A 144179-nucleotide genomic window follows, 5' to 3' on the forward strand; every position below is an offset into this window, starting at 1 on the left:
TTGAACCAGTCTCCACCCTCAGTAGGTTTTCCCCCTCTACAGGCATTAATATAAGCCAAGCATTTTCCCAGACTTGGGTCTAATAGAACAATCCTCTAAGCACTATCCTGATTGTATCACTAGCCCTGTTCACAGGACTCACTTTTTCTCATTGGGTAAGTCTAATTGAGTAGGTGGGCACTAAGTCCTCCATTATCTGACATACACAAACCATGTTCTTAAGTTATTCTAGTCCATACTCAACATGCTCATGACAATTTTTCCAGACATAATCTTTTCCTTTTGCCCTATGCCATATCTCCAACACACACACATCCCACCTCTACTTAATAAAATTCTGAACATTCTTGGTGTAGTTCAAATGCATCTTTCTTTATGATGTCATCTGTGCTAACTGCCCTTAAACTAAACTCCCATTCTTTGGACTACAATTACAATTTCTCTCTTATCAAATATGTTCTGTTAAGTGTTTCTTTTCTTACTAGACTTTGAGTTTTTATAGGTGGCATAATTATTTATCTCCTTTGTTTCTTCCCATTTCAACAATCACCAACCCCCCAAACTTCTTTCACAATTCTTGGCCTAGTGCCCTATATGGTGTATGTGTGTGTGTGTGTGTGTGTGTGTGTGTGTGTGTGTGTGTGTGTGTGTGTATCTGTGTGTGTGTTCAAAATTGTGAAAGGATTCCTGCCATCTAGTTAATTAACACATTCATTACCTCACATATATATCTTTCCTTTTTTGGTGAGAACATTTCTGTTCTACTCTCTTAGCAAATTTCAATTATATGACACTGTATTATCAACTATACTAGTAGTCATCATGTTATACATTAGATCCTCAAACCTTATTCCTCTTTAGCTGAATATTTAATCAAAGTTTTCCTATTGTCCTCCACCCTCTAGCCCCTGGAAACTCACTTTTCTATTCTCTGTTTCTAGGAGTTGGACTTCTTTTTTGTAGATTCCACACATCAATGACATATGCAGTATTCAGCATTTGTCTTTCTCTCTCTGGCCTATTTCATTCACTTAGAATACTATCCTCAAGGTGCATTCATGTTGTCTCAAAAGGCAGTATTTCTTTTTTTTCTTATGGGTGAATATTACTCCATGAAGATTATATATTATCCATTTATTCATTGACAGACACTTAGGTTGTTTCCACGTCTTGGCTATTGTGAATAATACTGCAATGAACATGGAAATGCATTGGATGCATGGAAATATATATATATATATATATATATATATATATATATATATATATATATACACACACATTCTGTTTTCATTTCCCTTGGATATATACAAAAAAAGTGGAATTTCTGGGTCATATGGTAGTTCTATTTTGAATTTTTTGATGAACATCCATCCTGTTTTCCACAGTGACTGTACCAATTACATCCTCACCAAAGTGGCTGCCTTTGCTCCACATTATCACCAATACTTACTTATCTCTTCTGTCTTTTTGATGATAGCCATTCTAACAGGTGTGAGGGGATATCTCATTGTGTTGTGTGTTTTTTTTTTAATTTAAAGATAGTTTTTATTGATTTCAGAGAGAGAAAAGGAGAGGGAGAGAGAGGTAGAAACATCAATGATGAGAGACAATCATCAATCGGCTGCTTCCTGCATGCCCCCCATTGTGGGGGTCAAGCCAGTAACCAGAGTATGTGCCCTGACCAGGAATCAAACCATGACCTCCCTGGTTCATAGGTCAATGCTCAACCACTAAGCCACACAGGCTGGGCTCATCGTGGTTTTAATTTGCATTTTTCTGATCATTAGTGATGTTGAACACATTTTCATGTACCTATAGGACATTTATATGTCTGCTTTGGAAACTTATCTATTCACTTCCTCTGTTTTAAAAAAATAGATTTTCCTTGTGCTACTGAGTTGTGTATGTTCTTCATACATTTTGGATATTAACCCCTTAACAGATACATTATATACAAATAATTTCTCCCAGTCTGTAGGTTGCCTTTTCATTGCGTAAAAAAAGGAAAAAAAGAAAAAGAATTTACTTCGCTGTGCAGAAGATTTTAGTTTGAGGTAGTCTTGTTTATCATTGCTTTTGTTGCCTTTGCTTTGGTGTCAAATTTAAAAAAAAATCCTTGGGAGACTAATGTCAAGGAGCTTATCTCCTACATTGTCATGCAGGATTTTCACTTGCACTGTGTGGTTTTCACTAAAGTACTGAAGAACTCTAATCCTAAAATGAAAGCTAATAGCATCTTTTAAAACAGCTGTTTCAATGGCAGAAAACATGCAAGAGTTGCACTGCATTGCACCAGGGAGATCATTAGGAAGGTCCTGAAAATTCAGCTGAATGACAGTTCAAACAAATTAACCACCTACATGGGGCTATAATGGATTTCATTTTCTGCTGCTGGCCACATGGAAAGAAAATGACTCACAAGTACAGTAGGAAGCTTGCTGAAATGTTGGGAAAATGTCATAAGGACCTGGGCTAAGGCCTTATGGCAGATATATTCTCTGTAGTTCTGATGATATCATCTGTCCTTGTTCACAAAAGCAAAAACAGGTTTAATATTTCTATTCCTTGTGTATACATTACTCTTTATAAGTTAGAGAATATTATATCCATTATTTCATTTATTTATATCAACAAGTCAGTGAATGAGGAGTGTCTGGATTTGCATGTCCCAATTATGGGTGGAGAAGCAGAGCCTTAGAGTTAAGTAAATTGCTAAATGTCATGAACTTACTGAGTTGCAAAACTAAGTTGGAATGTGGAACTTTGACTTCTAAGAGTGTTATTCATTGTTAAAATAAGAAATATACCTCTAAATTTAGGGGAATAAGCCACCGTGGATGAATTCTAGATTAGAAACTTCTTATATTCTAATTCAGAGCAAAAAAAAAAAATACTTTGCTTGCCTTGGAATATATGGTGGATTTGTATTGCACTAATTTAGGAAGGTGAAAGTAGGTTTCCCAGAATGCCTTTCTATGCATATTTCCTAATCAGTGTAGTTCACCTGGATCACTCTTTGGCTTCTTCAACTTCTAGGCCAGGTGCATATTTAGCTCCAGGTGAAGGGCAGCAGCACATTCTGCAGAATACTCCAGCACCAAAGTTGCAGGCTTGGGGATGGTGAATATGGCAAAAATGGGGGGGGGGGGGGGGCAAAAACAGAGGTAGAATTTTTCCTATTTATATGTTTATTTCATCTCTAGTAAAAGTTTAAAACTTACTGTTTTTTTTTATCTTTATGATGCATGCAAACATAAGAAGATATAAATGTCTGTATTTCATTCTTGTTCGCTTTTGTTACCAACAATTACTTGTACTTACGGCTTAGTAACTATGTTTTCTCCATTCTGTTTTAAAATGTAAGTCTGTTTTCACTGCTCCCTACTGTGTTAACTGATGCTGCAGTTTTTTCTAGAAGTAAAAGAAACGTAATTTATATTTAATAACTACATTTGGACAGGTCACTTTATTTGAAAATTTAAGCACTAACAGCTCAAAATAAACAGATACATCTACATTAAAAAGAAGGGCCTCTCTAATGAGGATGGGGTCCCATTCATCCTCATGGGTTCCAGTTTGTATTTGCGGACTTCATTGTGTCCATGTTCTCAACAATGTATATCCATCTTCCCCTTCATACTGCCTGCTCTGTATACAACAGCCTTACATTGACTAGTTAATCAGCTCCTGCAAATTCCTATGCTAAATCTTTATTGTATACATATATATGTATATGTGAATGCATATGTCATATATAATGTATATGGATGTGTATATAGTATATTCAATACAAAACTTTAAATATTACTATTACACAATGGGTAAAAGAAGGAATATATTTGTAATAATCCAGGGAGATGCCCTAAGATGCCTCTTCATACTTGCATATGCTGTGATTAAATGTTAATGGCTTGATACAGGTAGGTCTGTTAATGGTCCAGACCCTTCTAGAATGAAGGTGTGGAACATCTTATCCAGCAAGTAACTATGACCAACTAAATTCCTTGCTGGGAATAAAAGAAGAAGGTAGCAATAAGTACCAGTTATGACTATGTGACCAGTTGCAAAAATGTGAACTATATTAGATATACACATTTCTTCTTTATTTTGATATGAATAGATACTGTATACATCAACTATTTTTTCCTCTTCACCACTCCCATTTTTATACTATCTACAATAAAATATACTAACAGTAGTGAATTCTATATCTCAGATCTCAGTATTTACATTTCAGAATATCAAAGGTGGAAAGTGACTCAGCTAGAAGAGGAACAAACATCACCCCAAAACAGATTCAGGACATGTGTAGTCTTTTTGGATGAGAAGGTCAGCATGTTTTTGGTTTTGTGAGGAAATGTTGCATTATGTTAAGTGGAAGCATGGTTTTGCAATTGCCTTGATTTGGACATTAACTTCAGTACGCTAAAAAAGGTGTAAATAGATGCTGACTTTTTACGTTTAGCTAAACTGGGACTATATTTCCAAGAATTCCCTTCTCTGAGGAGTTCCCAGTTAGTGGAGCCACAAAAGATATTTTGCATAAGATTTGGAAGGCTTAGTCAATCAACAGGCAATTGAAAATGGAAGATGAATATAAACTGGTAAGAGTGAGAATAAACCCCCGAACATCAACTGGACCCACAATGGGGCTGAGCCCCATCTTGGTCTCTTATCGCCTTCAAGCTTCCAACTTGAATGACGTGTTTGCCCTGCAGGAAATGCTGGAGTCCTTTGTTGGTAGACAGCACCTGAGAGAGAAATCAGAGAAACTGAAGGAGACTCTGGTGGGAACCGCAGCAAGAGTTGCTCACCTACTGCCTCGCACTAACACAGTTAGCCAGCTACAAGCAGCAGTGTGAGTGAGCTGCCACAGTGCGTGGTGCCTCTGCACCCACCTGCTGGTGTAACTTCCCTTTCCCACCTCAGGCTCCCGTACCAGACACAAAGACAGCAGCCTCACAAAACTTACAGTCAATTGATTGATGTGTGTGTGTGTGTGTGTGTGTGTGTGTGTGTGTGTTTCCTGGTGGCACACTTTCTTCCTTTGACACTGCAGTAATTCATAATTCAAAAAGTATTGGATTTCATACAAGCAGAATTTGGTGTCCTAATAGGCAAGGGATTTTGTTGAGTCTGTACTAATGATGATGTTCATAACAAAAGGTAAAAGTTGCTTTGACTTTACCATGTGACAAGACTGTTCAAAGTGCTTTATATTAACTATTTTTTTTTACCATATCACAATAACATTGGAGGTAAGTGCTATAGCTGTCATTATTATACATACTAGTATAAGGCAACTGAGGTATATGGAATTTAAGTCAGATCTCCAATGTCACATAATTGATGTGGGGACACACATCAGCTCCTCACCCACTGTTATGGGAAACCAGAGTCAAGCACCATGCACCTGCTCCAACCAGTGTGTTATGAGCCTTCCAGTCTAACTCTCAAAGCTCATTCTGAACCATCTAATCTGATGTACTTCTGTGTCAGATAGTGGGCTAGAAGAGTGAGATTCGAGATAATGGGATTATCTCTGGAGTTAACTTTGGCTTAGGGATTAGGATAAATTGGTGATAAAAGGAAAGTGATGAAAGTAAAAGAAGAGGAAATGGGAACTTTTGTACCTTGAATGTGCAGATGCCAGTGAATAAATAAGCCACTTTGATAGTCATCTAACCTTGTCTCAATGGAAAACAAACATTTGTCTCCAGTGTGCATAATATTTTATCAAATAGTACTCTAGTGTGCCACACATCTGGCAAAAGGCCTTATATTCTAACTTTTCCTGTCCTTGATCTATTCAGGATATTAGAATCATCAATTTTCATTTTACATTTCATATGCTAAAAATAACCATATCCTATATTTGAATTTATAATGAGTTTTTCTTTGTTTTTATGGTAGAATTTAACTTAAGGAAATAATAGTTTCAGGGACCAAATTAGCAAATATGTTCAAATTTCATCATCTAATATCTTTGAATTTTGTTATTGAGCAAAATTTTATATAACATAAAATTAACCATTTTAAAGTGAAGCATTCGTTGGCATTTAGTACCTTCACAATGTTGTGCTACAATTATCTTTGTATAGTTCCAGAACATTTTTATTACTCCAAAAGGAAGCCTCATATTCACTAAGCAGAAAACTGTTTATTATATTTGATTTTTAAAAAAGTTGTGTGGAAAATCTTAGTTGTTTTTAAAGTCTACCAGAAATATCTCTCCTTCATTGTTGCTGTTTTTTTTTTCTCTTTTACTTCCTGATACCAGTATTTTTTTCCTAATATCTGGCATTTTTTTTCAATTTGTTATGTGTACACATAATATTAATATATATTATTAAAAGATACCCATGACATAGATGAATGTTCAGAAACAAACAAAAATATTTGACAAATGATAAAGTCACTGCCCTAGAGTCAGAGAGAAGTGACCATCTCTACCTTAACCCACTCTGCTAATCCTTGATGAAAAAAAGGAAAAGTCAGTTATTTGGGAAGAAGGAAATTGATCTCAGGAGGAAAGAGTGAAAAGCAATAGAAATTATAAAGGAAATGGTAAACATATAGATAAATCTAAACAAATATGTGTCTGAGCGTGTGTGAAGATTAATTTTGGAAATATACAAGCAAATTGATATTGATACAATACAACAAAAATATATAAGGTGGTAGAGATAAACAGATAAAGTTTTCTAAGGTCTTTGATTTTAAAATAAAAGACGATTGTGATATCCATTGGAAAAAAACAACACTTTAAATATTTGTGCTAAATCTGAGATAGGTTTAAGCAACATTTTTAAAAAAATTCAACTAGTGCTCTGAATCCATTTATTCAGTAAGATATCTGTATCTATATGTGTCACTTCCAAATGGGACTGTCCTTTTCTAATTAAGAGGACATTTATTCTGCCTAAACCACTTCACCCTTAGAAGGATACTTGATTTGACATTTACATAATTAATTGGCTGCATCTGCTTCTTCACAAAGCTTTGCAGCTTCTCAACTCCATCTAAATATATTACTTTCAAAGAAGAATCTAAATATTTCCCCATTATAAACTATTCCTCATCATATGAGCTTTGAATAACATTTCAACACAAAATATGCAGTTTAAACAGGGATATCTAAAGTGATGTCTATACAGATTCTATTTCAAATGTTTTTGTAAAGTGAAATATATTTGTTTTATGGGAATTACTCTTTGTAAATATAAACCATAATTATATCTATTTTGCAACTTTGTTTTTTTATATTGCGAATGTTAACTTTTTTATTCTCAAATTACATTTTTAAATTTGTTTTTAATTGACTCTATTTTTAAAACCACTTACCTGAAGTATGATTGACATGGAAAAAGTTGTACTTATTTAAAGTATACAACTCAGTGCGTTTGGGGGTTAGTAGACACACATGAACCATTACCATCGTCAAGGCAGTAACCATGTCATACCTTCCCAAGTTTCCTCCCTACTTCTTTATTATTTACTAGAGGCCCAGTGCACAAAATTTGTGCTCTGGTGGGGGAGGGGGGATGTCTCTCAGCCTGGCCTGTGCCCTCTTGCAATCTGGGACATCCCTCTCACAATCCGGGATGCTGCATGCACCAGTGACCATACTTTTCATACAGGTGAAAGGTATCTTGCTGTTGTATGGGCAGCTACATTTTTTTGCCCTGATTATAAAAAGTAGTACATAACATGTTCCTTCTGAGGCAATAGTACCATTTTCCCCATCTTATGGGTGGAAAAACTGAAGCAGAGAGAAGTTAACGAATTGGCTTTGTCACACAGTTATAAGTGTCAAAATCAGGGCTGACCACAAGATGTGCAAGCCAGAGTCCATGCATGTCATCGCTGTATCATCCTATTTTTTTCCAGAAAGAGAAACTATGGGTGTGGCTAGTAATCCCTTTTGCTTATAATCACTGGGATGGGGGATGGTTCTAGGTTCAAAGTTCCCCAGAGGTTGTCTTCAGATCTTAGCAGAAAGTTAGCCCTCTCATCGGAATAAAGTGGGTACCCAGGAACAAATTCAAGTGTGATGGGTAAAGATAAATGTCTACTCAGGTAAAAGGAATAGCAATTAAAAAGGATAACTCAGGTTGTCACATAATGATCAGATGCAATACCTAATGGCTACATAAATAGAAAATTTTACTTAAGTGTATTTTTTGGTGATAAAGGGTGATATAACTTTAATACTGTACAGCCTGTGAAAAAATACTTTATCCATTTCCTTGGAAACTGACAATACCTTATACTTGTATTAGAATAAGGAATTCATTGCCTTGTTTTGGCTAGATCCTTCCCAATTCTGTTGTCAGATGGGTTAGTTATTGAAAAGTATTTTAGCCATCAAATTTTTTCAAGTGATTGAAGGAAGTGGGAATATAACAAATAAATACTATTATTACCACTCCACGTATTCACAGGGTACCCCTTCTCAGAACAGCTACTCAGCCTTGTGAGAGGGTTTTTGTTCATCCAGCTTTGGTGAAGATATATTGGGGGAGGCAGGACACAAAATACTCTTCCACAACTCCATGGGAGTTGTGTTGTAGTTATCAGCACAGTTGCCTTCTACTGCATTGCCAGATCTCAACTATAAACACTGGTCCTCCAGCACTAACTCAGAGGATTCCACCCCAACCTTGTCCACAGTGTAGAACCATCAGCAAAGGCATCCTTCTGCTTTGCTTTGGCTGCCTAAGTCTATAAGCACTGGATGCTTGATTTTTTCCAGCCACTTCCCTGAGGATCTGCCTTGGAGTTGAAGCCCTGGTGCCTGCCTATGAGGCCTGAGGCCCAGACATGTACAACTTTACTTTTTAGAGGAGTTTAAGGTTCACAGCAAAATTAAAAGTAAGGTACAGAGATTTTCCTTATTATACCTGTCCCCTACATGCATAATCTCCTCCATTATTAAAATCCTCCACCAAAGTGGCACATTTGTTTCAATTGATTAACCTATATTGACCCATCATATTTACCCAAAGTTTATAGTTGACATCATGGTTCACTCTTGGTCTCATACATTCTGTGAGTTCTAACAAATATAATGACATGTCCAATGACATGTATTTATCATTATGGTACTATACAGAGTATTTTCACTGCCCTACAAATCCCCATCTATCCATCTCTCCCTCCCCCAAACCCTGAAAATATTTTTTCAGTGTATTTATTATCCTTGAAGAAATATTTGATTGAGATGTAGAGTTTTGGGAAAATTATATAACATCTGTCAAAAAAAGTGTTCCGTAAGTACTTAAAATCAATCACCTAATGATATAAATCGGTATATCAAGAGTCATAAGATTAAAGAACAATTTTTTGTTGTCTGTTAACATTCTAGCTAGCCTAACATTTTATGAAAACCAAGAACATATATACCTTACCTAATATACTCAGAACACACTTTATGCTTAATTTTTAAATGATATAAATATTGTTTCAGACTATCAAGTGTATTAGGCTTAAATACAACATCGAATTTAGTTGCATGAGAAACAATCTTTAAATATGTAATTATGCAGCACTGGAGCAGGGATTTGTCTTAGAGTGACAGACAGGCAGATTTTCATAGCATGCTTCAAACCTCCAGGGAGAGCAGATGAGTAAGAACCTAGACAGGGAGGTTCAATGCTAACATTGATCTAAATAATTTAGGGTATTTCTGGTTTTAACAAAACAGGAATCAATCACAGATGTGATTGTGACAGCTCTCACAGTTTCACTTGGAGTGGATCTTCTTTGTGACCCTGTGTCTCACTCTATTTCTTTTTTTACTGAGTGCTACAAACCTTTCTCTTTCCCATAGTTGCTACATAATTTCTTAAATAGCTTTAGAAACTTTCAAGAGGAAAGGAGCCAAGTGAATAGATTAATGAGGGGTTGTTTGTGAAATTCTTTGAGCTCCTTCAATGGCAGATGTGATAAATTACACCCATTATCATTGTGATGATCACGCAGCAAACCGTTATTAGAACTTAATGTAGACCATCTCATTACACTAGCACTATTGGAGTTTGAACATACTTTAGGAGAAAATATAAATTGTTCACATAATTCCAACCAAATAGACATTTCTCTAGATCGAGAATAGGCTTTTATTTAAAAATATCAGCCATGTTCACCATCAAATGGCTCAGTTATATTTTACTCATGCACAGAGAAACCCATAACTTAAGTCTCATATACATGGGAAATAAATGAACTCTTAAACAGTTCTCTGTTTATAATGACCTAATTTTGTAGACATTCACATGTATGACACATTCCTTAAATAAAACCTCTGCTAAAGTAACAGCAATTCAGTGAGTTTAAAAGCAGGTATATGACATAAAACTGTGAGTAATTATTATAAGGAATAAATCACATAAATGAGCAATTGCATTTGATATAAGGGTTATATTGTCAATGTTCTCTTATGGGCAAAATGACTTTGTTAATAATGTCTAAGGGAAATTTTGGTACTAAAAATCATTGTGTATTGAGTAGAGAAAATCCAGTTTTTAACTATATTTAATTTTTAATTTAAATTCTTTATTGTTTAAAGTATTACATAAGTCTCCTTTTTCCCCCATTGACCTCTCCCCAACCACCCTCAACCCCCAAGCACATGCCCTCCCGCCTCCCTAATCTGTGTCCATTGTTATGCTCATATGCATGCATACAAGACCTTTGGTTGATCTATTAGCACTTCACCCCCTGCCTTACCTCATAGGTTGGATAGTCTGTTCCATGCTTCTATGTATCTGGTTCTATTTTTGTTCATCAGTTTATGTTGTTCATTATAGTCCACAAATGAGTGAGATCATGTGATATTTATCTTTCTCTGACTGGCTTATTTCACTTAGCATAATGCTCTCCAGTTCCATCCATGCTGTTGCAAATGCTAAGAATTCCTTTTTCTTTACAGCAGCATAGTATTCCATTGTGTAGATGTACCACAGTTTTCTGATCCACTCATCTGTTGATGGGCACTTAGGCTGTTTCCAAATCTTAGCTTTTGTAAATTGTGCTGCTATGAACATACGGGTACATATATTCTTTCTGACTGGTGTTTCTGTTTTCTTGGAATATATTCCTAGAAGTGGGATTACTGGATCAAGTGGGAGTTCCATTTTTAATTTTTGAGGAAATGTCATAGTGTTTTCCACAGTGGCTACACCAGTCTGCATTCCTACCAGCAGTGCAAGAAGGTTCCTTTTTCTCTGCATCCTCTCCAGCATTTGTCATTTATTGAATTGTTGATGATAGCCATTCTAACAGGCGTGAGATGGTACCTCATTGTTGTTTTGATTTGCATCTCTCAGATGATTAGTGACTTTGAGCATGTTTTCATAGGTCTCTTGGCCTTCTGTATGTCTTCTTTCAAAAAGTGTCTATTTAAGTCCTGTGCCCATTTTCTGATTGGATTGTTTATCTACCTTTTGTTAAGTTGTGTGAGTTCCCTATAAATTTTGGAGATTAAACTTTATCGGAAATAACATTGGCAAATATGTTCTCCCATGCAGTGGGCTTTCTTGTTGTTTTGTTGGTGGTTTCTTTTGCTGTGCAAAAGCTTTTTATTTTGATGTAGTCCCATTTGTTTATTTTCTCCTTAGTTTCCATTGCCCTAGGAGCTGTATCGGTAAAGATATAGCTATGGCACATATCTGCTATTTTGCTGCCTATGGCTTCTTCTAGGATTTTTATGGTTTCCCATCTGACATTTAAGTCCTTTATCCATTTTGAGTTTATTTTTGTGTATGGTGTAAGTTGGTGATCTAGTTTCGTGTTTTTTGGTGTTTTTTTTTTTTTTTTTTTTTTTTTGCAGGTATCTGACTAATTTTCCCAGCACCATTTATTGAAGAGACAATCTTGATTCCATGGCATGCTCTTGCCTCCTTTGTCAAATATTAATTGATCATAATGGCTTGGGTCAATCTCTGGGTTCTCTGTTTGGTTCCATTGGTCTATATGTTTGTTCTTATGCCAGTATCAAGCAGTTTTGAGAAGAGTGGCTTTGTGGTATAGCTTGATATCTGGTATTGTGATTCCTCCAACTTTGTTCTTCTTTCTCAAGATTGCTACACTATCTGGGGTCTTTTTTTATTCCAGATGAATTTTTGGAGAGTTTGTTCTAGGTCTTTGAAGTATGCCATTGGTATTTTAATGGGGATTGCATTGAATCAATAGATTGCTTTGGGTAGTATGGACATTTTAGTGATGTTGATTCTACCAATCCATGAATACAGTATGTTCTCCCATTTGTTTACGTCTTCCTCTATCTCTTTTTTCAGGGTCCTATAATTTTCTGATTATAGGTCCTTTACCTCCTTGGTTAAACTTATTCATAGGTATCTTAATTTTTTGTTGTAATGGTAAATAGGATTGTTTTTTTAGTTTCTCTTTATGTGAGTTAATTATTGGTGTATAAAATAGCCATAGATTTCTGGGTGTTGGGTGTTGATTTTGTATCCTGCTACATTGCCAAATTCATTTATTAGTTCTAATTTTTTGATGGAGTCTTTAGGGTTTTCTATGTATAATATCATGTCATCTGTGAATAATGACAGTTTTACTTCTTCTTTTCTAATTTGGATGCCTTTTATTTCATCTTCTTGTCTGATGCCTATAGCTAGCACTTCCAGTACTATGTCGAACAGGAGTGGTGAAAGTGGGCATCCCTGTCTTGTTCCTGTTCTTAGGAAAAATGGTTTTATTTTTTGCCCATTGAGTATGATGTTGGCTGTAGGTTTGTCATATAAGGATTTTATTATGTTGGAGGTATGATCCCTCTATTCCTACTTTTCTGAGAGTTTTTATCAAGAAAGGGTGTTGGATTTTGTCAAATGTCTTTTCTGCATCAATTGATATGATTGTGAGATTTCTGTCTCTCAATTTGTTTATGTGATGTATCACGTTTATTGATTTGCGGATATTGTACCAGCCTGGCATCCTGGAATAAATCCCACTTGGTCATAATGTATGATCTTTGTAATGTAATGCTGGATCCGATTTGCTAGAATTTTGTTAAGGATTTTAACATCTATGTTCATCAGGGATATTGGCCTGTAATTCTCTTTCTTCATAGTGTCTTTATCTGGTTTGGGGATTAGGGTAAACTGACGTCATAGAAAGAGCTTGGAAGTGGGCCTTCCTCTTGAATTTTTTTGAATAGTTGGAGAAGGATAGGATTTTCTTCTTTGAATGTTTGGTAAAACTCTCCTTTGAAGCTGTCAGGCCCCAGGTTTTTGTTTGCTGGAAGCTTTTTGATGACTGCTTGTTGAGATTTTTTTTTATTCTGATTGAGTTTTGGAAGGTTGTATTTTTCTAGGAATATGTCCATTTCATCGAGGTTGTCCAGTTTGTTGGAGTTGAATTGTTTGTAGTATTTTTTTTTTTACAATCCTTTGTATTTCTGTGGGATCATTGTTACTTCACCTCTTTCATTTCTGATTTTGTTTATTTGTCCTCTCTCTTTGTTTCTTGGTGAGCCTGGCTAGAGGTTCATTAATCTTGTTTATCCTTTCAAAGAGCCAGCTCTTGGTTTCATTTATCTTTTGTGTTGTGGTTTTGTTTTTTTGGTCTCTATGTCATTTATTTCTGCTCTGATCTTTATTATCTCCTTCCTTCCGCTTACTCTGGGCTTTTCTTGTTGCTCTCTTTCTCAATCTTTAAGTTGTAGAGTTAGATAATTTAATACCAGGGTTTTTTTGTGTTTTTTTTGTTTTTGTTTTTGTTTTTTTGAGGTAAACCTGTAGTGCTATGAACTTCCCTCTCAGTACTGCTTTCACTGTGTCCCATAGGTTTTGGATTGTTGTGTTTTCATTGTCAATCAGCCCAGGATGTTTTTAATTTCTTCTTTGATCTTTTTGTTAACACAATCATTATTTAATAGCATGCTATTCAGTGTTTGGGCTTTTTTGATTGTTTTTATTGTAGTTGATTCCTAATATCATGCCCTTGTGATCCGAGAAGATGCTTGATATGATTTCAACCTTTTTGAATTTGGAGTGACTTTGCCTGTGACCCAATATGTGGTCTATCTTTGAAAATGTCCCATGTGCACTTGAGAAGAAAGTATATTCTGTAGCTTTGGGGTGAAATGTTCTGAAGATGTCAATTAAGTCCATCTGATCTAGTGAGTCATTTAAGATTGCTGTTTCTTTGCTGACTTTTTATCTAGAGCAGTGGTCGGCAAACGGCAGCTCGAGAGCCACATGTGGCTCGCAAGCCGCGGTTTGCCGCTCTGTTGACTAATGAGTTTGCTGACCACTGGGATAGGGGCTTAATCACAAGGAACAACAACAGCCTGTAATTATTGGAATTGAGAGTCTAGGTCAGTGGTCAGCAAACTCATTAGTCAACAGAGCCGCAGTTTGCCGACCACTGGTCTAGAGGATTTATCCAGTGATGTTAGTGGGGTATTAAAGTCCCCTACTATGATCGCCAATCTCTCCCTTGATATCTTCCAGAAGTTGTTTTAAGTATTTGGGTGCTCCTGAATTGGGTGGATATATATGTTTACATAGTTAAATCTTCTTATTGTATTGATCCCTTTAATATTATGAAGTGGCCTTCCTTATCACTCGTTATGACCTTCACTCTGAGGTCTATTTTGTTAGATATAAGTATTGCTACCCCAGATTTTTTTTTTTCATTTCCATTTGCCTGAAAGTTATTTTTCCATCCTTTCACTTTCAGTCACTATGAGTCTCTTGTTCTGAGGTGGGTCACTTGTAGACAGCATATATATGGGTCATGTTTTCTTATCCATTCAGCCACTCGATGTCTTTTGATTGGAGCATTTAGGTCATTGACATTTAAAATTATTATTGTTAAGTTCTTATTTGTAACCATTTTTACTTTTTGTGCCTGTGTTCCTTCTTCCCCCTTTTTTTCCTTCTTTTTACAAAAGTCCCTTTAGCATTTCTTGCATTAACCCTTTGCACTCGCTTGCTTTTTTCTCAATTCCTTTATTCTACTCAGGATTTAATCTTTTAAGTATCCCAGATTTTACAAAGCGCGGCAGTAGAATAAAAAACTGGAGTTTCTTTTCATACAAACTTATTTATTTGGATTTTTTTTATATTTCAAAGTATTGATACATTCAAAGAGTAATTTTAATCTCTACATCTGAGTGCAAAAGGTTAATGGCTTGGTAGTGATAAACTCCCTTAGCCTTCTTTTGTCTGTGAAGCTTCTGATTTCCCCTTCAATTTTGAATGATAGCCTTGCTGGATAGAGTATTCATGGATTCAGTCCCTTGGTTTGCTTCACTTTAAATACTTCCTTCCATTCCTTTCTACCTGATATGTTTCTGTTGAGACATCATTTGATAATCTAATGGGAGATCCCTTGTAGGTAACTTTATGTCTCTCTCTTGCAGCCTTTAATGTTCTCTCTTTGTTGTTAACGTTTGCCATTGTAATTATGACGTGTCTTGGTTTGGGTCTTTGGTTCATCTTGTTTGGAACTCTGTACTTGTGTGACTTTTTTCTTCCCCAAGTCAGGGAAGTTTTCTGACATTATTTCTTCAAATAGGTTTTCTAACCCTTGCTTCTCTTCTTGTCGTTCTGGCACCCCTATTGTACGTATGTTGCTTCATTTCATGTTGTCCCAAAGCTCCCTCAGGCTCTCCTCCTGTCTTTTGATATTTTTCTCCAATTGCAGTTCAGATTGGGGGTGTTTTGCTTACCTGTCTTCTAATTTGCTAATTTGGTCCTCTGCTTCTCCTAGTCTACTGTTGAAAGCTTCCATTTTGTTTTCATTATAGCTATATCACTCTTTATTTCCTCCTGATTTTTACATAGGTTGTTGATTTTCTCATCCATCTGGTTTATGAACTGCATGACACTTATTCTGAATTCTTTTTCTGACATATTGCATGCCTCCATTTCATTTAGTTTCTTTTCTGGTGATTTCTCTTTTTCTTTCCTTTGGGGGGTTGTTCTTCTGTCTCCCCATTTTTGATCTTACCAAAGGATGTAGGTGTCTAGTCAGGCAGGGTCTGTGCCTGCAATGGTTGGCTTGGTGGTGGGTTGTGCAGTCGTGGTCGGCCACTGGCAGTGTCTGCTCCTGGGGAGGTCGCGGGCTGCTCCTTAGGCGGTTGCAAGGCAGCCACTCCTCTCGCAGTCACGGGACAGCGGCTGCTTGCGAGACAGCTGCTCCTTGGGTGGTTGCAGGTGGCTGCTGCTCCTCGCACTGTCGCGGGGCAACAGCTCCTCACACAGTCACAGGTAGTGGTTGCTCACGGAGTTGCTGCTCCTCGTGTGGTCACAGGTGGTGGCTACTCTTGGGGGCGTTGTGGGGCGGCTGCTCCTCATGTGATCACGGGCAGTAGCTGCTCCTCTAGTGATTAAGGTGGTGGCTGCTCACGCGGCTGCTACAGCAGTTGCAATGCCTGGGACTGCTGCATAAGGCTCGGCTGTTCACACATGTGGTTGCAGAGCCCAGGGCTGCTGCCTAAGGCTCGGCTGTTTGCATGTGTGATCACGATGTCCAGGGCTAAAGCGTCTGGCTGGAGGGAGGGAACCACACTCTGGAACTCACAGGAGCCCTTAGCTGGGAAGGCTGGAGTCCATGGGTCAGCAGCTGAGGCAGCAGGTCCCTGGCCAGAGTGGATGTAGGATCCCAGGTGGTGTCTGAGAGCACCCTGGGTGGAAGTGAGGCTGGGGTCCCAGTCACAGCAGCTCTCTGCTTCAAGATGGCGCAGCCTTTATAGCAGAGCGGGTGCTCCTGGAGAGATTACAGCAGTAGCAGGAGCTACCCGGCTATGCAAGCCTGGTCCGCCAGCCCCCGAAGATCCTGTGAAATCTAGCTGTCCCTCACTCAGACACATACACACACACTCTCCTTTTGCTCTCTCACTCACTCACACTCTCCCTCACTGCCATCTTCCTGGCCACCATTTTGGAATCTCTCCATACCTAACTATTCTATCTAATAAAAGAGTAATATGCAAATTGACCATCACTCAAACACACAAGATGGCCGCCCCCATGTGGTCAAAGATGGCTGCCCCCATGTGGTCAAAGATGGCTGTCCCCATGTGGACACAAGATGGCTGCCACAAGATGGCCGGCAGGGGAGGGCAGTTTTGGGTGATCAGGCCAGCAGGGGAGGGCAGTTGGGAGGGACCAGGCCTGCAAGGGAGGGCAGTTGGGGGGGACCAGGTTGGCTGGGGAGGGCAGTTGGGGGGGACCAGGTCTGCAGGGGAGGGAAGTTGGTGATGACCAGGCTGGCAGGGTAAGGGAGTTAGGGGAGACCAGGCCTGCAAGGGAGAGAAGTTGGAGGGGGGACCAGGCCTGCAGGGGAAGAAGTTGTAGGGGACCAGGCCTGTAGGGGAGGGCAGTTGGTGATGACCAGGCCATCAGGGGAGGGCAGTTAGGGGCAACCAGGCTGGCAAGGGAGGGCAGTTAGGGGCGACCAGGCCTTCAGGGGAGGGCAGTTGGGGGCGACCAGGCTGGCAAGAAAGGGCAGTTAGGGGTGACTGGACCAGCAGGGGAGGGCAGTTGGGGTGACCAGGCCTGCAGGGGTCCCAGATTGGAGAGGGTGCAGGCTGGGCTGAGGGACACCCTCACTCTCGTGCACAAATTTCGTGCACTGGGCCTCTAGTATTTTAAATATTTAACTAAGTTCATCATTACCGTATTTTCCCGCGTATAAGATGACTGGGTGTATAGAAGATTTTCCTGGGTTAAAAAGTCATCTTATACACCGGAAAATACGGTATTCAAAATATCATAGATTGTGTTCTAATTCTTTAAAATAAAGGAGATTCTGCATAGCACAGACCAATTGGATATGAATTTAGAGAAATAAACTTCATGCTAATTTATTAGCAGATATACTTACTCCTCCACTGTATGGTTCAAATATGAACACTTGCCATCATCTTCATCACTCCAGTCCAAAACTTTAATCATTTCTTATCTGGATTATCATTAAAATCATTTAACTGCTCTCCTTGCTTCTACCCCTGCCTTCCTATGTTCATTATTCAGTCATCAGAATAAATTTCCAAAAGTATAAACTGGATCTGTTACTCTCTCTTTTTTTTTTTAATATATTTTATTGATTTTTCACAGATAGGAAGGGAGAGGGATAGAGAGCTAGAAACATCGATGAGAGAGAGACATCGACCAGCTGCCTCCTGCACACCCCCTACCGGGGGATATGCCCACAACCAATGTACATGCCCTTGACCGGAATCGAACCTGGGACCTTCCAGTCCGCAGACCGACGCTCTATCCACTGAGCCAAACCGGTTTCGGCTGGATCTGTTACTCTCTTGAATAAAACAGTCCAATAAATTTCTATTAAGTAGAAAAAATATTTCATCCATTGCCCCCAAGGCAAACATGAGCTTGTTCCTGGTGACTTTTCTACCTTCCCCTCTTACTACTTATAGCACCTGAGTCATACTGGATTTTACTATCTATTGAAAATTCTAGGCTTATTCTGATCTCAGAATCTTTACTCTTAGTATTAACTTTGTCTGGAATGGTCTTTCTTCTGGTTTTAGTATTGCCGTCTTTACTCATTTCTTAAGTCAAATATATGGTCTTCTTAGCTAGATATTCATGCTGATATTCACTGTTTTGCTAGGTTACAATTTATTTAGAGCTGCTAGGGTCTTTGTAGACCTAAAATAAAAAATGTCAGCAACTTTTACTATATTCTGAGATATTAGAATTCATATCTATTTATAGCTATCTATCTATCATCTATTTATCTATTTATCTACCCATCTCTTTAAACATTAGAACAAGGACATAAAATACCCCCAATATCCACATATCTGTAAAGCTGTGTCAAAATAATGGATGCACCAACTACAAAAAGAAATAAGAAAACACCAGTAATCAAAATACATGCGTAGGCTTAACCAGTAATATAGAGTATTATGCTAAAAAGTATGACTTTAAAATTATATATTTTAGCCTACAAAAAAAAAAACACAACAAGTTCAACTAAATAAATTAACAAAATAAGTTTTTCTCTTCACCATGTTATTATTAGCTGGCCTTTATATATTTTTTAGTTTCCCTTTTACAAGAAAACAGATGTTTCTGAACAGGTGTAAGTGGGTGGATTTGGAAACCTACAAACATTGAAAGCTTTCTTGTCCCTTTTTTAAAGAAGAGTAGAGAAATAAATAAATTATAAAGCCCATTTTTATTAAAAATCTTTTTAGCACCTGCTTTTACATTCTGCTCATTTCATTTTTCTTCCCTTAAGCTAGTTGACCAAATAAATAAATAATAATGAAATGCAATTTACTTTTCTTCTTCAAAATAGAACTAACCCCAGAGGGAAACTACCCAGTTGTCCAGTGGTCTGTGTAATCACCTCACACTACCTATCCCATCTGTCCTTTAATTTTCGTTCCCCTGTTCTAGTTCAGGCTCTCATTCTTTTTTTTTTTTTAACAGGAGATTTATAAATAAACTCATAATTAGATTATTTTCCTCACTATAGTCTCTCATAAAACATGTTTCCAAAATAATATTTTAAACTGGAGATTTAATCAAAGTAGGTGAAATGGAACAAAACCTGAATCCAAAATTTGGAGACTTGCCTTAAAACTACTCCTTTCATTTACAAGCAGTTTTACCCATTTCAAGTTATTTATCTTTTCTGAGAATCTGTTTTCTTAACTCAGCAATCTATTCTCAGATTTATTGAAGAGATTAAATAAGATAATATAAGTCAAATTTTTTAGAATGATGCCTAATATTAAATAAACACTACAAAATTGCTGTTTAATGTTTCTCCCCTAGGCAAAATCATCAATGGCTTCTCATTACCAAGAAAATAAACTCCAAATGTCTACAGCAACCTTCGAATATTGCCAATAGTTGGCATGTAAATATTCACTCAGTGAACTTGCCTTTACATATTCAGTCTTATAAGAAGTTGGGCATGGTTTCTACACATGCTTTGCATTCTCATCCTTTACATCATTTCTTGCATTGTTGCCTCTATCTGGAATGTCTTTCTCCTTCCTTTCTACTGATTGAAATGTTGCTCATTTACTTCTTCCAGAACCTCTGTGGAAACCTTTCCAGATATTCTTTCAAGATGTCAGAAGGTGGTATGTTGTTACCTGTAAAATAGTTTATATTTCTAGTCATCAGACACCATACATTTAAACAGTGAATGATGCTCACACCTAGATCAGAGAACATTTTCTCCTCCTTTATTATAACCAGGCATGTTTTCTGAAGGCCAAGATCCTATCTTGAGCTCATTTCTCTTCCATAATGTAGAGTACCCAAATGAACAGAACCTACTGGATACCTTATACTATTGATTGAATTTGATAAAGACACAAATTATTGTATATGTGTGCCAGTGTGCATGTGTGTTAATGTGGCTGCTGTGTGTGTATATGTATAGGGGGTGGGAAGATACTGTTATGCACTGTTATAAACAGTGACTTTTCTGAGTTGCTTAGAAAACTCATTTATCTATTAATTGAACATCCTACCTAATAAAAGAGCAATATGCAAATTAACCATCACTCTGCTATACCACAAGCCACACCCACCAGCCACGCCCACCAGCCAATCAGAGCAAGTATGCAAATAAACCCAACCAAGATGGCTAAAGCCACAGAGAGCAGTGGGGAGGCTTGGGTTTCCCAGGCAATGGAGGAAGCCAAGCTTTCTGCCTGCCCTTGCAGGCCTAGGCCTCCACTCAAGGCTACAAAGTTTCAATTATAGAAGGTAAACAAATCCAAACAGAAATGGCGGCAGCCACGGAGCTGAAAAGAGGGGGAGGCTAGGGTTGCCCCTGGCAATGGAGGAAGCAAAGCTTTCTGCACACCCTGGCTGGCCCAGGCCTCCACTCCAGGCTACAAAGTTTCAATTATAGAAGATCAATAAATTCCAACAGAAATGGCTGCCAGCCATGGAGCGAGCAGGAGGCTTGGCTCCGCTCTAGGCTACAAAGTTTCAATTGTAGAAGGAAAATAAATTCCAAATACCAGGGCCTCAGCTTGGGTCACCAGGGATGTGGCTGGCCTGCAAACCACCACAGGCCCCTCGCTCAGGCCACCCCACTCCCCAAGGGAACCCCCACCCTGACACCATTCAGGGCAAACCAGTTGGCCCCCACCCATTTACCAGGCCTCTATCCTATCTAATAAAATAATAATATGCAGATTGACCATCACTCCAACACACAATATGGCTGCCCCCATGTGGTCAAAGATCTTGCCCCTATGTGGACACAAGTTGGCCACCACAGATGGCTAGCAGGGGAGGGCAGTTGGGAGGGACCAGTCCTGCAAGGGAGGGCAGTTGTGGGCGATCAGGCAAGCACGGGAGGGCAGTTTGGAGGCACTAGGCCTGCAAGGGAGGTCAGTTGAGAGGGACCAGGCCTGCAAGGGAGGGCAGTTGGAGGCAATCAACCCTGCATGGGAGGACAGTCAGGGGTGACCAGGTCGGCAGAGGAGGGAAGTTGGGGGCAAACAGGCTGGCAGGGGAGTGATTAGGGGATGATCAGGCTGGCAGGCAGAAGTGGTTAGGGGCAATCAGGAAGGCAGGCAGGTGAGCAGTTGGGAGCCAGCAGTTCTGGATTGTGAGAGGGCAGTCGGACATCGCTCGAGGGGTCCCAGATTGTAGAGGGTGCAGGCTGGGCTGAGGGACAACCCCCCCCCCCGTGCATGAATTTCGTGCACCAGGCCTCTAGTATAGATATAAGACAAGTCCCTGCCATCAGGACACCTAACATTCTAGAGGGGAGATGGAAAATAAAGAGGTAGACAAATACAAACTGTTTTTAGGATGTGATAACCATTATAAAGAAAATAAAGTGGAGCAAATAGAAAGTGACAGAAGATGTTATTTTAGAGTGGATCAGGGAAGGCTCACTTAAGGAAATAACATGAATGAGATGATGAATTGAACCAAAGTATCTAAGAAAGAATATTTCTAGGCAGAGGAAACAGCCACTGCAAAGGTTTTAGGAGAAAACCAAAGGAATGTGACTCAGGCTCACCTCTCGTATGGAACTAATGTAGCCTGTCCCTTTTTACAAGCAAAGTCACTCTTAGTGTTTCTATAGCAAAGACAATGTTTTAATTATTTCTGTAATACAATATTTATTATTTCCTTCAAGCCTCTTTTTTCATCTTTTTAAAAAATATTTTTATTGATTTTAGAGAGGAAGGGAGAGGGGGAGAGAGATAGAAACATCAATTATGAGAGAGAATTATTGATTGGCTGCCTCCTGCATGCCCTGTACGGGGGATTGAGCCCGCAACCCGGGCATGTGCCCTTGAGTGGAATCGAACCTGGGACCTGGGAGTCCACAGGCTGATGCCACTGAGCCAAACTGGCTAGGGCCTCTTCTTTCATCTTTAAAGTGGGGTCCAGGTTGCTATACTTCTGTGACTTGAATTCTCTATTCTCTTAGATTCACTTTCTACATTTGGAATGTGAGTGTAATATTTTTATTGCATAAATTTTCTTTGAATTTATATATATTGTTAGGGCACTAGAAAGTAAAAACTGTTATTGCTGTTTGTTATTAGTAGTAGTATTACCTCTTGATTTCTGAAGCAGTGATACCTGGGCTGTTTCTGTTTCAGTTCTAACTAATTTTAAGGTAGTATTATACAACTCTAAAATAACAGTGGCCAGGAACATGCTGCAGAGTTAGATTCTTTCTCTTCCTTCACAACTCCAATGCATCAAGAAAAGAGGATCTTTCTGGAAACATTAGGAGAGGCTTATAAGTTGGACTCAGCCATTTGCTTTTTGTACAATCATAGTGTGGAATGCACAGGCCATCCATGTCACCATGTTGGAGGAGGTCATCAAGAGGACATGACTGCTGGTTGACCTGAGCAATTAGAGGCTCCTCACACCTCCCCTTTCTGCCCACTGTCCCTTTAGTAGGAGCCACTTCTAAGACCCAACTTTGAGAGCAATGTGTTGTTGGGACCATCTGGACTCTGTGTAACGGAACTCTGTTAAGGCTTCTAAATAAATGTTAAGATTCTTGCCCAAGACAAGCCTCATATGTAAGTTTCTTTGCGTATTAAACCTGCCACCTACCAATTTGAAGTGGCCTGCCCCTTTCTGGTCTCTGTTGGTGTACTAGTATAGGGGCTAGTTTCACCCAGAAAACTCCTGAGGTTGTGAACCAACACACTAGCTGTGGTTTTGGAGGCTGAAAGGAGAATAAAGCAGTTGTTCAACCTAGAGCAATTAGCTGAATTCACTTAAGCATTTGGCTGCAAGAATGGTTTAGAAAGATGGTGGCCCAGCTGGGATGTTGCACATGGATGGTCCCCAAACCAAATTCTCAGCAGGAATGTCACACATACAGGCACAAATGAGCACTTGTGAAAATCCCTGTGAAATAGCTGCTAATATCGTCTAAACTGGCTTTCAGTGTGGTAATCAGGCTTCTGCACAACTGTCAAATTAACTGGGTAATTACTTCAGAATGAACCCTGTGACTGGTGTTAGGTTTTTGGGAAGAAGATTTATTTTCCTTGAAACTGGATGGCTTCTTGTGTGTGTTACATGCCATTGTCATCTCTGATGCCTGGTGACCCTATGAATAAGTGATATCCAAAATGTCCTGTTCTCAACAGCCCTGCTCAGCTCCTGTAGACTCGTGCCTATGACCTCTTTTATGGAGTCCATCCATCTCATATTAGGTCTTCCTCTTTTCCTGCCACATTCTATTTTCTCCAGAATTATTGTCTTTTTCAAAGAATTCTGCTTCTCATAATGTGCCTGAAGTGGGACAGCTCAGTTTTGTCATTATTGCCTCTAGCCATGTTTCAGGCTTAATTTGCTCTAGGACAAACTTGTTCTTCTTTTTGGCACTTCAAGGTATCCATAGAGCTCTCCTCCAAAACCGTATTTCAGAGGAATCTATTTTTTCCCCATTAGCCTTCTTCACTGTCCAACTTTTATATCTGTACATAATAATTGGGAATATGAGGTGTCAATTACCTTAGCCTTGGTCTCTAATGACACATATTTGCTCTTAGTGATCTTTCCCAATTCTTCCATTGCTGCCCTTCTGAGTAATAGCTGCCTCTTGATTTCTTGGCTGCAGCTTCCATTTGAACTGATGACTGAAGGTAAGCAAAGCCCTTAACAATTTCAATGTCTCCATTGTCTTTGTTAAAGCTGAGTATGTCTTTTATAGTCATGATTTTTCTTCTTCATGTTGTTTAAATGCAGTCCTGCTTTGGCACTTTCTTCTTTCACTTCATCAGAAGCTGTTTTAAATCATTGCTTTCTCCCTGTAAAAGGACTGAGTCTAGTCCAGTTTTTATATGATAGGTTCTGCAAATAGATTAAACAACTGGGAAATAAAACACACCCTCGTATGATACCTTTTGTCTATAGGAAACCATTCTGTCTCTCCATACCCATGTCCTGACCATGGTTTCCTATCCACAATACAAGTTATGCATCAGGACAATCAACTTTCAACACACACCCATTTCTTTCAGAGCAACCTGTAATTTTTATGATCACATGTCAAAGGCTTTCCTATCTATATTTATAAAAGCCCAGTGACTGGAACGACCAGAATGACCGGTGGCTATGATGTGCACTGGGGCAGCCAACCAGCCTGATCCAGGCCCTGATTGGCCCCTATCCCTGGCCAACCTGAACTCTAATTGGCCCCCAATACCCCAATCGGGAGTGGGGCCAGCCAGCCAACCACCCTCGGCCCCTCCCCCCGTAGCACCCCCACCCCCCCCCCCCCCCCGCCAGCCCTGCTCGATGGGCCCCGATTGAGGCACGGGGCCTCTAGTAGTCTATAAAACACAGATTAACCTTATGAAATTCTTTGGAACACTCAGTGAATATTCATGATTAGATCTTGACTATCCTTTTGTAAATCCAGCTTGACTATCCCATATTTCTGGGTCCATGTAAGGCAACTGTTTGCTACTGAAACATGAAAATTGAACTGGAATGCGTGATGTTTCCCTGGGCAGGGTGCAATGATGGCTTCCTGGACTTTTGTCCAGGTGGATTTGAAGAATGAAGCCATGGACAAAAGGTGGTATAAGGAAAGGTGGATATTTATTGGGAAACAAGCACAGACTCCCACGTGAGGAGGGGGAGAGAGTCCCACTAAGTCTCTTTTTTCTAAGGTTTATAAAGGATGCAGCTATTTGTGTCTTCATATCCCCTATGATTGGACACTACAGCAGATTTGGAGCTCAGACCTCACCTTAGGTTCCCCTCTTCTTCTCCCTTTGTTTTTCGATTCCCTCTGGCCTTCTTTTTCCCTCTCTGAATGAGTGGCTTCCTTTCCTTTACTCTGTAAATGTATACCTTCTGGCAGCTCCCTGATTCTGTGCATGTATACTTTCTGCAGCTCTATTATTCTGTGAATGTATACCTTTGGGCAGCTCCCAATTGTAGCCATGTGATTCTCCCCCATGGACCCCTTAATTCCTAAAACTTCCTAAACCTGCCTATTTTACCCCTAAAAACTCCTTTCACTACCTCACCTTGTGCATCACTTTATCTATGTGGGAAATTAGAGAAATGGTCTTATAGTTAATGCATCCCACTTCTTAAGATTGGGACATATATTGAATGTTTTCAATCTCTAGACTATTGTTTATTTTCATATTTTTAACATGTTTTTGTTAAGATTTTGACAGATTCACTCCCCATAGCTTGAAATAATTCCATCATTATCCATCTACTCCTGGTGATTTATTTCTTCCCAGTACTTTAAGGGCATTTTTCATTTGCTTTCTAGAATCACAGGCTCTTAAGCATAGGAATCTTCTTCAAACGTATCTACCATCCTTTTGTCTCTTCTGTATAGATTTTCAGTATACTGTTTACATCTTCCTTTTATTTTTTCCTGGTCAGATCATGTGATTTCTTGTTGGTCACTCAGTATTCCCGATTTAGGTTTGAATTTCCCTTTTATTTCTTGAATCTTCTGGTAGATATCTTATTTTTCCTTTTTAATTTTTATTATTTTGTTTTCTTCTCCTTACATTGACTACTATAATAGTTCTCTTTATCTTCATTTGATAGTTGTTGAAAAACTGCCTTCAGGATTCTAATCCTGATTTTGTCACCTTTTGCTTTTGCCTCTTGCTAGTCTCTAGCAATTTTTAGTATTTCTTCTGTTATTCGTCTCTGTTTCTCTTTCTTTTTTCACTCTGGCATTATTTTTCACATTCTTCCCTAATACTATTTCTAGTTTCACTCCCCAGTTGTTTTGGTCCTTGTCAATTAAGTTTTAACAGTGCAAATCATTTTTATGTGGACTTTAAATGTATCTGAAATGTTATTTAATTTATATTTTGGCATTACAATACTTTTAGTCTCTTCTTCAGCTTTACTCTAGTGTTTGATATTAACAGTTCATAGTCAGTCTTACAATCTGCTCTTGGTCTTGTTTTGACAGAGAGAATACAACTTCTCCATTGCCTGCTTCCAATTACATGGACTATTTGATTTCTATATTGGCCATCTGGTGATGTCCATGTGTATGGTTGTCTGTTTGGTTGTTCGAAGAATGTGTTTGCGATGGAGAGTTGTTGGCTTTGCAGAAATTCATGATCCAGTCTCCTGCTTTATTTCTGACTCCTAGTCTAAAATTTTCAACAAAATTTGATTCTGCTTGATTTCCTACTTATGCATTCTAGTCACCTATAATTACCAGTGTGTCTTATTTCAGTGTGTGATCAATTTCTTCTTGGATACTTGCATAAAAGCTTTCAATTTCATCTTTGGCCTCTGTAGTAGGAGCATACACATGAATGATATTATGTTAATAGGTTTTCCCTAGAAATATGATTAATCTTATTTGATATTATCCAGTCTAACCTTACATAATAGCCCCTGATTGCCTGTGCAACACCTTGCCTCAGTATTAGAGTTGATCATTTCCAGAACAGAACACTTTGTAGTTGCTGCTTGGAAATATACCATTGCAATCCATTTTACTTCATTAACACCAAGCACAGCAATGTTTGGACTTTCCATTTCTCACTTAACAATTTCCAGTTTACCTTGATTCATGCCTCTTACATTTCATGTTCTCATCGAATGTGTTGTGCAGCATTGTGCTCTCTTCTCCCTTTTGTGCATTTGTGCACATCAGCCAATAGACGTCCTTCCAGCTTTGTCAACAATGCTCTTCCTACTTGTTCTCTGCTCTTCCCCAGTAACTGAGTGCTTTTCAACCTGGGAGTCTCATCTTTCAGCACCATCTCATATTTCATATTTTACCATTTTATCATGGGATTTTTCAGGTAAAATGAAAAATGAAGAAAAAGTATAAGAAAAGAAATGCAGCATTGTTTTATCATTGACTTCTATTGTGCAAGGTATGGGTCCAAGTCACCTGTGCTCAGGTCTGAGGTGTCACAATCAGCAAATTCTTGTGAACTATAAGTGCCCCTGCAGGAGCTGGCTTCATAATCTTATAGAAATGCTGTTTTTCTCAGATTCTGAGAAATATTAAAATACATAAAATAAAAGACTAAACATAATGGGCTGTTCTTCCCTCCCTTCTTCTCTTTTTGCCTACCCAAGTAGTACCTACTGTGTGCCAGACATTGTGCTGGCTGATGTTGAATAAAAAATTGAAAGAAAGACAAAAAGATAAATTAACATACAGCTTCTTAATAGTCAACTAGTAATCTAATGGATAATACAGACATACATACGCTAAATGTAAAATTGTAATTATGCTGTAATAGAAATAACAATGAAGTATCATGTAAACACACATATTCTAAGTCCCCAGAAAGCCAGAAACATGTGGCTTGGCTACTGCTTTTAGCTTTATCGCTTAGCAAGGTGATAATACACAGTATGTATTTCAAAAGGAGAATGAGAGAATACTTTGTCTAGCTTTGCAGAAGAGATAGCTGGCAAATTAAGTTTAGTAGAAGAGGTCATATTTGAACTGGGACGTAGGATATTTCTTTTTGAACCTGTTTTCTCTGTGAAAAGACCCTGAAGTCTTCTAACTTTTTCTCCTTCTACTGTAATTCTGGCTGTAATTCTCACCAGCAGTGTGTGGAAGATCTAGTTGCTCTACACACTCACCACAAGTTATTATTTTTTCTATCTTTATTTAATCAAAGTCATTTTAAAAGGTGTGTAGTGTCATTTCATTGTGGTTTTAATTCACTTTTCACTAATGAATGGTGATGTTGAAAATCTTTTTCAAGTGTTTATCTGCCATTTATATATTTTCTTTGCTGATGTGTTTTTCAAATATTTTGCCCATTTATATTGTTTTTCTTTTGCATTTTTATTTTTTAGTTATGAGAGTTCTTTATATTTTCTGGATACATAGCCTTTGTTTGACATATGTTATGGATATTGTCTCTCAGTACTATTGGTTTTGTTAACAATGATTTCAAAGAACAAATGTTGTAAGTTTTGACTAAGTTTAATGTCAATATTTTTATAATGGTTCATGCTTTTTGTGTTCTAGGAAACCTTTGCTTAAACCCTCTAGAAATTTTATAATTTTAGATGTTATATGTAGGTGTGCGCATGATTTCTAGCTTATGGTATTAGATAAGGATCACTTATTTTAAGAGTTTTATCATACATGGGTGTTGAATTTTGTCAATTGCATATATTAAGAGAGTCACTTTTGTAAAAATTCCGTTAATGGATTTATGTATGATTGTTAAATCAATCTAGCATTTCTGGGATAATATTGAATTTACTATATTTATTATAATTTATGATGATTGGGTTTAATTTTATAATATTTTGCTAAATATTTCTGTGTCTACGTTCAGGAATATTGGGTCATAATCATTCATTGTTTGCAATATCTTTGTCATGTTTTACCCTCAGGTTTATATTAACTTTGTAAAATGATTGGGCAATGCCTTCTTCCTCTTTATTCTGAAAAAGTCTGAATAATATTAGTGTTACTTCTTTATTGAATCTTTAATCAAATTTACAATTGAAACCATTTGGGCACAGTGTTTTATTTATGTGAAGATTCTTGATATTGTAATTTTAAAATACAATACTATATGACTATTCAGATTTTCTCATTATTATTGTGTCATATTTTGTGAGTTTTGTTGTTTTGTTTTTTAAGAACATTTTTCCATTTTGTCTAAATTTTCACATTTGTTGGCATATTATTTTATCATTTTTTAATATCTGTAGAATCAGTAGCACAAATCACTTCTTTGTGATATTGGTGATTTTCTCCTTTTTTTTTTTTTCTTGATTAGTCTACTTACAGAATTTTTAATTTTGTTTCTCTGTCCAAATAATTAGATTTTGATAATGTTTTATTATTTTTAGTTTTCTAGTTTTATTTATTTCTACTTTTTCTTTGCTATTTTGATTCTGTGATTGACTTTGATTTTATTTTGGTACTAGAGGCCTGGTGCATGAAAATTCATGTACTGCAGGGTGGGGTCCCTAAGCTCAGCCTGCCCCCTTTCACAGTCCGGGAGCCCTCAGGGGCAGGAGGCGACCCGTAGATCAGGGGAAGGCAACGCCCCCATCACATCTCTGCTGCTGCCACTGCTGGCAGCGAAAGCCTTGGCCAGCCCTGGTTACCTGAGCCGCGGGCAGCCCTGGGCGGCTGGACAGCTGCCATCCAAGGCTTGCCTGTGCCTAGGGCCAGCCCCGGGCGTCTGGGGAGCTGAGTGGACTGGGGACTCCTGAGGCAGGCGTGCAGAGTGGTTGCCATCTTTGAAAGTTTGGCAGTCAATTAGAATATTCCCTCCTTATTGGCTGTGGGCGCCGCCATTTTTTAGGGTGGGGCAGTCAATTAGCATATTCCCTCTTTATTAGATAGGATTCTTTTTCCAGCTTCCAAAAGTTGATCCTTGAATCATTGATTCCCCCCCCCCCCCCCGCCTTTTCATTATGCCATTCTTCTTTTCCAATATAAGCATTTCATCTTTAGCTGCATCTTATCTTTTTGTAAATTAATTTGAATAGTTTTGGGTACAATTGTGTATTCACATGCAATTTTCAGAAATAATATAAAGGCGTGAATGATCTTGAAGGACATAATGTTAGGTACAATAACCTAGACAGAGAAAGACAAATACTGTATGATCTCACTTTCATGTGGAATCTAAAAAAATAAGAATCAAACTTACAAGAAACAGAGTAGAATGGTGATTGTTAGGACTTTGGGGACAGAGGAAATGAGGAGATGCTTGTCAAAGAGGACAAGCTTACAGTTTAAGATGATTAAGTTCTGAGGATCTGATGTACAGAAACTATTCCTTATCCTTTAAGGAGAAAGGAATTTGATGAAAGGAGGTGGCAGTTCACAAAATCCCTGGAAAGGCTCAAGGACTATGTTTCAGGCTAAACCCTCAGGAATGCCATTCACAACAAGGCAAAGCTCCTTCCACCTAGGAGTGGCATTTCTAAGCCCACAGCTGATCACTGACTGCAGTGGCACTTGCCATATTTCTTATATACACTCAGAAAAAAATGCACAGGTTTCCTTAACCGAGACACAGTGGTACAATTTCTGGAGTAAGAAACTTGCACTGATATGAGAGCCAATGATCTCACTACTGTAACCATTTCGTAAAACGCTGGAATGCTGCAACAGGATATTTTTACTTTCTCTTGACAATATTTTATAGCAAAAGAGCCCAAAAGTTCAGAAAGATGGTCTCTAACTGATTATGTGTCTTTTAAACTTTATGGGAGTAAACTTAATTGGCAGATTCTATCTTAAATTCATATTACTAGCTGCAACAAAGTTCAGAAAATGTAATTTTATACTTCAGCATATTTTGCTAGAAAAATGTGAGAATAGGTTGTATCATTTATAATATTCTGAACAGTATGTATCTTGTTCCTCATTTTAATGAAATGTCACTTACAAAATCATTATCATGTTTGTTGCATGCTTTTTCTGCATATTCTTTATTATGTTAATTATTTCCTAAATTAATAATGGAGAGATTTTATAATTACAAAACCTAATGGGATATTTTTTTAAACTCCAAGTCAGATTACTCAGGTAGTTTAAATTAACTTTCAGTTTTCTCTGGAATATTTCTATACCCTTAGACTTTCAAACATGGCCGTCTTTGGGTTCCTACCTGGAAAATTATCTCCTTTCTCCATTCCATTCCCTCTACACATTCTAGTCTGTTACTCCGCTATTCTATTTCTTCTCTTACTTTCGTGTTTCTGTCTTCCAGAGATTGTTAAATTAACTCACCCACTACAGGTAATAGCCCCATTATTTTCACTGTCATGAGTCCATTTATTTTATTCCATTAGTATAATTTTAGTTGTATCTCTGAAAGGAGGCAGGAAAAAAAGACATAGAAAAACTATGAACATTTTCAAGTCTTGTATCCTTTATCAATATCTGAGAGAGATACATTAAAATCTCTTTTTGTGATGGTGATTTTAAATTTTTTTCCTGTGATTCTGTCATTTTTTAAATTTACATATTATGAAATTTTGGTGTTAGATAAATTTATACTTTTTTATGATTAATTGAAACTCTTCATAATATCTGATTACTTTATTAGAATGTTTAACAAATGTATTTTATCTAATATTACTATAGATCTGCCCAATATACTTATTTTGCTTGAATTTGCCTGACACACTTTTTCTTTTCTTAGACTTCCTATACTTTGTTGTTCATAAATTTTTAAACATAACCTGAACATTTATATTTTATCTGTACATTGATTATGATTTGTTTGTACTTTCTATTAGTCCATTTAAAATATTTTTTCTGTTGTATTTTATTCATAACCTTTCCACCTACTGGTTTAGAATTCATATAAAATCTATGTCTAATACTTAGTTGCTTTTCTCTAATTTGTAAAATTTACATAAACATTGTAATAAATCTTACAGTGGATTGTTCATCAAACATTTCATGGATAGAACTGATTATACCCAATACCCTATTAATATGATCCCTCTAATTATTATTTTATCACTTGTTTCCAGGACTTATTTCTATCTTAATTGATTAATTTTATATTTTAAATACTATCATTGTTGTTTAATATATTTAATTTTATTTTAATTTTACTGACACATGTTATTTTCTTTGCTCACAGTTGCTTCTTGCACTTCAGACTTTATTTAGAATTAATTTTCCTTTTTTGTAAAAAATATGCTCTAGGCATTTCTTTAGTTGGAGTCTATTAGTAGAATATGTTTTAGGTTTGAGTCTAAAACTAATTTTATTTTACCCTCAATTCTCAAAGTTAATTTCATCAGCTATTGATATCCAGAGTATAGTTTATTTTATGCCATCACTATGAAGATATAATCACACTGTCTTTTGAATTTTAGTGTTTTGCCAATATTTAATTATAGACCTAGTCTTAGACTTAGTCCATATTTTCTCACTGACTGTATTTAATTTTGTCTTTGGTATTTTACTATGATATTTTTAGTTTAGGTTTCGAAAATATTTATTTTTTTTTTTAGATTAATCATGTTACTAAATGTGAGCAGTAATGTTTTTCATCAGTTATCTACAACTCTCAGACATGTTTCTTCAACTATTGCTTTTCTCCATTCTTTATCTTATCTCCTTCGGAAACTCAAAATAAGTTATGTGAGATCCTCTTACCCTACTTTAGGTATTTTATAATCTTCATTTTTATTTTCCATGTTATTATCCTATTTTCTGATGTCTGTTTAATTTCATCATTTCTATTTTACTTTATGCTAATGCAAGGCAAATCTTCAGGTCGTCCTCTTATAGTATATTTTTTGTCCATTAAGTTTCTAAATTCAATAATGACATTCATGCCTGGAATTTAAATTTTATTTTTTCAAATCCATTTGGCCATACTTTGCAAAGCATCCTTATTTTCAAAGAGATTAAATATATCATTATTATATTCTTGTCTTATAATTCCAATATCTGCAGCCTTTATGGGTTTGACACCTAGCCCCAGGTTATTGCCTTCTCCACTGTTCACAGAAGCCTATCCTATGTGGTAGATAGGAATTTTGTTTCTAAATTTTATTGAACTTTAGTTGTGCTGTTGTGGGAGGTATTTCAATTAATGCTTACTCTGTCATGTTGCTAAAAGTGGATGTCCCTATATTTTTCTGATTATTTTAGTTTTTTAATTGTTGGACTTAATCTAGTACTTTTCAAGAATCATCAATAGAAAGAGTAATAGTTAGTAGGTAAAAGCACTTATATGATGGCATGTAATATCTGAGGCTGAAGAGGTCATTTGTTTTAACCAAAGGAAATACAACAATTGCTCATGTGAGTGTGTTTTAAGATGGGGAAAACCATTATTGAGTTTCTTTGCAATGACAATGGCCATTATGTACTCTACTTAATTTATTTTCAAAGTGAAGAAAAACAGTTTGGAAATGTTTCTGGCCTGGTATCTTATACTAATAATTAGCACAACCAGTGCTATAAATGCTGGTATAGAAAGCCACCATATATACTTTTATTTGTTCTTTAATTGTTGTATGAGACAAATAATATCTGCATATTAGAATTAAGAAAGCTACTTAATTCTTCTCAAAATTTCTTAGGATGTATCTAGATCTGGTTTAATTATTTTCCTGGAACATGATGATTTCTGAAGTAGAAATAATAATGCATGTTTGGTGAAAACTTTTGTAAGCTAAGATTGGAGATGTTCACCACAATGCAGTCCCATCAATCAAAGAAGATGCAGATCTGTTTCATTTCATAGATGATAATCATATACATTACACTCATCTGAAACATGCACAATTAGCCACATTTCTATCACCTCTTTCAGAGAACATTTAGGTTCTACTTGCTCATATTACTTTCTTTATTACATTCTCTTTTTAAATAATTACTTATAGTACTGTATAGCATGAAGTTTCTCTCATGTTATTCCTCTAGTATATCCCTTGCAAGAACAGAAGAAAAACTGTAATATCCATTCACTCCACAAGAAAAAAAAAATAAAAAATTGATGAGGATGAGAAAGGTAAAGTAATTTACCTAAGGTCACACAGGGAATCACTCATTGAGCATGTAATCCTACAATTACATCACACAATTTCTAGTTCTAACATTTTAAACTGCCAAGTGCTGGTAGAGATTTATGAAAGACATCTTTCTCCCAAGAGCAAGAGCTGGGAAACGTATACAATGTCAAGGTCCTGCATCTACCTAAAAGATTAGGTCAAAGTTAAGAAAAAATTGTGGCATAAGCAGAAGAGTGGTAGGTGGACTTTTCCCCAAGATTTTACCTGAAGTATTCAGATCATTTAAAGCCCTTTTGAGGCAATACATCTCCAATGTCAGTGTGATGTGATCAAAGTGTAAGCTGCCTGTACTGGCTTTGAATCTCCTTGCTTTCTTTATAAGAGGATGAATAACAACCTCCAGCAGCATGGAAGACAGGCGATTTGATTGCCAGAAGAAAAATAGTACCTCTTGTTAAAGGTTGGAAAACTATTAGCAACTTAAAAATAAATACCAGAATGTACTTGAAATAATTAAGCTACAGAGAGGTTGGCAGTTAAATTCAAATGTGTCTTCATGGCATTTCGGATAAAAACTGAAGATAACATCCAAAATGTTTTCTTAGCTATGAATAAAAATATCAAAATAGATGGCAATTATGATCAAAAGAATTCAGACAAATTGAAATGAGGTGAGATGTGGCATTACATCAACTCAGCAGGATGAATGTCAGATTTATTGAACACAGCAAGGACATTGTGTGAGACATCACCAACTAGGCTGAGAGAGCCAAGCATATAGTTTCCTGTCTTTAAAATGAAACAATTGGGAGTGTATCATAAACATTTTGATTTTTGAAAGTTTTCTTTTATTTTGGAGACAATGTGTATGTTTTTTCTCTCAATGAGGAATATTTGAAGGAAAAATTAATTGTAACCTCCCAGCATTACTTTCTTTAAAAATAAAATTAGGCTTTTCTAATTTCTTCCCTTTGTTTTTTCTTCCTTTTAGTACTTCCAAAGCAAAACACAATTAACACAGATAATTCAAAACAGTATATATTTGTAAATCACAAGGGAGAATTTGTAAGTGGATCTGATCAACAAGGGAGCTTAGGGGGACTGAGGAAACATTTAATATACTGCATTTACCTGAAAAATATGTTACACATCTTCTGAGGTTTCTGAAGAGAACCTCACTAATACTGAACCCAGAAAAGCAAGACCCCTCATAGTTGACCTTAACTGTAGATATTTGTTTTTGCTGGGGGTTAGATAGATAGATAATGGGGCAAAGAAGTGGGTATAGGGAAAATAAGGAAGAGCACTGTTACCAATGAAAGCTTAAGAAATTATTCACATCTATGAGCACTATTTCAGAATGTTGTTATTCTAAGGTCCAGTGAGTAGTTTGTGCTAAGAGAAAACCAGCCTGGGTTAATAATAAGAGGGTGTTTTTGATTGTTGTTTGTTTGTTTTTTATCTAAAATCTGCCAAAGATCTTGTGCAATGATACTGAAATACACTGGATTTATTATGTTGAGGAGTCTGAGTACTGCCAACACACTGTTTTAGTTGAAAGAGGGATAGATACCATCTGATGTCATGTAAAGAACATTCATCTGTGATTCAGAAGATGAGGTTTTTCAATTGCAATTACTGAACACGTGAATTGTAGAATTCATCTTCTTTATGTGGGCCAATCTTTGAAAGATTAAGGAGTAATTCTTTTTTAAAAAATATATTTTATTGATTTTGTACAGAGAGGAAGAGAGAGGGATAGAGAGTTAGAAACATCGATGAGAAACACCAATCAGCTGCCTCTTGCACACCCCCTACTGGGGATGTGCCTGCAACCAAGGTACATGCCCTTGACCGGAATCGAACCTGGGACCCTTGAGTCCGCAGGCCAACGCTCTATCCACTGAAGCCAAACCGATTTCGGCAAGGAGTAATTCTTGATTTTTTTTTTTTTCTGGCAGAAACTTCTAAGGAGACAGTCTATACTATAGAAATAAATGATGAAGATTTTTTCATCCAATTCAGAAGCTTTATGGACCACTTTGTAGTCCATAAAGCCAAGATAATCTTTTAGTTTACTTAACGCTGAAATTCTAAAAGTTAATTGTCCTAAGATCAAAACAATGTTTAGGCTAAAGGATGAGTCCCATGTGCAAATTTTATAGTTGTGCCAATAGAATGTTGAGAATTTTTTTTGGTCTCTTCTTTCTGTTCAGACAGTCTCTGGTTGGACTATTATTCTGTCCTCTTCTTATTTGGTGTATTACATTTCAGCAAACCACTGCTCATCTTTTCGTTTGTTCTCATATTTTGAGCCACCAATGTCAACTGCCTAACTCACTGGAAAGAATCTCTACTTGGCAGGTTTTGAAATCTGCTATAATGGTGCTCACAGCAAAAATAGTCTGATGCAGAAAAGAAAGAGAAATGAGAAATCAAGTCAGTGGAATAAAGGAGAGATCTAGAGTAACATTTAATAATCAATTAGCTAGCATCCAAAGGAAATTATATGTACTCTTAGGACCTGCTGAAGTGTTCATTGTTCTTGCTTTACTGTCTTTCCACCATAGAATTCTCATTAAATTGAATTCTGATGTTATTTCCACCATTGAGCTTAGACATTCTATTCAAAAGTAATTAATTGTTAAGTGATGAATAAGGTGATTCACATACAAATTGCAGTTTGTAAGGCAATTTATGAACTGAATAAATGAAATATACATGTATATGCTATATAGCCATTTTGTCCTCTATTTTAATAGCATTTTACAGGTCTATTTTACATCTAATGAGATGAAAATTAGGTAGTTATATACAAGTTTCACAACATGTACAGCTTTTAAAAAGATATAGATTTATTTTAATAAAATTCACTCAATTATTACTTTGAGAACACTTACCTGCTGTGCTTTCATGTAGATATCCTTATATCTTAAAAAATAATTAAAAACATGTATTTTTCTCAATCATCCTTAATCTAGTCAAAGTAAAGTAAAATAAAAGGGTCTTATAACCTCTTCTTCCACACCTACAGATACTTAGATGTTTTTGCATGAAATATTAAAAAGCTGCATTTACACATTTTTACACTGTGTTTTTAGGCATAATTAAGGCTAAACTTCAAAAATGATGAGTGAATTGTAGGAGACTATAATATTTTATATAGATCACTGCATTCTTCCTTTTTCTGACCTCTTTAGAAAGCATATCTGAATGCAAATGAATGAGTGTGACATTATTTAACAAAATGACCTTTAATCATCTCTAATTTCAAATTTAAAAATAATTCACATATTTTGATACTTAAATTTTGTATTTTAATAAACTATATATAATACAATTCATATTTTACTGCGTTGTCATTGCCTGGGTTTTCTCAAGTATTTCAATGTTTCAGATAATGAGAATGTATCTCTGTTTCTGAAATAGACTGTGAAAGTCAGATTACTAAGGATTCAGCAAACTAAGGAATGAAGATGAAGAAAAAATACAAAAGCATTGGCCTGGGAATCATGAGGACAGGGCTCAAGTGCTGGTTATCCAATTATTTTTGTGGTCTTGGATGTTATCTACCACTCTGGATCTCTTCTTCGTATGTAAATTAAGTTTTAAACTAGTGAGCTTTAAACTCTCTTGCTTTTAATTATATAATTGCTTTCATAAGCAGTACTCAGATAATCACAGTTATTCCCTAGAAAATTCTGAGATTGAAGTCTTTTCTAAATGAATATTAAAATATCAATCTCACAGGATTGGGTAAAAATGAGACATAATTCCAAGTTCTAAAAATTAAAATTAGTTTTCTTTAATAACATGTTTAATATCTTGAATATTAAGGAGAATTATTTGAGCTGAGATTCTGGAAAAGGTGACCATGTGTTCTTTTATGATAATTTTTGGAAAAGTCCATAAAAACCTCTTGAAATAACTCTTTCCTTTTGTTTTGGCAAGAGTTAAACCTCACCACATAAAGCAGTGTAAGATTGTGATTGTTAGAAAACCTTATTTTATGCTTTTTTCTCCCCCCCCCCCCCCCCCCCCCCCCAGTGTAAGGGAGCACAGGAGACTTGGTTGGAAAGTTTGTAAGGAGGAAATTCTGACTAGGGGAGTTGGCTGAAGACGACCACCCCTAATTGTTCCTTGACCTTTCCAAACAAGTCTGTGTACCTGCGGATCCTCGGGTGTTTATCACAATCTTTATGCTTATGTTTAGGTGTCCTTGCTTAAAGGACACTGCAGACACATGTGTCCTCCCAAGATTACTTACCCTAGTGATTATATCTAAAAGATAAACTTTATCTCAAACTGCTGTTACACTAAAAGCTTGAAGAGGCAGGCGAACAAGAATGTCTGGTTCCTCTAGCCAGGCAGTCCCTTAGCCCTCTCTTTCACAGAAACATGTGTCAGAGTAATCATTCATCCATCGCTCATGGTTTGCTGGTCAGCCCCAGCAAGTGGTGGCCCAGCTTCATTGAGTTATAGTTAAACAAAACTTGCACATATTTAATGTATACATTTTGATGAATTTTCATATCTGCATATACCCATAGTATCTTCACCACAATCAAGATAATGGACATAGCCATCACCTCCTAATGATTTTTTCATGCCTTTAATTTTTGTGGTAAGAACAGTTAACATGAGATCCATTCTCTTCATAAATTTTAAGTACATAAAACCATGTTGTTAATTATTGGAAATATGTTACTAGTGTACAGCAGATCTCTAGAAGTTGCATTCTATTTCTTGACATTGGCATGTGTCTATTTGATGAAAACCTACTCAAATTTGAGGTTCATTTGGATTAGTTTATGAATCCCTTATCTCTACTCCCACATATGTTCTTCTTCCACCTCTGAATTCCCAGGGCCCTCTGTCCTAGGGCACCTTAGTATACTCTTCCTTTTACAGCATATTATATTGTATGTTATATGATAAAGGCCCTAAATCCTTGCACTACTTTTTCACTCATCCTGGAATATGTTCTCCAGTTCATTCTGCTTAATTCTCTCTTGTCAGTCAAGTATTAGATTAATTCCACCACCGCAAAGAGATCTCTGATCATTCAAGGTAATCACCCAGTCACTGGCAATTTTATCATCATGGTTTATTTTCCAGTACTGGTTTTTGAAGTTACCTATTTTATGTCTCCTTCATTGTATGTCTTCTCCCTCTCTGCTAACATCTTGTCTATATCACTATTATATTCATAGCACTTCAGAATGGTGACAGGAAACAACAGACAATAAATATATAGTGACTGATTTAATTTTTGGTCTTTATTAATTTTTCCATTTTGCTGAATGGTTGGTGAATAAAGTGCCTGCTATTCTATCTTTTTAATTTCAGTAATATCTGTCACATGGTCTTGTATTCCAGAAATAGTAGATTTTTTAAAAAAATGAATAGAATTGTATTAGTGTGGCTGAAAAACCAGTAGATAATTGGAGCTGTATTTCTCACTCTGCAACATGTATTTTCTGTTCTAACCATTTTATTTCCTGGGAACTTGGTTAGATAAAAAATAAAGAACTCTACATTTTAGTATGCTTATTTTAAAAAATTCATATCAAGGCTGTTGAAGGGGAAAATTTCTTCTTCTACCCTTCTAGTTTCTTTGGCTGGCCTAGTAATTAAGTTAAATTGCTTTAAGACAAATTAACAGGAGAAAAATATGCAACCCAAGGGCAAGTTGGGCAGTTTGGGCTTATCCGCCATCCTAAGTTAAGAAATTGGATAGGGGCCTGGCTCTTCAAAACCAAATTCACAGGACAGTAGAAAGAGCAGATATTTGGTAATTAGATATTTGCCCTGCCATACAGATAGGTTGACAAAAGTTATCTCTGGTAATAGCTCTGTCTCTAATCCACCCCCTATCCCAATTCTTCCAGGTAGTTAAGGGAGAGATAAAAGCTTTTCTTGAGTCTACTGCAACTTGATTGCCTTCAGCTCAAAATAATCCACATGCCAAAATGGCACATCTTGCTGTGGCGTATTCTGTTCCCCTTCTAGGAAAAGCCATTATACTTCTAGAGGAAACTTTATTTAATTCCTTTCTAAAATACTAGAGGCCTGGTGCATGGATTCATGCACCAGTGGGGTCCCTCAGCCTGGCCTGCAGGGATTGGGCCAAAACTGGCTCTCTGACATCCCCTGAGGGGTCCTGAATTGTAAGAGGGTGCAGGCCAGACCAAGGGACCCCACCGATGCATGATCAGGGCCAGGGGAGGACTGGGGAGGGACTGGGGGAGGGCTCCAGGGCGTGCCTGGCCCATCTCGCCCAGTCCCGATCAGCCGGACCCAGCAGCAAGCTAACGTACTGGTCGGAGTGTCTGCCCCCTGGTGGTCCAGTGTGCACCATAGCGACTGATTGAATAGTTGAACAGTAGGACACTTAGCATATTAGGCTTTTATTATATAGGATTGTCTATATCTATTCAACTGAAACCTAGCAAGTGGTGGGATAATTTAAATAAAATATATTTAAAGCCAGAGTTGTTGTAAGAAACCTAAAAGTACAATTACTTGTTTTAAATATAACTAGGAAATTTTCTGCATAATATGGTCTGATTACAGAATGGTCAATCCACCAGCAATATTATTTCTCTAGTAATGTTTTTAAATTTTTGAATTATATATTTTGGTTTAATTGCCTTAGATTATTCAGAAAGACCACATTGTGACTTAAATGTAGTAGATAAAAGCAGATTTCTAAAATCTCTAGTTTATTTTCATGTGAGATGGGTAATAAATTAAAGCAATACATTATTCTTGTGATACAAATTGGATTGGATTAGCAATAGACTTAATACTTTGAAATTAAATTTACTATGAAATTACTATTAATTACAATATGGGAACCAAGAGTCACTCTAGAAGTCACTCAAATGTGTACCGTCAAACCTCAGTTCTCAAATGTCTCTCATCTTTTGTTTTATTTTATTTTGTTTTATTTTTTTATTCTCTGTCTCCCATCTTGAATAATTCAGTTCTCGACCAAGTTGTTCATGGAAAAACGTTTTAGTTGTCAAACAAAACTTTGATTCTCAACCTGACAACCCTTTTGAAATGTGAGGTGCAGGGAGCAGATCTCCCTCTTGCAGATTCTTGCCTTGCAATGTTTGAGGAATAAAATTTGCAGACTAAAAGGACTTTTTAGTCTTTTTGGAAATACAAACTCTCACATAAGAAGGGATTTCCAAGGGGGTAACCCACTAAGCTCCTTTTTTCTAAGGTTTATAAATACTGTGGTTCTTTGTCTCTTCATGCTCCCTTATAATTGGATCCCTTCCCCATTTTATGACCCTATGTTTTTCTAATTGCTCACTCTTTTGCAGGATATCAGCTTCAATATCTCCCCCTTATCTTGCAACATTCCTCTATCTCCTGTGAACATATGTTTCCCTCTTTCCAGCATCTGTCAATATTTCTCTATTCTCTGTGAAAGTATGTTTCCTTTCTTCCCATACTCTGTGAAAGTATGTCTTCCTCTCCCCTTAGCCTGTGGCACCTTTGTATTCTTTGTGAACATATGCCTACTGGTGGTTCCAAGCACTCACTTATGCATTCCTCCCCCATGGACCCTCTTTATTCCTGAGACTCCCTAAACCTGCCTATTTTATCCCTAAAATCCCTTCCACTTTCATGCTGATGCCTGTATAATCAGTCACACACAGGTCTCTCAGGCAACAAGCAAAGGAGAGAATGTGTATGAGTCAGTTTATCACTAAACCTCATGTTGTTAACATCTCAGGAGATTGTGCTGTGAATGTTTTGTTTTTGCTTTTGTTGCTGCTTGTTATTATTAAATATGTTCATTAAGTCTCATGGGTCCTAAGAAGGTTAGTGATAGCAGCGAAGTGAAAAGAAAACTTGTGAGAACAATGATAGAGCTTAGACATGCACTATATATAAAAAAGGTTAAAACAGGGAATCATTTGGGGGTCTGGAATGGGTTAATTTAATTTCCATTATATCTATTGGGGGGAATGATTTGGTTTGTCAAATAAATCACTTCTCGAATAACCTTGAGGAACAAATTAGGTTTGAGAAGTGAGGTTCCACTGTACTTTAAAGATGAGATAACTAACGTAAACTGCTTTTACTCAATGTGTTGTAGCTAGATACTTTGTATTAGTGAATCCTTAAAACTTGGTGTAGGTTTTGGTGTAGTGGTCGAGATGCAAGCCTCTGCTTCTTAGTTAAATTTTTACTCCCAAATAGAGCCTGCTGCCCTTATTTTTCTCTGGAAAGGCACCCAATAGGAATTTCCTGAAACTGGTATCCAACTGTATTAAAGACTAATAGGTTTTGGCTTATCAAATTTTAAATTATTGTTTTTTTCAAAAAGAATTGTCAACTTTTAACACTACTTTGAAATTAAATATTATTAAAGTTATACCTTGATCTGAAAAAAACAATTTTTGTGATTACTTCGGAGGCACATGTAGTTCTAATACTGTTTTCTTTATGAATTTTACTGAGATTTGACTTATATTCAGGTTATCAGAATGCAAAGTAGCAGAGAAGGATGTAAGTGTACTGCTTTAGTGTGTGTAATAATATTATTTCAGTTGCAGATGGCAGGAACTCACCTCAAATTAGTTCATACAGAAAAAAAGCTCTCTGGCTAGAAAGCATAAGGTAGTGTATAAGTGAAAAGAAAGAGCTATAGAAAAACAAATAATCTCAGGGAAGGATTTATGCACTCAGCACTGCTAAAATATTCCATATTCTCTCTCTCTCTCTCTCTCTCTCTCTCTCTCTCTCTCTCTCTCTCTCTGTCTCTCTCTCTCTCCATAACTTAATTATGCAAAAAGCCTCATTCTTCATATTTAAAATAAGATATGGTTCCTGGCAGCTCCAGCATTCTTTCCTCTCATTTAAGCAATCCCCAGAGGAAGTGAGAACTACTTTATTCCAGGTTCTATTAGCATTAAAGAAGATCTAGATTTGGCACAGCTTGGCGCACTTGGCCACAATGGGGAATAGGGCACTCCTTCAATAGGATGATATGATTAACAATTTCACAAAAACCACATATGTAACTAAGGGAGTACAATTTTCCCCAAAAAGGATACTAAATTCTAAAAGAATGCAATATTATGAAGAATATATACCCCTTAGAGCAGCAATTTTCAACCTTTTTCATTTCATGGCATACATAAACTAATTACGAAAATTTTGTGGCACACCAAAAAATAGTTTTTTGCTGACTTGACAAAAAGTAGTTAATTTAGACTTATTCACATCAGACGGTTATTATCATTATTTTTTTGACAATCTAAAGGAAAAGAGGTCAATGTCTCTGACTATATAGTCAAGTATTGCATGTTTTAAAAATTCTTGTGGCAGCCTGGCCCGACTAGCACAGTGGTTGAGCATTGACCTATGAACCAGACAGAGGTCACAGTTTGATTGGGTTGCAGGCTCAACCCTGAGGGGCTGTGGAGGAGGTGGCTTATCAATGATTCTCTCTCTTCATTGATGTTTCTATCTCTCTCTCTCTCTTCCCTTCCTCTCTGAAATCAATAAAAATTTGTTTTTTTAAAAGAAATAAAAGTGATGACATATATCTGAATCTGAAAAATATCTATATATATAATACCCTAATATGCAAATAGACCAATCAGCAGAACAACAGAACAACTGAACAACCAGTCACTATGATGTATTCTGACCACCAGGGTGTGTGCATGGAACATGGCGGGCGTCAGCTGTGGCTGGATGGTGGAGCAGGTGAGCAGGGGCGCCAGACCAAGGCGGGGCACCAGTCCCTGTCATTGGGGCGAGCCTCTGGTGGTTACTGAAAATTCTTTGCTCCTGCATGCCACAGTCCTCCCTAGTGCTCCCACCTGCTGCCGGTGCGGTGCCCAGTGCCGGCCCCAATCACTCCACGCTGTCAGTGGGTTAGAGCAGCAGCTGCCAGTCCCAATAGTCCCTCAGGGCTTCTTCACCTCCCCCGCTCCTGAGGGGCAATCAGGGCCAGCAGCCTCCTCTCGCAACCTTCGCCAGCGCTGGCGCTGGCACTGGTCCCAATTGCTCCAAGCTGTCAGCAGGTGTGAGCAGGGCTGGCCCCTTCAGTGCATGGGAGCAGTGGCAGGGGGAGTGGGGCTGCCAGAAGATAGAGGGCCAGGGGCCACAGTGGGGGGGGGGCTGAGAGGGGGCATGGAGGATGGGCTGAGACCTGCCCCTGTGCCCACCACAGCCTCACGGCCCACAGTTCCTTTCAAGGTGCATGAATTCGTGCACTGGGCCCCTAGTATTAAATAAAAAAGCAAGAAAAAACACTGTCTATAGTCCCAACATAACAAAAAACACTCTCATTTATCTAATAAATTTCATGAATGTGCCTGCATATGTATAGGATCATTTTTTAAAATAATATTTTTTGTTAATCCTCACCTGATAATTTTTTAAAAATTCATTTTTAGAGAGAGTGGAAAGAATGGAGGGATAGAGAGAGATAGAGAGAAATATCGATGTGAGAGGGACACATTGACTGGTTGCCTCGAACCTGCAACCCAGGTATGTGCCCTTGACTTGGAATTGAACCCACAAGCCTTTGGTGCATGGGCTGATGCTCTAACCGCTGAACCACACAAACCAAGGCAATTACCTAGAGCCATGAACATAATTCTGATAAATAAAATGTGACTGGGAGTGACATTTGAGCTGTCAAAAATGAAAAGCCTTTTAAAAAAATGTCTAGTCTCTGTCTGTATTCATGCAGAATGTTTGTGGAAAAGGTGGAGCCACAGGATAAAAGCAGTCTGGATGGCTGACTCACATAGACAGCTGCCTGAGGGTCACCAGGACTGGCAAGAAGTTTTCAGTAGCAAGAAATAAACTTCTGTGTTATACCATTGTGGATATAGGAGTTTGTTTATCACAGAAAAATCTTGGTCTGTTCTAGTTACTATCAGCATTTAATTTGGAAAGCCAAATGTATTTTAGAAAGATGTGTCATTGTAATACATAAACTCCAAATTGAATAAGGGCTCAAACGTAACAGAAGTCTATTTTTTTTTTGCTCACATCAATACACAGAGATTCTGCAGTAATTAATGATGGAGCTGGGTCTCTCTCATTCACACAGTCATTCAGGAAGTCAAGGTGATCAAGTTTATAGTATATTTTTCCTACGTCTTCCAAAGTTAACCTGGAAATTGGGATTTTGTTTGGAGAAGGGCAATGATCATGGAGAAATGAAAGTGGGAGGTTTTTATGAGAAGGACTGGAGGTAACACATTATATATTTACACCTTGGCTAAAAAACTGTCACATGGCCACACCTCACTGCCCATGAAGATGAAATATAGTTACTCAGCTGTGCCCAGAAATAGAGGAAATGGATTTTGCTGTACACAATGTTTTTGCCACAGATGGAGGGACTTACTTATGATTATACTAGAGGCCCAGTGCATGATTTAATCATGCACTTGTAGGCTGTCTGTCCATTGGTCGGGACCCGGTGTGGCCGGCAGCTCCTAAGTCCCTGGGCCCCTAGGGCGAGGCGGGGCGGGGACGTGGTCCTCCTGCGGCCGGAGCCCAGGCAGGGGTCTTGCCTTCGCCTCCCGCCCAGGAAGGCTGGGGCCCCCGCCGCCTCCTCTGCCTTCGTGGAAACCCACGTCCTGTGCGGACACTGGGACACCGCCACGTGCTCCTGCGGCCCAACTGCCGCCAGACTCCTCCCCGGGGAGCCACGCCACCCGCCCACCTGCGCCGCCTCCAAGCCTCCAAACCTCCAAACGCCCGGCTTGCTGCCTCAGAGGCTTGTCTGTGCTGCAGCACAGCCATGGCGCAGACGCTGAGCTCGCGCCGCTGGCAACGCAAGCTCAGCGTCCTGCCGGCCCAATCACCACCCCAGCCACCCTGAGTCCCGCCCCCTGTGTCTCCCGCTGGCCCAATCGTGGGCGTAGCGGAATGATGGTAATTTACATACTACCTTTTTATTATGTAGGACTAGAAGTCCGGTGAACAAAATTCGTGCACTGAGGGGTGTCCCTCAGCCCAGCCTGCACCCTCTCCAGTCTGGGACCCCTCGGACATCCCTCTCACAATCCAGGACTGCTGTTTCCTAACCGCTCACCTGCCTGCCTGCCTGATTGCCCCTAACCGCTTTCCTACCTACCTGATTGATGCCTAACTGCACCCCTGCAGACCTGGTGGCCCCCAACTGCCCTCCCCTGCCAGCCTGGTCACCCCTAACTGCCCTCCCCTGCTGGCCTGGTCACCTCTAACTGCCCTCCCCTGTAGGCCTGCCTCCCCCAACTGCGCTCCACTGCAGGCCCGGTCTCCCCCAACTGCCCTCCCCTGCTGGCCTGATTGCCCACAACTGCCCTCCCCTGCTGGCCATCTTGCGGCGGCCATCTTGTGATGGCCATCTTGTGACAACATGGGTGTGGACATCTTGTGATGATGTGAGGGCAAGACACCACCTAGGCTTTTTTAAAAAATATATTTTATTGATTTTTTACAGAGAGGAAGGGAGAAGGATAGAGAGATAGAAACATAGATGAGAGGAAACATCGATCAGCCGCCTCTTGCACACTGCCTACTGGGGATGTGCCCACAACCAAGGTACATGCCCATGACTGGAATTGAACCTGGGACCTTTCAGTCCACAGGCTGACACTATCCACTGAGCCAAACTGGTTAGGGCACCACCTAGGCCAGTGATGGCGAACCTATGACACGCGTGTCAGCACTGACACGCGTAGCCATTTCTGATGACACGCAGCTGCTGAGGTTTATTAAATACAATTATATATAACAATTATACATTTATGTCATTTAAACTATAAATATCGCGAAATAATGTTTTTTCCTCAAAGTGACACACTACCCAAGTTATGCTCAGTTTTTTGGTGAAGTTTGACACACCAAGCTCAAAAGGTTGCCCATCACTGACCTAGGCTTTTATTAGTATAGATCAGTGATTACTGTTTGAATGTAAAACAATGGGTCTATATTATTTTTCCATAAATATAATCCCAAAAATAACATGAGACAATGTTCATCATGTATCTTTTGGTTTAACTATTTTTGTTATTATTAAAGTAAGCACATGTTCTTTATAGAAAATGTAGAAAATAAGATAAAAAGAAGTAAACAGAAAAAGTCATCCAGTCACCCCAATTGTCCCACCATAACAATCTTATCAGGGTAAGCAAAGTTACTATCCTCATTTTACAATTGAAGATGCTAATCTCCAAGGACTCTAAGAAACTTATCAAATTCAGGAAGTGGTAGAGGTTAGAGGAAAGAAGAGCCAGAGAAGCTTTCACAGAGAAAATTATTAGGAGAGAAAATGAATTATTAATAAAGAAACAGTTTACAAGTTATTTTAGTATCTTGAATTTCTAATTATACTGAGAGAGGGAATAAAACAGGAGAAACACATCAAGGCAAGGGAGGTAAAATGATCAGCTTTAAATATTTTATTCAGGTATGAATTGAATATCCAGATGTAACTAACCGTAAGAACCTGGGTGCTGGGAAGAAGACTGGTCAGTAAGTTGATGTTTATGTGTCACAATGGCAGTGCAGCCAGAATCCTTAACTACAACACAGTTTAAAAATTAGATGTTTTATGAATTGTTGAAGGCTAGAATTGGTTTTTACTTCTTTCTTATTGCCCTGGTCTGTTTCCCTGAAGGGCTCCCACTGGAACAGTCAGAGCTGGATACAGCAAGAGAGGCTGGTCAAGATGATGAATGTGGCAACTATTTGGCCACCTGCTATGCGATGTATCCAGGGGTTCAATTCTCCTCGACCCCAAGGATGTTTTTCTTAACCATTGTCAACATCCATTGCTATAAGCATCAGAAGACAGGGGGCTCAGAGAACTTACTTTTCTCCTATGTCTGTTACTAAGTGTCTCTCTGAATTGGGAGACTTTATTTTTCCACCCAGGGCTCTGATTTCTTCATATAAAAAATGAGGAGACTAGACTAAATAATTATTTACCTTTCAGCTCTAGAACTTAGAATCTACTCTGAGTCATTCTTCCAAACTCTCCAAACTTGATACTTTCTTATGCCTTTATAGAAATTATTACTTTTGTATTTACCCTATGATCATCTACATAAATGTTTCATCACCTCACTAGACTATAACCACCACAAGGCAGAAAAGCATCACTATTTTCTGTGTCTTCCTTGGTTTCTCATACAGAACTTTGCACATAGTAGGAGTCAATGAAAAATTAAACCAGGAGCAAAGATATATATTTGCAAATTGAAAACTTTGTGTGGTATGCTTATTTCTCTGATAATAATTTCCTAAATTTTAAACCCATGCTTATTAAAGGATGGTGTAAAACATTTGACTTAAAGCAGGATGATCCTTAGACAATTGCAGAATAAGTTTTGAGTAGCCCCACAATATTTCTCATGTCTAGAATACTAATGTATTTTTTTAATCTCTAGAATATAATCCTTAATGATCTGTGACCTGAAGAAGTCTCCTGATTGCGTGTTATGTTTAGGCTGGCAATATTCGTTTATATTCACTCCTTGGAACCCTGGCTCTCCACTGCTTTGACAGCTTGTCAGGAGTAAATCTTGTCAAGGAGGGTTTTCCCTTTGGAAAACTTCACACAGCTTGTGTCTCTAGTGAGGAAGAAAGAAAAACATAGCAAGCTTGCTTCATCCAATTAACAAATATGTGTAGGCTGTCTTGTCATGCAGCTCAACAACTGGCAACAGAGAAAGTTAATTTTATGGTCTATGAAAACCTCTCATTTGTGGTGACAAACTCAGGAACTCGAAGAGTTCTGTTAACTCTCTCTAAACCATTTTGAATTTCTTTGCTTTTATAACTGTAGTAATGAAAAACGTGTATTTCCTCTTGTAAGCAGAATGGTTCAGTATTTTCATCAACACATTAGAAATTACTGAATAATTTATCAATACGAATCTTAATTAGATAGAATATTTAGACATATCTTTCTCTTCTTTGGCATTTATATCTTCTGCAGTATGGCATTATGCAAAAATTACTAAATTTGTATTATATATAAATGTTAAATATAAAATTGAATACTTGTAGGCTCTGAATGCAAGTTATTTCACTGTTCAGGGTCACATTTTTCTCATATATGTGATTATAATGGTACTATATCTTTTCATTGTCATAGGATTGGTTTGATGACCTCTGAATAACCATTTGTAAAATTGTAAAACCCAAAACATTATGTATATAGTTTTGCCATTTCACTGCTATCAGACAAATATTGCTTTCAGTTATTTTCAATCACTCATGAAATAGAATCTTACACCTTTACTGTGTTGTGCAATTAGTGAACCATTGTCATGCAGGTGTGTCCTCCGAATTTTGCCATTCCCTATGATCATGCTTTATTTTTCCCCATTCATTTGACTGAAGAGAAAAGTGAGATGCAAAAATCTTCAGTGATTTTTCTCAACAATACTAATCAAACCTTAAGATTTTGTGGTAATTTAGTTCAAATCTACTATTTTCTCCTTCTACTATGCTATTTTAAGTTGGGTCATATCTGTTGAGATGAAAGTTGAATAGATCCCAGAATAAAATGAGGCAGCAAGCCATGTTAAGTTGTGAGTATTGGGTGCTCCAAGATGAGGAAACAGTAGGTGCAAAGTCTTTGAGTCTGGGAAGAATTGCTGTCTTCATGGAACCAATAAATCCAGTGATACTGAAGTCAAATGAATGAGAGAGAAAAAGTGAAAGTAGCTAAAAGTCAAAGACATTGACATTTTCTGACCACGTAGTCCTTCAGACCATGATAAAGATTGTATTCTAAGAATAGAAAAGAATAGAAATGTCATTGCAGTCTCTGGAAGCAATATGATCTGATTAATGTTTTAAGTGGATCTTTCTAGCTTCTTTGCAGAGCATGCAGTCTAGCAGCATAAAAGTGAAAGCAGCAACAACATTACAGGGGTCAGGATAGATATAGTAGTGGCTTGGACTAGGTGACAGCCATTGGGATAACAAGGGATAATCTGATTTGGATGTATTTTAGAGTTATGCCAACAATTATATTGAATTGTTGAATATAAAGATTGAGAGAAAAATAGTAATAAAATTGTCTGGGTTTTTGGCATGAACAAAAATGCTAATGATAGAGAGACTTAGGCAGAAGTGAGTACGGATGTAAAACATAATTTAGTCTTGTATATATTAAGTGTGATGTTTTAAATATTCAGATGAAGATGTTGTGTTGTTATATGGATACTAGAGGCCCAGTGCATGAATTCAGGGCCAGTTATCAGGAGGAGGAGATGGCAGGAGGTTGGCTGGCTGGCCCACCCCAATCGGGCCTGATGAGGGCCAGACTGGCTACGGGTCGGGCCACAGGCAATTGGCCAGCAGGCCTGCCCCCGGTTGGGGTGGGGTGGTGGTCGGGGGTGGGGCCGGCTGGGGGGAGGGGCTGCAGGAGATCGGGAGTAGGAGAGGCTGATCAGAGGTGGGGCTGGCTGGGGGGTGGGGCCGCACGTGGGTTGCCCGGCACCCTGCCCTCGATGGGGTGTGAGAGGCTGATCAGGGGTGGGCCAACCAGGAGGAGGGGCTTTGGGCCGATTGGGGTGGTGGGGGCCCATCGGGGGTGGGGCCAGCTGGGGGAAGGGCTGCAGGAGGTTGGCCGGCCGGCCCCACTCCTTATTGGGGTGGGGGGGCAATCAAGGGTTGGGCTGGCTGGAGGTAGGGGCTGAGGGCCGATTGGGGTGGTGGGGGCTTATTGGGGTTGGCTGGCCAGGGGGAGGGGCCAAGGGAGGTTGGCCAGCCAGCCCCACCCCCCAATTGGGCTGGTTTGCTGGATGCAGTGGGCCTCATAGCAACCGGTCATTCTGGTCATTATGGCATTATGGTTGTTGGTTTTTTATATATATAGATAAGCATTTTGAGCTCAGGTAACAAAAACAACAACAAGGAAAAATTCAGGTAACTTGCTACATGCCAGACCTATAGGTCTAAATACTCTGTGTGTATCAACAAACTTAATGGGTTAGTAATGCTTGGTTGAGGGTATGTTTAGTATGCATTCTGACTTCAGATGTCAAAATCCCTGAAAAACTGGAGTTTAAGCAGAGAAGCTAATAATCACATCTAACAATATATTTTCTAATAGATTCTTCAAGTTTGGATTATCTTGGATGATATCAAGTATCTAGAACTTACTAATTTTTAAGAAGCAAGGGTTTACACATTTGCATTCAAGGCAGGATGAATGGGCCAAGACAGTTAAGCAGAGGGCTTTTCATTTTTAGAGAGGAAAATCTTCCATAAGGAGGCTAAGATGAGGCTTCCTATGTCTTATTGGACTGATTTTCCTCCCAAAGGAGTTAATGAAAGAAATTACTCTCCTTCCATTGTTATTAATCAGGGATTTGCAGTTTATGTCTTGTGGGAGGCAACTAAAAGGGAAATTATGTATTGGGCTAAAACATAAAGAGTTAAAACACTGAAAAAAAAATGACAATCAAAATTTCTTACCACACTCTACAGAATGTATTCATGGTTGATGGATATGTGTGTATGGTTATGTGTGCTTGTGTGTGTAGGTGACTATCAGGTATTTTTAATAAAATGTCTCTAATTTATGGAAACACAAAATTAGAATAAACCATAATCTATGGCTCAAGATCCATATCACACACTTGGTCTTTGCCAAAGGGTTTAACTTTAATGTTCAAGGAGAATATTAAGCAGAAATATATATATAGGACAAGTAAATTTGAAGGGACCTGAAATTAGTTTTGTAAGAGGTGTATGGTACTGGGAAATTTTTTTCCCTAGAGATAATCATTATTAGTTGTAATTTGTTTTAGTCACATGCTTCTCTTACCTTCCAAATTAGGCATTTAAAAAATTAAAAACTGATTCTGTAAAACTCATCACCAGACCATAAATGTGGCCCTTTGCCTCAGCTGCTTTTATATCCAGGGAAGGAGACAGCAACATTAATGAGAAAGTTTAAGAAGGAGAGAAACTTTCAGAGAAATGTAATGAGAAGCAGCTTTTTGGACATGATCCTAATGTTCAATACTGGAAACCTTCATCAATGTTATAAGATTCACAGGAATTATCATGATGTGTCTGGGTAACCCGTCAATGATAGCAGGCTTAGTGTGGAACCTCTCACGTAGTAGGCAGAATGTGTTACTGATTGTTATTGCAGTCAATGTGGTACATACCAAATAGATTGATAGGAATTTTAATGTTTCTTCTGTCATTTTAGGCATGCCATTCATGCAGTAATGTTCTAGTCTGATGGCCTTGTCAGAATCTGAAGCTCAGAGAGGTGAAGTAACCAGTCAAGGTTGTGCATTAGCAGAACAAGAACAAAATGTCATTTTCTGACCCCAAGGTCAGCATCAAGGTTGGTAAAAGACAGCTACTGACTTTTCCCCTGCTCAATATTAGGTCATTTTGAAGAATGAAAGGCTCTAAAGGAGGGGTGCTAAATTTCTTTTTAAATAAAGGAGGGGTGCTCATTCACTTGGTATTTAATTTTTTTCTTGACAGCTACTACTTACTGAAAATGACAGTCTGTAGGACTTCCTCTCCTTCTGAAAGAATGGAGATTAACCATGGGATACGAACTTAGCAAGAAGAGACAATAATGATGTTTCCTGAGAAAAGGCTAGCAGATCTCAGGACCTCCCTGAACCTCTCTGTTGTCTTTCCCTTCTGCTTTGTGCTGAAAGCAAAGGAAGCTCTCTTAGAAACCATATGGAGGACTGGTTGTTAGAAAATACCCTCCCTACTACTTCAATGGGCAAGGTACAACTCACCTTCAAAGCTTAGATCAATATCAACTATTTTATGTGTTTTTCCCCTCCAAGTAGAATTATTGCTTCTTTCCCAATACCCGTTTTAGCCCTCAATGCACATGGGAATTGTCCTGGAAGACAGGAAAATCAGGATATTTACAAGGGACTAACTTGGGGGTTCTTAAGATCCATTGTTTTCAATGAATCTCATTTGATGATCAGAAACTTTGCTTGGATTCACAGCATCTCAGGTGCAGCTTGCAAGTCATGTGTTTATTTGTAAATATATGTACCATAATTTAATTATTGCCCCATTGATAGATATGGAAGTTGTAATGATTTTTTATTATTGTAACAATATAGCAATAAGTATTTCTGTAGATATATTTATACTAGAGGCCCAGTGCACAAAATCTGTGCACAGGGGCGGGGGGTATCCCTCAGCCCAGCCTGCACCCTCTCCAATCTGGGACTCTGCAGAGATTGGGCCAAAACTAGCAGTTGGACATCCCTCTCACAATCTGGGACTGCTGGCTTCTAACCACTCATCTGCCTGCCTGCCTGATTGTCCCTAACCACTCTGCCTGGAAGCCTGATAGACCCCTAACCACTCCCCTGCTGGCCCAATCACCCTCAGCTGCCCTTCCCTGCTGGCCCAATCACCCCCAACTGCCCTCCCCTGCCGGCCCAATTGCCTCCAAATGCCCTCCCCTACTGGCCCAATCGCCCCCAACTGCCTTCCCCTGTGGGGTTGAGGGGACTGGGGGACTCCAGCTGGATATGGCGGGGCTAAGGGGACTGGTAGACTGAGCCTGGATGAGGCTGGATGCTGTGGGAACTGGATGAGGCGGGGCTGAGGGGAATGGATGACTGAGGCTGGATGAGGTGGGGCTGAGAGGACTGGGGGACTGAGGCTGGATGAGGTGGGGCTGAGAGGACTGGGCGCCACCATCTTGTGGCTGTGGCTGCTGCCATCTTGTGAGGGCATGGCTATCAATGAGCATATTTCCTCTTTATTAGATAGGATGTTCTCATGCTATGCTAAAAGCACTGATGACCAATTGTTTTTTCTTATGTTTTCAATCTGATAAGAAAACTACCATATTTCCACATGACACTTTTTATTTCTTCAAAAATGTTTTTAAATTTTATTTTCCAATTACAATTTACATTTTTTATTATTTTGTATTAACTTCAGGTGTTCAACATAGTGGTTAAACAATCATATACTTTACATAGTGTTCCACCTCCCCTGATATTTTCAGTATGCACGTGGCACCATGCATAGTTATTACAATACTAGAAGCCCGGTGCACGAAATTCGTGCAGGGCGGGGGGTTGTCCCTCAGCCCAGCCTGTACCCTCTCCAATCTGGGACTCCTGGAGGGATGTCCGACTGCCCGTTTAGGCCCGATCCCACCAGGATCGGGCCTAAACGGGCAGTCGGACATCCCTCTCACAATCCAGGACTGCTGGCTCCCAACTGCTTGTCTGCCTGCCTTCCTTATTGCCCCTAACCGCTTCTGCCTGCCAGCCTGATCACGCCCTAACCACTCCGCTGCCAGCCTGGTGCTTAACTGCTCCCCTTGATGCTTAACTGCTCCCCTGCCAGCCTGTTTGCCCCCAACTTCCCTCCTCTGCCAGCCTGGTCACCCCTAACTGCCCTCTCCTGCAGGGTTGATCACCTCCAACTGCCCTCCCTTGCAAGCCTGGTCCCTCTCAACTGCCCTCCCTTGCAGGCCTGGTCCCTCACAACTGCCCTCCCTTGCAGGCCGGGTGCCTCCCAACTGCCCTCTCCTGCTGGCCATCTTGTGGTGGCCATCTTGTGTCCACATGGGGGCAGGATCTTTGACCACATGGGGGCAGCTATATTGTGTGTTGCAGTGATGATCAATCTGTATATTACTCTTTTATTAGATAGGATAGAGGCCTGGTGCACGGGTGGGGGCCAGCTGGTTTGCCCTGAAGGGTGTCACAGATAAGGGTGGGGGTTCCCTTGGGGTGTGGGGCGGCCTGGGCAAGGGGCCTGTGGTGGTTTGCAGGCCGGCCACGCCCCCTGGCAACCCAAGGGGAGGCCCTGGTATCTGGAATTTATTTTCCTTCTACAATTGAAACTTTGTAGCCTGGAGCAGAGCCAAGCCTGGGGCTCCGGCAGCCATTTCTGTGGCAGTTAATTCACCTTCTACAATTGAAACTTTGTAGCCTTAAGCGGGTGAGCCCGCCCAGGGTGTGCGGAAAGCTTTGCTTCCCCTGTTGCCACCGGCAACCCTGGCCTGCTCTCTCAAGCTCCATTCTGCCGCCATTTGTTTGAATTTGTTTACCTTCAATAATTGAAAATTTGTAGCTTGAGTGGAGGCTTAGGCCTGCAATAGCTATGGAAAGCTTGGCTTGCTCTGTTACCTGGGAAACCTTGCTCTCTGTGGCTGTAGCCATCTTGGATTGGGGTTAATCTGCATACTCGCCCTAATTGGCTGGTGGGTGTGCCTTGGCTGGTGGGTGTGGCTTGTGTAGCAGAGTGATGGTTAATTTGCATATTACCATTTTATTAGAGAGGATTATTGGCTATACCCTTCCTTGTGCTGTACTTTACATCCTCATGATTATTTTGTAACTATCCGTTTATACCCTTTACATTTTTTCATCCAGTCCCCCAATCCAACTACCCTGTGGCAACCATCAGCCTGATCTCTGTAGTTATGAGTCTCTTTCTATTTTGTGTGTTTATATTATCTTTAGATGCTACTTATAAGTGAAATCATATGGTATTTGTATTTCTCTGAGTGGCTTATTTCACTTAACAAAACACCCTCTAGGTCCATCCATGTTAAAGCAATTAGTAAGATTTCATTTTTTACGGCTGAGTAATATTTCATTATACATATGCACCACTGCTTTTTTGTCCCCTCGTCTATTGATGGGCACTTGGGTTGCTTCCATATCTTGAGTATTGTAAATGATGACACAATGAACATAGGGGTTCATATATTTTTTCCAACTAGAGTTTGGGATTTCTTCAGATATATACACAGAAGTGGAATCACTGGGTTATAAGCCAATTCTATTTCTAATTTTTTGAGGTAACTCCATACTGTTTTCCACAGTGGATGCTCCAATCTGCATTCCCACTAATAGTGCACATCCTCGCCAGCACTTGATGTTTGTTGATTTATTGATGACCAGAGGGCCGGTGCATGAAAATTCATGCACTGGATGGTGGGTCCCTCAACCTATTCTGCCCCCTCTCACAGTCTGGGAGCCCTCAGGGCTGGGAGGTGACCCAGCAATCAAGGGAAGGAGACGCCCCCATCAAACCTCTGCTGCTGCCACTGCTGGCAGCACAAGCCTTGGCTGGCCCTGGTTACCTGAGCCTCGATGGCACTGGGCGGCTGGGCAGCCACCATCTGAGGCTTGCTGTGCCTTGGGCCGGCCCTGGGCAGCTGGGGGCTGAGGGGACTGGGGAACTCTGCAGGCAGGCATGCAGAGAAGTGGGACCCACCTGGGGGTGGGCCCGGCTGTGCCATGTGCCTGCTGCCCTGGCGGGACTGAGGGAACTGGGCGCCACCATCTTGTGGCTGTGGGCACCGCCATCTTTAAGGGCGTGAAGGTCAATTAGTATATTTCCTCCTTATTGGCTGTGGGTGATGCCATCTTTGTGAGGGTATGACAGTCAATTAGCATATTCCCTCTTTATTAGATAGGATAGCCATGCTGACAGGTGTGAGGTGATAACTCATTGTAGTTTTGATTTGTATGTCTATAACAATTAGTGATGATATTGAGCACTTATTCATATGTCTATTTGCTATCTGTATGTCCTCTTTGGAGAAGTGCCTACTCAGGTCCTCTGCCCATTTGTTAATTGATCCATTTAGGTTAATTTTGTGTGATTTAGGATTTGGATTATTTTTACTATATATTTTAACTGATAGCTAGTGGTCCTCGTGCTACTTTTTGAAAATATATTGTTTTCCCCTTTGAATAGGCTTGGCATCTTTGTTGAAAATCAATTTACCATATATGCTTGGGTCTATTTCTGGATACTCTGTTCTGTGCCATTAACCTATATATTTGTCCTTAGGCCAATACTACATTGTTTTGATTATTTGATTTGTTATTGTAATTTTCAGTCTGATATTGTAGGTCTACCAGATTTTCTATTTTTTAAACACTAGAGGTCCGGTGCACGAAATTCGTGCATGGGGGGGGGGTGTCCCTCAGCCCAGCCTGCACCCTCTCCAATCTGGGAACCCTTGAGAGATGTCCGACTGCCCGTTTAGGCCCGATCCCACTGGGATCGGGCCTAAACGGGCAGTCGAACATCCCTCTCACAATCCAGGACTGCTGGCTCCCAACTGCTCGCCTGCCTGCCTTCCTGATTGCCCCTAACCGCTTCTGCCTGCCAGCCTGATCACCCCCTAACCACTCCCCTGCCAGCCTGATTAATGCTTAACTGCTCCCCTGCCAGCCTGTTTGCCCCTAACTGCCCTCCCCTGCAGGTCTGGTCACCCCTAACTGTCCTCACCTGTAGGCCTGGTCACCCCTAACTGCCCTCACCTGCAGGCCTGGTCAGCCCTAACTTCCCTACCCTACAGGCCTGGTCCCTCCCAACTGCCCTTCCCTGCAGACCTGGTCGCTCCCAACTTCCCTCCTCTGCCAGCTTGGTCACCCCTAACTGCCCTCCCCTGCAGGCTTGATTGCCCTCAACTGCCCTCACTTGCAGGACTGGCCCCTCCCAACTGCCCTCCCCTGCTGGCCATCTTGTGGTGGCCATCTTGTGTCCACATGGGGGCAGGATCTTTGACCACATGGGAGCAGCCATCTTGTGTGTTGGAATGATGGTCAATCTGCATATTACTCTTTTATTAGGTAGGATAGAGGCCTTGTGCATGGGTGGGGGCCTGCTGGTTTGCCCTGAAGGGTGTCCCGGATCACGGTGGGGGTTCCCTTGGGGTGTGGGGCGGCCTAGGCGAGGGGCCTGTGGTGGTTTGCAGGCCGGCCATGCCTCCTGGTGACCCAAGTGAAGGTCCTGGTATCTGGGGTTTATTTATCTTCTACAATTGAAACTTTGTAGTCTGGAGCGGAGCCAAGCCTTCTGCTTGCTCCGTGGAGGCAGCCATTTCTCTTGGGACTTATGTATCTTCTGTAATTGAAACTTTGTAGCCTTAAGCAGAGGCCTGGGCCGCCCAGGGTGTGTGGAAAGCTTGGCTTCCTCCATTGCCAGGGGCAACCCTAGCCTCCTCCTATTTCCAGCTCCTTGGCTGCCGCCATTTGTGTTTGGATTTATGTATCTTCTATCATTGAAACTTTGTAGCCTTGAGTGGAGGCCTAGGCCAGCAAGGGCAGGTGGAAAGCTTGGCTTCCTCCATTGCCGGGGAAACCCAAGCCTCCCTCCTGCTCTCTGTGGCCGTAGCCATCTTGGTTGGGTTTATTTGCATATTCGCTCCTGATTGGCTAGTGGGCATGGCTTGTGGGTGTAGCAGAGTGATGGTTAATTTGCATATTACTCTTTTATTAGATAGGATTGATTTCACTAATCCGGGCCATTTGCACTTCTGGATACATTTTTGAATCAACTTGTCAATTTGTAGGTGAGCTCCCTAGACTTTTTACTGAACTCTCCAGACTTTTTATAGAGATTTCATGATTTATAGATCATTTTTGAGAGATTTTCCATCTAAATAGCATTGATTCTCCGAATCCATGAATGTGTAATGTCCCTTCATTTACTTAGGTTTTTGTTACTTTCTTTCATTCTCTGTAGTTTTACATTATAAAGGTCTTACACATATTTTGTTAAGTTTTCATTTCAGCAATTTATGATTTGGGGGGTGAATGAAAATTGAATTTTTAAAAATTTCATTTTTCATGTGTTTGCTCTATAAATGTAAAACCAGGTCAATATTTTATATAATAACCTTATATATTCTATTAGATATTGTTTTTTATATTTAACCATTTATTTATAATTTTTATCTTCATTCACTTAAACTTTATTCATTCCCAAAGATTTGTGTTCCTCTCTAATACCAATTCTCTTGAAGCATGAAGAATGTTATTTAGTGTTGCTTTATCTGAAAACACTTTTAAAAAAAACACCTCTATTGTATTTTTTCCTTTATACAGAATTCTGGATTAAGTATTATTATTTTTTTCTTTTTTATTGTATATAGGTTTTTCAACTGTTGTCTCCTTCATAGTTTCTGATGTCATCTCCACCATCATTTGAGTGATCTTTCCACAGTATGTAAAGTGTTCTTATTTTCTGGGTGATTTTAAGATTTGGAGCACTATGAATGTTATGTTGGTAGGTTCTAAATTTTGTTATAGTGTTTTAAATAGTGCTGATGCTTCTGTTTAGCAGAAAATTAACTTAGACTCAAATTAAAAACTACACATCTGTAGTGGCAGTGGTTCAGACTGCAATTTAGTCCTTTAACCTTAACACCTAATTGCTTTCAGGTTCCCCGGGCATGCACACATTAAATGTCAATGACTCGGGTTTTAGGGATTCTTGTTCTTTGGCTTTTTTTTCCTTTCTAAAGCCCTGGTTTCTCCCCTCTAACTTCTCTGCCAAAAGAAAGGTGTCTTTTTTTCTATCAGAGTTAGTATGCTCCCATGCCCAATACAACTGCTATGATTGTTTTCTGTGTAGAGCAGCTAAAAAAGAATGTACTTACTCCCTGCTGGTTACATGTTCCAAGTTCATATTCCCTTCAAAGGATGTTTCCTCAGCCTCCATCTCCAGTGCCCTCAGGTAGTTATTTTTTGAGTCAATAGCTCTGGTTTGTAGAAAGATTTATTTATTAGGAACCTACTCTTCTATGCTGGATGCAGAATCCTTGTATACACATGATAAAACCAACAAAAAATTTAATTTTTACATATTTCTTTCTTTTTCTAATCAAACGTATTTTAAAATCCACTATTCCAATAATAATAGAAGTAATGAAGATGGACAAATTATATTTCTCTGCGATATTGTATATGCATGCAAATTATACTATTTCCTGCCCTCCCTCTTTTTCTCCCCTGAAACTACCTGTGGGGATTATTGTATCAATTCAATCAACATCCGTCTGAGCCACTGATACATGGGCAGAAGTTATTTGGATGACTCTCCAGTAAAAATAAATAAATAAATAAATAAATAGAGCTATTGCATGGCCTTATCATTTTTCTTACTGCCATGGAACAGTTATATCCCAGATAAGATCTTTTCGTTCTCAGTAATGGAAGAAAGAGGACAAAGAGCACAGCCCTGACAACCCTGAAATGCATATAATCATGAGTGAGGAATAAATCTTTATCACTTTAAGCCTAAGATTCTGGGGTCATTTGTTCCTATAACATAACAGCCTATAAAAAGTGATATAGATACTCTGCATAATTTAGCCTAAGCTAACAGATAGTATATATGGATATGAGACTGAAAAAAAGGAGATGAAGATACAATACCTCATTATACATATTAACAACAGCATAAACAGGAATAATAACAACACTGGTTTTACTACATTGCTTCTTAGGAAGGAATAAGCATACACAGTAGTAGGTAAAACTACACCAAAAGTGAGATGAGTCAAATTCTGCACCTTGCTTAAACACTAACTCATGGTATAAATCTTTGAAAGAGTCTTACATCTATACCTTTTGTATCCCCATTTTTATAATAATAAAGTTACTACGTAATCTCTGAGGGTCTGCTCGATCTAACAAATCCAATATTTGATGAATAATGATAAAATAAAGCTTACAGTCATTACTGCAGAACTTCTTGTGGTGAGATACCACAAGAGCTTCTGTTATAACAGAAGAATATTGTCTTAAAAAGAAATCCAATACTCTAACCTGCACGGTAAGATATTCACTTATGCTTTAAGTGCTATGATACTGAAACATGGTGTTCGGGGAGTGGATCTCCCACTTGTGTGTTCTTGTCTCATGAAGTTTGAAGAATAAAATTTGCGGACTTGTTAGTAAAAGGGTGGAAATTTATTGGAAGCAAATACAAACTCCCACGTAGGGAGGAATTCCCAAGAGGGTGACCAACTAAGCCCCTTTTCCTAAGGTTTATAAAGGCTCTAGTTCTTTGTCTCTTCATACTCCCATCTAATTGGACCCCTTACCCATTTTATGACCATGTGCTTTTTGAATTGGTCACTCTTTTGCAGAATATCAGCTTCAAAGTCCAAAACCAACATGGTGCCCCTCTTTTTCTCTACCCTTTATCTTGCAACATTCCTCTATCTCCTGTGAACATGTTTCCCTCCTTCCAGCATCTGTTGACATTTCTCTATCCTCTGTGAAAGTATCTTTCCTTTTTCCCCATGCTCTGTGATTTTTCTTTATCCTCTCTGAATATATGCTTTTCTCTTCCCTTATCCTGTGGCACTTTTCTATTCTCTGTGAATGTATGCATTCTGGTGGCTCCAAGCCCTGACCTATGCATTCCTCCCCCATCGCCCTTCTTTATTCCTAAGACTCCCTAAATCTGCCTGTTTTGTCCCTAGAATTCCTTTCAATACTTCTTGCTCTTTACTCTGCCATTAAAATGAGTATATTGTGACTATTTTGATGTGAGACAATCATTGGTTTTCAAAATATCCATAGGCACAAAGTAGTCTGAGAAAACTGCTCATTTTCCAAGGAGGTCATGTTCTTCTAGACCAGTGATGGGCAACCTTTTGAGCTTAGTGTGTCAAACTTTGCCAAAAAACTGAGCATAACTCGGGTAGTGTGTCACTTTGAGGAAAAACATTATTTCGCGATATTTATAGTTTAAATAACATAAATGTATAATTGTTATATATAATTGTATTTAATAAACCAAAAACTAAATATTTAACTTACCTGCTTAGTGACTTCTTTGTTCATCCGTCAGTCGGTTTCTTTTGTTGGTCTTGATATTATTTAGCTTGTGTGGGGTGCCGTGAACTAAGATAAGTGAGGGGGAGGGGGAATTCTTTAACTAACCTGCCTATTAATGACTTTTTTGTTGCTGAATTTCATTGGCTAAATCTTCAATTGAAGGTTGGTATTTTGTACACTTCAGGCCCAAGCAAGCGCTACTAACTTCACCTGTCAATCTGTTTCTTTTGTTGGTTTTGATATTATTTAACACTGAGAATAAGGCCTCACAAAAGTATGTAGAGGGAAAAATTGTGAGTAAAGCCATTGCTATATTTTTCAGGGTGCTAAAAGTGTCTGGTAGTCGGTTCCAGGCACTCCAAATTTCCTGTTTGTAGTGGCACTCCTCTTGATTCTCCAAGCGGCACCTTTCCAGATTCTCAAGCTTTGACCTCAAGTCGACAAACACCTGAGCCCAGATACTGTCTTGAAATTCTGCAAGTTGCATCTCCAAATCATCAATTTGCATCCATTGGAAACCATTTAATTCCAAACTACTGTAGACTACTACATCAGGATACTTAATTATTTTCATGGTCTGTTCTAGACTTCTAAATTGACTAAATCTATCACTAAACTGGTCAAGTAACGAGTCTAAAACATGCTGGTGCTTCATATGCAAGAGTTCCATTTCATTTTGTACAGCTGCACTGACCTTCTCAAAATACTTTGTTACTCGAGGAAAATACTTGTAAGTTTTAGTTTCTACATCTCGCTTGAAAATTTTAACTTTATTTTCAAAAGCTTTTATGTACCCAAACATAACGTCAATACTTATGCCAAAACTTTGTAACTTTAAGTTCAGTTCATTAATATGAACAGAGAGATTTGTAAAAAAATCAGGGTGTTGACTCACTTATCATCATTAAGCTGAGAGAAAAGTTTCCCAGATCCTTATTGTCAAGAAATACCTTAATTTCTTCAAAGCACTCCACAAAGCGCTCAAGAACTTTGCCTCGGCTCAGCCATCTTACATTATTGTACATCAGCAGTCCACTGTAGGTGGAATCAACCTCCAGTAAAAGTGCCGAAAATTCTCACTTGTGAAGGGGGAGAGCAGCTATTAAATTAACTATTTTTGTAACAACTGATATTAAGTCATTTAAGTCGGTGAATCCTGCTTTGGCACATAAAGCCTCCTGATGGATAATACAATGAAAAGGCACAATCAGATGTCCAATAGCTTCTGTAAACAATTTGACAAATCCGACTTTTTTCCCCACCATATTTGGTGCCCCATCTGTCGTCACTGACACAACTTTAGAGATATCAAGGCTTAGGTCACAAAATGTTTGTATAACAACCTTACATATTTCGCTTCCTGATTTACTTGTTGACACTGATACTAACTTTATCAACTCTTCTCTCATTGTGAGACCATCAGAATATCGACCAATAGTGGCCAACTGAGCATGTGATGTGACATCAGTAGTTTCATCAAGAGAGATTGAAAAATATTTATACTTTCTTATGTCTCTCTTTAATTGATGTTGTACGTTTGTGTTCAGTATCATTATTCGGTCTTTTATGATATTTCTACTGAGCGGTAACTCAGATATTCTCTTAATAATTGCATCTTTATTCTGCATATTGTGAAATAGAACTGGTGCATATCTTAGGAGAGTTTCTTTAATAAATACTCCCTCACTGAGCACTTTTCCATGATGAGCTATAGAGTGAGCAATGCTCAAACTAGCAGATGTTAAATTTGTAGAGCCTTTCATAAATTTAAGGATGGAATTAGATTGGCTCTTATAAAGGTGTAGCTGCCTGGAAATGTATTCCTTCCTTTCATCCTCACTTTTTTCCAAGAGCTGGGAATGATTAGTTTCAAAATGTCTATTTATATTCCACGTTCTGCTTACTACCGTTTCAGTACATAGAACGCAAAATGATCTGCTATTTTTTTCTATAAAGCCATACATCTCGGTCCATGTCTCTTGAAAGGGTCGGCCACTGCTACTACCACTTCTTTTACTTAACCTTAGTTTTTTATTTTTTGAGTTCTCCATCAGCGGGGCAGTGACAGAAGATAGAATTATAGATAGCTTGTTAGGCCTGCAGGCAATTAGGGGTTAACTAGCCTAACTAACCCCAAAATGGTGCATATAACTGTCTTTTAGGAAAGGGCAGGGTTAATAAGCAGAAATAGGGGTTAATAAGGATGCACAACAGTAATAGTGGTGAAATGGAGTCAGCACTATGGAGCAAGATGGTGTTCCTTATGTGAACATCATCATTGATGTTTCTATATCTCTCTCCTCACTTCCTCTCTGAAATCAATAAATATATATATATTTTAAAAGTATCATGTTGTCCTTGATTGGATGCCATTAATAATAAATGTAGGACATTAGGACTCAGTTGATTTATTTTTTCCTTAAGCTAGAAATTATTTTCTAGATTCCAGAATTGATATTATCAATTCAGAAAGGAACACTTGGAATAGTAATAGTCAGGCAAGGATATCATGGGACCAATGAAATGAACTAAATATCTGGCTTGAGGAAAGACCAGTTAAGTGGAAATAGCAAATACTATTTTAGTATCTCTTGGAAAATTCTGGGTTAGCAGGGGGAGGAGAAGGAAGTGGGGGTTGGATTCTCTTTTACCTTTTCGGTATGGAAAGAATCACTTTGGGGGAAATGTTACACTTTACAAGCTGTGAAGTTATCTACACCTTAAGGAAATAAAAGAGTAAGTTTCCTCGGAGGGAAAGAGCAAGCAGGAACAGAGGGCAGGTAGCCTGGGAGGAGCTCACTCAGAGGCAGGGAGAAGCTAAAAATATGAGTCAGAGAATTCCCAGTTCCTGTGTTTCATTCATTATTGGAACAAGCCATTTTTTTTTCAAATAAACTTTGTAGCTGGTCTGTTTTCACATCTTTTTACTCTAGTACTGATTTATTTTTTATTACCAAGGAGCAAACTGTAATCCTAGCAACCCAAGTGTCATATCTCACATGCAAACACTGACACTCTTCAAGGAGATCACACATTTCTTGTAGATAATAATGTGATCAGAAAAGATGGATTTTTTCCAAGTTTCTTTTTAAGGGAAGTATACACTTGAGGAGGGAAAAATAAAACAACCAAGGTTGCAGGTAAGGGAAATTTTATAAGTTAATTGGAGGTTATTATATGTTTACTTGTCAAGTTTTTATTACATATCTTGTTAATATAAATATATGCCTACATATGCATTTACCAATACTTATAAAAGCAATGGAATATGATACACATTTTCTACACCTTTATTTCTTTATTCACTCTCAATATATCCTAAAAATCACATCATAGAAATGCAAAGATAGTCTTCATTTTTTTTAAATAACCAGAATGCATGATTTGTAAAGGCTCTTCATTCCCTGACATTTTATTTAGAGTCATGGAAAGAAACTAGATCAATCTATTGTTTCTGTTGTATCTATCTTTTTCTTGTAAGCTGTTTTTATAGCATATTGCTTTATTCAGCAATTTCTTACAAAGAACTCATTTTAAAAAAAGGAAGTGAAAGCCTGCCTCTGAAATCTCTACATTCTTCTTCCTTTTGTCATAAGAAGATTGCCTTCCACCCCAATAAAAAATTACAGTGTGCCTACTATGTTTGGTTACTTGGTTAGGTCATTAAGTATTCAATAGCAGCAATCATGTTTGCTGCAATGAAGGTACTTAAAGTCTAATATAGAGTAACAAACAGAGAATACAAACATGTTAAGTTTCTATTAAAGAAACCTGCTGGCATTTGAGGATGATAATCCTATATAATAAAAGGCTAATATGCAAATCGATCTAACAGCAGGAACAACTGGTCACTATGACATGCACTGACCACCAGGGGTAGATGGTCAATGCAGGAACTGCCCCCTGGTGGTCAGTGTGCTCCCACAGGGGTAACGCCTCTCAGCCAGAAGTCAGGCTCATGGCTAGCGAGCACAGCGGCAGTGGGGAGAGCCTCTCCCGCCTCCACAGAAATGCTAAGGATATCCGACTGATGGCTTAGGTCTGCAGGGAGACATCCCCCGAGGGCTGCCAGACTGCAAGAGGGTGCAGGCCGGGCTGAAGGACCTCCCAAGTGTACGAATTTCATACACCGGGCCTCTAGTAACATATAATCTGAAATAAATGAAAGGGGATTGTTATGGCTGAATGTTTGTATACCTCTCCCTCAATGTATATGTTGAAATCCCAGTGACCAAGGTGATGATATTTGGAGGTGGGGCATTTGGAAGATCATGGGGGTAAAGCCATCATGAACAGGACTAGTGTCTTTAATAGAAGAGACTAGCTCTTTTGTCCTTTCCTCCATGTGAGTATAGAGCTAGATGACAGCATTTATGACCAGGAAGCAGGATTTCACCAGACATAGCTGACACTAGCCTCCAGGACATTAAAAAATAAATTTCTGTTGTAGATAAGCTACCCACTCAATGTTAGACTAGCCTAAACTGACTAAGGTAGGAACCAACCCATCTTTTCATAACTGGTAAAAAGTAATAGAGAATAAAGTGTGGATCAGATTTGAAAATGTATTTCTTAGCTACCAATCTACTAAATGAATTGATCAATTCAAACAAATTAGCCTAAGAACTGTTCTAAAAAAAAGCTAAGTACTACTTCTTCCCATACATGTCAAGAAAGACCTATCTCTGTAAGTGTTCCCCACCAGAGAAGGGTTATGTGCAATAAAAGTAATATGAGATACATTTAGCATGATGGCTGTGGATCTTTATCAAACTCATTAATCAGAGAAGGCATAGGTCTCCCTTGGAGAGAAGAAAATGAGAAGACTACATGCTTCATGTTACACAGAATTGAAGAAATGAATTGAACAAAGCATGAAGGTAGGTCCAGGTGATCTGCGGAAAGTTAAATGACTACCTCTGTGTTTTCCTCATCTGTAAAATAGGATAACATGGCTATGTCATAAGGCCTGTGTAGATTGAGTAAATATATATGTGAGTAGAAGAATGTATAGCTCAGAAAAGCATATAATAAAGTGATAATTTCAAAGATATCTCTTTTACATAGTATGTCATCAAAATGTGCTTTTGTTAATCCAGTGTTATAATCATCCTATGTAATAAAAGGCTAATATGCAAATTGACCAAACAGCAGAATGACTGGTTGCTATGACGTGCACTGACCACCAGGGGATATATGCTCAAAGCAGGAGCTGCCCCCTGGTGGTCAGTGCTCTCCCACAGTGGGAGCGCTGCTCAGCCAGAAGCTGGGCTCATGGCTGGTGAGCGCAGCGGTGGTGGTGGGAGCCTATCCTAAGCCTGTGGGGAGCAGGCCTAAGCCATCAGTTGGACATCCCTCAAGAGCTCCCAGTCTGTGAGAGGTCACAGGCCAGGCTGAGGGACCCCTTCCCCAAGTGCACAAATTTTGTGCACTGGGCCTCTAGTGGTATAATAAAGATTCCAGCCTAGAGGACTCAAGTGATTTTGTATAATCAGTGTCAAGTGGAGAGGAAGAGCTACCCAGCTGAGTCCAGTAAACATACAGAATCATAAGACAACGATAAAAAGTTTGTTTTCTAAGCTACTAAAATTCAGGGTAGTTTATTTCACATCAATAGATACATGATCACTTGGGGACTCTACTGGGCTGGAAAGAAGCTCACTCGCATGGTTGTCAGGCAGGGATTTATCTGGGATGCAGTCAGAGTCTGCACTGGATTTTTCCATGCTGTTTTGCTGTTCACACCAGCAACTGGGCTCTGCACAGAGCATTGCAATCGTGTGTTCTGGGTAGAGGAAGTGAAAGCTGACAGTTCCCTTAAAGGCTAAACTTGGAACTTGCACATTGTAGCTTCTGCTGCATTCTATTGCTTACGCAGCCTCAGAGCTAGCCAAAATTCAATGGGAGGGCAAATGAATACCACCTTTCAATTAAGAGTAATACAGAATTTAAATAATCCACTACAAATTTGTTTACATGATTTTCATATATTTTGCTTAATTTATATAAAAATGCCAGGGCATAATCTCATGTGTTACTTTTTAATTGTCTGCTTCTATCATCTTCCTTGACTTCCATGAAATGTTTAAATTCTTACCTAGTTGTAGAAGTTAAATACTCTCTACCTTTTACTTTAGAGATTACCTCATTACCTTTGCATGTAACTACTAATCCTAACAAAATCTAACACCAGTTCCCCTAAATATATGCCCAAGGACACTTCAAGATATATCAGCCTCTTCCAACTTACATGCTTTTGTGATTCAGAATTTTTATTCTAACCTCCTTTTCTTTAAAATTAAATAATATAACTATTGCTATGTTAAATAACAGAAACATGTACATATCTTTAATACGATTCAGCATTTTTGTTACTTAGTTGAGATAATTCTTTATATCTCTTTCAAATTGCATATCAAGAATGAATGGAATCAATTTAATGAATCATGATGAATATTTTGAAAAATTGAGTCAAAGAGTATAAAATGAAGTAAAATAAAATAGAAAATATTGGGGTACATTATGCATAATCATGGTAGTATTGTTTTGTGAAAAAAAAAATGTTTCTCCTCTTCCTCTCTTTGTCTCTCCCCTCTACCTCTGCCTCCCTCTTTCTCTCCCTCTGTCTTTCCATTGTTCAGATTTAAATACATATTTTATTGTGTGTTGAAACCAATAACTTTAAAAGCACATTTAAGATATTGAATCTGCCTTTAATAGTATATTACAGGATCCCTTTCTGATCTTTTCTATTTGCATGGTCTTAGAATATGTTTCTTAAGGACAATCCATCTTGCTTGAGCAAATTGGAATTCTCTGAGTTTCTATAAACCCATATGATTTTTATGGAGTTATAAATACTGTCATTTGTACCCAAATACATTCTTTTAGAAAACAAGTTCCTTCAGGAAAAATAACAATAATCACAAAAGTAATATCTACAGCGATGTTTGAGAGATTGTCATGAACATTGGCCTTATCGCTGAATCTGTTTTGAGAGCTGCTTTAGACTTACAAACAGAGCAAAAAGTGAGAATCAGAGGCAAAAGCCCAGTGTGAAATAGTAATTTCATCATCTACCCAGCTCACTGCAAAAGAAATTCCTGGGCAGATTCCATCAGACTTTGCTGCTATTTCTGAGCAGAAATTACCAAAGTCTCTGTTAAGGGGGCGCAGGGTTTCCCCTTTGGAAAGTGCTGTAGTCTCGATGACTCTGTGCAATTACAGCGTGCCATGTGACCCGAGTGGTTGGATCCTTTTCCCAGGAGTGCATGCTATTCTGGGTAGCCACCCAAATCCTCATGAATACTTCAAATCTGACTCTGCTGGCTGACCTGGGTCCTACCCTGGGAAACAATGCAAAATGGATCACTGCCTCTCTCTGCTTCCCTTCCACAAACAAACACAGGATGCTGCTCTGACTTATTTATTTCTATAATGCATGCCAGCCAAGGAGAGCACTTCAGACTGCATGGCTCAGCAATTCTCTAGTATTTGACAATCACATTGTATTAGTTTTTCTTCACCAAATCCCATGACATTGACCTAGTTGACTGTCTCAATAGAAAAAGCAGATTTCTAGATATTATAGGTCAATGTTGTAGATGAAGATTTAAAATATTTGGTTAGAACTTTTGATATCTGCCTTTGCCAGTAACTAGCTGGGGGGTTTTTGTTCCCCAGAATATTTATTCCTTTTCTCAGCTGTCAAAAGGGAATAAACCTTCTTTGATTCCCTCATATGGGGAGGATTATGGGAAAATATTCTATACTAGTGGCCCAGTGCACGAAATTTGTGCACAGGAAGGGGGGTTCCCTTAGCCCAGCCTGCACCCTCTCCAATAAGGGACCCCTTGGGGCATGTCTGACCGCCGATTTAGGCCCGAACCAGTGGTCAGACATCCCTCTCGCAATCTGGGACCGCTTGCTCCTAACCGCTCACCTGCCTACCTGCCTGATTGCCCCTAACCCCTCTTCCTGCCTGCCTGATCACCCCTAACCTCTCTGTCTGCCTGCCTGATCACCCTTAACTGCCCTCCCTTGCTTGCCTGATCTCACACCCAACTGCCTCTGCCTGCCTGATCACCCCTAACAGCCCTCCCTTGCTGGCCTGATCTCACCCCCAACTGTCCTCCCCTGCCGGCCTGGTTGCCCCCAACTGCCCTACCCTGCAGGCCTGATCTTGCTCCCAACTGCCCTCCCCTGCTGGCCTGATCACCCCTAATGGCCTCTGCCTTAGCCCCCCACCACCACGGCTTTGTCCAGAAGGAAGTCAAACGTCTGGAAGAGGTCCGTTCAACCCGGTCTAAATAGCATATTACTCTTTCAGCAGTATAGATATATTTTATAGAATAGGATTGCATAAATGGCGGGGGGAAGCCTTTTTCATCAGGAGGAGATGCTCTTGGCAGACAAAAATACATAATCCTTATATCTGGACTGATAGTCAGCAATCTGCACTATACTGCCAAACTGGTCATTAAAAAATTGAACCGCTTTCTTACACCTTACATCAAACAGCTGTTGCCCTTAAAACCCCTACTCAACCCTCACCTTAGGTTCTGCCTTCGCAGTTCATCCAGATTAGGTTCTGATTGGTCGGTTTCTATGCCAGTCAGCATCTCTGGGCCTATCAACAGGCCTGATCAGAGAGGCAGGGCTGATCAGCAGCCCCAGTGGAGGCCCGAGAGAAAGAGAAGCATGGCTGCTGGCCAGGCCTGGATTGAAAGAGAGAGGCAAGTGCTGATCCACAGCTGACACGGAGGCTACGGATCAGAACCTGCTTCTCTCTCCAGATCTCTCTTTGGGCCTGATCCACAGGCCCCTCTGCAGTCAGCGCTGGGTCGGGGTGCCTGAAGCAGCAGCAGTCAGTGCTCAGTCGCCACAGCAACACAGCACTGACTTCCGGTTGGTCGAGCCTTCAGTTGTTTTGGATGTTATGAATCCTGGGTTTTTATATATCCTATATAATAAAGAGGTAATATGCAAATTGACCATCACATCCTTGCACAATTCGGCTGCCCCCATGTGGTCATAAGATGGCCACCACAAGATGGCTGGCAGGGGAGGGCAGTTGTGGGCAATCAGGCTAGCAGGGGAGGGCAGTTAGGGGCAACCAGGCCAGCAGGGAAGGGTAGTTGGGGGCAAACAGCCTGGCAGGAAAGGGCAGTTGGGGGCAACCGGGCCAGCAGGGGAGCAGTTAGGTGTCGATCAGGCTGGCAGGGGAGTGGTTAGGGGGTGATCAGGCTGGCAGGCAGAAGTGGTTTGAGGCAATCAGGTAGGCAGGCAGGCAAGCAGTTAGGAGCCAGCAGTCCTGGATTATGAGAGGGATGTCTGACTATAGGGCCTAAACTGGTAGTCAGACATCCCCCAAGGGGTCCCAGATTGGAGAGGGTGCAGGCTGGGCTGAGGGACAACCCCCTAGTGCACAAATTCCGTGCATTGGGCCTCTAGTTAGGATAATAAAAGGGTAATATGCAAATAGACCAAACTGCGGAAATAACCGGTTGCTATGATGCACACTTACCACCAGAGGGCAGATGCTCAATAGAGGAGCTGCCCCCTGGTGGTAGTGTACTCCCATTGGGGAAGCACCGATTAGTCAGATGCAGGGCTCACAGCTCAAGGCTGGCGAGCACAGCAACAGTGGAGAGAGCCTCTCCCACCTCCGTGGCAACGCTAAGGATGTCCAACTGAGGACTTAGTGGGGAGAGGGCCTAAGCTGTCAGTCAGATATCCTCTCAGGGCTCCCGGACTGTGAGAGGGCACAGGCCTGGCTGAGAGGACCCCCCCCCCCCCCCCCGCATCCTGAGTACACTAGTCTCATGCACTGGGACTCTATAGTCTCTCTATATAAAAGTGCACAGACTAGAACAGCAGAACGACTGGTGGCTATGACGCACACTACAGCAGCCAACCAGCCTGATCAACTCGATGGGCCCCCAACACCCCAATTTGAGGCGGGGCCTACTGGCCAACTGCCTGAAGCCCCACCACCCTGCTGGCCAGTCCTGATGGGCCCCCATCCAGGCAGGCTGGCTGGACCCCACCCATGCAAAAATTCATGCACCGGGCCTCTAGTTATCATATATTTATATACTAGAGGCCCGATGCATGAAATATGTGCAAGAATAGGCTTTCCTTCCTCCAGCTGCCAGCACTGGCTTCCCTCTGTCACCCAGGATCCAGGTTTCTTTCACAGCCCCGGCTTTGTCTGGTCCAATTAGCATATTACACTTTTATTATTATAGACTAGAGGCCCGGTGCACGAAATTTGTGCATGGGGGTGGGGGGTTTGGCCCTCAGCCCAGCCTGCACCCACTCCAATCTGGGAACCCTTGAAGGATGTCCGACCGCCCATTTAGGCCTGATCCCAGGGTCTCGGGCCTAATTGGCGGTCTGACAACCCTCTCACAATCCAGGACTGCTGACTTCCAACTACCCTCTCCTGCAGGCTTGGTCACCCCCAACTGCCCTCCCCTTCAAGCCTGTGTCCCCACCAACTGCCCTCTCCTGCAGGCCTGGGTCTCCTCCCAACTGAACTCCCTTGCTGGCCTGGTCACCCCCAACTGTCCTCCTCTGCTAGCCAGGTCACCCCTAACTTCCCACAACTGCCCTCCCATGTAGTCCATCTTGTGGCGGCCATCTTGTGGTGGCCATATTGTGTCCACATAGGGGCAGCCATCTTTGACCACATGGGGCAGCCATCTTGTGTCTTGGTGTGATGGTCAATTTGCATATTACTCTTTTAGATAAGACTATAGGCCCAGTGCACAAAATTCATGCATGGGGGTGTGTGTCCCTCAGCCCAGCCTGCACCCTCTCCACTCTGGGACCCCTTGAGGGATGTCCGACTGCCCGATTACCGTCTACCAGGATTGGGCCTAAATGGGCAATCAGACAACCCTCTCACAATTCCGGACTGCTGGCTCCCAACTGCTTGCCTGCCTGCCTTCCTGATTGCCCCTAACCGCTTCTGCCTGCCAGACTGAACACCCCCTAACCACTCCCCTGCCAGCCTGATTGCCCCTAACTGCCCTTCCCTGCAGGCCTGTTCACCCCTAAGTGCCCTCCCCTACGGGCCTGGTCACCCCTAACAGCCCTTCCCTGCAGGCCCGGTCGCCCCCAACTTTCCTCTTCTGTTGGCCTGGTCACCCCTAACTTCCCTCCCCTGCAGGTTTTGATTGCCCCCCACTGCCCTCCCTTGCAGGCCTGGTCCCTCCCAACTGCCCGCCCCTGCTGGCTGGCCATCTTGTGGTGGCTAGCTTTTGTCCACATGGGGGCATCCATCTTGTGTGTTGGAGTGATGGTCAATTTGCATATTACTCTTTTATTAGATAGGATAGAGGCCTGGTGCACAGGTGGGGGCTGGCTGGTTTGCCCTGCAGGGTGTCCCAGGTCAGGGTGGGGGTTTCCTTGGGGCATGGAGTGTCCTTGGCAAGGGGCCTGTGGTGGTTTGCAGGCCGGACACGCTCCTCAGCAACCCAAGCAGAGGCCCTGGTATCTGGGATTTATTCATCTTCTATAATTGAAACTTTGTAGCTTTGAGCAGGGGCCAGGGCAGGCCAGGGCAGGCAGAAAGCTTGGCTTCCTCCATCGCCAGGGAAAACCAAGTCTCCTGCTCACTCCTTGGCCAGCTTTGTTGGGATTTATTTATCTTCTATAATTGAAACTTTGTAGCCTTGAGTGGAGTCCAAAGCCAGCCAGGGTGTGCAGGAAGCTTGGCTTCCTCCATTTCCAGGGAAACCCAAGCCTCCTGCTCTTTCTGTGGCCGCAGCCATCTTGGTTGGGTTAATTTGCATACTCGCTCCTGATTGGCTGGTGGGCATGGCTTGTGGTTGTAGTGGATGTACAGTCAATTTGCATATTACTCATTTATTAGATAGGATATGCAAGTTAGAAAATCTGGCAAAGTAGTTAAGAGTAAGATGCAGTCCTTGGAGAACTGTATAAACTTGGATAGGTAATTCACCTTTTTTAAGCTTTTGAGTCCTCATCCACAATGTGGAGAAAATATAGAGTGTAGCAAAAGTAGGTTCATAGTTGTACATATGGGAAACAATACAATAATTAAAAAATAATTATCCTCATATATAAAAACCCTGGGTCCATCACATCTGCAACAACCGGGAGGCTCAACTGTTCCCCAGGCTGTGCGCACAGCAGGTGAGTGGGTTGAACTGTTGACCTCTCGGAGAGAGAGGCAGGGCTAATCAGCAGTGGCAGTGGCTGCTGGCATGCCAGGAGAGAGAAGCAGGGTGATGAGACCCTGCTTCTCTCTCCCTCGCCAGCAGCCAAGTCTCTCTCTCTCCCAGAGGTCAGCAGTTCTGCCACACACCAGCAGCCTGGGTGGCTGCTGATCAGCCCCGCCTCTACGATCAGGCCTGGAGATAGGCCCGGAGATGCTGACTGGCATAGAAACCGTCCAATCAGAACCAAATCTGGGTGAATTGAAAGGATCCAATGGCTGCCTAAGAGGTGGAACTTTTGACGCTGTCTGGCATAGAAACCAACCAATCAGAACCAAATTGGCTGGCAGAGAAGGGCAGTGGGGCGGGGGGGGGCGAGATCAGGCCTGCAGGGAAGGGCAGTTGGGGGCAACCGGGCCGGCAGGGGATCAGTTAGGTGTTAATCAGGTTGTCAGGGGAGCGGTTAGGGGTGATCATGCTGGCAGGCAGAAGTGGTTAGGGGCCAGCAGTCCCAAATTGTGAGAGGGATGTCTGACTGCCAGTTTAGGCCCAATCCCTGTGATATTGGGCCTAAACCGGCATTTGGACATCCCTTGAGGGGACCCAGATTGAAAAGGGTGCAGGCTGGGCTGAGGGACACCCCCCCAAGTGTACAAATTTGGTGCACCTGGACTCTAGTATAAGAATAAATTCTGTTTTGCATACTCACAACTATAACCTACTTTTGCCCAACCTTGTACTATTCCTACATATAAGGGTTATTTTTAGGATAAAATGTGTTAGTATGTATATATTTAAAAGAATGGCCTATACACTAGACTCTCAGTAACTGTGAGTTCTTATTGAAGAAGCCCACAAACATTCAGTATTATAATTGTTTCGGGACCTCTGATGGCTTATAAAAATGTAAGCTTATCAATGACAGAAACATTTCCATACAAAGCACACAACATTTCAACAGTAAGAACATGAATGCTCTAAAGCTTAAAATAGAATCTTATGCCTAAAGGATAATATGTGACCCCCTTTTGTTTTTGTGCTCCTCAGCAAACTGTTATTTTTGTTCTCTCAGGAAAGCCCTCTGATTAGTGTTGGATGATCTGTCTGTGGATTTGCCTGCAGCCTTGTGACTTGCATTCTTTTAAAGATTTCTTTAACAAGGGAGCTTACACACTCCTGTATGTCTTGGTAATTCCTTCCATGAAACTGTTCCCTGAGATGCTCTTAGGTGGCACAGTCCCCTTTCCCAAAATTTCTGAGTAAGGTCACTTAACTGGATGATGGAAAAGACACGAACACTGACTTTTAAGTATGCAGTTTGCTTATGGACACTGATGATTCAGGGATGTGAAGCTTGGGATGTGAATCTATCTACCTAAACCATAATATTATCATTTTATTCTAAACCATAGTACTATCATTTTATTTTTCTGTCCTCTATGGTACATAAAGTTTTAGAATATATTAGCTCCTGAATTTAGGCTTTGTTCATTTTCTCCAGGATTCTATGCTTTGTGATGTGACTAGGAAAAAGGTAGGCTATAGTGTTAGCTCAATTCTACCTCTGCTTTTCTTCTTCCAACTGCTTTTTAATTTCATTTTCTATCTCATGAAAGATGCCAGCCATCAGTAAACACGTCTGTTGTTCCAAGTCATTGCAATGAGAGGCTCCATAGAGTAGGATCAACTCTTTTTTAACAAAACATAAAACAGAATCTTAAATCCTGTCACTAGTGCTGTCATCTTGGCATTGTCTTTAATTTTGTTTTCTTTTCTCAACCCCTGCCCTTGGTCAGAAATGCTTCTCACTCCCACTTTATCTTCTCATGATCTTGCTTCCTCTTACTCTCCCCACTCTTTACTTTGAAACATCAATTACAATTATTATCCTATCTAATAAAATAGTAATATGCAAATTAACCATATTTCGCTACAACCACAAGCCATGCCCGTCAGCCAATCAGGAGTGAGTATGCAAATTAACCCAACTAAGATGGCTGCGGCCACAAAGAAAGCAGGAGGCTTGGGTTTCCCCGGCAATGGAGGAAGCTAAGCTTTCCGCCTGCCCTGGATTGCCTTGGCCTCTGCTTAAGGCTACAAAGTTTCAATTATAGAAGATAAATAAATCCCAGCAAAAATGGCGGCTTCCATGGAGCTGGAGAGAGCAGGAGGCTTGAGTTGCCCCGGGTGATGGAGGAAGCCAAGCTCCCACAGCCCTGGCCTGCCTTGGCCTCCACTTAAGGCTACAAAGTTTCAATTATAGAAGATAAATAAATCCCAGATACCAGGGCCTCCACTTGGGTCGCCGGGGGTGTGGCCCACCTGCAAACCACCACAGGCCCCTCTACAAGGCCACCCCATGCCCCAAGGGAACCCCCACCCTGATCTGGGACACCCTTCATGGCAAACCAGCCAGCCCCCACCTGTGCACCAGGCCTCTATCCTATCTAATACCTATCTAATAAAAGAGTAATATGCAAATTGACCGTTACTCCAACACACAAGATGGCTGCCCCCATGTGGTCAAAGATCACTGCCCCCATGTGGACACAAGATGGCCACCACAAGATGGCCAGCAGGGGAGGGCAGTTGTGAGGGACCAGGCCTGCAAGGGAGGGCAGTTGTGGGTGATCAGGCCGACAGAGGAGAGAAGTTGGGGGCAACCGGGCCTGTAGGGAAGGGCAGTTAGTGGTGACCAGGCCTGCAGGGAAGGGTGGTTAGGGGCAAACAGCCTGGCAGGGGAGTGGTTAGGGTGTGATAAGGTTGGCAGGCAGAAGCGGTTAGGGGCAATCAGGAAGGCAGGCAGGCGAGTGGTTGGGAGCCAGCAGTCCTGGATTGTGAGAGGGATGTCCAACTGCCCGTTTAGGCCCAATCCTACCTGAATTGGTCCTAAATGGGCAATCGGACATCCCTCGAGGGGTCCCAGATTGGAGAGGGTGCAGGCTGGGCTGAGGGACACCCCCCACCCCCCGTGTAGGAATTCTGTGCACCAGGCCTCTAGTGAAAATAATAATAAAATGACAATAGAAAGAAAACAAATAATAGCAAGTATTTTTACAATTATAGAATTTCAGAGCTAAATGCCACTTTAAAGAGTTCACACAGTGCATGGGTGTAGAAAAGCTATTTCTGTTTACATGGTATGTTCCTTTTTATGTAAATATCAAAAATTTATAAATTTCAGAGCCAAAAGAAATCTTAGAAGTTATTCAGTTCCTTTGGTGAATCAAAGATGTATGTTTATTTTTAGACTTTACATAAAAGTGAAATCATACGGTATTTGTCTTTCTCTGTCTGACTTATTTCACTTAACGTAATACCCACTAGGTCCATCCATAATCTTAGAAATAGTAAGATTTCATTCTTTTTTTATGTCCAAGCAATATTTACTTGTACATATGTATAGCCTCTTTATCCAATCATCTCTCAATGGACACTTAGGTTGCTTCCATATCTTGACTATTGTAAATACTGCTACAAACATAGGGATGCACATATCTTTTTAAATTAGCAGTTGGATTTAAAAGAACAAACAAAACAGAAGCAAAATCATAGATACAGAGAACAAACTGATAGTTGCCAGATGGGAATTTGGGGTAACGGGCTAGGTGAAAAAGGAGAAGAAGGGTTTAAGAAGTACAAAATGACAGTTACAAAATTAGTCATGGGGGTGTAAAGTACAGCATAGGGAATATAGTAAATAATATTGTAGTAACTATATGTGATGTAAGTTGGGTACTAGACATATAGGGGAGATCACTTTGTAAGTATATAAATGTCTAACCACTTTGCTGTACACCTGAAACTAATACAATATTGAATGTCAACTAAAATTGAAAAATTAGAAAAATAATTTTAAATAAAAAGTTTAAAATATATATGCTGATTTTCTACTTTATGTTGGGCAGTGTCCTTTGGCATTGTGATATAGTATTGACAAAGACAGAGAGAGCTATGCCCTCATAGAGCTTATATTTTTTAAATTTCTTTAAAAATTTTATTGAGGTATAATCCACATATATAAAAGCCAACCTACCAGAATGACAGAATGACCGGAATGACTAGAACCAACGGTCGCTATGACGTGCACTGTGGTGGCCAACAGGCCTGATAAGGGCCCTTGATCGGCCCCCCACAACCTCCTGTGGCCCCTCCCCCAGGCTGGCCTAGCTTCCGATCGGCCCCCCACCTCGATTGGGGGTGTGGATAGCTGGCCAACCACCCGTGACCCCTTCTCCCCGGGCGGCCCACCCCTGATCAGCCCCCGACCCCTATCAGGGGCGGTGCAGCCAGCTAACCTACCACCCCCCACCCCCACCTGACACCGGCTGATTGGCCCTCCTCTCCCAATGGGGGCAGGGCTGGCCAACCTCCCGCATCCCCTCTCCCCCACTGGCCTGGCCTGATGGCCCCCATCAGTGCGGGCTGGACAGACCCCACCCATGCATGAATTCATGCACTGGCCTCTAGTTGACATATAACATTCTATTAGTTTTAGGTGTACAATGTAATGCTTCAATATGTGTATTTGTCACAAAACATCAGCACAAGTCTAGTTAACATCAGTTTACATACATAGTTACAAAAATATATTCTGGTGATGAGGACTTTTAAGATCAATTCTCCTAGCAACTTTAAAATATGAAAAACAATATTAACTATAGCCACTATTACATACCCATGACTTATTTATTTTTAACTGGAAATTTGTACTTTTGACTCTCTTCACCCACTTCTGGGTGAAGCTTATACTTTTTGAGTGCAAAGAGACATCATGTAGATTTTAAAAATAAAATTGCACGTAACTTGAAATAGTTAAAATAGAGCAATAAAAAGCACCTCTCTAACAGGAAACATTTGAAGTAAAACAAAAATAATGAGAAGATGTCAGCCATGTTTTCAACTAGGGAAACATGTTTTAAACAAAAGGAAGAATAAATACAAAGCTGTGAGATGAGTGAGCTTGGACTGTACAAGAAACAGAAATGAGGGCACTGTGGATGGAGTGCCCTGACCATGTGAAGTGTGCAGAGGGTGAGACAACAAGGGGATGAGAGAGGGGCTAAATTACTTGGGGGCTTGTAGAATATGATAATTGGGTAATTGGTGGTGTTATTTCCTGAGATGGGAAATGCTTGCCAAACCCTGGAGTCTGGTGGTGAGTCTCTGTGGTGAGATATGAGGAATCAATATTTCTCTCATCAGCCCTGGCCAGTGTGGCTCAGTTGGATGAGCATGGTCTCATACACAAAAAGGTTGCCAGTTCGATTCCAGGTCAGGGCATGTGCCCAGGTTGTGGGTTCATCCCAGAAGGTAGCCGATAATGTTTCTCACATCCATATCTCTCTTTCCCCCCTCTTCCTTACTCTCTGAAATCAACAACAAAATATTTTAAAAATAAAATACATATTTCTCTTAACAGAGGAGGAAAGGAAGTTTTAAAAAAGAGGGTGATTTCCCATGTTGTTCTTTATATAAATGAAATTGGATTGAAAATGAGGCCACTTTATTTTTTTTCAGTCCTATTCTTTTCCAAGAACAGTCCTAGTTATGAGTAACTGAAATATGGCCATAGTTTTCTCAGATTTACCCATGTGCTTCCTGGCCCTTATTTGCTCCTGGGACTTGGTGATAAGGAGGACACTTATGTTTAGAATTACAGAAAATAAATGATCTGATTACCAATCTGTTCTGCACATCTTGGATTTTCAGTTTATTTCACTATGGTATCACTACCTTTCTTTCTATGTTATAGGATATTCACTAGAAATAAGGCAGCAGTATTTTGGCTTACATTCCTAGGAAAACTGTATCCAAGTTCTGGCATAAAACTGTCCCCTTGTTTGAAGGACACAAGTATTTCAACTACAACCTGAATGTTATCCACAATTGAACCAAAATTATATGGTGAAAATAATTACACATTTGCCTGACTAAAACCATTCAGTATTTGAAAAATAATCTACTTTCCCACATGTTGCCAAGGTCCGTTTTAATTCAGCAGACTCATACTAAAACTAGAGGCCCAGTGTATGAAATCTGTGCATGGGTAGGGTCCCTAGGCCTGGCAGGCGATCAGGGCCGATCTGTGGGGCCACCGGCGGGGTGATCATGGTGCCCCCACTGGCACCCACCTTAGCTGGCCTGGGGCCTGCGGGCTGGGGGCAGCTCCTGCATTGAGCATCTGCCCCCTGAAGGTCAGTGTGTGCCATAGCGATTGGTCGTTCTGCTGTTCAGTTGATTTGCATATTAGGCTTTTATTATACAGGATATGTGTGCAGCATGTCCCATTAAAAACAATTAAGAGGTCATTAGCTCTTGCAGAGAAAAGTAATGCAACTATTTATCTTCATGCTTAAGTACTAACAGGTGAAAAAATAAATGACTGAAACCAAAGGATAGATGTCTAAAAAGGAAGGGGAAAAAAACCTTTCTTCTGCACGTTTATGCACAATTTGTGCAGAATAATTTTAACTGTTTTGCATAATTTCCCCAGATATTTATAATCGTAAAAAATGAGAAGTAAAACTTAGAACTTTATATCACTGTAGTACTCACTTAACTTAGCATCATTAATTTCAAGCTGTGTATTTTACAAATAAGTTTAAAAGTCTACCAAAGAAGCAGCACAATTAACCATAGCTAAGATTTGGAAACAGCCTAAGTGTCCATCACCAGATGAGTGGATTAAAAAACTATGGTACATCTACACAATGGAATACTATGCTGCAGTAAAAAAGAAGGAGTTCTTACCATTTGCAACAGCATGGATGGAACTGGAGAGCATTATGCTAAGTGAAATAAGCCAGTCAGAGAAAGATAAATATCACATGATCTCACTCATTTATGGAATATAATGAACAACATAAACTGATGAACAAAAACAGATCCAGAGACAGAGAAGCATCAATCAAACTGTCAAACCTTAGAGGGAAGGTAGGGGAGGGTGGGGGTAAGGGGGAGAGATCAACCAAATGACTTGTATGCATGCATATAAGCCTAACCAGTGGTCGGCAAACTCATTAGTCAACAGAGCGGCAAATGCGGCTTGCGAGCCGCATGGCTCCACTGGCCTAACCAATGGACACAGACAACATGGGGGTGAGGGCATGAGTGGGGGGGACAGGGTAGTAATGGGGGGGATAAGGGCACATATATAATACCTTAATCAATAAAGAAATTAAAAAACATTGTCTACCAAAGAAACAAATGTTACTTAAAATACAGATTTTAGTTATTTCATGGACGATACATTTTATCTCATGAGATATCAAGATCTTTTCTTGAAAAATAGCAAGAAAACACATAATACCTGTGTCTCTCCTTGAAATGCATCCAGATGAAGAGAATTGTAGCCATCCTCCTGCCCCCAAGCCCTTGTTTGTGTTACTACTGCTAATTATCTGGGTCTACCTATGGCTGATGCTTTATAATAGTTGTACAAAGTCATTAAATAGCTCCTTGAGCCTAAACTTGAAAAGGAAGTTTTCTTTTAAAAAATAGATTTGGTGGGAACGATAGGGAAGAGGTCAATGGAAGAAAAAGGAGACCTATGTAATACTTTAAACAATAAATAAATAAATAAATAAATAAATAAATAAATAAATAAATAAATAAAACAAAATAGTATTTTGAAAGAGCCTGGCCAGCATGGCTCAATGGTTGAGTGATGACCTATGAACCAGGAGGTCACAGTTCATTCCCGTAGGGCACTTGCCTGGGGGCTTGATCCCCAGTGTGAGGCATGCAGGGGTCAGCCCATGGATGATTCTCTCTCATCATTGATATTTCTATTTCTCTCTCCATCTCCCTTCCTTCCTGAAATCAGTAAAAATATATTTTAAAAAAATATTTTCAAAGAAATAAGCTTTGAGTCAAAAATTAACTGACACAGTAACCATATTAACAGTCACCATAGAGCAGCAGGATGAAAAGCCCATGGATTCAGATAAACAGAGCATTAGCATTTTAAAATTGCCTTTGGGCATCATGAATTAGGAAAGAAGATGATAAATCTAGCTGTGTTTACAATAGGTGCTTTTCTTTTTCTTCTATTTTTTTTTAATGGAAAATGATTTACAACCTGACAAAGAAACACATCTGCTAATAAAACAGCCACTAGTACTTTGTAGGATTTTCTACAACAGTTCATCATATTTAGATAGTGTTTCCTAAGTGTTCAAGATTCCTTCATGTAATTATTTTATTTGATCCTTTCAACAGTCCTGCAAGGCAGATAAAGCAGGGAATTTTATTTCCATTATAGAATCAAGGCAATTAATACAGAGAATGGTAAAATGATTTGCCTTAAATAAATGGAGGAGCTGAGGCTTTTGGCTGGACTTTCTTCTGCTGATTTCAACATATCATATCACCCCTCTCTGAGAGGAGTCCCTCAGGATTTAAGTTTTAAACTAAGCCCCTCAGAATCTCTGTGTTAGCTTTCTGTTCTCAGCTCAGGGGACTTTCCTGGACAAAGCAGCAAGGTTTAAATGAAATAGTATTAAATGAGAAGATCTTGGTTCCAGTTCAAGTTTAACTGGAGAAAATTACCAAACTCTAGGGGTCATTGATCATCTAATTGAGAGACATTCATCAGGAGATTTCCAGTAACTCTGTTACTAGGAGATCTGGGTCACTTCTCACAGATTTTAATTGTTGGTAGAAGACTAACAGATTCTTAACAAGGTAGAGCACAATTTCTGTCAGGCTGGTGGATGCTACTCCCTTTTCTGAAGGGAATATTCTAAGTCTCATGAGAGAGAGTAAAAATGATTTCTACCAGGAGGAATGGAACCTGCTGGGTTGAGAGGGCCTTTTCTATCTGAAGTGTTTATAGGAAGGGGAATAATACATTTCTTTGTTCCATCCAAGGTTCTTCATTTATGTCCCTCATCTATTGATGACCCATAAAGAGATTTTTCCCTGCCTTTCTTACACAATGTAAATAAGATAACAATAAATGGCCCAGTTCTATCTTGCTTCCTCTGGTTATATTTTCATGACTTAAAAAGCTCATTTGATAATGTCTTTTGTCAAAATGTCCTCTGCCAGAGAAGGTAATAAACTGGAATACTGGGTCACACAGGACTGAACATGAGCAGATCTAGATGTTAAGGGCAATATAAGGACTTCATGTGTACCCAGAGACACACTGAGCATGCATTCTCAACTGCCAGTGATGACTCCTGCACATTTGTTATGAAGAAGGGCAGTATGTATCACTAATGTGTTTGTGTAATTGCTAAATTTCAATGTGCAATTCATTATTCTGTTTTGCTGTGAAACACAGGCATTCTGTCCTAACTACTAGTATATGCATCTATTTGCTTCTATGTGCTCTGTTAAGGCAATACGCAATATTTATTCTATTGTTTCAAGGCTAAATGTTTTGGGTTTTGAAAACTGTGCTAAGAAAGCCCACTCAAGACAGTAGTACCAAGTGAATGAGCAAATCATTAAATTGAGAAGAAAGCAGTATTAATATCCTATTCTCTTTAGTGGCAGTAAGTGCTGATCAAACTGTTGGCCATACTGGTCATTCCTTAAATTTTAGGAAATTGAACACTAATCCAGTATTAGATGGAATCTAATATGAAAGTTGGTTAGGATTTTTTGTTTGTTTGCTTGTTTTTTGTTTTTTGTTTTTGTTTTTCTCACATCTTATAGTTGATGTGCCAAAACAGAAAATCTTCTGTCTCACTGTGCAAGTAATTACAAATTTAGACTTTATATTTTCTTACCCCCACCCTACCCAACTTCAAGGGTGAAGCAGAACATGATTTAGAGGGAAACAAGTACCATTCCCATTGGGTTTCCTGGGCAGCCATTCAAGCAAGCCCTTCTCACTGCAGCTTTGAAGTATGACAAAGAAATAGCTGCCCAGGTAGTGTATCAGCAAGATGCCTTCACACTGCAGGAGAATGTCATCAAGGAAAATCAGTTCGGTGAGAAATATCACTGAAGTGATTTGGAGTGATGGTGTTTCAGAAGGGAATTGCTAAATAGAATTCAAAAGGAAACCTAGGTTGACAACTGTGATGAAGAAATACTCTTTCCTCTGATAAAATCCCCTCATCCTTCTCTTAGCCTTCTACTGCCTCCTTTGTGACCTGGAATATGAGTGTAGTTCATTGATGATAGTATGTGCTAGTTAAATAAAATAGGAACTACATTATATTATGTTTTCCCTTTTATCTACAAGCTTTATTAAAAAAGATATCACATTCTATTTTTTCTAGTCTTAATATTTTGTTCATCACAATGAAAATAATAGTTTTTAAATTAGATTTTTATTAATGAGAAGATTTGTGTAAATATTTCTATAAATTTTTTGTAACTTTTTAAAGGAAAGAACACACCACATATAAATAAATATTTTTTATGTATAAGATTCTTATAATCAATGCAAATAAATCAATTATTTTTATATCAACACTAGTAGCCCTGCACAGGAATCCGTGCACCAGTAGCTCGCCAGTAGCTTGCTGCCACCCTCCAGTAGCACTCTGCCCACTGTCCCGCCCTCCTGTATCTCCCCCATCCCCCTCACCCTCACCCCCCCCATAGCTTGCTGCCCTGCCCCCTTCTGTAGCTCTCCACCACCTGCTTGTAGCCAGTAGCTCGCTGCCGCCCTCTTGTAGCTACTTCCGACCCCTCCCATCATAGCTTGCTGCCCTACCCGCTCCTGTAGCTCTCTGCCTCCTGCTTGTAGCTCACTGCCCCACCCTCCTGCTGATCTGTGATCCGGTCATTATGCAGCTGGTCATTACACTTCATACACTTCACGGCGTAACAACCATTTGCATATTACATCTTTATTATATAGGATAATTTTCATGTTCTTATAGACCTAAAAAAAGAAATTTAATGAACTTTGATTCAAATTATTTTGTAAGTAGTAAGATATATATATATATGTATGTATATACATGTGTATATATATATATATATATATATATATATATATATACACATATATATATATATATACACAGTATATATGCATATATATAATTAATGACAATAATTCTATGGCAGTTTTATTCCATTATAGAGTAGAATGCCATTGACTTAAGAGATACACAGAATGAAATATGACAGTTAAAACAATCTAAAATGAAAATTTATTTTATTTTCAAAATATTTATTGTTCAGAGTATTACAGATGGCCTCCCGTTTCCCCCCCCCCCCACTGCCCCTCTCCACCCCTTTCCTGCCCCACCCCAGGCCTTCACCACCCTATTGTCTGTGTCCATATGTAATGCTTATCTATATATATAAAACCCTAATATGCAAATAGACCAAACAGCAGAACAACCAAACAACCGAACAACCAGTCACTATGACATGCGCTGACCACAAGGGGGTGCACGTGGAACATACTGGGCATCGGCAGCAGGCAGGAGAGCATGAAACATGGCAGGCATCAGCCGCGGCAGGATGGTGGAGCAGGTGAGCAGGGGTGCCAGGCCAAGACGGAGCGCTGGTTGCTGTAATCAGGGCAAGCCTCTGGTGGTTACTGAAAATTCTTTCTCCCACGTGCCACAGTCCTGCTGGGCACTCACACCTACTGCCAGCGCTGGAGCTGCCGCCTGCACCTGCTGCTGGCGTGCAGCGCTGGTCCCGATCTCTCGGCACTGTCAGCGGGTGCAAACAGTGGTTGCTGGCCCCGATCACCCCTGAGGGCTTCTCCACTTCCCCCTACTCCTGAGGGGTGATCAGGATAGCAGCAGCCACTTGCACCCTCTGATGGCACTGGTCCCACTCACACGGACTCCTGACACCAGCCCCAATCGCTCTGCGCCATCAGCGTATGTGAGCAGTGGCAGTGGGAGCGGGGCTGCAGGCCAACAGAGGACTGTGGGCTGGGTGGGGGCATGGAGGATGGGCTGAGACCTGCCCTTGTGCCCACTGCAGCCTCGCAACCCACAGTTCCTTTCAAAGTACACGAATTCATGTGCTGGGCCCCTAGTCCTATATAATAAAAGGGTAATATGCAAATTGACCCTAATGGTGGAACAACCAGGAACAACTGTTCACTATTACACTCCCTGACCACCAGGGGGCTGATGGTCAATGCAAGAGCTGCCCCCTGGTGGTCACTGCACTTCCACAGGGGAGCACTGCTCAGCCAGAAGCCAGGTCATGGCTGGCCAGCGCAGCAGCAGTGGCGGGAGCCTCTCCCGCTTTGGTGGCAGCACTAAGGATGTCCAGTTAACGGCTTAGGCCCACTCTCCGAGGGCTGCAAGAGGGATGTCCGCTGCCAGCTTAGGCCCGATCCCTAGGGGCTCCTGGACTGCGAGAGGGATGTCTGACTGCCAGCAGGCCTAAGCCAGCAGGTGGACATTCCCTGAGGGTCCCAGACTGTGAGAGGGTACAGGCCAGGTAGAGGGACCCTCCTCCCCCGAGTGCACAAATTTTTGTGCACCGGGCCTCTAGTATACATATAAAATGTTTGATTAATCTCTTCCAGTGCCCCTGTCCCCTTCCCTCTGAGATTCATCAGTCTGTTCCATGTTTCCATTCTTCTGGTTCTATTTTATTCACTAGTTTATTTTACTCATTAGACTTTTTGTTTATTTATTTTGATTTTTAGATTCAGTTGTTGATAGATATGTATTTATTGCCATTTTATTGTTCATATTTTCTTCTTCTTCTTCTTCTTCTTCTTCTTCTTCTTCTTCTTCTTCTTCCTCTTATTAAAGAATACCCTTTGACATTTCATGTTATACTGCTTTGGTAGTGATGGACTCCTTTAGAATTTACAGTTACCCATAAAGTGTATACTTCTGAACTCCTGGGAACGTGATTGAATAAGCCGAGGATTCTATCATAATGAGAAAATGTCCAGCCTCATTTCAGTCAAGCACTCCTAATATTATTCTTTAGGCACTAAAAACATGGCTTATTATATCCCCTATAAATTAATATTATATATCTAAAGGTAGAATCCCCAGACTTTCATGTATTAAAATAAATGATAAATTTTAATATGATTGTTTGGAAACTTGCATATCTTACCTACTCCAATGGCCACTGTATATGGATGGAAATTTTCTATTCATCTTCCCTCTAGGTATTAGTGCATGGAAGACTGCTGCATGGCCTGAGACCTGCTTCTCCCAAAATTCATTAAAGAAACACTTTTAGAAATCCATATCACTCCACCATTCCTAAAATTCTATGGTGAGGGACTCTATTAATTTGAGTTCAGCATCTCTTTACTAATTGAAGTTACTGAGAGGTAGTGTTCTATTTATTAACAGATTGACTTAAAGTATGTATATAGATTCTAACCTAGTCTTCCTTTTAAAAGATTTTTTTTAGATGGGTTCTTGGATGTATTATCTATTAATTCTGTAAAGTGGCACCTTGAGTTTCATGGTAATTTTAAAGGGAGAGATATCTGGGAGTTAAAGGGTTGTGACTGCATCGGGAGCTGCAACTTCCATCTGATGTCTAAGTTGGCTGTGGTTCCAGGTATTGTAACTAAAAGGATGACATACAGAAAGGCTGCCTTGCCCTCCTAGGTGCAATTCCTCTGTGAGGTCATCATGGCCTAGAGTTTTATTTTTAATTTTTCCAGTGCTGACAATTATGCTCTTTCAAAATTACAAATTTTGGAGATTGATTTACATTAATCAAAATTATTTGAAATGGAGAGAAAGCAAATGCATGTAGTAATGTTAACTTTCCAGTGACTGGAAGACTTTTTGATATTAAAGATTTGGTATTCAAAGTACATAGGAAATAAGAATACTTATAATATTAGCTTAGAGAGCACTGATTAGAGTGTTTGGATAGAGATGACTTACAGATGGTCTTTCTAGGTTCATTAGATTGAAAAGACTCAAACTTGTTCTACTATAGATATTATCTTTATATGCATACATTTTATTATGTGCATTTATACTTATTACTTCTTACTGTTGTTAAAAATGATTTGACATGGCTTACTGCATGTGATGTCAAATGAGGTGAATTCTTTTTTAAAATTTCTTTACTGATTAAGGTATTACATATGTGTCCTTATCCCCCCATTCCCCCCTACTCATGCCATAACCCCCTTGTTGTCTGTGTCCATTGGTTAGGCTTATATGCATGCATACAAGTCCTTTGGTTGCTCTCTCCCCCTTAATTCTTAAGTACCTCATTCTAGTGCCTAGAGTTATTATAACAACTTGACAAATATAAATATATACAATATTTTTACAATATGCATATGTATGCAAATATATATACAAATACACACACACAAATATATATATGTAATTGTTAAAGCCACTGTGAAATACTTTAATCCAATTCACTGGGGAAATATCCTGTTTACCTTGCTTTCTTGTTTTACGCTAGCTCATGGTATGGGATTAGGGGCTAGACTGAAATTCAGCTTCCAAGAGAATATGATACTCTGGTCCTAAATTATTAAACTTCAGTTGAATTACTTGTTGTTTTTTTTTTCTAAATACTTAGGAATTGAGCTGGTGCACCTGGTATGGGATCCATGAAAAAAATTCTGCAATCTCAAAGAAAAGAGATGCATATAATACTAAAGAGAAATAGAATAAGAACATTTATTTGTAGATTTGTATTAGGAAACACAAATCAATTTAACACAGTCTCTGATTCTTGCTCTCAGTACAACATAGGATCTATGAAATACATTAAAAGATGAGATAAAACAATCATCTGAGACCCTAGACTGAGTTGACTGGCAGCTGGCCGAGAGGCGGAATGTGAAGCAACTAAAATTGCTATTACAGCGGGGCTTAGTATCCCTGGTTGTAAATGTGTCTGGCTAGAAAAACCTAATATATTTTACTAACTTTTTTATGAAAAAAATTCTTCAAGAAATGCCTTTCACAATGTTGAAAATAACTATTTATAGAAAATTAATCAGGGAGAAAATAATTAAGAGATGCTTTTAGTGGATTAAAAAATTGCGTTATAGCTTTCTGCTCCAAACCTGCCTCAGGACCTTTGCATTTGTTTTTTCTTCTGCTTGGAATATTTTTCACCTCACCCATTCACTTTTAAAGATTCAGTTTGTTGCCCTAGATGGTTTGGCTAAGTGGCTAGAGTGTCAGACTCCAGACTGAAGGGTCCCAGGTTTGGTTCTGGTCAAGGGCACATGCCCGGGTAGGGAACTTGTAGGACACAGTCGATCAAAGATACTCTCTCATCGTTGATGTTTCCATCTCTCTCTCTCCATTCCTCTCTGAAATCAATAAAAATATATTAAAGAAAAGTTTCAGTAAGTTGATTCATACTGATCCTCCATATCTCTCTGCAAATGTCATATCCTCAGAGAAGCCTTTGCTGAAGGCTAGATTAGGTCAGACCCACTTTTATGTCTTCTCTTGACAATGAGTTAGCAATTAGAAGAAAATATACTTAATGGTAGCAGGAAATTTGTCTTTATGTACTGATCTATCAAGAGAATCTGGAATAGTGGTTGGCTCAAAGAAGGCACTCTATGAATATTTGTTGACTAATGATTAAATGACATTCATCAGAGCCTGTTATTAATCGTTTTGCATTTGTGGCTATTTGATTGTCTGTTTCTCTATTTGATCAATAAGTCCCATTGGGATAGAGACATGCTAAGCTCTGTTTCTATTTTGATCACTGCTATATGTCAGTACCAAGCAGAACACCTGTCACATCAAATATTTGTAATAATTAAATATATATACAATTAAATATTTGTAGAATATTTACTGGGTATTGAATAAGAACTGTAGGCAGAGGCAGACACATAAAAAGCTCTGGTTACACTGACCACTGAGATTTATAACCGTTCAAGACTACTATTGTGAGGAAAAGAAGATAGGATTACCAAAGAGCAGACTTACCCTGAGTGGAAAGTTAATGAAAACTTGGAGGTATACATTTTTTAAAAATCCTCACTTGAGGATATGTTTGTTGATTTCAGAGAGGAAGGGAGTGTGACAAAGAGAGAGAGAGAAACATAGATTGGTTGCCTCCCACACGGGCCCTGACCAGGGATGGAACCTGTAACTTAGGGATGTGCCCTGACCTGGAATTGAACCCGCAGCTTTTTGGTGTACTGGATGATGCTCTAACAAACTGTGCTACCTGGCCAGGGCTGGAAATATACATTTTAATTTGTTCTTCACTTGAAGTCTGTAAATGGGCATTTAGCAGCCACATCAATAGACAGTGAGATGAAAGCAATTCACTACCCTGTCTGTTGACAAATACCAAGTTTATCCCAATTCCACATTGTCTAGGGACGTATAGAGATTGTTTTGGAAGGGCCAATGGAAAATTTCTACAGAACAGAGAAAGGATTACTTAGAGGTACATAAATCCTCTTAAAATAGTTTCATTTGTAAGACAGAGAAATTTTTAGAAAATTATTTGACCTCAGAATAATACATGAGGATATGGAACTCCATGGATTAGGAGCAAAGTCATAAAGAAAGAATGGCTTGAAATAAAAGGGCAACTAAATGTTATACAGAAGAGAAATGGATGAGATAGGGAAGGATTTAAAAAATACTAAAATGTCATAGTAGAAATAAATCGGCATTAGACCTTGTAAAAATCAGAACTTATTATGAGTGCCTGTGGATTAGTAACATGAAGTACAAATTTGAGAAATTTTTCTAAAATGCTGTAGAAAGAAAAAAGAATGTTAAAATTATGAGAAAGGAGATAATAACCATGGAAACTTTAGATTGGAATGGTAACACTCTGGTTTTGGGCATTTTTGAATGAAGTCCTGAACAAGCACTGAATCAGAAGCAATAGTTGAAGAAAATTTCTTTGACATAAGACCTGACAATGCAAATAAAAAGCAAATAATATCTTCAAGGTTAAACAATGGGAAAGATATTAACACCAAGACATTTTCAGTAAAAAAAAAAAAGTTAGTTACACTGATAATTTAGAAAGTATGAAACATGAAGTTTAAGTGCATACTCTGATTTTCATCACTATTAAATACTAGAAGAAAACACATACATTTTGAGGGAAATTACAGTTTTTGTCATTGAAGACTTTTATATGCAGCCAAGTAGTTCTTTCTGTATGAAGAAAACAGAGACTGAAACTTGTATTTGCTCAGAAAAATATGCCACCTAAATATCCTTCTTATTATTAAAAACCCCACAAACTTGAAAATTTACTCCAAATAACTGATCAAGTAAATTTAAAAGCCCAGGATGATAAGGACGCTATGGAATAAACTCTGATTACAATAAGCATACATACAAAGTTCATAAGATCTTCAGGAACGTAATTTGTAATAAAATTTAAAAATTCATTGTTTTAACAGATATTTAAAACTGAATGAGGGAAAAGAAGCAATGAACATTGCCATCAACTAATTTTTGAAATAAAGAAGAGCTAAAAACCAAACCTTTTTATACTTTATTCTAGTTAGATTTACTGTTACCTAGCAAAAGTGTATTTAATGTTAATTATTAATCATTGTTCCATGTGTTTCTCATTTTATAAGAAAGATTGTTCATATAACATTTTTAGAGAAATTTAATCAAACTTTTAGTAGATATAATACAAATATATACTTTCCGAAGCAGTAGAGGAGAAAAAGACAAACAAGTAAAAAAAGCCAAAGAAAATATCAAGAATATGTAAAAAAAAAAAAAAAAATAGGAGGAAGAAATCATGATGGCATAATTTAAAGCTAAATATCTATTTCAAAAGATAAATGAAAATGAAATTCAACATAACATAAAAAGAAAACTTTCTAGTTGATTAAAATCATTTGAAGTTTACATTAACCATGTCAAATGAAAGCTTTATAAATATGAAATGTAAAAATTGGGCATTATTTAAAAGCAAGCAATACATACAAGAGATGATACTAATAACAGAAAAAAAGGAGTCCAAATAAAGCTCTCAAGGCAAAGATAGTCACCTTATATTCATAAAAAATATAACTAGCAATGAAGATTTATTCAAGAACCTAACATCTCACCATTCAACATAGGCAACTTCTCTTTCAACCTGTGATCACACACCTGGCATCATATTTATCTTGTGGTTTCACCATGTCTATTCTAGGATTTACAGCTACAAGTTATCCAGACCCTAACTGACTTCCTGCAAGTCCTCAACTTTATTCACTGATCAGAAATGTGGCAACTGTCTAGTCCAGAGATTTTTAACCAATGTACCACAAAGATTTGTAAAACATGTAATACCTGACTATTTAGTTGGGGGGCACTGACCTCTTCTTCCTTAAATTGTCAAATTTTAAAAAATGACAACAGACAACACAACAATAGCCATCTGATATGAATGAATCAAAACTCTACCTATTTTTTGTGAGATTGGAAAATAATATATTTTGGTGTGCCACAGAATTTTAGTAATTAGTTGATGTATGCCATGAGATGAGAAAGGTTAAAGATTGCTGGTCTAGTTAACTAAGCCTACCAAGCTATAACTATATTTTTCTTCTGTGCTAAATTCTCATCATCATAATATTCAAGCTTCTTTTCCTTTGACTCAAACTCTCACTACTCTCTTAAGCTACCAAACATTACCACTGTATCTTCTAGGTCTATGATTTTGGTAAACAACTCTGCTACTTCTTACCCTTAACTGAAAATATGCTCTCTTCTAAGAACACTATTTCCACTGCATCTGTCTTAAGCAGATGGTGCTCATTTCCCTAGTACCCCATACTAACCAGGGTAAGGAAGTGGTATCAGCAATTTTCTACAAGCACAGTGGTATTTCTAGGACATTGCTGTTTTTCTCATTTAAAAACTTTGTTCCTTTGAGACATGTGACTTTCACATCTTCTGTCCTCATTGCCACCACCTAGACACTGCCATATTTAACCAAGTCCTTGGATGTCATTCAGCCAAGATTCCAATGCTGATCCTTTTATTCATTTGTTTGCCAAAATCCTCAACTTTGTGTTTGTTCATCCATTGCTTTTATCTGTAACGCATTACTCCAGATCCACCCATTTGTTATCCTCTTACCTGCTATATTCTAAAATGGATTAATACTTTTTCTGGCACTAAAGTTTACATATGCATGCTTCCCCTCATACTCTGCCACAAGCAGTCCAAAAGAAATCCAATTTTAAATAATCCTATCTAATAATATGCAAATTGACCATCACTCCAACACACAAGATGGCTGCCCCCATGTGATTAAAGATGACTGCCCCCATGTGGACACAAGATGGCCACCACAAGATGGCCAGCAGGGGAGGGCAGTTGGGAGGGATCAGGCCTGCAGGGGAGGGCAGTTGTGGGCAATCAGGCCAGTAGGGGAGGGTAGTTGGGAGGGACCAGGCCTGCAGGGGAGGGCAGTTAGGGGCAAACAGGCTGGCAGGGGAGCAGTTAGGCATCAATCAGGCTGGCAGGGGAGTGGTTAGGGGGTGATCAGGCTGGCAGGCAGAAGCCGTTAGGAGCAATCAGGAAGGCAGGCAGGCAAGCAGTTGGGAGCCAGCAGTCCTGGATTGTGAGAGGGATGTCCCAGATTGGAGAGGGTGAAGGATGGGCTGAGGGACACCCCCCCCACCGTGCACAAATTTCGTGCACCAGGCCTCTAGTATATAAATGTAAAGCATCCAGAAAAACTCTGATTTTTCTCATAATTATTTTCATGATTTTTCTCAAAATATATGTTAAGTCTCCACCTTAGGTACTCCAGTACTGATGAGAGAAAGCCTTCTAGATACTGTTGTATAGATTACACCATCTTCAAATTGGTGCCCCTGATAGTTATTTTTGCTGTATAAAAATTATGACAGTTCAGTATCCTAATACCACTATACTTATAAATTCTGTGGGTCAAGCATTCAATGGGAGATTTTAAGAGAAAAAAAATCATAAGAATATGGACAATCTGAACAATACAATTGAAATTGTTAGCATATGAAATCAAATCAATATCTCCAGTTCAAAATAATTTCTGCCTGCTAAACACCAAATCAGCTTTTCTAATGCTTCCATGTAGGTACAAGAAAATAAGAAACTAACCTAATTTCCACAAATCAGACACATGATGCCAGCTTCTGGGTAGAAATTACACAAAATATGAAGCAATCCAAGCTTGAAAATTTTATACTATAACTTCAATATAAGGTCTGAATCAATACTTTCTTCAAATTGAAACCCCCAAAGTGGTACAAAGGTATTATATCTTCCCTAATAAGGTTAGAATATTGCCATTAATAATACCACACAAAACTAGGAGTCTAGTTCTTTTAATCACTAATGAGCTACTTTGTTAGGGTTAGGGCCTGCTCTTGTATTCTACAGTGAGAAAAAAAAGTTGATAAATACCTCAAAAATAATAAATAAATAAATAAATGATGGAAGGAAGAAAGAAAGATGGAAGGAAATTTGTAAGGTTCCTCTTTTTCTCCACCCTCTTCCCTGTGTATATAGTTTATAAGAGTTTACTTGAAAAAAATGTTTTCCCAAGAGGAATATACCTTTAAAGGCTGAAATTCAGGGTCTAGGGTATCTAAAAAGCGTATTTTTCTTTCAACAGCTTCTCACCACCACAGAGATGTGCTATTCCCATGACTTTTAAGTATGCCTGTTGCAGAAACAGGAAGGTTACTCCCAACAAAAGAATATATTGTTAACATTGGTTATTCTTGTTACATAATTGATTAATGACTAACTTTAGAAAGATACATACATATATATTTTTAAATGTGACATAGATTTTTCCCCATTATTACTAAGTTACTTTTATTTCAATTTCACTGAATACTTACATTTATTGGCTGAGTTAATATTTGTGTTCTTCTCTCCAAAATTCTTTTGTTTGCCTATTGGTCTGCAAATACTGAGTTTCCTTAGGTAGTGATCACATCTGAATCATCTCTCTCCATCCAGATACACCTCTCTCTAATAATTGATATTTCAGTGAATGGCATCACCATTCACCTGGCTTTTCAAGCTGTTAATATGAGAATCATCTCATCAAATCCAGTCACTAAATCTAAAAATCTGTCTCTTTCAATTTCTCGCCCCCTCTCTCTCTCTCCATTTATTTAGCACAGTGCCTGACATTAGCAGATATTGAGGAGCTGCTTGAAGAATAAATTAATTATCTATATACATAAAAACCTAAGCAACTGTTACAACCAAACAACTGGAATGACCAGAACGACCGGTTGACCAGTCGCTATGACGTGCACTGACCACCACGGGGCAGACACTCAATGCAGGAACTATCTCCTGGTGGTCAGTGCGCTCCCACAGGGGGAGTGCCACTCAGCCAGAAGCCAGGCTAATGGCTGGCAAGTGCAGCTGTGGTGGCGGGAGCCTCTCCCGACTCTGCAGGAGTGCTACTGGGTGGCGGCGGCAGGCACAGTGGGCCGGGATGAGTGCAAGTGGCATGGCACCAGCTTGGGCTCCTCCCTGGCTGCCGGCCGCTTGGCGCACTGCTACATCCCTTGGAGAATGTCCGACTGCCAGTTTAGGCCCCGTCCCCGTAGGCCTGGCCTTGCAAGAGGGCGCAGGCCAGGTTGAGGGACCCTCCCTCCCCCAATGCACGAATCCGTGCACTGGGCCTCTAGTTCATTATAATGATTAACTGTAACAATCCATTGTTTTGTCATTATAGATGGTATCTTACTAAATTATTTCACAATCAACAGACATTGAGAATATAAGCAATGATTTATCTATAGTTACATATTGCCACATAACTCTTTGAAAGGTTCTGCTTATGGCATTAGTGCTACATAAGTGTTTTGGTCACTCTGTGGATGGTTGATATTAATAGTAAGTCTCAAACAATTTTTTATTGATAGTCTTTGCCTTTTACTTGTAAGCCTTTCAATAATGCTTATGGATGTCAAGAAGATAAAACCTATAAATACCAAAATATTTTTCGATACCAAAGTTAACATTAACATTTTAGGAAATTATATTTATAGTAGTCTATTGTCATATTCAAGACTTTTCAAGGAAACCATCATTTAATTTTTTGTGAAATACAAGAGAATCTTTGCATATAGCAACAGATGTTTAAGTGCTAATGGAAAAATGTTTGAAATATTTTTAGATGTTATTAACACAGCACATGTTAACTAATTTGTACCTTTAAAAATTGCTTGCAGCAGCTTTCTTCTTTATTAATAATTTGATCTTGAATAACACAATTTGTGGGGAGAGGCATAAAATTTTGGAATTTAGTGAAGTTTAGTCTTGGGTTTTTCTACACCTTTTAATGCTTGTTTTTTGTTTTTTGTTTTTTTGTGTTTTTTTTTTGGTTATACAAAAGAGCTACTTTAAGAAATCAAGACAATACATCACAAGAGCAATTTAAAGTCAAGGAAAAGCTTTGTATCTTTTAGTTAATAACCATATGGTTAATTGTAAGTCAAATAATTATTATCTTTATCTTAAGTAAGAATTAAAATTGCCACTGATGCTCCAGTATATTAAAAACAACTCAAAATTTGTATATAGATGTGTTATTTTTGTTATTCTAATTTATCACAGTACTTTAATGTAATGGATGCTTTGTGTTATAATAGGAGGCTATTCTAGGAATTAGTAGTCAGTACTTTTATTGTGTTGTCACAGATATCTAAATATCATTTTAATGTGTTTATTTTAAAGGAATTCATAAAGTAAGATGTAAAGCAAATTGATTTTCCAAGCAGTTGACTGGTGCTTTAAATATTCATTCATTCCTTCATTCAACAAACATTTACTGATATCCTGTCATGTGCCAAACACTATTCTAGGCACTATGGATATAGGGAAGTAAGACAAAATTTCTAACTTTGAGTTTTCATCAATATAAAAAGGATGAGACAAGCAAAAATAAAAAGATGATCATACATGCACAGAATATTAAGGAAGTACAGAAATCAAATTGCTAATCCAAACTTGGTGATGATAGGAAGATAAGTTTGGAGAAGGTAATTCTTCAAAAGTCTTAAACAATAAATTGTTTAGATTATGGATTAGAGCAGAAAGATGTTCCAGGAAGAAGAATAGTATGAGCTGTGGTGGACAGGCAAGAAACAATAGAATTTGTACAAGGAATTATAGCCTGACCAATATGACTCAGTGGTTGAGCATATTCAGGTTGTGGGCTCAATCACCAGTAGGGTACGTGTAGGAGGGAGCCAATCGATGTTTCTTTCTTATTGATGTTTCTATTTCTCTATTCCTCTCTCTTCCACTCTCTAAAATCAATAAAATATATTTTTTAAAAGTATTATATATAACATATATGTGGAGGGTATTACTCAAAGCAGAGATAAGTTAGTAATAAAGGTAATAAGCAGGACCAGATCAAGAAAAGCACTATTTTGGCTTTTTAATAATCATTCTGCATTCTTAGTTTCCAATAAGAACATATATCCCTAGTGCAGACTGGGAAGTCTTCTCTGCATGCACAAAAACAAAACTATAGCGACAGTAAAATATGAGCGGTTTTTAGGGATTCAAGGTGATGGGCTGAATAGGTGGAGCTCAGGGGATTTTTAAGGCAGTGAAACACTTCTATATAATACTGTAATGATGGACACATGACATTCCAGGGGTCCTCAAACTACGGCCCGCGGGCCACATGCGGCCCGCCGAGGACAATTATCCGGCCCGCCGGGTGTTTTTGCTGCCGCTGCCTATCCTGCTTAGAAGCCGACTTAGCAGTGTGCATAGGAATTTGTTCATAGTTATTTTTTTTAAACTATAGTCCGGCCCTCCAACGGTCTGAGGGACAGTGAACTGGCCCCCTGTTTAAAAAGTTTGAGGACCCCTGCATTACACATTTGTCAAACCCTAGAAGTATGTCACACAAAAAGTGAACCTTAATGTAAACTATGAATCTTAGTTAAAAATAACGCATTCATATTGGTTCATCAGTTGTAACAAATGTATCTATCAAACAAATGCAAGATGTTAATAATGGGGTAAACTGAAAGGGGTGAGGGTGGGGGAGAATAGTTACATAGGAACTCTCTTTACTATCTCTCTAATATTTTATAAACATAAAATTGCATGAAAAAATTATCTATTAATTTAAAAGAATTATGTCTACTTGGAGAATTTTCCATTAAAACTGCTTTTCAGATATACTCTGGTGGGATTATAGTGCTAGATATACTGCCAGACCTAGATTTCTTCTTCTGAAATCATTGGTCATAGGGAATTCCTTTTGAGAACTAGACACAGGTTAAGAGGGAGGGGCTTGGAGCATAAGCATGGACCTTTGGCATTGTTACCATTTATTCGTGAAATATTTTTAGAACTTTCTCAAGACCATCTCACATATACCACTTCCATTTGATGACGGAATGCAACTGTGCAGACCAACTGACTTGGTAGGTCAGAAAATACCCGATTCATAATGATCATCCCAGGTCATACGATAACATGTTGACCTATGGTCAAGAGTTCTGTTTCTACTAAACCATGTAGTAAGCCTAAAGCTGCTTTTTCCAAAAGCATCATTATCTGTAGATGACTATACAGATTTTCTCCAAAGGCCTGAGGTCTGTATTATGATTAACCCATGAATGCCTATAAAATAATCCATATCTCATCCATATCTGCCACAGACAGTACAGGAACCAGCAGATTTAATGGCCCAAGTGGCAGAGTAGCTTTCATGGCAGCCTGGACCTATTGCATATTTATCTCCTGTTCTGAAAGCTAATCAAAACTGGCCACTTTTTTTATTAGTCATTTTATCATAGCATGCCCAAAGGAGGTATATATATATGACCCCAAATTCCAAAGAAAGTCATTACATATTGTACCTTTTTCTAAGTGTCCTGATTCAGAAACTTGTCTTTCATTTTAGAGGAAATATTTCCACATGCCTCAGATCAATGGGTCCCTACACATTTCACCAACATGGAGATTTATTTTATTTATTTTTTATTTTGGGGGGGATTTATTTCTAAGTGGCCAATTAATCTCCTGAAGGAATTGTGTCATATTAGAGGCTCAAAATCAGTCTCATTACTTACAGTTGATTATTCAGAGGCAGATGTAGCTAGACGTGACTTTCAAATAGGGGTCTATGATGTTGGATCCATGTGTAGCTTCTATCTCTGCCAGAATGGCCACTCCATTCATTTGACCGCCAATAATGCCAGTTCTGGGGTGGCTAATGACAAGCATTGGGTGATATGACCCAGGCAGGCCATTTTATTGACCTAATTGTTCAGTGGTTCTTTTATGGTGGTTGCTAAGAGATGGTGTGAAAATTTTACTTTTTATGCTCATGCTCTTTAATCTATTCACATGCTTATATCACTAATTTCCTTGTCACCAATCACCCAGTCCTTTTCTTTTGAACTCTCCAGCAGATGACCAGGCCATTGGAAATAGCTAGGTGCATTACTTACAGCTCTGCCCCTTCAGAGCCACCATCCATTTTTTGTTTGCACTCATGTCCTGAGATAAACCATCTGGACACCGAGTTTGAGTGCTTTCCTCCTCTTGAGGTGTTCTCACCACAGAGCTACTGATTGTGTGCAAGTCCTGCTGATACTTATGGTTTGGCTATACTTAAGTTTATTCTAGGATTTTGTGGGATATTCTGACTCCTAGATTGTAAAATATGGTGTTCATGGATTTTTTTTTTTTACTTTTACTATATTATCTTTACTTTGTGGTTCTTAGGAGATGTTTAGTAAATGTAAATACTACACTGATGATATAATCATATTTTATTTTATTTTGCCAGAGTCTATTTTTTTAATTTAATTGATTTCAGAGAGGAAGGGAGAGGTAGAGAGATAGAAACATTAATGATGAGAGAGAATCATTGATTGGCCGCCTCTTGCATGCCTCACACTGGGGATTGAGCTTATAACCCGGGCATGTGCCCCTACCAGAAATTGAACCATGGCCTCCTGGTTCATAGGTCAATGCCCAACCACTGAGCCTTGCTGGCTGGATCCAGAATCTATTTTTTTAAATAAGGTGGGAATAATTGGTGCTCAATGGACTTATATTGATCGCAACTGTAGTATAAATGATAGCTTTATAAGGTGAGAATCATTTAGTAATGTTTATATTTTCTATGAATTATTATGAAGCTTTGTGTCTAGATTTCTCTATTGAATATGTATAACATGTAGACAATACCTACTATTTCTTCCTAACTACTTAAATGTTCAAATATAAATGACTATTGGATGAAAATATTTCATTTAGTACTCTAGATTAAGAGGGCAATTCATTGCTGAAATTTTCAGCTTACCAAATTTATAACATTGGCACTTTTAGAGAGTTTACATATTTCTAATATCATTTTACAAAGCAATTTCATGTTAAATGAAATAGAGAAAGCAAATGAAAAGAACACTTTCCAAATGTCAATATCTCACTTAACTCTGTCATTGACTTATTTTAAATAAAAAAGATAAGCAGTTCCATTTGAAATTTCATAGGAAATCTATATTGTGTACTTATAAGATGAATGTTACAGAATTTTACCAGGAGTCATTAATTTTTAAATAAAATCACTTTAGATCAAGTCTCATGAAACTCCTTGTCTCTATAGAAGCATTTGTTTTTGATATGTCCAGATTACCTTGCCTGTGTTTCATTTTTAAAATCTGCACAGTGAAGATTCTTATCAAAACTTCATCTCAAATTAAAAACATATTCACCATCAAAAGACTAACATGTCCTTCTGTGTTTGAATGGCTTTCTGTCAAGTTTTGAAGGATTGTCCATATTGATGTTTATGAAATAAAAGAAATGAGCCATAAAAGTAAATAAATCACAGTGCCATATAAAAGCCTTACACAGAGTAGTAAGAAATGCTAATGTAAACACTTTATTACAGGAAACCACTGTTGCTTTGGATAACATTAATGACAAATGAACAAGAACACCAAACACAGAACTTCTAAAGCTACTAAAATGTTAGCACATATAGAATTATGTCCTCAGCTATGATGTAGAGTAAATGGAAACTTCTGAATTACCGCCATGTTAAAGGTTTACTATTTACAAGCCAACCTTCGTGCCTGAATTCCTTCCATTAAAAATATTTAATGCTGAGTAGTATTCCATTGTCTATATGCATCATATCTCCTTTATCTAATCACCTGTCAAAGAACACTTTGGTTGTTTTCATAAATCAGTTACATCTTAATTATGTTTACTTTAATGCTAAACTTAAATCTCTTCAGAGAGCATTGTGAATAATGGTACAAAGAACATAGGGGTGCATATAGCTTTGTGAATAAATGTTTTCAAAATTTTCAGGTAGATACCCAGAAGAAGGATTGCTGGGTTATATGGTAATGCTATTCTTTTTTTTAAAAAAAAATTCCTTATTGATTAAGGTATCACATATTTGTCCTCATCCCCCCATTCCCATCCCACACCCCTCCCCACACATGCCCCCACCACCCTGTTGTCCTTAACCGCTGGTTAAGCTCATATGCTTGCACACAAGTCCTTTGGTTGATCTCTCCCCTTTACCCCCACTATCCCCTACCCTCCCTCTGAGGCCTGACAGTCTGATCCATGCCTCCTTGTTTCTGGGTCTGTTCTTGTTCATCTGTCTATGTTGTTCATTATTTCCCCTAGATGAGTGAGATCATGTGCTATTAGAAATATACTTATAAGAACCGAAAATGAGACAAGCAATAATGGTTATGGTGACAGGAAATGAATCAGTCTGTAGTGAGTTTCTTTCTGGGCTAACAGTTCTTTTGAGACCCAATTTCAATGTCCAACAGTTCCTTATGTGTACATGTCAGCACTGACATTAGGGTAATGCTATTCTTAGTTATTTTAGAAACCTCCATACTGTTTTCCATAGTGGCTATACCAGTTTACATTCCCACCATCAGTGAATGAGTGCTCTTTTTCTCCACAACCTCTCCTACACTTGTTATTTCTTGTCTCATTGATAATGGCTATTCTGACAGATGTGAGATGGTATCTCATTGTATTTTGATTTGCATTTCCCTAATAGCTAGTGAAGCTGAACAACTTTTCATCTATCTGTTGGACATTTGTATGTCTTCTTGGGAGAAGTGTTTGTTCAGGACTTCTGTTCATTTTCTAATTGGTTTATTTTGTTGTTGTTTGGTGTTGAGTTAGCCATAAGAAAAGGTGAAATACTGCCATTTGCGACAACATAGGTGGACTTCAAGAATATCATGATAAGCAACATAAGTCAGACAGAAAAAGTTAAGAACCATATGGTTTCATTCATTTATGGGATATAAAACTGAAAGCAACAAATGAATAAACAAGAAAAATAAAAACTCATAGACACAGTCTACAATATGATGGTTACCAGAGTAAAAGGGAGTGGGGAGATAGTAAAGGGGGTCAAATATATGGTGAGAACGATGATTTGACTTTGGGTGGTGGGCACACGTGTGTCCTTTACCTTCTGCTCCATGGCTATCCCTGGGACTTCATTGTGGGAGTGTGAATGGACCTCAGAAGTGGGAAAGACTTAAAACTCCCAAGGGCAACTCCTGACCCATTGTGGACACATAGGAGCCAGGGAACACATGTTTCTACCTCCTAGCATTCAGGCAGGTAATTCTGGGAAACATTTGTACATTTCTCAGAAGGTCTAGAAAAAATAAGCTCACATTGCCTGCAATGGTGATCTCAATACTAAATCTTTATGTTCTTTATTCCTCATTTCCAGCCTTAGACTCCAAGGAAGGCCACTCTGGCTCTCCAGGATCACCTTTAAAAAAAAATCTATCACATGTCCTTCTTCAGGGTGGAAAACCCAGCTAAGAGAGAATCTTTGAAAAATATGATTATAATTTAAGCTTTCCTTAGTCTTAATGGCTCATCATTTCCTATGGGATATAGTTCAGGCTCCCTAGTGAGGCATATAAAGTCTTTGATGGCATTGACCATGCCTAATTCTCTTGTCCCTTCCTCTGTCACAGTTGATGTTCAAACACTACTCCCTTGAGGGACTGCTAGAAGATGCTTCATTATGCCATGATGTTTCCAGCATTCACCCTTTGCAGCTGTTTTTTGCTACTCCTAAAATATTTCCCTCCTGCCCACTGAACACCCTTCTTTGCTCAGCCTCCTTTTACTCCTTAAACACAGTATCTCACTTATTCCTTTGTGTCTGCACTTATCATGGTGCTGTTCATTTTACACCTCTGTCTATGTGTTTGTTTCTTCTACTTTGCTTACCTCTGCCAGACTGATACTTTATTCCATTTTTTAATTCTCATACCCTCTGCAGTGTCTGATTTATAATAGGTAGCCATAAACACTTACATATGAACATATAATGGTTAGGCAATTAGTTTCACCCACTCTCTTGTTTAGTGAATCAGTGTACACTTTATGTCTATGTCACTAGTCCCAGTTACAGACTCTCTAAGTGGGCCTCTGTTACTGGATAGGGGCTGGCTGGAGTGGGTCTGCCTCAGGCCAGCCTATAGTGTGTGGGTTCTTGACTTTTCTTAGGAAAGATTTCACAATACAAGTCCAGGTGATTTTGAGAGAATGTTTATTAAGACTGGGGACAGTGAAACAAAGGAAAGACTTAGGTAGAAGCAGCAACAGGAGAGAGCATAGGCAGTGCTCTGCTTCTCTAGGTATGTTATAGGAAAGAAGGGAGCCAAGGCAGGACTGCTTTGAGCTCAATGGGAAGTCAGAAAAAATGGGGGGCGGGCAGTCCTGGAAACAGGACCTAGTATGAGCCCCAGTTGAGCTACCTGGTTGCAAGTCTTCTGGGGACTCTTAGATTTTAGGAAGAAATAAAAAGTTCATGCCCAGGAAGGGGCATGGACATGATCTAGAGTGATCCAAACTGAGTCTTTGCCCTGAGGGCTTTTTATCCTTTTGAAAAATTGTTTCTATGGGGAGAATCTTAGAGGAGGGTTTTAGCAGAATATTCATCAGCTTTCCAGGTGCATTTTTTAATATGCTGATGCATCATTGGTGTTTATTGTTTTACTTTTATCTCAGGTCTTAATGGGGTTTTTTGTTATTTGTTCCCTGACTTCATCTGTCCTTGGGTTAGGTGGCACAAATGACGTTCACTGGGTCTTTGTTCTCTATTTTCCCAGGGCAGGGTGATTTAAGCTATGTATTCTCTGGTTAGGGTAGGGAGGTATAGACCATTTGCTCTCATGTTCTTGGGCAGGGGAGATAAGTTCTTGTGATTCACCAGCTGGCTGTAAAAGGTTCAAATTGTCTGGCTTTGTTGAATTTTCTTGTCTCAGTTTCCCCATTCCATTTGCCCAGGAATTTTCCCAGGTTCATACTATCCTACCATACCTTTAGGCAGACATCTCCTTTAGTAACTCTGGAAATTGCTGTCATCCTACATGATTGTAGATTGTGGTCACATAATTCTTGAATAAGCAAAGATTCATTGTTTATATAATTAAATGATAATTGTGCATGACAGTTTATAAGTGATGTATGAGTCTGCCATAATGCTTATGAATCTAGGCAAGTTTGTGCTCTCCGAAGAGATGTAACTTTAGCATTAAAGTAAACATAATTAAAATATAACTGATTTATGACACTGATGCAATCTTCATGTATTTGAATTTTTATTATCATAGATGTTTTTCATATGTAGAATAATGTGAGCACATTAATTTCAAGTTTATAAGATTCATAGCTTCTTCTTTCGAAAGGAGAGGAAATGACAGAGAATGTGGGAGAAAAGGTATTCCTTAAGGCTCAGAGAGTTGTTCTAATCTGAGGTTTGTTTATTTTTTTCTTGTTATACATGTGTATAACTTAAGGAAAGAATGACATTAATTTTACTGGTTTAAGTAATTTGTGCAAACTTGGATGCCAATTAGTGGTAAGTGGAAGCTGAGACAGTTGGAGTTACACCTAAAAATACATTAAGCTTTGTAAATTATTTTCATTTTAAGTTATGAGTCAAACAGTTGCATAAAAAAATCAATAGAAAATTCCATTTTAATTTGAGCTTCAGTTATTGAATTGTCCCCAAGAAACTGTTAGTAGCTTTAAAAATCAGATATTCTAAAATTTTTTAAATTGCAATTGCAAATGTGTTTACTTACAGACTTTAAACATAACCTATATAATTTTTTAAATTGTTAAAGTAGGAAAATTCTTATTATAAAATAAAATTGCTACCTTTTTTTTGTAAAACCATGAGTGAATTTTTAAAATTAACATTTAAAATTATATATATTCTAGAGGCCCCGTGCACGAAATTTGTGCACTCGGTGGGGGGTCCCTCTGACCGGCATGTGCCCTCTCACAGTCCAGGAGCCCTCAGAGATGTCCAACTAATGGCTTAGTGCTGCTGTGGAGACAGGAGAGGATCCCGCCACCACTGCTGCGCTCACCAGCTGGGAGCCAGGCTTCTGGCTGAGTGGCACTCCCCCTGTGGGAGTGCACTGACTACCAGGGGGCAGCTCCTGCATTGAGCACCTGCCCTCTGGTGGTCAGTGTGCTTCATAGCGACTGGTCATTCTGCCATTCAGTTGATTTGCATATTAGCCTTTTATTATATAGTATGTGTATATATCTACATAATTGTGCATATTATATATACATGCATACATATTCAGCTTATTATTTTGTTTAGATAAATCAAAGGTACGCCTGCACAGTGCATACAGTAAGATTGCTGTGTCCTTGCTTTTGCACCTGCTTATGGCAAATTGGCCTTGAACATCTGGTATACTCTGGACAGGGCCCCTACACTCAATTGGCCTTGAATATCCAGCATACTCTGATTAGAGCTCCCACAGACCACTTTTCCTCCTTGAAGAATGGGTTAGTTTTTTTGTTTGTTTGTTTTTATCAGGTGTTTGCATGAGTTTCCTACAAATGGTAATAGGACCAGGAGAGTCTTTTGACAAATATGGCTCCTATGTATTTTTATTTTGTCTAGTCCTATCTTGTCTGCTTCTGTGATACAAACTGACCCAGGGATCTGTTAAAAATGAATTTCATTTAACATCAGTTAACAAAGGATTTAGCTTTAGCCTTATGTATAAAATACTCATTCTCTGGAGATTTTAAATGTAATTTAGTTCAGTTTTGTATTTATTGAAATATTCTGACTGCAAAGACTCTCAATTTCATTACATGCTTCCTTCATTACATTTCTGTATAGGTTGTTTAAATTATCTCACATGCATTTAAAACAAATCTAAAACCAATTTCATTTTCTTTTCCAAAAACGAACTCCCCGTTTCAGCCTCTATTGTCTTGGTCATTCAGGCTATAAAACTTTGAATTATCTCTATCTTAAATATCTCTCCTTAACTTTAGTTAACAAGGTATGTTAGTTCTTTTCTTATTGCTCATCCATTTATTTTTTTCATTTTTTTCTGCTACTATTTTAGACTAGGCACTCTAACTTTATTCTGTGAATATAGTCATTTTTAACCACTTCAATTTATCTTAAAAATATTATCTGTTTGTTTATTTTATTCATTAGAGCCACATGTAAGTAAATTCATCTGGTATTTGTCTCTCCCTGCCTGCCTTATTTCACTTAGTAAAACACCCCCCAGGTCTACCTATACTGTTGCAAAAGGTAAAATTTCCTTCTTCTTCTTCTTCTCCTTCTTCTTTTTCTTTTCCTTCTTCTTCTTCTTCTTCTTCTTCTTCTTCTTCTTCTTCTTCTTCTTCTTCTTCTTCTTCTTCTTCTTCTCCTCCTCCTCCTCCTCCTCCTCCTCCTCCTCCTCGTCCTCCTCCTCCTCCTCCTCGTCCTCCTCCTCCTCCTCTTTCTTCTTTTTATAAAGATTTCCTTCTTTTTTTAGGACCAAGTAGCATTCCATTGTGTACATGTGCCACAGCTTTTTTATGCACTCATCTACTGATGGGCATTTGGGTTGCTTCCAAATCTTGGCTATTATAAAACAGCTACAATGAACATAGGGGTGCATATATTCTTTCAAATTAGTGTTTCAGATTTCTTCGGTTATAGTCCCAAGAGTGAAATCTTTTGAAAATAAGGTAGTCTCACTTTTAATTTTTTGAGGTAACTCCATACTGCCTTCTACAGTGGCTGCACCAATCTTCATTCCCACCAACAGTGCAAGAGAGTTCTCTTTTCTTCACATCTTCATCAACACAGTCTCATAGCGACAGAGAACAGACTAATAATTGTCAGAGGGGAAGAGGTTTGGCAGACTGGGTGAAAAAGTTGAAGGACTAAGAAACAACCAAACAAAACTCATAGGCAGACAACGGTTTGGTATAATGGAGAGGATGTATTATAGAATTGTACACTTGAAACTTATGCAATTTTATTAACCTATGTCACCCCAATAAATTCAATAAAATTATTTTTTAAAATATTGTCAAAAATTTACTCAAACATAATTGTATAGAAATACACAAGATTGTGCACTGGAAAAATTCCTCATCATAAATATTAATGGCTGCATATATTCTGATTCCAAATAATTTCTTCACTCTTACATTACACTGTTTTTATAATCTTGGGATGGGCAAACATTTTCTAAATAAGACAAAATGAACTAAACATATAGGACAATATTAATAAATTGAATTTCACTAAATTTTCTTTAAGAGAGTTAAAGGCAGGAATTTATTTTTAACACATATACTTAACAAAAGACTCATTTTCAGAATAAGCAAATAATTCCAACTGATGAGTAAAGAGAGAGTAAATGAACAAATAAAAATAAGTGTAAACAAAACAAAAAAATAAATGGGTCAAATTTTTGAACAGGCACTTCTAAAAAGAGGATATCTAAATAGGTAAACTCTAAAGTCTTCAGGAAAATAAAAACTAAAACCACATTGAGGTACCATAAAAATAACTTTGATAAAAAAGACAGAAAATAAAGTGCTAGCACAAAAAGGACTGTGTTAGATTGCTGGTTTGAGTTCAAGTTTTTAAAGCTACTCAAAAAAGCTGTTTGGCAGCATCTACTAAAGTTAAAATTATGCATACTTTAAGACACATTGAGCTGAAGAGAAATTAGTGCTTATGTTCACCAAAGGACACATGCCCAGATAACAATATTATTCACAATAGCCCCAAATTATATAAACACAAATGTGCATCATTAGTAGAATAGATAAAAGCACTGTGGTATAGTCATTCAATGAAAGTCTACAGATTGATATAAAATAATGAGCTACTACTATATGCAATAACATGGATAAATCTTAGACATAGCATTAAGCAAAAGAAGCCAGACACAAAATATTAATATAATAATATGTATGAATCTATTTATATAAAGTTTAAAAACAGGCAAAATTAACTTATGGTAATAGAGGTCACCTAGTGATTATCTTTGGATATCAACTGGTATTAAGCCTGAGGGAGACTTCAGAATTGCTGGCAAAATTTTACCATGATTTGCACATAGATAATTTATTGAGCTTAAGATATTTGCATTTCACTACATGTCATATAACATAATATTTGCATTTCACTACATATGTCATCCTATCTAATAAAAGAGTAATATGCAAATTGACCGTCACTCTAACACAAGATGGCTGCCCCCATGTGGTCAAAGATTGCTGCTCCCATGTGGACCCAAGATGGCCACCACAAGATGGCCAGCAGGGGAGAGCAGTTGGGAGGGACCAGGCCTGCAAGGGAGGGCAGTTGTGGGTGATCAGGCCAGAAGGGGAGGGCAGTTGGGAGGGACCAGGCCTGCAAAGGAGGGCAGTTAGGGGCAAACAGGCTAGCAGGGGAACAGTTAGGCATCAATCAGGCTGGCAGGGGAGTGGTTAAGGGGTGATCAGGCTGGCAGGCAGAAGCAGTTAGCAGCAATCAGGAAGGCGGGCAGGCGAGCAGTTGGGAACCAGAAGTCCTGGATTGTGAGAGGGATGTCCGACTGCACATTTAGGCCCGATCCTACCGGGATCGGGCCTAAACGGGCAGTTGGACATCCCAGATTGGAGAGGGTGCAGGCTGGGCTTAGGGACAACCCCCCCCCCCATGCACGAATTTTGTGCACCGGGCCTCTAGGATAACATAATATACATATATTAGAGAAAATGCAATCAGAAATGTGTAATATCTTGCTGATGAAACTCAATTATAATGTTTTACTTTTGAGCAGTTCTTTACATTTCATAATTCTTTCCCAATCATTACTTTAATTAAATTTCCACAATATACCTGTGGGCTTATCATAATGTATTATCTCAAATTCTTTTTAGAAAATGACGAAGCTAGGCAGGGAGGAATGGAGAGGAGTAGGCAGACGCTGCACGAGTAGTGATATGATTTATGCATCAATAATGAGAACCGGAATTGAAGTCATATCTTCAGACACTAAAGCTATATAGAGAACTTTATCTCATGTTTCTCAAATCTTATTAACAGAACATGGGTCCTGTATTAGTTTGAAAATTCTCACATAATTTTTTCAATCTTGAATTCAAATTCTGATCCTATTCATCACAGCTTTGTTACTTTAAACAAGTCATTTTCTTTCTCTGGTTCATCATCAATAAAACAAAAGTAAAAGTAATTTCTTGCTGGTCTCCTATAAGCATTACATAACTGTGAAATAGAAGCAGTAAGTAGATATGAATATATTCTGTATACTATTTTCACATATAAATTTTCAAGAAGATGTTTTAGATCTTTGTAGAAAAATCAACCTATCCTTCTAATACTTTAAGAAGATTGTCTTTAAAATTAAATAACACAAATATATAACTTTCTTGTCTATACCTGAAATAATTAAACTTTTAAACCTTATTTAACTAATTAAATTGTTCACTGATTAAAATTGGTGGCAACATAAGTAGTTCCTGACTTAGCTCCCCTTCACAAGAACAACTGACAGCTTTTCAAGAATAAGACACCACTGGGAGAATCCTAGCACTTGGACCTGAGGGTGAAGCTGAAGCATACTGTCCTGCACCACATAAACCAGGAAAGACTGCATTAGAAAGGTAAGAGAAGTGGCTGAGTGTTGACCACATTGCCCCTTCCCCAGGCCAGTGCAGTGCCATGCAGAGAGGTCTCCCTGAGCCTCTGGTTCCTCCAGTGGGAAAGGAGAAACCAGGAGGAACCACCAATCCTTCCCAGCAATGGGGTCACTTTGTAGGATTTCCTTCTCTTATCTCACACCACAGGGACTGCAGGGGAATCTGTGGGGATTAACCACAAGGACTCTGACTATGAGGCAGAAGGGAAGAGGGGTTTGACACAATCAGCACATGGATCTTGGAAGACAGAATTCATACCAGTAGTGCCCAAAGAGTAATCCGAACCAGCAGCTTTGCTCATCTGCAGAACCAATTTGGGACACACTCTGACCAAGGAGCACAGTGGAGTGGAAACCAGCATGATTTAGATCCTCAAAGAGGAGTTTGCCAGCCCTAGAGCATGGTTTGCTCACATCCACACAAGGAGCTGAGTCACAGCCCCACACACTGTGGAGAGTTTCTTCCAGCCCCATGTGACCAGGAGGGCTGGAGACACCTCCTGTAAGTTGTACAGCTCAGAGGTGCTTGAGCTGAGAGAAGAGCAGGAAGAGCCTATAGTCTGCAAAACCAGTGGCCCTGTTTGGGCAGGAAACATGGGGTGTGGGTCAACTTGAGTAAAGACAACAATCACATCTTTACTGACTGTAGAGCTGTTTCTCCCTCTGCATCTGGGCAGGCAATCTAGTTTGTAGCTCCACTTATCACTGAATATAGCCTTCAGCCTACCCAACCAAAGACCATTTACTTGTTAGCTGCTTTGGTGCACTAAAAACTTTTCAGTCTTTATATTTGCTTGATTTATTTCACAGGTCACAAACTTATCTGGTTAATAGTTGCCTTCTGGGCTTAGGTGTATTTATACGACCTTTTTTGTCTCAAAGTAAAATTTATTAAAGCTGTTGGAGTCAAGATTTTAATTCTCTTTAGTCTATCTTTTATGTTGTATATGATACTATTTTGTTTAGGTAAGAATGTTTTCATTTTTTAAATTTAAATTCTTTATTGTTTAAAGTATTACATAAGTCTCTTCCCCCCCCCCATTGACCTCTCCCCCGCCACCCCTACCCCCCAGCACACACCCTCATCCCCCACTGTCTCTGTCCATTGATTATGCTCATATGCATGCATACAAGTTCTTTGGTTGATCTCGTACCCCCCCCCCCCCCGCCTTCCCTCAGAGGTTGGACAGTCTGTTCAATGCTTCTATGACTCTGGTTCTATTTTTGTTCATCAGTTTATGTTGTTCATTATATTCCACAAATGAGTGAGATCCTGTTATATTTATCTTCCTCTGACTGGCTTATTTAGCTTAGCATAATGCTCTTCAGTTTCATCTATGCTGTTGCAAATGGTAAGAATTCCTTCTTTTTTACAGGTAGTATTCCATTGTGTAGATGTACAACAGTTTTTTAATCTACTCATCTGCTGATGGGAACTTAGGCTGTTTCTAAATCTTAGCTATTGTAAATTGTGCTGCTATGAACATAGGGGTGCATATATCCTTTCTGATTGGTGTTTCTGTTTTCTTGGGATATATTCCTAGAAGTGGGATTACTGGGTCAAATTCATTTTACTTAGTCTATAAAAGGGATAATTGTCTACATTAGAAATCACTTTAAATGATAAGTAGTTCGTTTTTGACAGTACTTTTTTTTAGCATTTGAAGTCATTGGAGTGACAGAAAAATATTAAATTTTAATACACTTGGATTCTGCCACCTTATCAAGGTACATAATTTTGTCTTTGCCTTCAAAGGATACATGTAAATTAATTTTCAGATAATTTGAAGTGGGGTCATCAGCTGAAGGCAATATAGGGGCTAATCAAAGAACCTAAATTAATAACTAGGCTAGATAAACTGTCAGAGAGCCAGTAATGATAGCTGGGCACCATGGAAAGCTTGCATGTATGGGGAACATTTCAGTTTCAGCAAATTGTGACTGAATGTGTAGAAATATATATCCAGTAAAGATCTTCCAGAAATTTCTACACAAGCCATATTTTTGTGTAGTATCTCCTAATTATTTTAAGAAATGGGTTCAATTAACACACACACACACACACACACACACACACACACACACACACACTGATAGTTTTATACAATGCTTGGGTACCAGATAATTTAAAACAGCTTTATTAACTTTGAATTTATTTAATCAGAATAAGCAGGTATAGTGCAATTGAAAACTCATTCTACTGAATTTACATTTATAATGAATCAGAATTTTGCTTTCAAAAATCCCCAAATCTTACAATTCTGAACAAATTTTTGTGTTGATCATACATTTTTGTAATATCTAATATAACTTCCTGGACACTTTTATTTCCAAGTCAATTCTATTCAATCATTTAGTAGATAGTTACTGAATAAACTGTATGCAATCACTGGTCTACAGGGTCAGGATACATTATGGACAAAAGTGACAGGTCCTGACTTTAATATTCTATTACATATACCACAGAATTAAAATAGCTTTTTTTCTCTCAAGACATTTTTTCAACATGAACATTTCATAAAAAGTATTGATATTGTACATATAAAAAAAACTGAGAAGAGTTTCTGATAAAGCTCTAAAAAGTAAAGTGAAAAATTGGAAAATACTTTGTGGCTTTAATTTTGCCCTACTTGGTTAATTTTTGTCTACATTCTAAAAGCATGGATATATGGGTGATATGTACATTGTCTAAACCTAGTACCGATGGCCCAGATAGATCTTAAACATATCTTCATAAACATTGCCTGAAGAGAGCTTCTCTAACTGTAGTGAAAATATGCATATTTAGTGGATTAAGACATGCCATTGGTGGAAATAGATATTTTAAAGAGCCAGAAGCAAGCCAATATAATCCCCTTATTGTTTTCCAAGCATAAAATTCCCAGTTAATTTCTGATAGCATTTAGAGGGGCATAGTATCTGCATACAAGCTCTTAACGGCCTTTCTAATTTTTATTTATACAGATAAGCAACCTGGTCACTGTTCTACATGCCCATGTGCTCTCTGCTTTTTGGTAATGTCCCTGTTGTTTCAGAGCAAAGCAGTCAGGCTCAGAAAGTCCATCTGTTTAATAGCAAAAAACATCTTCCAAATGAATGAGTATGCCCTAAGAATGATTTTTTTCTGGCTAGTGGTCAGTTCCATGGCAAAACACTTGGCAAAAATTAGAGAGGATATTGTTCTTATTGAAGAGATTGAGTCTGTCACTGTCTCTTAAACGATGTTAGCTACAGTGTTGAAAGGCTATGGTTGATGCTGAGCCTTCATGAGCTATAAACTTGGAAAAAGCTAGCTCCGAAGATATGTATCCAATCTGATTCCAGGCAGCATCGAGTTATGAAAAACACATTGGAATGCAAATAAAGTACCTTGATGTTTTTTATCCTTGAATTTGCCAGTGATGTTTTGTGTATACTTGCATAAATCTCATTTCTCAAGACTTTCTACAAATTTACAGGCACAGTGCAAAATTAAAATGTAGGACTTCATGTTAAAAAAAAAAAGTATTAACAATTTTAAGATGGCAACAGCAGATTGCTAAACCTAATTGAGGACCCTTCTAAGCCAAGGGCCATGTGCACTGCCCTAGTTGTGTGCCCATGAAACTGGCCCTGCTTGTACCTTATGGTCTTTATTTATAAAACTAGTGGCCTGGTGCACAAAATTTGTGCACGGGGGGCGGGGGTATCCCTCAGCCCGGCCTGCACCCTCTCCAATCTGGGACATCCCTCTTGCAATCTGGGGCTGCTGGCTCCTAACTGCTCACCTGCCTGCCTGTCTTATCGCCCCTAAGCACTCTGCCTGCTGGCCTGTTTGCCCCTCCAATTGCCCCCCCTGCTAGCCTGCTCACCCCCAACTGCCCCCCTGCCAGCCTGCTCACCCCAAAATGCCCCCTCTGCTGGCCTGCTCACCCCCAACTTCCCCCTCTGCTGGCCTGTTCACCCCCAACTGCCCCTCCTGCTGGCCTGCTTGCCCCTAACTGCCCCCCGCTTGCCTGCTTGCCCCAAACTGACCCCTGAGCCAGCCTGCTCACCCCAAACTGCCCCCCTGCCAGCCTGCTTGCCCCCAACTGCCCTCCCTGCTGACCTGCTCACCCCCAACTGCCCTCCCTGCTGGCCTGATTGCCCCCAACTGCCCCCCCCACCGCTGACCTGATCACCCCCAACTGCCCCCCTGCCAGCCTGCTCACCCCCAAATGCCCTCCCCCTGCCGGTCTGATCACCCTAATTGCCTCTGCCTCAGCCTGCCACCATAGCTTTGTCTGGAAGGACGTCCGGAAGGTCTCCTGGAAGGTCTCCCAGTCTAAATAGAATATTACATTTTTATTAGTATAGATTACTCTGACTGTGTACTTAGCCTGAGTTAGGGAATTCTGATGAGGCTGAAATTGGATGTAATATATTCTGTAGATTCTGAAGAACAATCCTCTCTAATAAAAGAGTAATATGCAAATTGACCATCACTCCAACACACAAGATTGCCGCCCCCATGTGGTCAAAAATGGCTGCCTCCATATGGACACAAGATGGCCTCCACAAGATGGCCAGCAGGGAGGGAAGCTGTGGGTGGGCAGTTGGAAGGGACCAGGCCTTCAAGAGAGGGCAGTTGGGGGGGACCAGGCCTTCAGGGAAGGGCAGTTGGGGGGGACCAGGCCTCCAGGGGAGAGCAGTTGGGGGCAATTGGGCTGGCAGGGGAGCAGTTAGTTGTCGATCAGGTGGCAGGGGAGTGATTTGTGGATGATCAGGCTGGCAGGCACAATCAGTTAGGGGCAATCACGCAGTCAGGCAGGCGAGCGGTTGGGAGCCAGCAGTCCTGGATTGTGAGAGGGATGTCTGACTGCCCATTTAGGCCTGGTCCTGGGGCAGTTGGGCATCACTCGAGTGGTCCTAGATTGGAGATGGTGCAGGCTGGGCTGAGGGACACCCACCCCCGTGCACGAATTTCGTGCACCAGGCCTCTAGTCTATACTAATAAAAGTGTAATATGCTAATTAGACCAGACATCCTTCCGGACATCCTTCTGGACAACCTTCCAGACGAAGCCAGGGCTGTGAGGGCTGAGGTGGCCACCATGGTGGCGGGGGCCAAGCCCTGGCACAAATTTAGTGCATCGGGCCTCTAGTGCTAATGTAAAGAGTTGTCCAGATTTCTTCTTCAGTTTCCCTAGGTCCGTGGTTGGCAAACTGTGGCTCACGAGCCACATGCGGCTCTTTGGCCCCTTGAGTGTGGCTCTTCCACAAAATACCACGGCCTGGGCAAGTCTGTTTTGAAAAGTGGCGTTAGAAGAAGTTTAAGTTTAAAAAATTTGGCTCTCAAAAGAAATTTCAATTGTTGTACTGTTGATATTTGGCTCTGTTGACTAATGAGTTTGCCGACCACTGCCCTAGGTAATCTAACAGGAGCATGTTTTCTCAACTGTGTGTGTTAGATTATCTCACATCCTTTCTTTTAGATCTCAGTCTCATGAAAGTTTATTAAAATTAACCACCGTATATTCTGTAACATATTTTTCTTGAAAGTCAAATGTATTTGGAAAGGTATAAAGGCAGTTGGTGTCTTTATGTGTTTGTGTAGGTCTCAATGTCCAAAGGAAGGTATGAGGTAGGAATAGATTTGGGAGATTGAATGAAAAGCTCACATAATGGGAAATATTAAGTGAGATCATAAAGGGATGAATGAGTGAGAGGCTGACAAACTAGCTGGTAAACATTTTGTTTCAAAAGCATTCAAGGTGTCTAATACATGGCCCCCTCTTATCCATGGGGGAATATGTCTCAAGATCCCCAGTGGATGCCTGAAGCCAGGGATAATGCTGGACCCTATATATACTATGTTTTTTCTTTCTATCATATATTCTTATGATAAAACTTATCAATTAAACATAGTAAGAGATTAACAACAGTAACTAATAATAAAATAGAATAATTATAACAATATATTATAATAAAAGTTTATGTAAATGTGATCTATTTATCAACATATCTTATTGTGCTGTACTCACTTTTTCACTTAAATGAAGCACTTTACAGCTTCTCTTTGACATGTTCAAATTACCAGCATCACTACTTTTGTACTTTGGGGTCATTATTAAATAAAATAAGGGTTACTTGAACACAAGCATGGCAATATCATACCAGTCCATCTGATAACCAAAATGGCTACTAAGTGACTAAGGGGTAGGTAGCATATACATTGTGGATACACTGGACCAAGGGATGATTCATATCCCTGGGCAGAATGAAATGGTACATGTGAGATTTCATCATGCTACTTAGAAAAGCATAAAATTTAAAACGTATGAATTGTACACCACCCAAAGTCAAAACAACTTCTGTCACCGTATATTTAGCCCCCTTTACCCTTTACTACTCCTCTACTCCCTTCCCTCTGAAAAACACCGTATTGTTGTCTGTGTCTATGAGTTTTTGTTTGTTTGTCTTGTTTGTGCATTTGTTACTTTCAGTTTTATATCCCACATATGAGTGAAATCATATGGTTCTTAACTTTTTCTGACTGAATTATTTCACTTAGCATAATATTCTCAAGGTCCATCCATGGTTTTGCAAATGGCAGTATTTCATCTTTTTTTGTGGTTGACTAGTAGTCCATTGTATATATGCATCACATATTTTTTATCCATTCATCTATCAAAGGACACTTTGGTTGTCTCCATGTTTAAAAATCAAAGGACACTTTCATTAGCCATGGTTAATAATGCTGCAATGAACATAGGAGTGCATATATTTTTTGCAAGTAAATGTTTTCAAAATTTTTTTGGTAGAAATCCAGAAGAGGTATTAGGGTCATATGGTAACTCTATTCTTAATTTTTTGAGGAAGTGTCATACTGTTTTGCACAGTAGCTATATCAGCTTACATTCCCACCAGCAGTGAATGAGGGTTCTTTTTTCTCCATAACCTCTCCAATTATTGTTATTATTTGTCATGTTGATAATAGCCATTCTAACTGGTGTGAGGTGGTATCTCATTGTAGTTTTGATTTGCATTTCCCTAATAGCTAGTGAAGTTGAGCATCTTCTCATATACCTGTTGGCCAGATATAGATATAGATATAGATATAGATAAAATATAGATATTATTGTTGATTTCACAGAGGAAGGGAGGGGGAGAGAGATAGAAACATCAATGATGAAAGAGAATCATTGATCAGCTGCCTCCTGCATGACCCACACTGGGGATCAAGCCCCAACCACTGGGAATCAAACAGTGACCTCCTGGTTCATAGGTCAACACTCAACCACTGAGTCAAGCCGGCCAGGCCTGCTGATTTTTTATTTGAATTGTTTGGTGTTGAGTTATATGACTTCTTTATATATATTTTAGATATTAACCCCTTGTAAGAGCTGTTGTTGGCAAATATCTTCTCCCATTTGGTTGGTTGCCTTTTTGTTTCATTGACAGTTTCTTTTGCTGTGCAGAAGTTTTTAGTTTCATGTAGTCTCATTTATTTACTTTGCCTTTACTTCTCGTGTCTTTGGATTCAAATTTATGAAATCATCTGTAAGACCTAGGTCCATAATTTTAGTACCTATGTTTTCTTCTATGTAATTTATTGTTTCAGAAATTATATTTAGGTCTTAATCTATTTTGAATTAACTTTTGTATATAGGGACAAAATGTAGTCTGTTATCATTCATTTGCATGTGGCTTTCCAATTTTTCCAGCAGCATTTATTAAAGAGGCTTTCTGCCTGGCCGACATGGCTCAGTGGTTAAGCATTGACCTCTGAACCAGTAGGTTGAAGCTCAATTCCAGGTCAGGGCACATGCTGGAGTTGTGGGCTCAATCCCCAGTGTGGGGCATTCAGGAGGCAGCTGATTAATGATTACCTGTCATCATTGATGTATCTGTCTCTCTCTCCCTTCCTCTTTAAAATCAATAAAAATGTTTTGTTTTTGTTTTTTTAAAAAGAGGCTTTCTTTTTTCTTCATTGTATGTTTTTGGCTCCTTTGTAAAAAAATATTTGCCCATATACATATGGGTTTATTTCTGGGCTCTCAAGTCTGCTCCATTGGTCTGTATGTCTGTTTCTCTGCCAATACCATGCTGTTTTGATTATGGTTACTTTATAGTATAATTCAAAGTCAGGTAATGTGATACCTCAGGCTTCCTTTTTTTCAGGATTTTTTTTTCTATTCTGGTCTTTTGTGGTTCCATGCAAATCTGATGGATTTTTGTTCTGTTTTTTAAAGAAATGTCATTGGGATTTTAATGGGGATTGCATTAAATCCTTATATGGCTTTGGATAATATGGACATTTTAACTATATGATTTTTCCATTCCATGAAGAGGGAATATCTTTCCACTCATGTGTCTTTTTCAATCTCTTTTAATAATGCTTTATACTTTTCAGTGTATAGGTACCTCACATACTTTGTTAAGTTTATTCTTATTTTATCTTTTTGTTTTTGCAATTGCAAAAGAAATTGCTTTTGTCATTTCTTTTTTTTATTTTTTATTAATGTATTATATGTGTACATATCTCACCATTCCCTCCCACCCCACTCCATACATGCCCTCACCCCCCAGAGTTTTGCGTCCATTGGTTATGCTTATATGCATGCATACAAGTCCTTCGGTTGATCTCTTATCTCCCCCACCCCTCCCTAACCTTCCCGCTGTAATTTGACAGTCTGTTTGATGCTTTACTGTCTCTATTCTTTTGTTCATCAGTTTATAATGTTCTTTATTATCCATAAATGAGTGAGATCATGTGGTATTTTTCTTTCATTGACTGGCTTATTTCACTTAGCATAATGTTTTTGAATTCCATCCAGGTTGCTGCAAATGGTAAGAATTCCTTCTTTTTTATGGCAGCGTAGTATTCCATTGTGTAGATGTACCATGGTTTTCTGATCCAGTCATCTGCTGACGGGCACCTAGGCTGTTTCCAAATATTAGTTATTGTAAATTGTGCTGCTATGAACATAGGTGTGCATATATCCTTTCTGATTGGTGTTTCTAGTTTCTTAGGATATATTCCTAGGAGTGGGATTACTGGGTCAAATGGGAGTTCCATTTTCAGTTTTTTGAGGAAACTCCATACTGTTCTCCACAGTGGCTGCACCAGTCTGCATTCCCACCAGCAGTGCACAAGGGTTCCTTTTTCTCCGCATCCTCGCCAACACTTGTCGTTCGTTGAATTGTTGATGATAGCCATTCTAACAGGTGTGAGATGGTACTGCATTGTCGTTTTGATTTGCATCACTCGGATAATTAGTGACTTTGAGCATGTTTTCATGTGTCTCTTGGCGTTCCTTCTGTCTTCTTTTGGAAAGATTCTATTTAAGTCCGTTGCCCATTTTTTTATTGGATCATTTATCTTCCTTTTATTAAGTTGCATAAGCTGCCTGTAGATGTTGGAGATTAAACCTTTATCAGTGATAACATTTGCAAATATGTTCTCCCATAGAGTGGGCTTTCTTGTTGTTTTGTTGATGGTTTCTTTTGCTGTGCAAAAGATTTTTATTTTGATGTAGTCCCATTTGTTTATTTTCTCTTTAGCTTCCATTGCCCTAGGAGCAGTATCAGTGAAGAAGTTCTTTTGGCATATGTCTGAGATTTTGCTGCCTGTGGATTCCTCTAGTATTTTTATGGTTTCCCATCTTATGTTTAAGTCCTGTATCCATTTTGAGTTTATTTTAGTGTATGGTGTAAGTTGGTGATCTAGTTTCATTTTTTTGCATGTATCTGACCAATTTTCCCAACACCATTTATTGAATAGACTGTCTTGACTCCATTGTATGTTCATGCCTCCTTTGTCAAATATTAATTGAGCATAGTGGTTTGGGTCGATATCTGGATTCTCTATTCTGTTCCATTGATCTATATGTCTGTTCTTGTGCCAGTACCAGGCTGTTTTGAGAACAGTGGCTTTGTAATACAGCTTGAAATCTGGTATTGAGATCCCTCCTACTTTATTCTTTATCAGGATTGCTGTGGCTATTCGGGGTCATTTTTTATTCCAGATGAATTTTTGGAGAGTTTTTCTAGGTCTGTGAAATATGCCGTTGTTATTTTAATGGGGAGTGCATTGAATCTGTAGATTGCTTTGGGTAGTATGGACATTTTAATGATGTTGATTCTACCAATCCATGAACATGGTATGTTCTTCCATCTGTTTACGTCTTCCTCTATCTCTTTTTTTCAGTGTCCTGTAGTTTTCCGTGTATAGGTCTTTTACCTCCTTAGTTAGGTTTATTCCTAGGTATCTTAATTTTTTTTGGTGTGATGGTAAATTGGATTGCTTTTTTAGTCTCTCTTTCTGTAAGTTCACTATTGGTGTATAGAAATGCCATAGATTTCTTGGCATTAATTTTGTATCTTGCTACATTGCCGAATTCGTTTATTAAGTCTATTAGTTTTTTGATGGAGTCTTTCAGGGTTTTTATGTACAATATCATGTCATCTGCAAATAAGGACAGTTTTATTTCTTCTTTTTCAATTTGGATGCCTTTTATTTCTTCTTCTTGTCATATTGCAATGGCTAATACTTCCAGTACTATGTCAAACAGGAGTGGTGAGAGTGGGCATCCCTGTCTTGTTCCTGTTCTTAGGGGAAATGATTTTAGTTTTTGCCCATTGAGTATGATGTTTGCTGTGGGTTTATCATATATAGCTTTTATTATGTTGAGGTATGAGCCTTCTATTCCAATCTAGTTAAGTGTTTTTATCAAGAAAGGGTGTTGGATTTTGTCAAATGCTTTTTCTGCATCAATTGATATGACTATGTGATTTTTATCTCTCAATTTGTTTATGTGATGTATCACGTTTATTGATTTGCGGATATTGTACCATCCTTGCATTCCTGGGATAAATCCTACTTGGTCATGGTGTATGATCTTTCTGATGTACTGCTGGAGCCGATTTGCTAGAATTGTGTTGAGGATTTTGGCATCTATGTTCATGAGGCATATTGGCCTATAATTCTCTTACATTGTCTTGTCTTTATCTGGTTTTGGTATTAGGGTGATGCTGGCTTCATAGAAGGAGCTTGGAAGTGTTCCTTCCACTTGAATTTTTTGGAATAGTCTGAGGAGGATAGGTTTTAGTTCTTCCTTGAATGTTTGGTAAAACTCTCCTGTGAAGCCATCAGGCCCCGGGCTTTTGTTTGCCAGAAGCTTTTTGATGACTGCTTCAATTTCGTCCATAGTTATGGCCTATTCAGCTGTTTAGATTCTTCTTGATTGATTTTTGGAAGGTTATATTTTTCTAGGAATATGTCCATTTCCTCCAGGTTGTCCAGTTTGTTGGAATAGAGTTGTTCGTAGTATTTTGTAACAATCCTTTGTATCTCAGCGGGGTCTGTTGTTATTTCACCTCTTTCATTTCTGATTTTGTTTATTTGGGTCCTCTCTCTTTGCTTCTTGGTGAGCCTGGCTAGAGGTCCATCAATCTTGTTTATCCTTTCAAAGAACCAGCTCTTGGTTTTGTTGATCTTTTGTATTGTTTCTTTGGTCTCTATGTCATTTATCTCTGCTCTGATCTTTATTATTTCCTTCCTTCTGCTTACACTGAGCTTTTCTTGTTGCTCTTTTTCTAACTCTTTGAGTTGTAGGATTAGGTAATTTATTACCATTGTTTCTTGTTTTTTTGCAGTAGGCTTGTAGATCTATGAACTTCCCTCTCAAGACCGCTTTCGCTGTGTCCCATAGATTTTTGGATTGTTGTGTTTTCATTGTCATTTGTTGCCATGATATTTTTTATTTCTTCCTTGATCTCTCTGGTAACCCAGTCATTGTTTAATAGCATGCTGTTTAGTCTCCATGTATTTGATTTCTTTGGATTGTTTTTATTGTAGTTGATTTCCATTTTTATGCCACTGTGATCTGAGAAGATACTTGATATGATTTCTATCTTCTTAAATTTGAAGAGACTTTGCCTATGTCCCAACATATGGTCTATCTTTGAAAATGACCCATGTCCACTTGAGAAGAATGTGTATTCTGTGGCTTTGGGGTGAAATGTTCTGAAGATGTCAATTAATTCCATCTGGTCTAGTGAGTCATTTAGGATTGAAATTTCTTTGCTGATTTTTGTTTAGAGTATTTGTCCAATGGTGATAGTGGGGTATTAAAGTCTCCTACTATGATTGTATTGCTCTCAATCTCTCCTTTGATATCCTCCAGGTGTGTTTTTTTTTTATGTATTTGGGTGCTCTTGTATTGGGTGCGTATATGTTTACCAAAGTTATTTCTTCTTGTTGGATTGCTCCCTTTAGTATTATGAAGTGGCCTTCCTTATCTCTTGTTATGTCTTTCACTTTGAGATCTAATTTGTCAGATATAAGTATTGCTACCCCAGGTTTTATTTCATTTCCATTTACCTGGAAAAACTTTTTTCCATCCCTTCACTCTCAGTCTGTGTGCGTCTTTTTTTCTGAGGTGGGTTTCTTGTAGACAGCAGACATATGGATCTTCTTTTCTTATCCAATCCGTTACCCTATGTCTTTTGATTGGGGCATTCAATCTATTTACATTTAAAGTTATTATTGATAGGTACTTATTTATCACCATTTTTATTCTATACCCCTGTGTTCCTTCTTCGCTTCCTATTTCTTTTTTTTACAGTAGACCCTTTAAGCATTTCTTGCATTGCTGGTTTGGTGGTGATAAATTCCCTTAGTCCTTTTTTGTCTGTGAAGCTCCTGATTTCACCTTCAATTTTGATTGATAGCCTTGCTGGGTACAGTATTCTTGTATTCAGACCTTTCCTTTGCATGACTTTGTATATTTCTTTCCATTCCCTTCTGGTCTGATGAGTTTCTGTTGAGAAATCAGTTGCTAGTCTGATGGGGGTTCCTTTGTATGTAACTTTCTGTCTCTCTCTGGCCGCTTTTAAGATTCTTACTTTGTCGTTGGTGTTTGCCAATTTAATTATAATGTGCCTTGGTGTCGGTCTTTTGGGGCTCATTTTGCTTGGGACTCTGTGAGCTTCTTGTATTTGTGTGGGTTTTTTCTTCCCTATATCAGGGAAGTTTTCTGTCATTATTTCTTCAAACAGGTTTTCTATTCCTTGGTCAGTTTCCTTACCTTCTGGAACCCCTATTATGCAGATGTTGTTTTGTTTCGTGTTGTCCCAAAGTTCCCTCAGGCTCTCCTCCTGCTTTTTAATTTTTTTTTTCTAGAAGCTGCTCTACTTGGGTATTTTTTTCCATCTTGTCTTCTAGCTCACTGATGTGGTCCTTTGCTTCTTCTAGTCTACTCTTGATGCTTTCTATTGAGTTCTTTACAGCAGCAATGTCATTTTTCATTTCTTCTTGGTTCTTCTTCATTTCTTCTTGATTCTTACTCATATTGTCGAATTTGTCTTCCATTCTTTTCAGCCACCTTATGATCATTTCTCTGAATTCTTTCTCTGATAGGTTGCTTGCCTCTAGTTCGTTTACTTCCTTTTCTGGTGATGCCTGCTTTTCTTTCCTATGCGGGCTGTTTCTTTGTCTCCCCATGATCTCTCTTCTCCGGATGTCTGGTTATGTAGTTCTCTCTCTCGTTATCCCCAGCGAAACCTGACCTTTCCGTGGTGGAGTGAAGAGCTTCTTTGAATCTGTGTGTTTGCACCGATTGGGAACTGGTTTTCTGGGGCTCGCAGCTGTTCGGTGGTCGCCGCAGCTGTGGGTTTTCAGACTTCTGATATGATCCACTTTCCCTTGCAAGATGGCGAGGTTTCCCCCTCTGAGCCCACAGCTCCGGGAGGGAACTCAGCAGCTGTGGGTGCTGCCCGGTCAGGGGAACCCCGCATAGCACTCCCCCACCTTCTCCTGGAGTTTAGCTCTCCCTTAGCTTGCTAACAAAGACTCCGCGTGTGAACCTCAGCTGTTCTTTCTTTCTGTTCCAGGACAAGGCTGGGAACACGTCTGTCTATTCTACCACCATTTTCTTCTCTCACTTTTGTCATTTCTTTTTCTGAAATTTTATTGTTAATATATGGGAATGCAGTGAGTCTTTGTACCTTGATTTTGTATCCAACACTTCTACTGTACTTGTTTATTATTTCTAATAGTTTTGGTGGATTCTTTAAGTTTTTTATATAAATAATTATGTCAACTGCAAAAAAAATGACAATTTTACTTCATTCCCAATTTGGATGCCTTTTATTTCTTTTTCTCTTGCCTGATTGCTCTGGCAAGACTTCCAGTAATATGTTGAATAAGAGTGATGAGAGTGGACATCCTTGTCTTGTTCCTGATCTTAAAGGAAAATATTTCAGTTTTCCACTACTGAGTACTAGTATGATATTAGCTGAGGGTTTATCAGATATGGTCTTTATTATTTTGAGGTACTTTCATTCTATACCCATTTTGTTGAGTGTTTTAGTCATAAATGAATGCTATATATTTTCAAATGCTTTGTATCTATTGATAAGATCATATAATTTTTATCCTTTATTTTTTTAATGTGGTGTATTTCATTGTACAATTTGTGTATGACAATTTTGAAAAATAAATACTTCTAAGAATTTAGATCCTGGAGGACTTGGGCATTTGACAATGAATAAGGTGACTAGGGATCTGTGTAATGATAGGAGGCAAAACTATCTTTCCAGTATTCCCACCCTGTAAATTTCTAGAATTGACAAACATTAAGATTTTTACATTAAGATTTTTTAAAATAATTTTGGAGAACTCATATGTTTTGTAACATTTAATTACATGTATAATTGCTTCATAATGTAAAACTCAGAATGCCTCTTGTGAATCATATAGATTTTTCTGCATATTTTTGAAGAAGAGTTTCTATTAATTAAGATTTTTTTTTTTTACTTTCCAGTTAATGTACCTAATCTTCTTACATGCCTCAAAGACTAATTTGATGGCTGAAATCCTAAACATCATGACCCTGGGCTCTGCTGTAACTTTTATAATATCAGAACAAAAAAATCTCATTTAAAAGTGAGTCAAGCAGCAGAATTCAATTAGACAACTGGGTCTATTAAGCACTTCAGTTGCATTTTAATAATTCTCAATTTCTAAAACATAGTGTTTCAATAAATTCTAGATGGTTTTCAATCTGTTTTGTTTGTAAACATTATTTTACATTTTGAAGTATTTTAAACATATAGAAAACAATATATAGAATATATATGTGTATAAGTTCCTTTCTAGATTTCAGTTATTATTTTTTATTTGCTTCAAATTTCTTTTTTTATTTATTGTATAAAGTTTTACATATGTCTCCTTTTCCCGATTGACTGCCCCCCCCCCCCCCAGCCATGCCCATCCTGGGCAAGCCCCAACCCCCTCAGTGTCTGTGTCCATTGGTTATGCTAATATGTATGCATACAAGTCCTATGGTTGCTCTCTAACCACTCTTTTCCCACCTCCCCTGCCATTTGTCTCTGGATCTATTTTTGTTCATCAAATTATGTTGATCATTATATCCCACATATGAGTGAGATCATGTGATATTTATCTTTCTCTGACTGACTTATTTAGCTTAGCATAATGCTCTTCAGTTCCATCTATGCTGTTGCAAATGGTAAAAATTCCTTCTTTTTTTTATAGTGGCGTATTATTCCATTGTGTAAATGTACCACAGTTTTTTAATCCACTCATCTGCTGAAGGAAACTTAGGTTGTTTCCAAATCTTAGCTATTGTAAATTGAGATGCTATGAACATAGTGGTGCATATATCCTTTCTGATTGGTGTTTTTAGTTCTTGGGATATAGCCCAGAAGTGGGATTACTGGGTCAAGTGGGAGTTCCATTTTTAACTCTTTGAGGAAACTCCATACTGTCTTCCACAGTGACTGCACCAGGCTGCATTCCCACCAGTAGTGCACGAGGATTCCTTTTTTTCCACATATTCGCCAGCACTTATCATTTGTTGGCTATGTTGATGATAGCCATTCTGACAGGTGTGAGATGGCATCTCATTGTTGTTTTGATTTGCATCTCTCAGATGATTAGTGACTTTAAGCATGTTTTCATATGTCGCTCGGCCTTCTGTATGTCCTTTTCCTAAAAGTATCTATTTAGTCCCTTTACCCATTTTTTGATTGGATTATTTATCTACCTTTTGTTAAGTTGTATGAGTTCTCTGTAAATTTCAGAGATTAAATGCTTATCTGAAATAGCATTGTCAAATATGTTCTTCCATGCAGTGGGCTTTCTTATTATTTTGTTGATGGTTTCTTTTGCTGTGCAGAAGCTCTCAATCAAAAAACTACTAGACCTAATACATGAATTTGGCAATGTAACAGGACACAAAATTAACACCCAGAAATCTATGTCCTTTTTATATACCAATAATGAACTCACAGAAAGCGAAACTAAAACAAAAAACCTATCCAATTTACCATTGCACCAAAAAAATTAAGATACCTAGGAATAAGCTTAACTAAGGAGGTAAAAGACCTGTACTCGGAAACTACAGGACATTGAGAAAAGAAACAGAGGAAGACATAAACAAATGAAGAACATATCGTGTTCATATATTGGTAGAATCAACATTATTAAAATTTCCATAGTACCCAAAGCAATCTACAGATTCAATGCAATCCCCATTAAAATACCAACAGCATATTTCAAAGATCTAGAACAAACTCTTCAAAATATTTTCTGGAATAAATAAAGACCCCGAATAGCCTCAGCAATCCTGAGAAAGAAGAACGAAGTTGGAGGGATCACAATGCCAGATATCAAGCTATACTTCCAAGCCACTGTTCTCAAAACTGCCTGGTACTGGCACAAGAACAGACATATAGACCAATGGAACAGAACAGAGAACCCAGAAATCAACCCAAGCCATTATGCTCAATTAATATTTGACAAGGGAGTCAAGAGCATACAGTGATTAGATATGCAAGACAGTCTCTTCAATACTGGTTAATGGTGCTGGGAAATTTGGTCAAATACATGCAAAAAGATGAAACTTGATCCCAACTTACACCATACAGAAAAACAAACTCAAAAATGGCTAAAGAACTTAAATGTAAGATGGGAAATCATAAAAATCCTAAAAGACTCCATAGACAGCAAAATAGCAGACATATGTTGTAGCAATATCTTTACAGACACAGCTCCTAGGGCAATGGAGATCAAGGAGAAAATAAACAAATGGGACTACATCAAATTTCTCTTTTTAATAAGATATTATCTAGCTAACTACTTCCCAATCTCCCCAGATTTTTTGATAGATAATCGACACAATAATGTGTAATTTTAAGGTGTACAATATGATGATTAGATATGCATATATTTTGTGAAATATTTACCATAATAAGTTCAGTTAACCCATCCTTCATCTCACAAAACTGCCATATCCTTTGTGGTTGTATAGTGAGAACATTAATACTCTACTCTCATAGTAACTTTCAAGTATATAATGCAGTATTGTTAACTATAGTCACCATACAGTACTTTATTTAGATTCTGAGAACTTCTTCACCTTACAACTAAAAGTTTGCACTATTTGAAAAATGTATTCCAATGCCCTAACCAGCAGTCCCTGGTAACCACCATTCTACTCTCTATAAGATTTATGTTTTCAGATTCCATATTTTATGTAGAATAGACATACATTATTTGTTTTTATCAGTATGAATTATTTTACTTAGTATAAAGCCTCTAAGGTTTATCCATATTGTCACAAATAGCAGGATTTCTTTTTTTGTGACTAAATAATATTCTATTGCATATATATATACTACATTTTCCTTATTCATTCACCTGCCAATGCATACTTAGATTGTTTTCATATATTAGCTATTGTGAATAACTCTGCAGAGAACATATAAATATGGTACAGATATCTCCTAGAGATAATGGTTTTATTTCCTTTGACTATATACCTAGAAGTGAGATTGCTAGGAGATATGGTAGTTCTAATTTTAATTTTTTGAGGTAGCTCTGTGTTGTTTTTCATAGTGGCTGAATTAATTTCCATTCCCAATTACAGTGAATCAGGGTTCCTTTTTCTCCTCATCAATATCTGTTACCTCTTGTGTGTTTTTTTTGTTTGTTTTGTGTGTTTTTTTTTAAATACATATATAATAACCATTCTAATAGGTGTGAGTTGGTAACTCATTGTGGTTTTGATTTACCTTTCCTTGTTGATTAGTGATGCTGAACAGATTTGCAGGTACCTGTGAGCCATTTGTATGTCTTCTTTGGAGAAATGTATATTGAATCCTCTGCCCATTTTCTTATTGGGTTGTTTGTGTTTTTGCCATTGAGTTGTATAAGCTCCTTACATACTTAGATACTTTGGATATTAATCCCTTATCAAATACATGTTTTTGCAAATATTTTATTCTATTCTGAAGGTTGCCATTTCATTTTATTGATTCTTTTACTAAACCTAAGCCATTCAAGTTGATGTAGCTCCATTTGTTGATTTTTGCTTTTGTTGCTTATGCTTTTGGTGTCATATATATCCAAAAATCATTGTCAAGACTACTGTCAGGAAACATTTTCCCTATGTTTGTTTGTTTGTTTTTTAGGAATTTTATAGTTCTAGATATTATTTTTAAGTCCTTAATCCATTTAAAGTTAATCTTTGTGAGTGATGTCAAATAGGTGTCCAAGTTAATTCACTCTTTTGACTGTGACTATCCAATTTTCCCAATACCATTTATTGAAAAGACTACCTTTTCTCCATTTAATAGTGTTGGCTGCCTTGTCAAATCCTATATAATAAAAGGTTAATATGCAAATTGACTCTAAAGGTGGAATGACCAGGAATGACTGGTCACTATGACATGCACTGACCACAAGGGGGCAGATGCTCAACACTGGAGCTGCCCCCTGGTGGTTAGAGAGCTTCCACTGGGGAGTGCCGCTCAGCCAGAAGTGATTCATGGTTGGCCAGTTCAGCGACAGTGGCAGGAGCCTCTCCCGCCTCTGTGACAGCGTTAAGGATGTCTGACTAACAGCTTAGGCCCGCTCCCCAGGGGACATGTCCAACTAAGCCGTTAGTTGGACATCCCCCAAGAGCTCCTGGGCTTCCAGAGGGGATATCTGACTGCCAGCTTAGGCCCTATCCCCCTAAGCCAGCAGGTGGACATCCCCCAAGAGGTCCGAGACTGTGAGAGGATGCAGGCTGGGCGGAGGGACCCCCACCCCGAGTGCACAAATTTTCATACACTGGGCCTCTAGTATTAGTTGAAAATTATTTCTGGGCACTCAATTCTTTGTAATACAATTTGAAGTTAGGAAGTATAATGCCTCAAGTTTTGTTCTTACTCAAGATGGCTTTGACTATTTAGGGGCTTTTGTAGTCTCATATAAATTTTAGAACAGTTTTTTCTACTTTTGTGAAAACAACAATGGAACTTTGTTAAGTATTGCATTTAATCTATAGATGGCTTTGGGTAGTAAACATAGATACATTTCCATTTATTTGTGTCTTCTTCAATTTCTTTCATCTAAGTCTTACATTTTTGTGATATATATATATATATATATATATATATACATATATACACACACACATATATATATATGTATATGTGTGTGTATGTGTATGTATATATATGTATATGTGTATATATATATATATATGTATATATATATATTAGAGGCCCGATGCATGAAATTCATACAAGAGTAGGCCTTCCTTCCCCTGGCTCCTGGCACTGGCTTCCCTCTGGCACTCTGGACCTGGGCTTCCCTCCTTCTGCCAGCAGGCACCCGGGACCCAGGCTTCCCTCGCAGCCCTGGCTTCGTCTGGAAGGATATCTAGTGTAATTAACATATTACACTTTTATTATTATAGACTAGAGGCCCGGTGCACAAAATTCGTGCACGGGGGGTCGCCTCAGCCTAGCCTGCACCCTCTCCAATCCTGGACCCCTCGGGGGATGTCCGACCACCGGTTTAGGCCTAAACCGGTGGTCAGACATCCCTCTCACAATCCGGGACCGCTAGCTCCTAACTGCTCACCTGCCTGCCTGCCTAATTGCCCCTAACTGCCCCACACCCGCTGGCCTGGTCACACCTTACTGCCCCCCTGACAGTCTGGTTGCCCCTTACTGCACCCCCCCCCTGCCATTTGGTCATCCCTCACTAACCCCCCTGCCAGCCTGGTCACTCTATGCAGCCTGCTGTTCAGTCATTTGGTTGTCACTCATGAACCCTCCTGCCAGCCTGGTCACTCTATGCAGCCTGCTGTTCAGTCATTTGGTTGTCACTCACGAACCCTCCTGCCAGCCTTGTCGCCCCATGCAGCCTGCTGTTTGGTCATTTGTCTGGTTGTTTCCGTTGTGATGGTCCCTGGCTTTTTATATATTAGGATACACACACACACACACACACTAGGGGCCCGGTGCACGAAGATTTGTGCATGGGGGGTGGGTCACTCAGCCCGACCTGCACCTTCTCCAATCTGGGAGCCCTCAGGGGAGCCCTCTCCAATCCAGGAGTTTCTGTCTGTCTTTGCAATCATATGAGTGAATTGTCTGACACCCCAACCCAGTTTGGTTTGATGCTCACAGAATAATAGAGGCTTTTTTTTTCTTTGCTTCATTGGCGAAGATTTCCTGGAAGTTTTAGGATATCTTCCCTTTAATTTTTCCTAGACACTCTGATTTTACTTATGTCTCACCTTTGCTTTCCCTCCATCCCCCACCATAACAGTAACTTGCTCCAGGCTCACTCTGCTCTAGTGTCTAGGAGATCCATCTGCCACCAGAACTACAATTCCCAGCATTCCTGGTGCTCCTCGCACTCTGGGCTTCCGTTTTCGCTCCTGGGGCTGCCACCAGAACCACTATTCCCAGAATTCCTGGTGCTCCCTGTGCTCTTGGTTTTCCCTTCCTGCTCTGTCTCCATCCCATGGCCTCCTGCTCTGCCAAGTCTTCCAAGCTGACAGCTCTCCCTCTCTGCTCTCTGCCTGGTGCCTGTGTATGCAAATTAACCCACCATCTTTGTTGGGTTAATTTGCATACTCACTCCTGATTGGTTGGTGGGCATCGTGGAGGTATGGTCAATTTACATATTTCTCTTTTATTATATAGGAAATATTACTTCAATGGGGAAATTTTGAAGGGTATAAAAAGTTAGTTAGAAAAAACTAAAAAGCATGAGAAAAGATATTCAAAATATATAATAATTTTAAAAATGCAAATTAAAACTACAATGAAAAGCCATTTTCTCTAACAAACATAAAAATTAGAACAACAGATAACAGTATTGTTGGGTGTATAAGAACTTTCATCTACTAGGTGGGATTAGAGACTAAGGTAGGTATTCTGATGAGAATTCTTTGCTACTTAGGGCAATTAGGCATGGAGATACCCAGGGACACTGCAATGCTGTTCTTAAAATCAATAAAAATATATTTTTAAAAAATATGGTTTTATTGCTTCTAGAGAGAGAGAGAGAGAGAGGAGAGAGAGAGAGAGAGAGGAGAAGAGAGAGAGATAAACATAGATGAATACTGCATGCCCCCCACTGGAGATGAAGCCTGCAACCCCAGCATTCGCCCTGACAGAACCCAACCAGCAACCTCTCAGTGCATGGGACTAGGCCCAACCAACTGAGCGACACCTGCCAGGGAAAGAGTGCTTACTTTTTGTCTTGCTGTTTAGTCAATCCCTTTATGAGTTTTCTTTTACTATTACTTATTTTATATATTCTATCTTTAATGCAAATTCTTTTTTTAACCTGTTTTCTACAATTTTCTTCTTCTATTCCTATGCTGAACACTGTGCTAGGTTCTGAAGCTTTAGAAATCACCAAGGTGCTATCTCAGCCCTGAATGTACCACATAGGGTATTTCTCAGGAATGCAAGAATCAGGTTTATTTGTCTCATTGCCTAATCTGATTTCTTATGTTTACTAAGGAGTTACATTTCTAACCCCCACTGCTATTTTTAGTGAGCCATTACTCTTTGTGAAATCTCTATGAAATCAATAGACCTCTCTGAAGGGCCATTCTTCTTCATACGAAAACAAATGCATCTCTACTCCTCTTGAAAATGTTAAGATTTATCTCTAGAAAGTTATCTGCCAATATTATTTTAATGTGCTAGAGAGGCCTTCCAAAGTATAAACTATTGGATTTTTTATTCCATGTATTTTATTTGTTAAGAAAAGCAATTCCATACAGACTTAGGATGAAAAGTAGAAGATAGGTTATAACTTTGTGAATTGCTTAATTCAGGTCTAGACTCATAGATTCAGGGGCAGGAAAATACCTTAGATAGAGTTCACAGATAGCATTAACAGGTATGATAAATACATGTTTTTTAATGTGATTAACCATAGTTTGCACACATTTTTCCCCAAAGCCAATTTTTTTACATGTACAGGCATGCCTAAATATCTCTGAACATGAACAGACATATGTGGACTGCCTTGGTTTTCCATCCAGAAGCAGTGCCTCTCTTCATGGTAAAGGTGAATTTGATACTGCAGGATTCTTGTTTCACTTACTATTCCTTCATCTCCTTTACATCCATGCCCTTTCTGCATTGGATTGTTTGCCTTTGACTACACCAATCTGTATGCTTTTCCTTCTTGAGGAAAAAAAAAAAAGAAGCTAACTTTATTTGAATCTGCATTCTTATCCCTACATAACCATCACCTTTTTACTCTCTCTCTTGCCAGCCACACCTACACCTTGTATTTCTAATAATTTTTTTCCCTCCAACATTTCACAGCTTACTGGTATCTTTACCAAAACTACTCCATTGAAACAAATGGCTTTCAATATATCAACAAAGGTGCTAAATTCAATGAATACTCTATAATCCTTCTCTACATTGGCAATCATAGACACTATTGTTCAATTTTTCTCTCCTGAAACTTATTTCTCCATTGAGTTCAATAACAATCTCTTCTTTCCCAGCTTTTTTTCTTAACTTTCCTTCTAAGCCTTTGTCACTAATTTTTTTTCATCTACCCTTGGTATTCTTTAGAGGATTTTTCATTTTCTATGCTCTTCTCACTGCTATTCCACTTCATAGTTATAATTAGTATCTATGTATAAGTAACTTTCAAATATGTAAATTTAGCCCTGACATTATGGGTATTTTTTCTTCAATAATTCTCCAAAACATATCTATTTCAGAATGTTCAAATTATCAATATACTCCCTGTCCTCTTTTTAAATCCCATTTTCACAATTATTCCCATATGAATTACTGGTGCCACTTAGTATTCAATACCTGCAAGTTATTCTTTAATATTCACTATTTATTTTTTAACCTTTATTTACTCTTTTAACCTCTATATAAAAACATTTACTCATTCTTATTAATTCATTTCCCCAAGTTCTCTTTAGTATATTTATTTCTCACCATTCCAACTGCTACAGGCTTAGTTCATAATTTTAACCTCTGGAAAGTGTCTATATCTCCAACATCACTGTTTTAACATACTGCATTTTTGCATGTATGTTTAAGAATATTTTTTTTCTTACTTGTCCCTGTTGAGCTATCATTGATGGTGACTTTCTAACAGTCCTGGGAAAACTATTTCTCAGATATTCTCCTTTACCATCCCAAGTATTGCTAAGGTTTAATTATGCTCATTGTTGGAATCTTCTCATTTTTATGATGTAAGTAGCAAATTATAATTTAAACTACATGTTAAGTGTCACTCAAAGACCTGTAGTATTTAAATCTAGTGATTACTGGATTTTAAAAATCTTACAGTCAGACATGCTACTTCACAATCCTGATTACATTTGCATTAATATTTTGATAATTTATATTTGGCTTAAAATTTGTATATATATATATGTATGATTCCAAAACTTAATTGCTTTTTCCTTCAGATGCAGATCTCTTAATTATGTCTCCTGGTGCATGTTTACATTGTTTCTATCGAGGGTACTGCAATGGGGTGTCAGGAGAGATGCCACCCTTTTCAGAAGGTAAACTCCTGCCATATATATATATATATATATATATATATATATATATATATATATATATTTTTTACCTCAGAGAGGAAGGGAGAGAGAGATAGAAACATCAATGATGAGAGAGAATCACTGATTGGCTGCCTCCTGCACACCTTTGACTGGAGATTGAGCCCACAACCTGGGCATGTGCCCTTGACTGGAATCGAACCTGGGACCCTTCAGTCCACAGGCTTATGCTATATCCACTGAGCAACACCATCTAGGGATGGGCTGTTGTTCTGATACAGACAATCCCTTATTATCATTTATTCAGAAAAGTACTATCTGTGGCAGGAAGAAACTGTGTAAGAAGAAGTAATTACAATTGTGAGGCTTCTTTCTGGAGACAATTAGCACATTGTGGGGGTGTATATTTTATATCAAATACCAGATGGGGTAATGTGAGAAGTCTTGCAGTTTGAACAAATGGCAAAAGTCTTAAGAGATAGAAACTGTCACTTTAAATGGCCTTTCTTTGGAAGAAATCTTAAGAGAGGGGAAAAAAAGTAAACATGAATACAAGCAAGAAAAATCTCATGAGAAAGATCTCTGGGCAGATCATCTTGACATGTAGTAAGAAAAGAAAAAATGAGAAGATCTCTGGATTGTTCCAACCTAGTTATAGCACACTTCATTTTATTGTGGTTCCAGCTATAACAATAATATGAATTGGACAATTATACACATTACTAAAGGCCCAGTGAATGAAATTCGTGCGGGGGGTGGGGGGTGGGGGTAGGGTGGGTCCCTCAAGCTGGCCTGCACCCTCTCTAATCCAGGACCCCTTGGGGGATTTCCCTCTTGCAATCCAGGATCACTGGCTCCTAACCGCTCACCTGCCTGCCTGCCTAATGCCTCTAACTGCTCCCCTGCCAGCCTGATCACCCCTAACTGCTCTCCCCTGCTGGCCTGATCGCCATAACTGCTCTCCGCTGCAGACCTGATCATCCCTAACCACCTCTGCCCCCCAGAAGATGCCCAGTCTAATTAGCATATTATCCTTTTATTAGTATAGATATAATACACCTTTTCCCCCACCATCCTTACAGCAAACCTTTAGACAAGGCCGATATTGTTGTACATGTATTCAAAGGGAGAAAAGGAGCCTTAGTGAGTTTGAGTCTCTTGGTCAAAATCCAACAGCTTGTAAGCAATAGGACTACTACTTGCTATCTGATCTTTGACTCCAAAATCTACATCTTTGTTCATTGTATTGAATGAAAGGATCAGAGTAATGGTTCTCCTCAAGGTTTTTCACTCTAAGAGAAAATTTAACCTCATAAATATTTCTCACTCCAAGGAAAAGCAAAGGCCAGCTTACTCTGTGTGCCAAGTTGATCTGACCTGTCAGCATATTGCCTCAGTGCTTGCAAATCCAAGGAAGCCTGACCATAAATAAACAACATCCTAAACAAGGCTTACCCTATGGCTTCTCAGAAACACTAATGATGCTGACACAGCCAGTTCTGAAAGAAGCCCCTGCTCCGTTGGAATAATATCCTCATTTATTATTATTAAGATAAATCTACATGACTTATGTCTCACTGGCACCAGCAGAGCAGTTTACATGCTGCTCTAAGAAAGTTCTCAGGTACTGTTTCTTTTTAAATAAGCTAATTTATGTCCTTTCAGTTTTGGTTGAAAGACTTTGTGGATGCACTTACATTGACCTTAAACCCTCTTTCATGTTGTCAGTCTTCAGATGCTGAAAAATTAGTCACTGACAAATATTACTGTTTTTACTAGTGCATACTAGTATAGTCCTGAAAGTCAAGGCAACAACTTCCAAATCAAGATGCACCTTTGGGAGTGTTGAACTTATTATACACATTTACAACCCACTGACCATTTTTGCTCCAATTTCTTTAAGATTCCCTTTCCCCATTTCAAATGCTGCCCTGCCTGTGAAATTCACTGAAGTTGCCACCTATCTCTTGAAGCACTCCCATATTGCCCCTGTTGTGAGTCGTCATTCCCGGCTCTCTACTTACATTCTCTGTATAAGAAAATATGTTTATTATGATTTTGTCTGCCTTTTCTTCTATTACAGTGATTGCATTATCTTTGTACCTTCTATAGTAACCATCCCTGTATCATGTAAATTGTTAGTCCTCAATAAGTGCCTATTATATAAATGAAAATGAGAAAAGATGCCATGTTTTTAGAATGGCAATTTTCAATCAGTGTGCAACAAGAATTTTTTAAACTTGCAATACCTGAATATTTAGTCAGAGTAACTGAACTCTTTTCCCTTAGATTGTAAAATAAAGAAAATGACAACAGCCAATACAACAATAGCTATCTGGTGTGAATACCCTGTCTTGAATCGTAAATGTATAGGTTATATAATAGAGTTGCATTTTAACGGTCATATCACATAAGGTGGCATCTGATTGGTTAATTCTTGGTACAAGATTTCCTTATATACAAGCATTGGCACCTGATTTTTTTTAAAGTCATATTGGAGCAAAAAGGTAGGTAATTACTATTATTTTTAAATCAATCAAAATTATTACTATTTTTTGTCAGTTCTGCAAAAAGTGTATGATTTTTGGTGTGCCACATAATTTTAGTAATTAATTTATGTGTGCCATGAGATGAAAAAGGTTGAAAATCACTGTTCTAGGAGATATGACTATAACCTTGAATCTCAAAGAGGCTGAATGACTTCTCTCTGTTTTTAGAGATGTGATGTAGGAGAGAATAATGAGTGCTTTCTTGACAAGTAGGATTGTTGTTTTCCACTCATTAATTCTTATCATTTGCACATCTATTAGAGGAGACTACACTTTTAGAAAGGTAAGAAAAAGAATCAAAGTATTTGTCTGGTGCTGAACACATAAATTCATGTCCTGCAACCCTCCTCACACATGAAAGTCTCTATCAAACAGTACTTGCCATTTCCCCTATCTCCCATGTTGACGTGCAACTCTGTGATTCATACATGCCATTAACTCTGGATCTTTCCTTTCCTGCCTGTCCAGTGATTTTTAAATGTTAAGACACAACTCATATGTTACTTCCCAATTCACAAGAATTAAAATATTATACTTTTCATAATGCTATCAGAATACTCTAGATACTTCGTTTATATAATTGTTCCATTATTTTATACTTTTGGTTTTCACACCTGTGTCTTTCTTTAGATGTTGTTTTGCATGCCTGTGAGTTCCTCTGGGAGATGAACCATAAATTATTTTTATCTATAAAGCCAGGCTCTTCCATGGGGCCTGAAACATTGTCAATATTGAGTAACTACTTAATGAATTGGTGATTTTTTCAATAATAAAAAGCTTTTATCACTTCAATATGCAAAGTACCTTACTAGGCACTGTTAGAGAATAAAAATGACTCATACAAGATCAAATGTAATACAAGCATCCATTAGGGGGATAGCGGATATCAGGATGGAAAGAATAATTGAAGCAGGACTGGAGTTGTGCTTCAAAATATAAGAATTTCAATGGATAGAAAGTAAGTGGGGAAGGGAGTGGGAGAGACAAGACCATTCCAGGCTGAGGCAATAGCAGATATCATAGAATGCTTTCTTGAAATGCATTAAAGGTAAACTCTATTAAATGTAAATAAAACGGCATGACCTTAAAGCAAATAATGCATAATAGGTTAAAATAGATTAAAACTAGAGACAGCCCTCTGTGAGTCCAAATGAGTTTAGTGTAGTTTGAAATTAACTTTAAGTAACAAAATTCAGACAAGTTGTCAAGGAAAATAGAATAACATTGGGATGGCATGCTTTAGCTTCTCATTTATTTATTTTTCTTTATTGATTAAGGTATTACATATGTGTTCTTATCCCCCCATAACCCCCTACCGCCACCCCTCCATTCATGCCCTCACTTCCCTGGTGTCTGTGTCCATTGGTTAGGCTTATATGCATGCATACAAGTCCTTTGGTTGATCTCTCCCCCTTATCCCCACCCTCCCCTACCTTCCCTCTGAGGTTTGAGCATCTGATCAGTGCTTCTCTGTCTCTGGATCTGTTTTTGTTCATCAGTGTATGTTGTTCATTATATTCCACAAATGAGTGAGATCATGTGATATTTATCTTAGCCTCTCATTTAAAGTAACAAGTAGCTGGGCATGCAATTACCCTTTGGTATGAATATATGTTATTAATTCTACCCATAATTCAGAGTCATTATTAGAGCTTATATTTAATATCTGCATTGGGAATTATGATATATGATTAACTTCATGTTTTAAACTCGAGGGTGAGTACCTCTGTGAAAGGGAGGATGTATACTCTCACTCAACTAGTTAAGCTGAATTGAGACCCTTCAAAATGGGGTGATGAGCATCCCTCTGGTTTTCTGGAGGAGCACAAATTCATGCTGTAGCCAGGAAGCCTCAGAGGAGGTAGGTTACTGGTGCATGGATTTATCATAAATGATTGGCACACTATTCAGCAATGACCCAGAGGAGAAACTGAAGAGAAGGGCCTGGAATATGCAGAATGGCACAGAAGAACTTTAAAACATTCTGCCTAAGAGAACATGTGAGGTAGATAGACAGAATCCAGAGAGTGACTGAAGTGAATGATGGAGCTAGAAAAGATTCAGACTTTGGAAGAAGATAGCGGCAGAGCTACTGGAGACACAGCAACTAGAAACTGTTCCACTGGGGAGTCTTTAGATGAGCCCATCTCAACCACCATGTTCAAGTAAACATGGGCTGTGCCAAAATTTGTTAGCGATAGAATACCATACTTATTCAATAATTTATCTTCTAAATAAAATAAACATAAGACCATTCCTAAAATAACATTTCACTCAATGCAAGAGAGGTTGTGGAGTTGTATCTAGAATACTATGCTTATAAAAATATTTTTATTGATTTCAAAGAGGAAGGGAGAGAGAGAGAAACATTAATTATGAGAGAAAATCATTGATCAGCTGCCTCCTGCACGTCCCACAGTGGGGATCGAGCCCGCAACCCAGACATTTGCCCTGATCAGGAATGGAACCATGATCTCCTGATCAATGCTCAACCACTGAGACATGCTGGCCAGGCTGTAATACTGTTTTTTAATATCAGTAGTTCTTAAAGTGAGTTCTCCAGACCAGCCAGCATTGCCATCACCTGGAGACTCAGTGCACAGGAATTTGTGCACTGGGCCTCTTGTGTTCTAATAAGCCCTCCAGGTAATCCTGATTCATCTGAGAACCAGTGATCTACAAGTCTGTAGTGATTTCCCAATGTGGATGTACTTTTAGTACTGCCATGCTAAAAAGTACATTTATAATTTTCTACCAAAAATTTAAACCTACAACACTAATAGTTTTATTTATCGGAAACTTTGACTTCTGCTTATTAAGACACCATCCCCTTTCTGTGTAAATGCTGGAAGTCCATTGCACTTTTCTTTGCTGAAGTGAGCGACTGGAGAGAAAGAGTAGGGACATGATAATTGCAATTTTCTCAGACAGTTATCACACTAAAACTAGAAAGGCAATTTGCCATTAACAAGCCTAATGGCATTAGAGGCCCGGATTTAATGGGTCATCTCCTTTGACAACTCCACAAATTTGGCACTTAGCTGCACAGAGAAAGACACAGGCAAGAAAAGAAGGTTGTGTGTTGTTGTTTTTAATGTAAAATTTCCTATTAAAAGTTTTTAAATAAAACCTTCTGATTAAAAGGAAAAGTCTCAGGCAAATTAGAGACTTAAATTATAAAACTTAATTTTCCCAAATCCAAGCAACCACATAAAGTCAATCTGATGATGAAAACTGAAACATAGTATGGCCTCAAAAATTGAGTATGCAAGCATAATTTTCGTTTGTGTAAGCATGATACAAACACACTCAGAATGCCCTGAAGGTTTCCTGTGGGTATACCATGCTACATGAAGTCAAAGGCTAAATGAATCTGGTCCTCAAGTGTTCTCTAGAACTGGGAAACCTGCAGTGTTTCACTGCAGCTAGAAAATAGTTATTTTTAAAATTTGCCCAGTGAAACTCTCCTGATTATGTGCATGCAAATCCCATTAAAGTTCAGAGACACTGCACATGGAATCAGGGAGAGACATGCAGCCCCCTAATGTTTTCTCTAATGAACTCTGACTCAGCAGGAAGGGACTAATAATTATGCAGCTTAGAATCTGTATTAGAGTGCTTTCTCAGTGTAAGACTATCTGGTAACAGTGCGACACAGGGTATATACCTTCTGTTTGAAGATGAGGGCAGGGATATTTCTGCAGACTGATATTTGAATGTGAAGCTAAATTCCAAGCCTATTTATGGTAAGGATATTAACAGATGATTCTTCCAAAGTAAAAGCAAACTTGATATTTAAAATGAAATAACATTTAAAAAATACTAACAGATGCTTTTTAATTACAGAAAAAAACATGATAAAATCAAATATACTAGTACTTAAGGTTACAAGGATAGCACCATATCTTTTTTTTTTTTTTCCTTTGTGTGAATTGGATAGAAATTTGACTTTCTTTTTGAGAAAGATTCTGGCAATATTGCAATGAAAACTGCAAAATATTTTACATCTTTCATCTAGAAATTCACCATTAGCAATTTATATTAAATAAATAACTCAAAAATAAAAATTAAATAGATAAAGATATGCATTGTGGTAATATTTGGCTCTCGAACCCACAACCTGGGTATGTGCCCTGACTAGGACGACACTCTAACCTCTGATCCACACTGGCCAGGGCTTGTCTCTATCTTTTTTTAAAAAAAATATTTTTTATTGATTTCAGAGAGGAAGGAAGAGGGAGAGAGAGATAGAAACATTAATGATGAGAGAATAATTGATTGGATGCTTCCTGCATGCCCCACACTGGGGATCCAGCCCACAACCTGGGCATGTGCCCTGACCAGGAATCAAACTGTGACCTTCTGGTTCATAGGTTTATGCTCAACCACTGAGCCATGCCTGTCTGGCTTGGCTCTATCTTTCTAATGCAGCCAGATCATTTTTTTTAACATTATATTCAAGTGTAATAGCAAAAATAAAGAGTATGAAATGCAATTATTTTTTCATAAATTGAACACACATATGTAATCAGCATCCATATTGAGACACCCACCATTATAAGCATATAAGGAGCTCCCCTCAGTTACCCTTCTATTGACAAGAGTGCACAAGATGAACAATTCTCTTGGCTTCCAACAGAGATAAGTTTTGCCTGCTTTTAATTTTCTGTAAATTAAGTCATGTACTCTCTTAAACCTGGCTTCCTTTGCTCCTCATTTTGTTTATGAGAAAGACCTATGTTGTATCTAATTGAAATTTGTCATTTTTATGGCTATCTAGTATTCCATTGGATAGATACACAATAATGTTGATGAGTATTTCAATAAAGACTGCTGCTATAAGTACTAATGTACAATTTAAAAAATAAACATAAATATGCATTTCTGTTGGATACATACCTGAGTGTTAAATTTCTAGGTTGTATGTTACTAAACAGTTTTCCAAAGTGTTTATAGAAATTTATACTCCTGAACAGCAATATACAACATTTCTAGTTGTTCATAACTTAACTAAAATGTAGTATTATTTCCTTTTAAAATGAATCAATTTTGACAGTTATGTAGAACTATTTATTACATTTTGGCTTTAACATGTATTTATTTTACGATTAAATGTTGAGCATCTTTTCATTTAACTATCTTCTTTTGTAAAATTCCTTTCAAGCCTGCTAATTTTTCTACTGTCATTTTATCATTGTTTTGCTTTCTATATTTTAGACAAAAGACCTTTATCATATATGTATTGCAAATATTTCTTGCACTCAATGTCTTTCCATCTCATTCTCTTAAAAATGTATTTTAATAAACATATGGTCTTAATTTTAATTTTCTAATTCAGTTATTTTTTTGTCTACCAATTTTTATGTATGTCTGTTATAAAAGCATATCTCAATTCACCAACAAATTCATCTGTATTTTCTTCTAAAACCTTTATTTTTATATTATATTTATATCTGCAAACAATCTATTTTAAGTTAATATTTGTGTATCCAGTTGTGCCAGTATTATTTATTGAGAAGAATAAACTTTCCCCCACTACACTGTAGTGTTGCCTTTGTCACAAATGAGTTGGCCATATATGTATGGTCTGGAGTCTCCATGTATTATAACTTAGGTCTCTCTTTAAAATTGCCTTGAAATTCTTTGCTGTTTGTGTTTTCATATAAATTTAGAATCAACATTGAATCACTCCCCACTAAAATGAACTTTTAGGGTTTTGAGGTTCTGATTGACATTGCATTTTAATCTATATATTAATTTTAGGAAATTGATATATTTATGTTTTATGTCTTACAATACATGAACATAATATCTCATTCATTTCTTTAGGTTTTCTTTCATTTTGTCTATAATGTTTTGTAGTTTTCTGGTATAATCTTGCATATTCTTTGTTATGTCTATTCCTAAACATTTTTATGCTATTACAAATAGTATCCACTTAAAAATTTATTTTAAATGTTCTCACTGTGCTTCAATATTAATTAACCTTTATTGACTTTGTGCCCAGCAATCTTAATGCATTCACTTATCATTTCTAATACTTACTAGTAGTTTGTAGAGATTTTAGATTTCTTACATATAAAAGAATGTAATCTGTAAATAATGATAATTTTTTACCCTTTTCCATGCTTATGCCTATTATTTTATTTTCTAGTTGTAATCACTAGGATCTCCAGTAAAGTGTTGATAAGTAGTGTTTCTGCAGGCATTCTTCTATTATCAGAAAGCTTTCATTAATTCATCAATAATGTAATACATGCTATATGATATTTTTAAGATTCTCTTTATCAGGTCAATGTAATTGTCTTTTATTTTTAATTTTCTAAAATTGTATATCATGATTACATAAAGTTAACTTCCACTAATATTTCCAGAACTTTGGAGAATGCAATATGTACTTTTACCTCTCCTTTGGCAAGTTTCCGGTATGTAAAAGAAAAAAGGAAAGTGAACAAAATGTATAAATTCATGACATCAACACTTTTTCTTATACTTTACCATCAATAGATTAGCAGTCTAGAGAACATGTTCCTATTTATTCCTGTAGAGATCATTTTAATAACTTTAATTGTGCCAAATTATTATCTCATTTGTAATTTTTCTAATTCTTATTACTGAAAAAATTTCAGTATTTTTCCAATGAGTTTTAGTTTTATCAGCATTAAAATTAAGATCCTCAGTGACTATGTTTTCCATAGAATTAAATGGCAAAATGTATTTTCTCTACAAATGTGGTAAACCTAGTTAAAGAAACTAAAGGAAGATCTAGCCATGCGAGATATTGACTCAGACTTTTTGTAGTCATGGAAACAAAACTTTGCATTTTAGGTATTTTTTAAATTGATTTGAATAAACAGACAATTTTTCATGTCACAGAAGTAAACTAAATTAATTATTGCCATGAGATTTAGGATTTTTTTCTCTAAAGTAATTCGAAATTTTAAGATTCACCAGCATATAAGCTTGCTATATTGGTTCCTCGTTGTGTATTTTAAAATGTCATTCAAAGAAAATGACTTGAATTTCAATGAAATTCCAATTTGCTATGACCTTACCCTGGTGATTTTCAAAATTACCTTGGCTTCATGCCAGCTTATTAGTGACAGACTTTCTTGCTCAGTAACACTAGTATAAAAAGAATAATTTGTGGATAGATTGTTAGATTAAGAAAAGACTAGATCTTTATCTTGTCTGGATTCCTTGATATTTTACTAGAGGCCAGGTGCACCAATTTGTGCACCAGTGGGGTCCCTCAGCCTGGACTGCGGAATCAGGCTGAAACTGGCTCTCTGACATCCCCTGAGGGGTCCCAGATTGTGAGACGGCACAAGAAAGGCCAAGGGACCCCACCAGTGCACAATCGGGGCCAGGGAGGGACCACAGGAGGGCTCCAGGGCATGTCCGGCCCTTTCTTGCCTAGTCCCTATTGGGGCCGATCAGGGGCCCTGCCCCCTGGTGGTCAGTGCACGTCATAGCGAGGCAGTTGAGCGGCCTTAGCATATCATTAGCATATTACACTTTGATTGGTTGAATGGTCAACTTGTCAACCGGACACTTAGCATATTAGGCTTTTATTATATAGAACTGAACGGCAGAACTACCAGAACGACAGGTCAACCAGTTGCTATGATGTGCACTGACCACCAGGGGGCAGATGCTCAACACAGGAACTGCCCCCTGGTGGTCAGTGCACTACCACAGTGGGAGTGCTGCTTGGCTGACCAGAGTGAACAGCTGCTCCCGCTGTAAACCTTGGTCCAATAGGCAGGAAACCAGGCTGCTATCATCACCTCCTCGCCTCAGGCTCCTCCTCCAGACTGCAGCGCCACTGCTGGGCTCGCAGAGCTGACCCCAGAGGCTGGGAGGCCGGTTCATAGCCACCGTGGGACTGAGGCCTATTCTGCCACGTCTCAGTGCTATTTTCCCAGGCCCCGCCCCAACCGGGTCCCTTGGAGAGGCAAGTGCTCCAGCTCCACAGAAGATGCCGGACCAGGGAGCAGCCGCTCAGAGGGTGAATTCACAGCCACTCGGCAGACTGAAATGAGCAGGGCTCCCACAGCCGGCTGACCCCTGCAGGCCACACCCCCCAGCAGTGCACGAATCTCAT

This window comes from Cnephaeus nilssonii (assembly GCF_951640355.1).
Source record: "Cnephaeus nilssonii genome assembly, chromosome: 3".
Taxonomy (NCBI): domain Eukaryota; kingdom Metazoa; phylum Chordata; class Mammalia; order Chiroptera; family Vespertilionidae; genus Cnephaeus; species Cnephaeus nilssonii.